This window comes from Podarcis gaigeae (assembly GCF_964106915.1).
Source record: "Podarcis gaigeae genome assembly, chromosome: 14".
NCBI classification, from domain to species: domain Eukaryota; kingdom Metazoa; phylum Chordata; class Lepidosauria; order Squamata; family Lacertidae; genus Podarcis; species Podarcis gaigeae.
Genome location: NC_139690.1, coordinates 17,526,163 through 17,649,231, shown reverse-complemented (window position 1 = coordinate 17,649,231; position 123,069 = coordinate 17,526,163). Strand labels below are relative to the sequence as shown.

General features: G+C 44.7%; 2 protein-coding genes across 7 annotated transcripts; both read left to right on the top strand.

Moving 5' to 3' along the window:
- Positions 1 to 12,920: 12,920 nt before the first annotated feature.
- On the top strand, positions 12,921 to 90,786 carry ZFAND6 (zinc finger AN1-type containing 6). 6 transcript variants are annotated; one of them, XM_083712907.1, is made up of 7 exons: positions 12,921 to 13,226; positions 70,029 to 70,199; positions 72,731 to 72,842; positions 73,915 to 74,021; positions 79,318 to 79,539; positions 87,888 to 88,001; positions 89,585 to 90,786. In XM_083712907.1, exons 2-7 carry the CDS (start codon positions 70,046 to 70,048, stop codon positions 89,731 to 89,733), a joined length of 858 nt encoding a protein of 285 aa, XP_083569033.1. In that variant the 5' UTR covers positions 12,921 to 13,226; positions 70,029 to 70,045; the 3' UTR covers positions 89,734 to 90,786. The 6 variants fall into 6 exon arrangements, with proteins under 6 accessions (XP_083569033.1, XP_083569037.1, XP_083569032.1 ...); XM_083712906.1 differs by lacking the exon at positions 12,921 to 13,226 and adding an exon at positions 26,099 to 26,266; XM_083712909.1 differs by lacking the exon at positions 12,921 to 13,226 and adding an exon at positions 26,107 to 26,266 and having other exon boundaries at positions 79,318 to 79,535.
- A 2,931-nt stretch (positions 90,787 to 93,717) lies between these two features.
- On the top strand, positions 93,718 to 121,378 carry FAH (fumarylacetoacetate hydrolase). The gene is made up of 14 exons (XM_083712829.1): positions 93,718 to 93,877; positions 99,505 to 99,615; positions 99,984 to 100,105; positions 101,286 to 101,335; positions 104,995 to 105,085; positions 105,978 to 106,075; positions 107,693 to 107,745; positions 108,974 to 109,073; positions 111,239 to 111,369; positions 112,776 to 112,851; positions 115,508 to 115,554; positions 116,289 to 116,390; positions 118,663 to 118,780; positions 121,047 to 121,378. The coding sequence occupies exons 1-14, from the start codon at positions 93,797 to 93,799 to the stop codon at positions 121,121 to 121,123; spliced, it is 1,257 nt and encodes a 418-aa protein (XP_083568955.1). The 5' UTR covers positions 93,718 to 93,796; the 3' UTR covers positions 121,124 to 121,378.
- Positions 121,379 to 123,069: the final 1,691 nt, after the last annotated feature.

Here is a 123,069-nt window from a genome sequence, read left to right as displayed (position 1 = left end):
TATTTGTAAGAATGGATTCCAAATATCATTGAATTTGTCCATGGCAAGTCTGCGTTTATATGCAAGTTGTTCATATGTTGCAAGTTTGTATAAAGTCTTCAATTCAATCGTAGAAGGGAGACACATTTTTATTTTTCCAATTCATCAGTATCTGTCATTTTGCTGTAGTAACGGCACGGAGAATTCACTCATATTGTCCTTTTGTAAGGTTCCATGTGCTGGGTATATAATTCAAAAGGATATTTTGCTCTGTAAATGTAAGGTTGTTCCGTACAGTTCTGTTGACGGTTTCAGCTACCTTCTGCCAAAAATCTTTCAAGATTGAAATCCACAGATTTAAGTTAACTTGGTCCATTGAATTAAATGAGTCTACCCTGATTATGACTTAGCAGAATACCCCCCCCCATCTTTTTATACACATTTCAGAAAGTTTTTTGAGATCACAAAATCCAGAAGCATACAAAATTTATGGTTAGTGGGTTCTGCACCTTGGCCACAAAGGTGAACAGGTCAGAATTTGCAAAGATCCTTAGTGGCCCATTTGATAGGGAAAAGGATTCTTACATACCCTACAACACTTCTCCGATGAAACTAGGGATGTCTCTTATTATTATTATTATTATTATTATTATTATTATTATTATACCCTGCCCATCTAACTGGGTTGCCCCAGCAACTCTGGGCAGCTTCCAATACATAAAACAAAATAAAAAAATAAACATTTTAAAAACTTCCCCTTTTGTCTTCTAAAGGCTGTATAGTTACTCATTTCTTTGGCTCAGGGGGTTGCATAACTCAATACCCTCCAACATTTTCCTGATGAAAAGAGGGACATCCTCAGGAAAAGTGGGACATTCCAGGATCAAATCAGAAGCAGGGACAGCTTCTGTAAATCCGGGACTGTCCCTGGAAAATAGGGACACTTTGAGGCCTGTTCTTAAGTCTTAGTCCTATATAATGCCTCACCTCCCTGAGGCTGTCATAGTGTAAGAAACAAAGAACAGAAGCACAGCAGTGAATGAAACATTAAATAATGCTGAGACTTTCTCTTGCTTTTGTTTCCTTAATAGTTACATCTCGCTACAGCGTTTACCTAATTATCTTGACAGTGAGCTAGTACCTCTGAGGGTCTTGGAATAAAAATCTAACACAATCACCTAAAATATCGCAGTGGCAAGAGACTCGAAAAGACTCTCTCAGATTATTGTTATTTTTAAACCCTTGATTGAATTCCAAGTGTGCTACTCAGGCATAAAGCCCTGGTCCAGCAGAATGAGGAGCCTGTTACGAGATCTCTGTATATTAGGTTAGCTTTGTGGGGGGGGGGGGGGAGAGGTGGGGAATTGGGCATTCCAAAAAGAAAGATATCAGAACCGATTCGCCCTGGTACTGGATAGAAAAAATGCACACCCTTCATAGGTGCCAACTCTATGGAGCCCTGGTTCTTTCGGAGAGCTCCAATAAAATATTTTTGTTGTTGTTTAGTCGTTAAGCATGTCCGACTCTTCGTGACCTCATGGACCAGAATACGCCAGGCACTCCTGTCTTCCACTGCCTCCCGCAGTTTGGTCAAACTCATGCTGGTAGCTTCGAGAACACTGTCCAACCATCTCGTCCTCTGTTGTCCCCTTCTCCTTGGGCCCTCCATCTTTCCCAACATCAGGGTCTTTTCCAGGGAGTCTTCTCTTCTCATGACGCAGCCAAAGTATTGGAGCCTCAGCTTCACGATCTGTCCTTCCAGTGAGCACTCAGGGCTGATTTCCTTAAGAATGGAGAGGTTTGATCTTCTTGCAGTCCATGGGACTCTCAAGAGTCTCCTCCAGCACCATAATTCAAAAGCATCAATTCTTCGGCGATCAGCCTTCTTTATGGTCCAGCTCTCACTTCCATACATCACTACTGGGAAAACCATAGCTTTAACTATATGGACCTTTGTTGGCAAGGTGATGTCTCTGCTTTTTAAGATGCTGTCTAGGTTTCTCATTGCTTTTCTCCCAAGAAGCAGGTGTCTTTTAATTTTGTGACTGCTGTCACCATCTGCAGTGACCCCTTCATGGATCACTACCTTGCCATGGCAAAGGGGCTTGAATAACTCAGAGAAGCTATGAGCTATGCCGAGCAGGAACCAGCAAGCCACTCCAGTATCCCTGCCAAGAAAACTCCATAGACAAAGACAACAGGCATATAAAATAAAATATTTAGGGGGGCAATATTTTCTGCAAGTTGGTGCCTTCCTCCCTCCTTCCCTTGGGCAGCCACCTCCCTCCCGCTGAGCACCTCTCTCTCTTCCTGGTTTCAGCACCCTTCCCAAGTGTGTCAGGGCCAGGGCAGCTGGGGAGAGGGCTGGCAGGAGGGGCGAATGGGGGGGGCGCAAGAGTCAGGCAAGCGGGCAGAAACTGACTGTGGGTTGGTGGGGGCAAGAGGTGAGCGGGCGAAGGGGGGGAGGCCTGCGCCCAGTTGTATGCAGCGGAGGGGGTGCGCTTCACAGATGTGCGGGGATAGGGGGAGAAGTGGGGTTGGGTAGTCGACTTCCAAAACGTTCGCAAACCAAGGCACGGATTCTGGTTGGCCCCGGAATAGAATACATAAACTTTATTCGCATTAGCCAATGGCCATGGCAACATAAAACAAGCAATATATACAAATAAAAAGACAGCAATGGGTAAAAGGGCAATCAAATGACCAAGATTATCATTGAGATAGTGGCCCTTAATCTCATTGCATCCTCGATAAACCTAGCAACCTTTGCTGTTGTCTGATCATTCTGATCTGATAAAAGAAAGAACAATGTGGCCTCAGATGGGCAGCCTGGGATGGTAAATAAGAGTGGGGTAATGATCTCATTCCTCAGATCTTTATAAAGGGGACAGGACAGGAGAATATGAGCCACTGTTTCCAGATTGCCATCTCCACAGGAGCAGAGTCATTTCTCAGTTGGAATCTTTTGGTATTTGCTCTCAAGTACGGCAGAGGGCATCACATCCAATCTGGCCAGTGTGAAGGCACATCTGTATCCTGGGATAGTTAATGTATACAAATATGGTGCCAGGGAAATTGGCCCTGGAAACAATGCCGACAGCCAAAGTGGACGTCCAGCTTCCATAAAACGTTTGCAAACCGGAACACTTACTTCTGGGTTTGCGGCGTTCGGGAGCCGAGCTGTTCAGGGACCAAGGTACCACTGTATTTTGTTCACATTGGTGCCTGGGACGCCCTTTAAGGAACCTATGAAATAGCATTTTAAATTCACGGGATTCACAAAACAGTGGGAAACAGCTATGACTTGTTCAGAACTGCCAACCAGGTAACATATAAGCCATTGTTGCACTTTTCTGGATGCATTTATTGGCCCAGTAAGTCCCAACGGCTGAATCAGGATAGGGAACTGTGGGTGTTTAGAGGTGCTCCTATCTGGATTGGGATAAATATCTTGTAGCTGGTGGTGGGAATACTACTGAGGGCCACATTCGTTGCTGTGTGAATTGTGCTTTGCACCAGTATCACCACAGTTTGCCACTCAAAATAAATATTTTACAAACTTTGGGTCGCCCCAGGACCCGTTTACGTCCCAGTCATCTTCAGGACTTTCTCTGGGTCGCTCGTTGCCTACGAGTCGCCCCAAAACTCCAAAACGAGCACCCAGTTGGCTGCCACAATGGCTTCCTTCTCCCCTCATGGCAAACCGGAAGTCCTGGAAGTTTTAAGCATCTCTTAAATATTCACTTGCCTTGTTTAGGATTACAGTGGTACCTCAGGTTAAGAACTTAATTCGTTCTGGAGGTCTGTTCTTAACCTGAGGTACCACTTTAGCTAATGGGGCCTCCTGCTGCCGCTGCACTGCCACCACTTGATTTCTGTTCTCATCCTGAAGCAAAGTTCTTAACCTGAGGCACTATTTCTGGGTTAGTGGAGTCTGTAACCTGAAGCGTCTGTAACCCAAGGTACCACTGTAGGAGTCTTCATCCTCCTTCGTTGCTGGCTGTGCAGCTGTGAATGGTGGGCTTTTTGTGATGAATGTACTGATTGCTATTGGGAGGTTTTTATTCTATTTTGATATTTAACGCTTTCAGATTGTTGTAGGTCACTTAGAGATTTTGCCCAAGATGCTAAGGGGGAGATAAATCACCTAAGTAATAAGAACAATAAGAAAAACAATAATAACTCTGTTCTGCCTAAAGGAGCTCCATTTTCAGCGTATTTTGTTTGAACGGCGAGTGTGCCGACGCATCTTGATGAGAGCTGTCAGAAGCCTTATAATGCTCTGTTTCCCAATTTATAAGCTTAACAATCTGTGTCTGTGTAGTTTGAAATCAATATTAATAGAGAGGCATAAACACAGTAGGGTCGTTTCTGCTATTAGGAGCCCATGTCCAATTAATTAGTACTTAGCATGCTTGAGTATCCACTTCAGCCAAGATTGTGTGCTGTGTCTCCCCCACTACAACCCCTTGCCACTCTCTTGAACTTGGATAAAGCATGGTCTCGTTTGGCATTTAAGTTGCTCCTCTTATTTATTTACTTCCCCGGGGCAGATTTATAAGCCAGTAGCTACTAAAATGGTGCACAACAAGGTAAAAGGAGAAAAAATATAAATGAACAATAAAAGCATGTTGATGATAATACAGCAATTGACTGAGGCTGTGTGTGCACAGCAGTTTGAGGTGAATTTTCCCTCACTTAATTTGCATTTCCACAATCCACAGATAATATGGTAAAGGAGGGCAGGATCCTACATGAAATCACAAGTTATAAAACTGTGGACATACGGAAGTGCATTGTGTGTGGGCAGGTGGATTTGCACACGTATGGTGGTGTTTTTCTGGGTGCCGTCCCTCACCAAACCCCCTAGTTCTGTTGACAAGGCCCTCCTTGGTTAGCTGCCAGCGAGGGAACAACTTACCACAACTCAGTTCTGGCATCTCTCAGGTGGGAACAACTGCCATTATACGAGAACGGCTTCAGCACAGTATACCTGAAGAAATGTCATCCAGCCCGGACACTGAGGTCCAGCTCCGAGGGCCTTCTGGCAGTTCCCTCCCTGCGAGAAGTGAGGTTACAGGCAACCAGGCAGAGGGCCTTCTTGGTAGTGGCACCTGCCCAGCGGAACACCCTCCCATCAGATGTCTAGGAAATAAACAACTATCTGACTTTTAGAAGACATCTGAAGGCAGCCCTGTCAGGAGAAGTTTTTAATCTTTGATGTTTTATTGTGTTTTTAATATTCTGTTGGGAGCTGCCCAGAGTGGCTGGGTATAAATAATTTATTATTATTATTATTATTATTATTATTATTATTATTATTATTACTACAGTATTTTTCAACCAGCTGAATTGTGCACGTCTGGAATATCAGAAAACTTGTATTTCAATTAAATTTAAAAAAAATGACTCTGTACACAGGTAAACAAATGCCCACAATGGACTTCAGGTTTCCGGAACCCAATGAGGGTTGGATGTTCAGTTCTTATTTAACTAGGGGCTGTGCCGCTGCTCACATCATTCAACAACCCTACCTACTGACTACCCTTCCCAGAGCTACCACTCTCCACTCTCCTTAGACGTCACTAAATCTTCGCTCCCATCTGGCTCTTCCTCTCCCTTTGCTGCTGCTGTGATGTCCCAGCACTTCTAAGAGTCCAATTTGTCATGATGCTGCAGTTTGCAGCACCACCTTTTGGCAGCCATGTGAACTGCATTGTAACAACATCCTTGGGAATATATGTATTGGGAGAGATATAAAGTAAGATTTCTGCTTTGCAAGCCCAGAACAGGAGACGGTTGTTTGAGACAAGCTAACACACAACTACATGAGGAAATGAAAGTAATCCAAGAACACACTAAGGAGTGGAGTCTTAGCCCCAACCCATAATAACTGTTCTCTTCTATTTTAGCAATCATAGCTGAGTAAGATTTGTGTTCCATAAACATGGTTTAAGTGACTGTGGAGGACAATTCTGGATCCACACATCCTTCCACAGTGGGGACATAGGTTTCCGGGCAGGAGTTGATCATGGTGAGGGTTTGCCAAGCGTGCCTTCCTCTTAGTGCCTTTCTCCCTTGCGTCTTGAGTTTGAGCGTCTTCAAAGCCCATGGCACCTTTGGTAAAGGCTGTTCTCCAATTGGAGCACTTGCAGGCCAGTGTTTCCCAGTTGCCAGCCTTTATATTACTTTTTATTTTTTAGATTTGCCTTGAGAGAGTCTTTGAACCTCTTTGGTTGACCACCAATATTGTTGTTGTTGTTGTTGTTTAGTCGTTTAGTCGCATACACTTCCAGTTGTTGTTGTTTAGTTGATTAATCGTGTCCGACTCTTTGTGACCCCATGGACCAGAGCACACCAGGCACTCCTGTCTTCCACTGCCTCCCGCAGTTTGGTCAAACTCATGCTGGTAGCTTCGAGAACACTATCCAACCATCTCATCCTCTGTTGTCCCCTTCTCCTTGTGCCCTCCATCTTTCCCAGCATCAGGGTCTTTTCCAGGGAGTCTTCTCTTCTCATGAGGTGGCCAAAGTATTGGAGCCTCAGCTTCACGATCTGTCCTTCCAGTGAGCACTCAGGGCAGATTTCCTTCAGAATGGATCGGTTTGATCTTCTTGCAGTCCATGGGACTCTCAAGAGTCTCCTTCAGCACCATAATTCAAAAGCATCAATTCTTCGGCGATCAGCCTTCTTTATGGTCCAGCTCAGATACATCAGATGTTGTTGGGGAGCCCCTGCGTGCCAAGTGACTAGCAAGTCTAATAATCAGACAAACAAATAATAAAATCTCAGTTTCACAGAAAATCCCATTTTCATATTTAATAATAATAATAATAATAATAATAATAATAATAATAATAATAATTTATTATTTATACTCCACCCATCTGGCTGGGCTTCCCCAGCCACTCCAACAAAATATTAAAATACAGTAATGCATCAAACACTAAAAGCTTCCCTAAACAGGGCTGCCTTCAGATGTCTTCTAAAAGTCTGGTAGTTGTTGTGTTTGATATCTGGTGGAAGGGTGTTCCACAGGGTGGGTGCCACTACCGAGAAGGCCCTCTGCCTGGTTCCCTATAACTTGGCTTCTCGCAGGGAAGGAACCGCCAGAAGGCCCTCGGTGCTGGCAGAACGATGGGGGTGGAAACACTCCTTCAGGTATACTGGATTCTCGCGTTCTCCCTGGGCTCCCAAATTGACAGCAGGCTTGCCAGCAGCAGCCCCGATGGGTGAGCAACCAAAGCAGTATCTGGGACCGGTCCAAGATCAGGGTCCAAGTAAGCAGAGTACACAGCAAGGGTCAGGCAAGATGGGACATCAGAGCCGTCCAAGGACAGGTTTGGCTTGGGCTGGAGGCAGAACTGGATGTTGTTCCAGCGGCTCTTCTGGTCCAGCAATGGCGGTTTACCTGAAAAGGATATTTTAAGACGAAAATCCGCTTTTAATCCCTCTTCCAATATTAACTATATTAAGGTCTTTCAGGATCAAGTCATCAAAGAGATAAGCAATATAGACACAGGCTAGCAGGCCACACCTCTTTGGCATAACTCGAGCAATTGACCTTGCGGAAGCTGAAAAACAGAGAGACTGTTATCATCAGACCAGCAGTTGAAGATGGAGCTTTAGTTATCTGGGACAGATAGAATGATATTAAGGAAGATTTGGGATAGCTAGGCAATACGGCCCATTGTATTCATTGTGAAAATAACCCTGTGTGGAGAATAAAAAAAGACACAGCATGTTTAATAGATGAAGCAAATATTCAGGGGTATATTTCAAAATCCACTTATGAGGTTGTTTCTTTTACTGACACAGAAGGACAGAATCTCCCAATTTTATTTACTTCCTGTTATTCATAAAGGGATATTCCCAGTGCTAAGTAAACACATAGCAGTGGCTGGGGAAACCCAGCCACATGGGCAGAGTATAAATAATAAAATTATTATTATTATTATTATTATTATTATTAGCAGTATGGATCCCTTCCTAAAACCTTTCATGGAATATATCGATTTGTATCTGAAAGATACAACACATTTTCTTGAATTTCATCAATAATGGTTCATTTAGGTTCAGCCAATATTCGGCTCCCTCCTTTGGGATTGAATGTGCTTTATACAGTAAGAATCCACAGGAGGGAGCTACCCTGGTGACGGACGATACTCTAAACAAAAAGGAAGCACATCACCAGTTTCATTTGTGCTTTGGCAGAACGAAGTACTAAAGCGGGGGGCGGGGGAATCAGTTTTCAGAGAGATTGAACTTGCAAATTTCAGGCACAGCCTAAGATAGTGAATCTATTTCTTGGATATATTACTAGCAGCACACATATTGACTGGAAGCCATCTGCATAGAGGTGTACAATGGAAAGCGCAATGGCAAGGAGTTTGGAATATTTTTAGTTACACTGATGAACAGACAGCTAGGCTAATATCAATTAGGGAATTTTTTTAAGTTTGATGTTTTATCATGTTTTTCATATTCTGTTGGGAGCTGCCCAGAGTGGCTGGGGAAACCCAGCCAGATGGGCGGGGTATAAATAATAAATTATTATTATTACTATAACCATCTTGGGCCCTACAATTGTCGGCTGAGGGTTTCCTGGTAAGAGTGGGCGGTGGCAGCGGGCGGCGGGGGTCGCCGCAGGCCAGATAAACGAGTCTCTTGGGCCTTATCCAGCCTGCAGGCCTTAGTTTGGGGACCCCTGCTCTAAAGTCACCACATTTTATTGGAGGCCGGATCTGCTGTACCTGCAGATCCTGCCGCCTGAGGCGGTCGCCATTGCAGGTGCCCCTGTTCAGCAGCGCATGCAAACCACAACCTTTCAGTCCAGCTGTGTTTCTACCTGCCCCACATCAGAGATAATGGGCTGCATCAATAGGAGTATAGCATCTAGATCAAGGGAAGTAATAGTGCCACTGTATTCTGCTCTGGTCAGACCTCACCTGGAATACTGTGTCCAGTTCTGGGCACCACAGTTCAAGAAGGACACTGACAAACTGGAACGTGTCCAGAGGAGGGCAACCAAAATGGTCAAAGGCCTGGAAACGATGCCTTATGAGGAACGGCTAAGGGAGCTGGGCATGTTTAGCCTGGAGAAGAGGAGGTTAAGGGGTGATATGATAGTCATGTTCAAATATATAAAAGGATGTCACATAGAGGAGGGAGAAAGGTTGTTTTCTGCTGCTCCAGAGAAGCGGACACGGAGCAATGGATCCAAACTACAAGAAAGAAGATTCCACCTAAACATTCGGAAGAACTTCCTGACAGTAAGAGCTGTTCGACAGTGGAATTTGCTGCCAAGGAGTGTGGTGGAGTCTCCTTCTTTGGAGGTCTTTAAGCAGAGGCTTGACAACCATATGTCAGGAGTGCTCTGATGGTGTTTCCTGCTTGGCAGGGGGTTGGACTCGATGGCCCTTGTGGTCTCTTCCAACTCTATGATTCTATAATCGATAGTGTCAGGTGTGGTGCAAGTGGGCATGGCTTGCCCAGAATGACCCCACAAGCCAAACAGGGAGGCCTGGAGCAACTAAACAGTCCCTGTGAGCTCCCCACCGCTGGGATATCTGGTGTTCTCCTGACGGGTTATTTTGGTGGTTAGCAGATATCAAATTAATTCTGCACCAAGTAATTTCATACAGTTAATTTTTGTAACATGATATCGATGTCGTTGAACTTGCAGAGAAATTTCTGCGAGAGCCCGGAGGTGATTTTAAAAAGCAAACGAACACCAATGAAGTTTACTCTCGGTCTTGTGTGACTTTCACTCCGTACTATTCACAAAAACAATTCACAACGGACAGTGTGCTTTATGAAGCAAGGCCAGAGCTCCAGGACTTCCAAAGAACTTGATGTCCTCGTACGAACCTTTGCAGGACAAGCAAAACACCCGGCAATGTGGGATTGCCTCATTTGGTACGCCGACTTGGCTTCTGGTAACAGATGCTGCTCTTGTGAAAACTGGCGTTCTGCCAGGTAAGAAAACAGAAGCTGTAGCCTGCAGGTGTGTGCAGGGACTCTATTCTCTCATTCATTTAAAGTCTGCTGTTTATAACTTTAAAGTCAGGGAAAGGGAAGAGAATGTGGGGATGAATTTGGGGTTGGGGCTGGATCCAAAGGTGGGTCACTTTTGCAAAGGGCGACATATAGGGCTAGGCGATATTTGGTTTTCAAATTTGTGATATATCACCAGCTAAACATTGTGATATACTGATACAGTGGACCCTCTGGATACAAATTTAATTCATTCCGGGGGTCCATGCGCACCCCGAAAAAATCTGTATCCAGAGGCACTACTTCTGCGCACATGCGCGGAACGATAGAGCGCTTCTGCGCATGTGCGAGCAGCAAAACCCGGAAAAATACTTCCGGGTTTGCCACTTTCGCAACTCGATGTTTACGTTACTCAAGAGTAACATAACCCGAGGATCTACTGTATATCACAATGTCTGCAATAAAAATGGAGCTATGTAGAGGCATAGGACGCGGGTGGCGCTGTGGGTTAAACCACAGAGCCTAGGACCTGCCGATCAGAAGGTCGGCGGGTCGAATCCCTGTGACGGGGTGAGCTCCCATTGCTCGGTCCCTGCTCCTGCCAACCTAGCAGTTCAAAAGCACGTCAAAGTGCAAGTAGATAAATAGGTACCGCTCCAGCGGGAAGGTAAACAGCATTTCCATGCGCTGCTCCGGTTTGCCAGAAGCGGCTTAGTCATGCTGGCCACATGACCCGGAAGCTGTACGCCGGCTCCCTCGGCCAATAAAGCGAGATGAGTGCCACAACCCCAGAGTCAGTCACGACTGGACCTAATGGTCAGGGGTCCCTTTACCCTTTACTTTTATGTAGAGGCACCAGCTGGCTTCATGGTTTCCCCCACATTGTGACTTTTGCATAGCAGACACAAACATCCTGATTCGCAATATATTGACAGGTCAAAAATTATGAAGCCAATCCCATAATATGGACCTGAAACTGGTTTTGGGCAATATATCCCCCAGCTCTAACACACACCATGATTTGCAATATATTGTCAGGTTAAAAACTATGAAATCGATGATATCACAATGTGGACTTCCAAACCGGTTTTGGACAATATATTGATATATTGCCCAACCCTAGTAACAAAAGACATGAAAGCAAAGTTTGTGTTGGGTGGAAGTGGTAAGAGCAGGATCATGCCTGTGGCCACCTGGTCCAGCATCATGTGACCAAACAGGTAACATGGGGAAGATCTCAAGCTGGAACTGCGTGCAACGAAATCCCTCTCTCCTCACCCTTCTCCTCCCAGGATATTGCAGGGACTATTTGTGCTGGGCCTGGGGGTAACCCATGAAAAGCGATCCAGGACTGGTCCAGAATCCGAAGGTTCCGCTAGGAGTCAGTCCAACAGGGCCAAGGCAGGAAACCAGGCAAGGACAGTTACAGGATCTCAGCAGGATCTAGCATACAGCAATGTTGCTCCCGCAACCTGGGGCGGGGTCCGACAGCCTTTTATCTTTGCCAGGGTAGCGGCGGGTCCTGATCCCCTGGTGACTCACCTCCCTGTTTCACCCAAAGGCAAGCACTCCTCCTGCGAGCACTCAGGTCTCTCATTGTGCTGGTCCAGGGGGGAGGTTACCGTGGGGCGAGGTCCAGGACCTGAGTTGAGGGTCGGCAGACAGTCCTCCTCGGGTGAAGCAGGGTCCACAGCGAGAAGCCAGGCAAGGACAGGAACTCTGGGGGAACAGGACTGGATGCTGGCCAAAACAGCTCTTCAACAACATTGCTCCCGCAACCTGGGACCGGGCTAACTGGCCTTTATCTTCTCTGAGGCCAGGGGCGGTCCCGGCCCCCAGGAGACCCGCCTCTCCTGGCCTTAAGGCGAGCACTCCTCCTGGGAGAAACCAGTTCCCTTCGCCTCTCTGCCCTGAGCCTCTGCAGTTCAGGAGAGGCTGAAGGGTTACTGGACCCAGGGGGAGACTCACCTGTAGGCACTGAGTCCTCAACCACCTCTGGAGCCAGAGTGGATTCACCTGGTGCCTGCTCCTGAGGATCCGGCACAGGTGCAGGCGCTTCAGCATCAAGGCCCTGCCCCAGTTCAGCCGGCCCTGGAGGCGGGGACTCCTGTGCAGACTGGGATTCCTCCGGTTCAGCCTCTGAATCGGATTCCTAGGCCATCACACTCATTCTCACAGACCTTAGTCTCTGCAGCTCGGGAGACATCGGTGGGTTACTAGACCCAGGGGCCGCCTCAGCCTCCCCTGACCCAACCGATAGTGGAGCAGCTGTAAGTGATGGCCCAGCTGAAGGCAATGAGGTAATCCCCACATCTGGAGCCAGGGCAGGCTCAGGCCCCTGACTTGGCCCAGCTGGTATTTGTTGCAGGGGAACCTGTGCAGACTGGAACTCTTCAGGATCAGCCCCAGACTTGGTTCAGATGATGCCTGAGGCAAAGGATCCGGTGCAGACTGAGACTCCTCTGGTTCCGAGTCTGAGCCCGAGTCCTAGGCCATCACACTATTAATGGCAAGGCACAATCTTGCAGATGAGGAGAACCATGGATGTCCCCTTGAGCTCCATGGAGGGAATAAATGCAATAAATAATACAACACAACAATGCACATGAACATCAGGATTGTAAACTGCTTTGTGTTCTTCCTTTAGCAGTGTGCCATATAAACCTATGCTATTGTGTGCATTTCTACATGTGAACGTGTCCATAAATCTGCTTGCGGAACACATGTCTTGGGCGTGCATTTGCAGGACTATTGAACCTGATGACACCAAACTATTTCAGGGGGTCAGGGAAGCCCACACCCCCTGGTTTTCTCCTGCAATGGTGGCTCCTCTTTGCCAGGAAGGGAGAAGGAAGGAGAAGGGATAGGATAGAGAGGGGTTACACCACTCTGATGTCATAATCCTTCTGCTGACATCACAGCCCTGCCGCTTAAGAGGAAGTCATTTGCCAGTCAGCAGAAAGAAGAAGAAGAACGTGAGAAGCAGAGAGGGAAGAAAGATGAAGAGGGGGAAGGGGCATGGAGAAGAAGAGAGGAGACGCTCTAAAGATCTGATGTTCTCAGATGCCTGACACATACCTTCAGCTGATAGCTGTGCAGTTTTCCTCGTGGCCCTTAAATGTTTCGGCAAGTGTGATGTTAAGGACAAGCGGTACCATCTCCACCCATCAAATTCCTCTCCTCTATGCTTCCTGCACATTTACATGCAAAGTCCAGGCGGGCATGCATTGCAGATGGTTGATGTGAGAACGGTAAGTGTTCCCCCCTCCATAGATCGGCCGTTCTATTGTAAGATAGGTTCAAAGACTGGACAGAGAGTTCTGAAGCGGACCACCAAAGGCCACCCAAAGGCCAATGGTCTGTAGCCTGGAAATATGCAATAGACTTGGAATGCTTGGGACATCTTCTGCGATATTTTAGCCCAGCTGTTGTGGGTTCGAATCCTACTCACTAGAGATCATACCATTTGGAAAGGCTCCAAAGCTTAGGCCTTGCCTGTACAGTGGTACCTTGGTTCTCAGACACCTTGCTTCTCAAATGCCGAAAACCTGGAAGTAAGTGTTCTGGTTTTTGAACGTTTTTCAAAAGCCAAACATCCGATGCGGCTGTCGGCTATTGTTTCCAGGGCGTCTGCACCAATCAGAAGCCACGCCTAGGTTTTTGAACATTTCGGAAGTCAAACGGACTTCCGGAACGGATTAAGTTCAAGAACCAAGGTGCCACTGTATTTGGTGCTTTTGTTCTTGCTATTTATTTTGCATTTTGGTTTTTGAGGCTTTTTCGGTTAATTTGTTTTTGTGACTGTGTGGAACCCAGTTCACCTACTGATTAGTTGATTGTGTGACTGCGGAAATGGATAAAAGCCCCCCATCCAAACAATGACTATCATCAGTGCAGGTAAGGAAAAAAAATTAATTTTAATTTTTATCATCCACAATACTGTCTTGATGATTTTATAGTACATTGATTAATGCTTTCATTTTATGGATCAGTTAGATAGTAGAATTCATGTTAAATTGCTGTTTTAGGGGTTGTTTTTAAAAGTCTGGAACGGATTAATCTGTTTTGCATTACTTTGTACGGGAAAGCGCGCCTTGGTTTTGGAATGCTTTGGTTTTGGAATGGACTTCTGGAATGGATTAAGTTTGAGAACCAAGGTACCACTTCATGGTGGTATCTGTGTCTCACTTGCCAACTGAAGAAGCCCAGAGGGCTTTCAGGCAGAGCAAACAGTACAGGGTTAGATGTTAGATGCTCTGTTGGTGGGTCTTTAAATTAGCCTTTGGACCTGAGTTTATGGCAAGAGATTAAGAGGATTACTACTATTACTATTACTATTAAGGACAGCAGCTTAATTTTGCTTCTGGGGCAGCCATGGCTTTATGTTGCAGCATCTGTCTTTTGTACGTAAGTGCCCAGGTTCAAATCCTGCTGCCTCCAGATAAAGAAATTAATAATAATAATAATAATATTTTTTTATTTATACCCCACCATTCCGGGTTCAGAAAACCGGGTTCAGGGCAGCTAACAGCAAATTTAAAACACTTAATTGATGCAACAACAAAACAACATAAAATGCAGTATAATACGTGAATAACAATAAATTCAGAATTCAAAAATCAATTTAGGGGGGAAATCCATCCAATAAACATTAGATGATCACCAGGGCTAGCTGGTGGAATTAGTCCTATTTGGGCCAGCGAGGAGACCAGGAGAGAATTAGTTGTGGGATCCCAGCACAGGTAATCTTCATAAAAAGGGGAGGGGTAGGGAAGGAAGGGGAATAAAATATCAGACTAAGTTCAAAATTGAAAGCCAGGTGGAATAGCTCTGTCTTACAGGCCCTCCAGAATGAAGTTAAATCCTGCAGGGCCCTGGTCTCATGGGACAGAGCATTCCACCAGGTCGGAGCCATCACTGAGAAGGCCCTGGCCCTGGTGGAAGATAATCTGACTTCCTTAGGGCCCGGGACCATAACTATGATTATTCATGGACCTTAAGGTCCTCTGTGGGGCTTACCAGGAGAGGCAGTCCCATAAATACGAGGACCCTAAGGTACCAGGATAGGGAAAGTAGTGGGCTATGTGCACTAACAGAATTATTCTGCATTAAATAACTTCAGCTATCTGCTTTCAGCAACTAGCAATAAGGGTCAGCCCCAAAGCAGGTTGCCACCAGGTCCCATTGACACAACCACTACCCCTTCCACATATTCTCCTGCTTCTAAGTTGGCAGCTGGTGGAGGGGGGTAGCTGGTGCTTCTCGAGAGGGTTGGATTTGGCCCTGGGACTTCCAGTTGCTGATCCTCTCCTTACAAGGATACGATGTGCTGGTTCAGCACAGAAGAAGCAATAAATGACACAGCCTTCTGGGCACACCTTTCCGAGAGTTATGTTAATAGGGGTCCTGTTGGGGAGGTGATGCTGACCCCCATCATTGTCTTTCAGGCCAGATGTTATTTTCCCTGAGAGCATCTCTATCTCTGAGCAGCTCGCAGGTGAACCCCCTGGTGCCTCTGTAAACAATACAAAATATACTAGGTATGAGCAAAGGCAGGAATAGTTGTCCTTCGGGAGCCAAATTGCTTTTAAAAGAACAGTTGTGAGTCATCAGTGTTGCTACAGTTTGATTGCAAAGTCTAATAAAAGAAAAAAATGCAACGAATGTTCTTAAAATTTGCACTCTCAACCTTGAATGTATCCAAGAGCTAGACTTTCAAAGCTGCAGAATTTAACCTTCCTGGCTCCAAACTAGTCTGAAATGGAACTGGGGCTATGTTAGAGTGGGACAAACCTTGTCAGTTACAGGTTTTCATTTTGCAGTTTGTCACATTTCTGGATTTGTTTGCAATTTAAGGAAATAAGTCCTCATGAGTGTTTGTCAGCATTTTGGGGGAGCAATGTTATGCATAAGAAGCTGGAGGAAAGCAAGCCGGTAAAAGCTAGGGTTGCCATATGTCCGGAATTTTCCGTACATGGCCAGGATCCAGCCATTGGAAACAGTGGCCAGAAGGAAATAGCTGAAATTCAGATGTATGGCAACCCATGTCAGGTGTAGAATATTCAACAACTTTGGGAAAAACTTTTAAAAGCTCAAAAACCTTGACCAAAAGGCGGGAAAAATCTCAACAACTTTTGGGTCCACATTTTCACTTTTTGAATTCTGAAACATGCCAACCCTAGATAAAGTTAGGTAAAGGTAAAGGGACCCCTGACCATTAGGTCCAGTCGTGGCCGACTCTGGGGTTGCGGCGCTCATCTTGCTTTATTGGCCAAGGGAGCTGGCCAAGGGAGCTGGCGTACAGCTTCCGGGTCATGTGGTCAGCATGATTAAGCCACTTCTGGCAAGCCAGAGCAGTGCATGGAAACACTGTTTACCTTCCCGCCGGAGCGGTACCTATTTATCTACTTGCACCTTGACATGCTTTTGAACTGCTAGGTTGGCAGGAGCAGGGACCGAGCAACGGGAGCTCACCCGTTCGAACTGCCGGTCTTCTGATCGGCAAGTCCTAGGCTCTGTGGTTTAACCCACAGCGCCACCCACATCCCTTTAGATAGAGTTAAGCCAGTGTAAATTTACATCAGTTCCAAACTCTGTTCAGCACAGTTTGTATAAATATCTGTATAAATATATTTGCAGAGCAATTTCCCCGATATATCCCATTTTCATATGCTGTTTTCACTGATATATGCATTTTCATGCAGACTGTATCTCGGTATATGCATATATGTGCACATTGCTTGGCTGGAGAACTGCATTGCAACATTCAGAGAATTCAACATTTTAAAGATGGCTGAGTTTGGGGAAGAGCTCTGTGGCTCAGCATCTGCTTTGCATGCAGAAGGTCCCAGCTTTGATCCCTGGCTTCTCCAGGTAGAGATGGAAAGTTCCCCTGCCCTAAACTCCAGAGAGCGGCTGCCACCTAGTGTAGACAATACTGAGCTAGATGGACCAATAGGCTGACTTAGTATTAAGGCATCTTCTGTGTTCTGTTGTGCTATGCTATGTTTCAGTTTGCTGATCATTTCAGAGGGTGCAAATGAGCTCATCTTTAAAAGATGTGGAAATGCGGAGAACTGAATTTAAGATGGGCAAAATGAGAAACTTGATATATTTGCCTATCCCTATAGCCTATAGGTGCTGGAGGAGACTCTTGAGAGTCCCATGGACTGCAAGAAGATCAAACCTATCCATTCTTAAGGAAATCAGCCCTGAGTGCTCACTGGAAGGACAGATCCTGAAGCTGAGACTCCAATACTTTGGCCACCTCATGAGAAGAGAAGACTCCCTAGAAAAGAGCCTGATGTTGGGAAAAATGGAGGGCACAAGGAGAAGGGGACGACAGAGGACGAGATGGTTGGACAGTGTTCTTGAAGCTACCAGCATGAGTTTAACCAAATTGCGGGAGGCAGTGGAAGACAGAAGTGCCTGGCGTGCTCTGGTCCATGGGGTCACGAAGAGTCGGACACAACTAAACGACTAAACAACAATAGCCTGCATAGGATCCATAACGATATAGGTGCTGGGTTCAACCCAACTTGGGGGAGAGCCCATCGTGCACATGACATCACACACACGCTTTTAATTGCAAACTTTCTGATCGGCAAGCCCAAGAGGCTCAGTGGTTTAGACGTGAAAGGGGAAAAGGGAAAGGGAGCAAGCTCAGTTCTTCACAGGTTATTTGTTTGAGCCTGCTAACATCAGATGCAATTTTATGTTTCACCTCGCAATAGGTTTGCAGCTAACTGTGGGTTTTTATTTTACTTTTTCGGGAGAGAGAGGTAGTAGCAGGCTGGCTGGCATGAAAACGTAAAACTGCAAATGAGTTGAGCAGACAAATGAAGCAAGGAGGGACATTCACTGGATGAGAACCAGAAAATGGCCAGCACAGAGCGTAACAAATCGGCAATACAGCTGTGCCCCAGGGCATTCAGACAGGAATCTAGCAGCTGATGATAAGAAAACAAAGGCAAAACAGAATTGGAGGAGATGGCCTGTGCAATTCGGAATTTTTTTCCTTTGCATTCCTACATGGAGCCAATTTAAATATTAAGAACATACGAAGGTTAGCATAGCCTCCTTGCTGGACCACACCAAGGTCACATGAGACTGGCATTCTGTTTTCAACTGCAGATGCCTCTGAAACAGAGGTGTTGACTGACCAGGAGAACCAAACCAGTCTGTCCTGCTCCTGTGCTTATTAAATAGCAGCTTGATCTACACAAATCAGTAGGTGAAGCATGTTTACATACTAATAATTGCAGATCATGTCTGCTTAGAATCAGTAATGGACTGAGTGAGGACTAGAAAACTGAAGCTTCATCCAGATAAGGCAGAGGAATTGCTGGCAAGCGGTTCATCTTCCCAGGGCAGGAGGGTTCAACCACTTCTGGGTGGTGTCTTCTTCTCTGGCGATCACTCATAGCTGAGTAAGATTGTCTTCCACGAACACGGTTTTAACAGTGAGCCCATAAGTGACTGTGGAGGTCAATTCTGGATCCACACGTCCTTCCACAGTGGGGATGTAGTTTTCTGGGTGGGAGTTGATCATGGTGAGGGTTTGCCAAAATTGCCTTCCTCTTAGCTCGTTTCTCCCTTGCGTCCTGAATTCCCATGTCTTCAAAGTCCATGACACTTTTGGTAAAGGCTGTTCTCCAACTGGAGCGCTCGCAGGCCAGTGTTTCCCAGTTATCGGTGTTTGTACTACATTTTCTTAGATTTGCCTTGAGAGAGCCTTTAAACCTCTTTTGTTGACCACCAGCATTACGCTTTCCATTTTTAAGGTTGGAATAGAGTAGTTGCTTTGGAAGACAATCATCAGGCATCCGCACAACATGACCAGTCCAACAAAGTTGATGTTGAAGAATCATTGCTTCGACACTAGTGATCTTTGCTTCTTCCTGTACACTGGCGTTAGTTCGTCTGTCTTCCCAAGTGATATGTACCATTTTTCAGAGACACCGTTGATGGAATCTTTCAAGGAGTTGGAGATGGCGTTTATAAGTGGTCCATGTTTCACAAGCGTACAGTATGGTTGACAGTACAATAGCTTTGTAAACAAGCATTTTGGTTTCCCTGCGAATGTCCCAGTTCTCAAACACTCTGCACTCTCCTTAAATCAGGAATGGGGAATCTGTCACCCTCCAGATATTGCTGGACTACAGCACATCAGTCTTGGCTGTTGCTGATTGTCTCAATACTGTTGCAAATCTCTACCACAACTCCCCATTTAAAGAAACAAACAAACAAAGAAGCCCTAAGCTTTGCACATAGCAAAGGCACTCCAGCCCTTGGATCATTTTGTGGGGTTTTTTGGTGCATTTTTTAGATAGCACAGCTGGAACTGGCCAGATCATTGCCTCAGTCTCAGCCTCGCTCTGCCTGCTGCCAGGAAGTGAAAGATTGGGATAACGCAAGTAACCACCAGTCTGATTACAAGGCTGTAAAACATTTGAGTCTATTAAAGTGTTGTTTGAATGATAAATAATAACACTGGAGAGGATGATTACAAAAACAAAGGACAAATGAAATAACGAAGTAGATAAACTCATAAAAATGACTCTGATATCATGCGTGGATATTTTATGAACCCAACTAAAGTTAACTGCACATTTTTAACGTCCAAAACACAATAAAGAACAAACAGAGAGTTGCTTCTCATTTTAATAAGACACAATTATCCTTGTTTCTGGTAAATGCCAATGTCTTCCTAGACAGAAGCGTGCAGAGTGAAAAGCTGAAAGTCCGGAACGATATAAAAATCTATGGAGCTGCTCTTCTATAAATTATGGATGTAAAAGGGGAAACAGAGCATACTGATGTAAAATGAGCAATCATTTCTTTTTACTCTGAGGGACTTCAGAGGCGATGCTAAAGGAATCTGGTCTCCTCTACTGACAACAACCAGGTAATGCTTAGGTATCTGGATTTGCAGAGAAGATAAGTAACACCTTGACATGAGGTTAGGCTATTTGTCCATCCAGCTCAGAACTGTCTACTCCTTATCCAGCAAGTGTCCTGGAAAAAACGAGACATCCCATTTCTCACCTGAGAGCACAGCAGCCATTTTTGGTGCCATGATCTCACCTGATTTCACACCAACTCTTCCCCCCAAAAGCATTTTTTCACCACCGTGATCTCATGCGGTGCCCCCAAATATGCCTTTTTGGGGCACAGCTCCCCCCCCCAATCTTTTGAGCTCCGTGATCTTGTGCAGGAGACCACGGGAGGAAGATGCATGTCCCAGTTTGGGGACTCAAGACATTGGAGGGTGTGTTGCTCTGACAACCGGCAGCATTAAGGATAATGTTTTAATTTCCTGAAATGGAAATGTTTGCTTATGTTGAATTGCTGTGTATTTTTAGTATGGGGTTTTCCCTTTAGCAATAGCTCTCATCTGATTGGCAAACTGTGTGTCACATGAGAGAGGCATTCCAATCTTTTGTGACTATTATTCAAGTCACTGTCGTTTTTAACTGTTCTCAGTTCTCTGTGTGTGAGGGAGAATCGATGCTGAAAGACTTCTCAGGATATTGCAGGGGACAGAGTTTCAGGAAGAGGGCCAAGAGGAAGGGTAGCTTGTTTGAAGGCCCCCACAAACCTAGAGCCAGCCCTGAAACCAGATGCAGTTATTGAAGCTATTCTTTTAAATACATATGAAGTACATTCTTCCCTTCAAAGGATTCTGGGCACTGTTGTTTACCCCTTGCAGATTTACTATACCATGCAACACTCAACAAACTACAGTGCCATATCCCACAACTGTCCCAACGAAACCAGAACATCCCATGTTTTCCTGCAAGAGCACGGCGGCCATTTTGGGCAAGGGCGTCTCATGCAATTTTGGGATGCAATCTTGTTTTCTTCGGGGGTTGAGGTCTTGCATGGTACCCCAAAACACATTTTGTGGGGTGCTGTGCAAGAAAAGTGTTTTTTGGGGGTGCGCGCGATCTCACGTGGGTCATGTGAACCAACATGGGAGTGCAACCCCAGAAGATGGTGCCCCAAGTTTTTCCCCGTGTTGCACTGGAGGGTATGTCATGCCCAGCTTTATTCACATCAAATATTTAAAGCACTATAATACCACTTTAAACAGTCCAGAATCCTGAGAGTTGTTAGGAAACTCCTCTTCCTTTCCCAGACCTGCAATTCCCAGTGTAGATTGACAATCAATCCCTCTTCACAGGGCATAGCTGTCAACTTTCCCCCTTTTTAAAGGGAACTTTTCCCTTTTTTAAAGGATCTGATTTCTTTCCGCAGGGCCTGTAAGACAGAGTTGTTCCACCTGTCCTTTGGCTTGGAGCCAATTTGATTCCCTCCCCCTCTTTCTTTTTCCTTTCTCCTCCTGTGATGAGGCTGCATTTTAATATTTTAATGTTTCAATATTTTAATGTTGTATTTTAATCTTGTTTTTAAGTTGTATTCATTCAACTTGTTTTTATTATTGCTTGTTAGCCGCCCTGAGCCCGGCCTTGGCTGGGGAGGGCGGGGTATAAATAAAAATTATTATTATTATTATTATTATTAAATTCCCTTATTCCACATAGGATTCCTCGCAAGAAAAGGGAAAAGTTGACAGCTATTAAGGTCTCCTAAAAACTCTCAGCGCCCTTAACAAATCCCAGGATTCTTTGGGGGAGCGTATGACTGTTTAAAGTGGTATTGCTTTAACTCTTTGGTGTGAGTCCTCATTCAGAATCTGATAACAAGCCACTTTTGTTGAGGACTACCCATATTGCTGAGAACATCATAAAATAGTTCTCACACCACTGACCGGAAAAGGAAGGTGAGTCACACACACTGACTGGAGGGCATTACTGGCTGCTGTGAGACCATTTCTTATTTTATTTTGCTGAATGCTTTGTAAACACAGCTGTACCCTTCTTGTTGGAGAAGGGCTGGTAACTTTAATTACAGTGGTACCTCAGGTTAAGTACTTAATTCGTTCCAGAGGTCTGTTCTTAACCTGAAACTGTTCTTAACCTGAAGCACCAGTTTAGCTAATGGGGCCTCCTGCTGCCGCAACGCCGCCGGAGCACAATTTCTGTTCTCATCCTGAAGCAAAGTTCTTAACCTGAAGCACTATTTCTGGGTTAGCAGAGTATGTAACCTGAAGCGTATATAACCCGAGGTACCACTGTAATTAATCTGGGGATCCAAAATGTTCCTTGTAAAAATGCAAGCTGATTAATACGAGGCAGACTGCTGTACTGTTTTTGACACCTTCAAACCCATTTTATTTATTATGTTCAGTGAAACACTATTGCATTCAAATAATTACAGAGTTACCTATCAATTACTGATTATTAACCTTCCGTTTTCACGTCAAAAGCACGAAAGACAATAGCGAGTTGTAAAAATTAATACTATTGCAATAATAAAATATATGTATATATTTGAAACATACTGATATCTTACCACAGTTGGTTTTGACGTACAAAAAGAGGGGGGGGAGAGAGAAAGAAAACAAATGTAAGTAATCTCTAGCAGAAGTAAGAGTATATTAACTTGAAACATTTCAAAACCATACTGAGAAAAAATCATTTGACAATAAACTCTAAAAGGGGACTAAATTTCTCTAAATACTCTTTGGCCATATCCTTTTTGTTTACTTGTTTGGGGCAGGCATACCCAAAAGCTCTGCCACTATGGCCCTATCCTATCCCATAATAAGCAGCAGGTCCCAGGAGTTTGGAGGCCAAAGGTTGAAGGGCTATTGGGCAATAAATAGGAAAGGGAAATATAGGTAAACATATCTTCTGGATTGGTTGATTGCATTTATATCCCACCAATTTTTCTCCAAGGAGAACAAGCTGGTTCTCCCCCTCCTCATTTAATCATCACAACCCTGAGAGGTTCCAGGTTCGATCCTCAGAAAAAGACTCTTGCTTGAAACCCTGAAAAGCAGCTGCTGGCCAGTGTAGACCATATTGAACCTGATGGGCCAGTGGGCTGGTTCAGTATATGGCAGTTTCCTAAATGAAGCAGAGAGGCAGGGACTGGCCCAAGGTCACCCAGTGAGCTTCACGGCTGAGTAGAGAATCGAACCCTGTTCTCCCAGGTCCTAGTCTGACACTCTAACCACTATACCACACTGGCTCTTCTATGCTATATGGGGTTGTTGTTAGGCTGTGGATTAGCTCCTCTCTAATAGCTACTGCTCTAATGAACAATGAAGTCAGCTAGATAGTCATTCGGCTGGACAGGGGTGTGTGCCTGTGTCACTAGGTAGGTCAATGAAATGTCTCTTATTAGGACAGCAACGTAAAATGGAAGAAGTGCTATTGAACAACACAGGACTTGACTTCTATTTGCAGTAGATTGTATTGGATTGCACTGTTAGGCAATGAAGGAAGCCCAGTGATGTGCAATGGGGTGTACTCCCAAGTAAATGGATCTAGGATTGCAGCCTTTTTGACTCATAAAAAGTGACCCAGTTAAGCGGGTAGCAGCTAATTTTAAAAATGAACTATAAATTCAATACAATTGCACTTGGAATGGCAGAAGCCTTTGTTGGACTCTGACACACAAGAGAGAATTTCTCTTGCAATTTTTTGTTTTGGTATTATATTTGGATCCCCGTTTTCCTCCAATGAGCTCAGTGTGGCTCTCCTTCCCTCGTAATTTCATCCTGTGTGACACTGGGTGTGACTCACCCAATGAACCTCATAGCCTAGTGGGGAACTGAACCTAGGTCTTAGCCCAACACTGTAACCACTATGCCACACAGCCTCTGATGATTAATTTGCACGTGTCATCTTATGTTTCCCCACTTCAGAATGATTTTTATTCCTTTGTGAAGGCTTGCCATTTAAACCAATTAATTCATTGATGAATCAATTAAAAATCATCTGATGAATGACTAATGTTTCTTTCATCATGCGGCAGCCTTATTTTCTCATGCTTGGTGTCTAAAAAAACCACCCCCACTGAATTTTGTGGTACCGGAAAAATGAATGGCATGAGCTTTTCTTAAGTATGTTACCATCTTGTCCTGCTCTGAAATCTGTGTGAATATAGATTTGAGTTAGAAGAGCAACACACACACCCCCCTTTGGGAACTGTAGTTTACCACTCACAATCCTGCTGAGCACCCTTAAACGACATTTCATTTCATGTGCTTTAAAGCTGTATGCTTTTGAATGTGGACGTGATGGGTTAGAGCAGTTCTCAACCTGTGGGTCCCCAGATGTTGTTGGACTACAACTTCCATCATCCCTGAGCTCTGGCCTTGCTAGCTAGGGGTGATGGGAGTTGTGGTTCAACAACATCTGGGGACCCACAGGTTGAGAAAGGCTGGAGTGGGAGACTCCAATTTCCCTTATAGAGCTTGCTTTGTTTATTGAATATATTTCTTCTCCAAGGCTGGATTCAGACTTCTCTATGAAGAATTGGTTGTTAAACCACTCTGAGAATTGTAGCTCTGTATGGGGAATAGTTGGGACGCAGGTGGCGCTGTGGGTTAAAGCCTCAGCGCCTAGGACTTGCCGATTGAAAGGTCAGCGGTTCGGATCCCTGCGGCGGGGTGCGCTCCCGCTGCTCGGTCCCAGCGCCTGCCAACCTAGCAGTTAGAAAGCACCTCCGGGTGCAAGTAGATAAATAGGGACCGCTTACCAGCGGGAAGGTAAACGGCGTTTCCGTGTGCGGCTCTGGCTCGCCAGATGCAGCTTTGTCACGCTGGCCACGTGACCCGGAAGTGTCTCCGGACAGCGCTGGCCCCTGGCCTCTTGAGTGAGATGGGCGCACAACCCCAGAGTCTGTCAAGACTGGCCCGTACGGGCAGGGGTACCTTTACCTTTACTTATGGGGAATAGTGGGTCTTTTAACAACTATCAGTGCCCTGAACAAACTACAGTTCCCAGGCTTTTTGGTGGGGGAAGAGGGAGCCGTGACTGTTAAAGTGGTATAAATGTGCTGTAAACGTATGAATTGTAGAGTTGGATGGGACTATTAGGGTCATCTAGTCCAACCTCCCGCAGTGCAAGAAGCTTTTGCCCAACAGGTGTCAATGAGACCTCACCCTTCTCCAGAATGGAGATTAAATGGCAGAAAAAAAACCACCTATTAAATAGCTGCCAGACTAACATACAGGTGATAAATACACAGGAATGCAATGCAGGCACAGAGGAAGACTATTGGCACTTCTAGTAAGGGTAGGCTGTAGCGTCTCAAGGGGGTGGGGATGGGGAAAATATATATTTTTACATACTCAGAGATAATTTTTCCCCATTATTATTTTGCATAGTCAGCCAGGATCAATCTTTAGTATGAAAAAAGATCTTGGGCAAAGCACAAAAGTAACCTCCACATCATACATCAAAGCATTTTGATAACACATCAACGATCATGTCGCGCCCCCCAACAGCCTGGGAACTGTAGTTTGTCGCGGAACTACAATTCCCAGCACCCTCCACCAAACTACAGCTCCCCAGGATTATTGACAGGAAGCCGTGACTTTTAGCTTCGGTTCCAGGCAAGAGTGCAGCTCCAGCTTAACCGGGAGATGGCGGGATTTGAATCGGGGACCTTCTCGGGAAGCCCTGCCTCTGAACGACAGCCGTTCCCTTATTTGTCCAGAGCATAGCTGTCAACTTTTCCCTTTTCTTGCGAGGAATCCTATTCGGGATAAGGGAATTTCCCTTAAAAAAAGGGAAACGTTGACTGCTATGGTCCAGAGCCTAGTTGCTTGCGGCTCGCTTGCTTTCAAGAGACACTTAAGTCCCTTTAAAAAACAAAAATCCCAGAAAACGCTGTTTCAATCAAGGGTTGGACTCCAAGTCCCATCAGCCCCCCGCCAGCGCGGCCGCTACTCGGGGCTGATGGGAGTTGTAGTCCAACGATCATCTGGAGGGCATTAAATCTGGCTTCTATGCCATCCCTTCTTCCCGTTCCGCCCGCCCCACTCGCTCTTATTAGTTTGTTTCGCGTCGCGCGCCGTCCCCGGCAGTCGCTGCCAGTCACCAGGAAGGGAAGAGGAGGCGGAGGCAGCAGCCGTGTCAGAAAGCAGCGACAGCGCCTCTTTTCCCCCTCCCTCCCTCCTGGGTTTTCTTTACCTCGTCCCCGCCCCCTCCTTTTCCTTTCCGCCCGCCCGCCCGGCTTCCGCCAATCAGCGCCCGCCCGCGTCGGTTTCTGTCGGACAGGGCGGGGCCGGGGAGGAGAGGAAGGGAAAGGAGGAAAAGGGGGAGAGAGGAAGGAAAAAAAAGTTTATTGAAGACTCGGAGGAGCCAAGCGGCGGCTGGAACTCTGCGGCGCGAGGACCCTCGCGAGCCCCCCTCCCCTCCCGCGGAATCAGGTGAGAGAGCGAGAGCGCGTGCGCGGGCCCGTGGGCTAGGGGCCGCCTTTTCTCCTCACTCCCCCCCTCCGTGTGGGGGGGGGGACGGGGGAAAGAGTGGGTCCCCCCTTTTTCTCTCTCTCCTCCCTACCCCACATGCATGGGGTGGGGCTCTTCTCTCTGCCCCCATCCCCTCCTCAAATTACCCCCCCATATTTACTTAAGCTGCCCCACTTTTCCTGGGGGCGAATTCAGTGGGGCTTACTCCCGAGGAGGCTTGGCTAGGGTCGTGTAGGGAAGGGAGGGGGGTCTCTTCACATTATTCTTCTCACTGCCTCTCCCCCCACACCCCGTCCCCCACTTACATAACCTGGGAGAGGGGCGACGAAAAGGGGGAGAAATGATATGGAAGACCACCCCCCTCTTTTTGCCAAAGCCCCACCTTAGGAAAGAGTTGGGGCGAGCTCTCTCCCCCCCCCCACAAAGATAAAGGCTCTTTGGGCCCAATTTGAAGGAAGGAAAGGGGAATTCTATGGGGATGTAACAGGCTCTAGGGAGGGGGTGTACGTGTTCCTTCCCCCCCACCAGGGGACCTTTCTTTTGGGGGGGATAGGGGTCTTAGGCAGCCCCTCTTCCCTTTACTTCCCCCAGAAGGAGGGTTAGAGGAATATGTGGGGAAGGTGAAATGTTGTGGGGGGGGGGGCGTATAATCCCCTTCAGAGGACTTTGACCTATGGAGGGCACAGGGCTCTAAAATTGCTTGTTTATTTGTCCCCTTCACACACCGGAAAGGAGGGTGAAAGAATGATAAGGGAAGTTTTTGCTTAAATACTTTTACAGTAGTTCCCTTTAGAGCACTTTACACTGGAGGAGGAGGGGGTTTGGGGAATGCTTCCTCTTCTTACACCCCCCCCCCAAAGGGTAAAGTTTTATGCTCTGAGTGGTACAACTTCAGGAAAGATAAGAAGGAAAGGGTATTGAAAGAGGGGAAAGATCTTAGGGGTGCCTTCTTTTTCTTCTTTGACACCCCCTCCCCAAAGCTGAAGGAAGGCTTAGGGGTTATATGGACAGCTGCCACTTAAAGACTGAAAGGTTTTTGGCTGGGTAAGAGGAAAAAGGAAGACCAAAAACCACCTCTCTCTCTCAAATAGGGACTGACCCCAGTTCACACACTCATGGGGTAATTGAGAGGCAGGGGGTTCACTGGGAAAGCTCCGCTTAAAGGCAAGGGTGGGTATCAGAAAGACCACAGGGCAATTTCTGGTGGGTCCCTTATTTGTTATTTAAAGAGTCCAGGCTAGATGGGCCTTGATATCATCTGGCAAAACTCTTTGTAGCCTCTTAAAATGGAGAGTGCAGAATTGGGACACCTGGTTAGTTGTACCTTAACCCTTTGGAGATCCTGAAAGTGCACTCCTATTCTTCAACTTAGAACACATCATGGAAAGGTAGTTTTAAAAAAAGTATGCTGTGAAAGGCTAAAGTCAACTTAACCTATATGTAGGGGAATGTTTACCCCTTCCTCATTTTCAGAAGATTGTACCCCTGTGATAGGGGCATGAAGAGACATCTTCCTTTGCCTTCTAGGTAATATTAAATATCTCGTAAGGAAGAAAATGGAATCCTCGTTGTATCAGGGAGGGTAATTCCCTGTTTATTATTTGTGCCTGTGTTCAGAGATCTACTGGTGGAGTCTTTTGCAAAAAAACCAAAAGCTTCACAACAGCCCTGTGAGGGCATTTAGGCTGTCAGAATGACTGTTTCAACATCTGTCAGTGAGCTTCAAGTGCGGGAATTAGATTCTGAGTTCAGTCCTTATGCAAACTTTAAGGAAATAGAACGAGGTTCTTCTGTAGCAGGCTTCCTCAACCTTGGCCCTCCAGATGTTTTTGGCCTACAACTCCATTATCCCTAGCTAGCAGGACCAGTGGTCAGGGATGCTGGGAATTGTAGTCTCAAAACATCTGGAGGGCCGAGGTTGAGGAAGCCTGTTCTATAGCCTGTGGTCCTCCTTATGCTGTTGAACTACAACTCCCATCAGCCCCAGCCAGCATGATCAATGACCAGGGGTAATGGGAATTGTGCAGCAACATCTCAAGAACCACAGGTTCCTCATCCATGAACTGTGTATCTGAAGAAGTGTGCATGCACACGAAAGCTCATACCAAGAACTGACTTAGTTGGTCTTTAAGGTGCTACTGGAAGGAATTTTTTTTGTTTTGACTATGGCAGACCAACACGGCTACCTATCTGTATATAGGATACATTCACTCCTTGAAGTTCTCTGACTCTTGTTCCATCATGGGGCCTTCAGTCATCCTAAAACCACTATGGGGAACCTTTGGCATTTTGGCCCTCCATATGTTGCTGAACTACAGTTCCCATCAGTCTCTGCTAGCAAGACCAATGGCCAGGGATGATGGGAATTGTAGTTAAGCAGCATCTGGAGGGCAGAAGGTTCGCCATGCCTGTCCCAAGGAACTGAGGAAGAAGACATTAGGATGGGGAATGAAATGTGAAGTGATGTTACACTCTTCAGTAGCTTCTGAGCAGGCAGAGAGCTCTGCTCGACATTTGGGACAGAAACAAACAAAAACGCTGTCAGAAGGAAAAAAATTCCTTCCAGTAGCACCTTAAAGACCAACTAAGTTAGTTCTTGGTATGAACACAGCTACCTATCTGTAGCTGTCAGAAGGGAAAGGATGCTAGGTGATTGGTATCTGCTTGGAAATGGGTTGGGGACAAAATTGTCCTTTCTTAGGCCTGCCTACTGGATGTAAAGAGAAATCCTACAAAACGGGTGGACTAGATTCATGGGAGGACAAGTATTTTGTGTGTGTGTGTGTGTGTGTGTGTGTGTGTGTGGGGCAGTGGTGATTATCAGCACACCAAGGGACCTATTAGAGCCCTGGAAGGAAGTAGCAAAGGAATACAGAGACCTTATCATGGGATGTGGGAGGCTTAGTAGAGTTTTAGGAGAAACAGGAAATAGCAGCTCCTGCCTCCAGCAGGTTCTGGAAGGCAGGGGCATTCCCCAATGGGGAAGAGTTGGTATGTGATTTGGGAAGAGGGGAGGTGATGTGGGCTGATGTGCAGCCTCACTGCCCCCAACATGTAAACATGTTGAGGGATGTGAGTTTAACCTCAAGCAGCTGTTGTTTTTGTCCCCAGCTGCCTTGCCCTGTGGAGTATGAGTCAATCAGGTGACGGGATATCCAGGAAATAAATAGACCAGTTAGAAGTGCCTGTGGTTTGGGGTGCTTTGGTTAGAGCTGTGGGGCTCTGAGCTGGCCTGGGGGGCCCACAGACATTTGTCAAAGAGACCACCTGTAGGGTTTGTTTGTGGTCACTGTTCATTGTATTTACTTCTGGGCTGATTTTTCTTCTGTTAACCTGCACCCTGGTTCTAAACTTTTCATTTGATCTCAAGAGAATTAGATTCTAGGTAAGTCTGCTTTGGATTGTATAGCCTTCCTTAATGCCTTTCATGAGGTGTATCATGTTCTGCATTATATGTTTAATCTTGTTAGAACTGGGAGCTTTGTCTTTGGCTACAAATTCCCTTTTTTGTCCAGGTGGTTATTAAACTCATGGCAATGTTAGACAATGTGATTTAATTTTATTAATGTTTAGCCTATTACAGGAAAGATCAGAATACAAGCTCTTGGGCAGAAGAAGGTCAAAAGTGATTTAACTTGCCTGGAGCTGTCGACTGGGACATTTTTTAAAAGTGAATTTCTGCAGGTTACTGTTCCCTGTTGTCTTAGACCTAAATATGGCAATGAATTGACACCCCCCCCCCCGCAAAGTCTATCCAATGAGAACACATTTGTGTCTACTTTTCCAGACAGCTGCAGTTTATTTCAAGCAGTAAAGTTCTTCATTTTTGCCATTTTTGCACTGTTAGCACTACCACTTTTGTTGTGGGATGCATGCTTATCCTGTTCCTTCTGCTTTGCCTTCAGGCTGAGAGGAAAAATAGTGACTTGTAAAGTATTAGTCTTTTGTATTGTGTTGGGGTTAGTGTGGATGGAGAATTGTGCCTCTAGCCAGCTGTTTCTGCCCAGGAGGCCAGAAGAGTACACTACTCCTCACTTTTTTTCACATTAGTTCGGTGTGCACATTGCACTAAGCTACCCTATGGCTTAGCATGAGTGTGCGAGCTCCCAAAGAGGATAAGATGTCTGCTTAGCTGGATCTCTTTTGGTCCTGCTGATGCTGTACTGCTGGGAGCTAAGCCATGATTTGGCATAGTACCTCCGAAACCATGATTTCCCTCTTCCAGAGTTCATGGCTTGCCTGGGGGCCTAGGACTGGGCCCCTTGCAGGGTTGTGGATGCCTACAATCGCAAGCCTGATGTTGACCTAGTTTCCACCTTCACAAGAACTCAGTCATAATTGGGTTTGTGTGTTTTTTCACTCTTGTTTTGAGTGCTGTTTGTGAACGTGTGCCATAGATTTGTGCCTTGAATTTGGACCTGGAGAACCTTTTAGCTGTTCTTAATGATCTTCTGACACGTCCGTACGGTGTGCTGTTTATTGTTTTGTTGAGAAAAGAACGGGTGGCTGGCAACCGTATCCAAAGTTTACAAGTGTGCCATGCACAGCTTTTTTAAAAAAAAAAAAATAAATAAATCTGTGCCTGGACTTGTTTCTGTCTGCAACCTTGCCCACGAGGTATGAGAGCAGAGAAGACACCCAGAGCCGAGGGTGATTTGCTTCCTGTAAAGAATCATTGTGGTCCTGTGCTGTTGCTAACTCCCATTTAATGTTAGTAGGTGACTCCTGTGGTTTAAGGCTGGTACATAATCAGACTTCGTAACTTTTGCTCGGAAGCCTTAAGCAGAACAGTAAAACTCCTTGTGTAATCTCTATAAGAAACTGCATTTAAATACAGTTCCTCTCTTGAATTGTAGATGCTTATTGAACTTTAGGTACTTTTTAAAAATGTGCTTTATTTTTAGGCCTTATAATTTATTCCTCACTGTCTTTTGGCTTTCAACTCATTGATGGCTTTTATTGCTGCTCTTTGAATTTTCTCTCGTTCGACAATGTTTTTCGGTTGTGGAGACACCCAGAAATGAAAAAAAATGCTTCTAGGATACAAAATATCAGCCATAGAGGTGGGGGAATATCTTTCTGCCTCATAGTGACTGTTAAGAATGCTTTGTTTGTACATATCTCATGCAATGTTCATCCCTCACTTGCAAGAAATTGATCATTCATTATGGCAGCACCTGGAACTCCCTACCTATTGATATCAGGCAGGCAATTTTGCTGTATTGTGTTTGGCACCTGCTAAAAAGATATGTTTCAACAAGCCTGCACTGGCATGTATTCCCGCCCCCCTTATAATAGTTTGTAAATTGCTGGTTTTGTTTAGTTTTTGATACAATTTCATGTCAATTTGTTTCTAATGTTTGCTTTCATTGGTGTTTTAAGGAATATTTTAGATTGCCCTTTGTAAACCATTTAGAGACTTTCTTTTTGAGTAAGTGTATAAATTTTGTTAAATAATGCAAAAGTTCTAATTCTAGGAAGCTTGGTGCTTATCCCCTTGAAAGCTTTGCTTAGGGTAGCAGCCTTGAAACAAAATGGAGAATTTTGACACTTTACAAAATACCTGGTTTATTTATAGCTTTACTTTATTTCTGATAAATATTTTGATACATCATTCAGCCATGCTCCCGAGACTGTAGTGTCAGAAGTTTTTCTAGAATAAGTGATTTGGGTTTCTTCCTGCCTCAACTCAATGGCTTATCTCTGTCGAAAAGATGTTCTCTCGGGCCTCTGTTGCTGCTCCCTCCTTTCCTTCCAAAGAACTATTATTTCTCAACTGTTTGCTTCACCAATTGATTGCAGTAGAAACAAATCTTTCACAGATCCCACAGACGTGAATTTCAACCTTAACGTTTTCACTAATTCCTTTCATTACGTCTTCCTAGAATTTTTAGTATGCAAGTTGCCACAAAATCTCTGGTACTAAGCCAAGTGCTGTGTCTTTGAAAATAGACAACATTTCGTATTAAGGCCACTTGCTGTACAGTATAACTTTTGGGTCTCTCCCTCCCCTTTAAAGCGAGTGACTTCTTGTATGAAAAGGGGCAGGGTGGTCGTGAAAGCATGTTGTTAGAAGCCGTTTTTACTTGGATGGTGCCTTGACCTGGATGATGTTATTAGATCAGGGGGTGGGGAATGTTTTTCAGCCTGAGGGTGGCATTCCCTCATGATCAACATTCTGGGAGCTGCATACCGAATGCTGAGCAGGTCAGGGACAAAAGTGGTTGAAGCAATGAATTATTATTATTATTGTATTACATTTACACCTCCTCCAAGGAGCTCAAGGTGGTGCTACCATTCCTCCCTTTCCCATGTTTTCCTCACAACAACACTGTGAGGTAGGTTAGGCTGAGAGATGGTGACTAGCACAAGGTTGCCCAGCGAGGTTTGTGGCAGAATGGGGATTTGAACCCTGGTCTCCCAGTTCGTAGTCCAACACTCTGACCATTACTCCGCAATGGGTGTGACCGTTAACCTTGTGCCGTAGTCTATATTCCATCTGTGCAGAAGTCAGAGGTTTATGTATGTCAGGGGCATAGCACAAAGAGTGTCCTGGGGACTATATTGAGAGGCTGGAATCTGAGGTCCCTCAGCCCTGTATTAGCTCTTGCTCACAGAATTGTCCGTGGACAAGGTGGCTTATATGTTGCATCATATCCATTCATATTCATAACTGAAAAAGTCATCCCATTTGAAATGTACCTTAAACGAAATCTTGGGCCCCATCTGCACTATACATTTAAAGCTGTATCATAGTGCTTTAAATGGCCACCACTTTCCCTAAAGAATCCTGGGAACTGTAGCTCATTATGTGTGCTGGGATTTGTTAGGAGGGCCCTATTTCCCTTACACAGCTACAGTTCCCTGATTAGTTTAGCATTCATTCCATCTTCACAGGGAATTTTGGGCAGTGTTACTTTAAAGGAAGGAGGGGGGTCTCCTAACAACTCTCAGCACCCTTAAACTACGGTTTCTGTGGAAGAAACCATGACTGTTTAAAGTGATATGATACTGCTTTGAAATTATAGTGTAGGTGGGGCCTAGCTGTTTTTAAAACACATTATTGCACTTAAAGAGATTTGAAAGAGGGCATGGCTAGTTATCAGCAGGACAGTAGTATTATGGATTTAAACCACAGAACTGAAGAATTCTTAATCTTTCTGGCTGTTAAAGCAATTGCCCAGTTGATCAGGCAACAGTTAAAATTGTTGGAGGCAAAGTATTTTTTATTAAGAAAAGGCTTAATTACAGGGCAGTGTTTAATAATAATAATAATAATAATAATAATAATAATAATAATAATAATAATAATAATAATTTTATTATTTATACCCCACCTGTCTGGCTGGGTTTTCCCAGTGTGGAATGACTCCTAAGTTATCTGATAATGATAGATATGAATACCTTTTTAAAAGTCATTTTATTGTTTCTGTTCCATTGAATTTAGGTCAGAGAATGAAGCATCTATGATTTTTTGCTTTCATTTTTTATTAATGTATGAATTGCTTTTTACATTTGTATTTAATAAATACAGGGGTTTTTTCCAGTTACCAACGAAACCCCAACTAAATGGAAGTTTAAGCAGCCCAAAGTGAAGATCTTTCAGACACACCCAGCTTGTTGAAACAAAAATGCCTTCATTTGTTTCTGTAAAGTACAGCTAGTGGGCACTTGTCTTACCTCATTCTGGATGTTATTCTACAAAACAGGAGCAGCCACACTGAAACCCCTGCTCTGATTTACAGTGGTGGAGCAGATTTCTGATATTTGAGGGACTTTAAGAAGAAATACTGTTGCAGAGCACAGTGACTTGCTGGAAAAGGGCAGTCTCTCAAGCTGCTGGCCTCCTTGACTCAAGTTATCAAACCTAGACCCCAGGTAGTCAACACAAGATTTATGATTGTATTCCTGCCTTTTAAAAATAGTAGCTGTAGGGCACTTGGTCCAGACACATAGTAGCTTTTTTTGATGAGGGTGGGGGGATATTTATCAGGAAAGTGGCAGGAAGGGAAGCTTAAACCCCTCCCTCCACACTGTGGTACAAAAACCCCAGAAAAGTGCAGGCATGCATTTTCTTGTCACTTCTAGTGTTGTTACGTGCCCCATATACCCTCCAGTTTGTTTCTTAAAGTCTTTTCCTAATGGTATTTTCAAAAAAAACTTAAATGCATTGCTTTTGAATCCCTTGGCAGCTGTCTAGCTCTAGACATTTAGAAAATGCTGTTTAAAAATTGGACACTATATTCCATGCCAAAGTGGAGACATAGATCTCCAAAACTTCTCTTTTCATTGTAGTGGTGAGAGACCTGCACCTCTCCTTGAACCTTGAACACTGATTTATATGCCTGGTGTACAACAGGGTATATTATGTCACCTGTCAAAGATCACAAGGATCAAGGGGTGTTCCAAAATGTTTTGAATTCTTCAAATATTGCATGTGAAAGGTACTGATGAACAGCCCCTTTTGTAACTTCCTGGTTCAGGGAAACTCTTAATGCATAAGGAAATGTTGGTTAAAGATGTAATTGAAGGCACCTTAAGAGATGGAAATGTGAAGGTAATATTTAGATCTGCCGTTGTCCTATTTGGCTTGTGAGCCTCAGGAAAAGTTCTTGGCATCCTTATGTCTCAAGAGACAATGGTGTGTGTGTGTGTGTGTGTGTGTGTGGCCAAGCCAAGCTAAGCTGCTGTGTTAGCAGCATAGAAGTGGCCTCCCTGGAAGTGTGGGCATCATATATGGAGGTCCTGGGCTGCCCAGACAACAAGACCACTCTCTCAGCCTCGCTGATGTGGTCCAAAGGAAAGCAGAGCAATTTGTTTGGAACCAACTTGGCTGGAAAAGTAGTGATCCAAATTCTTCAGAGTTGTGACTTCTAATAATGGTAAACAAATGCCATCTCATCTGATACTTAATTTGCTGGGACTTTACCTGTTGGAACAATTCAGTCCCTATTCTGAAGAATGGGTAGGACGTGGGCTATCTGAAAGTGTTTTAACCTCGGAGAATGTGAAACCTTAATCCTATTAAGGTATAAACATCACCAGCACAGAAGATGAAGATGAGGATCAAGTTTGAACGTACCTGTAGAAATTCAGCTCGGCCAACAGGACAGTGCAATTCTGTGGATCAGAATAAGATCTGAACTGCAGCTGGATTTTTCTGTATCCCATATAGCCAGTCCTAACCTATATGCAGCTGTTAAGGTGTGGGTATGGGATGTGACATTTTTGTTCCTCCCACCATCTCTACCCATTGGCCATGCTTGCTAAGGCTGATGGGAGTGGGAGTCCCAACAATAGCTGAGAGTCGCAGGTCTCCCCTCTCCCCTCACTTAAGGCTACAGATCGATAATGTCATTTATCTGAGCTTGGTTATAAATAATGTGTCCTCCTGGCTTATGCATATAAATATTTTTATCCTGCTCTTGTTATCATTAATTCCTAGGGTGGCAAAAACTGTGTAAAGCCGCCTTCATGGATTTGTCATTTCTGGTTATTCTGATGCAGGTTCACTGTGCATGTGGGATTCTGAAATATGAAGCAAAACTTGCTAGGTAGGGTACCTGGGGTTGCCAAGGGAGAGGCCAACCATTCTCTGCCATCACCCTCAAGCCCAGTTTCTGTTTTGGCTTGGCTAGGCCACAGTGCAGTGTGCCAAGAAACTTTGTGCCTGTTGGGTTAATTTCAGAGCTCAGAAGTAATGGAGCAGCTTGCTGGGATTCCTACCCCCACCCCACCGGCCACTATTGTTCTTGTTTGTGTGAGGATCTGCGGCCTAGTCTGAAGCTTGTCTTGTTGTGCACTTGGACTGTTGATTACTTATAATAGGAGGGACCTACATCTGAAGACTCAGTCTGGCACCCTGCTCCCCACCTCACCACATACAGCTGCTTTCCTTCCATGTCCAAGGCATCTGTGGACCTTGCCACAGGACCCTGTGGTCAGGCGCTCTCCCTCTGCTGCTAAATTACGGGCTGAAGATGAGAGCATGCGCTGCCAACTTTGTTCAGCCTTGCCTTAGGTGCCCCCAGAAAGGCATATTTGTTCCTGCTTTGGGAAAGTTTTGGCTGCCACACAATTGTCAAATGAGAGAGCAGAGCTACGCTTTGCCCCTTCTTCTTTGACTGGCAATGTCAGCAGCAGTAGCAGAGAATAGATTTATTTTTCTCTTTTGGTTTTCCCAAAGTACTTTCCACAGATCATGGGGCTGCAGGCTCACCGCTCACTTCATTTCGTTTGTGCATTTTAGTTTCACTTAGTGGTTGTATCAGAATTCCTGAAAGCTTTTGAGAGGCTATGAGCTTAACACCACACAAACTTTGCCTAAAATCCTAAGAAGTTGAGGAAGCTGCTCTATGCTGAGTCAGATGGTTGGTCGTTCTGTTTCAGCATTGTCTACATTCGCAGTTCCCAAACCATTTTTTCCCATGGACCACTTGAAAATTGCTGAGGGTCTTGGCAGACCACATAATGATTTTTCTGCTCGTTGTAGCAATAGTAATGCAGTACACTGTGCTAGGTGCTGTATGCTTTTTAATTGCTGCTTTTATTTCTTATATATACTGCATTGTGTTCAAATGGTGATACCACGAAATAACGTTTACAACATAAAAGAAGCAACAGAAAGCAATTAAAAATAAATATGATTATTTAATGGGATGGAGGTGCTTCCTCGGGGACGCAGGTGGCGCTGTGGGTTAAAGCCTCAGCACCTAGGACTTGCCGATTGAAAGGTCGGCGGTTCAAATCCCTGCGGCGGGGTGCGCTCCCGCTGCTCGGTCCCAGCGCCTGCCAACCTAGCAGTTCGAAAGCACCTCCGGGTGCAAGTAGATAAATAGGGACCGCTTACCAGCGGGAAGGTAAACGGCGTTTCCGTGTGCAGCTCTGGCTCGCCAGATGCAGCTTTGTCACGCTGGCCACGTGACCCGGAAGTGTCTCCGGACAGCGCTGGCCCCTGGCCTCTTAAGTGAGATGGGCGCACAACCCCAGAGTCTGACAAGACTGGCCCGTACGGGCAGGGGTACCTTTACCTTTACCTAGGTGCTTCCTCTCATCTTCAACCACAGAAATGCCACAGACCACCTGAGTAAACTTCATGGGCCACTGGTGGGGCACAGTTGGGAACCCCAGATCTACATGGTCTGGCAATGGCTCTCCATTGATTTCAGACAGGGGGCGTTCCCATCCTTACCTGAAGATTGAATTTGGGACCCTCTTTTAATGTATAAAACATGTGCTATAGGGCCTCATTGAGCTATGGGCCCCACAAGAGTAATTCAGGGCTGAAGCGTTTTTGTTTGTTTTTTTTGCTTTGTGAGTTGAGATAAAATGACTTTTATGTTCTTGCTGGTCTCTGAGACTGGGCAGAAGACCAGATAGCCAATAAAAAATAGAAATCCAGTCTGCATTGTGTGGTCCTCGTGTGTATACTTCATCTGATCATTATAATGATAGGGAGCAGCTGTAAACTGGCTTGGAATCTAATTCCCACCTCCCTAATTCAGGGCCCTCTCTATCTTCAGATTGCACCACAAGACCAGTTAATCTTTGCAATAGCCTAAAATTACAGCGTGATTGGATAGCTTCCTCTCCCCCCCCCCCAATCCTCTTGACCCTGTGCTTTATGCCAGTTGTGCGTCCATATGTTGCAGTTCGTTTGCAGGGATGAGGCAACTACATTTCTAGTGCCATGTCTTTGGGAAAGGACTTCACTGAGCCAATCTCATTTTGGAGTATGATTCTTTGAAAAACTAATTTATTTAAATGTATATCCTGCCCTTCCTTCCAAAGGAGCCCACTTTGCATTTTATTATATTGATTTATTTGAAGTTTTTCTATACTTCCCAGACGACCGAACATCACTTCGAAATAAACAAGCAGCAGCTTTAAATTGGCAGTATATAAAATCCAGCATGCCTTTCTGCAGTTCTTTTTATACAGAGCACCAGTTTAAGGTGCTTATAAGTCAAAGTTAGCCCTGTGCTATGCCCAGGTTATCATTTACTTAATTTGGGTTGGGATAGGCCACTGGGCTTTCAAGGAGGACAGGGAGGTATTTTGCTGGCATCCATCTGTCTGCCTCGAGAGACAATGGAGTGCATCTCCAGGGGTGAAGTGTTAACAGCACCAAAGCGACCTCCCCAAGGGTGTAAGCCTGGGCAGTGTGTTCGGAGGTCCTGAGCTGATGTGGTCCAAAGGAAAGCATTACAAGACACTTAGCACCAGCTTGGCTGCAGGAGTTGCACAGAAGGAAGTGTACAAGGCATCATCCAACTGTCTTAGGGGCTCCACTCCAGATTTGTGTAATGTTTACTCCTTAGCCTTTTCTTCTCCAGATAGCAGAGGTTTAGGGTCAGAGTTTTCCTTGTCCAAGGTGGGCTTCTTTCCCAGGTCGACGAGCCCCACTTGCCCCTGCACAGAGAAGTATATGTGTGCAGAAACTACTGTACAAAGGTAAAGGTTACATCCATTGCTGTTCTTCCTTTTACCCCTGGCTTACCCAGCACAGGCATGTGGTCCCTGGGAGGTTGCCCAGAAGGGGAGGCATCCCTAGGACTGAAAAGGCCCCCCTCCCCTACTGTGTACAGCTGTAAAAACTACGCAGGGGGGTTCCTTGTAATGCACCTCAGCTGCCTCATCTCATCCATGAGCCAAGGCAAATGGAACTGAGCAGCTGCAGTTAATAAGGGGAGGATTCTGAAGAGCAGCAGAGGCCCTAGCACATTGGAGAAAGGAGGAATAAAGAGTCTTATGTCACTCACTGCTATGAATCAAGACAGCTGAAGTGCACCATGGGGGCTACTGCTGCTTTTTCTTTATCTACATTCCACCTTTCTCCAAGGAGCTCAAGGTGCCTTGCATGGTTCCCCCAGTGTGATCCTCACAACAGCTCTATAAGGTAGGCTAGGCTGAGAGAGAGAGACTGCTCGAAGGTCACCCAGTGAGTTTTTATGGCTAGGATTTTAACAGGGCTCTCCCCAGCCCTGAGTCAAAACACTCTAACCACTGTACCATACTGCCTGTCAATCAGGATTTGCACTCTGGACTTCATTGAGTTGGGACAGGCAACTGTGGGTATCTGACTCTGATACGTACGACTTGGCAGGGCAGTCAGTGTGATGCCCTCCAGATGTTCAGGGCTCCAACTCTCATCAGCCACAGCCAGCATGGTGAAAGGGTCTGCTGTCACTTGGAAGTCACAAAGGCCACAGTGTCTCCCTCCCTCCCTCCCTCCCTCCCTCCCCATCTAGCTGAACATGGCATACCAACCGCTGAAGACAGCTTAGAGGAAGTCCAATGATATCACAACTGATGCTTGAACTTGCTTGTTTTCCTCTTTCCTCCCAACCGCATTTTTCCTTTTGTGACATGTCTTTTCCCCCTTTTTGATTTGAATCCTTGGCACAGGGAATGTCCTGTCTTTTATTGATCTTTTCTGCTGAAGAGCAGGGTAAAAATGCTTTAAGCGAATAAAACAAAATTGACCCTGTAACTTAAAATAAGCAGGAACAGATGCACTTACGGTGCTTTTTTACTTGGCAAAGTTTCACATAACCTCTCTCTCTTTCTCTAATAATAGACTGACCTCATTTTTCACACCACTGTTTTGTAAGGCTTCTTCACGTTCCTTGCTTAAGTGTTGTGCTTCTTCTTGAGTAAGTGTGTAATTACTACGTTCAGGTTCCCCAGTGATGATTGCGGTGTCATTTGCGTAGTTTTCCTGCAAAGGCTGCCTGATCTGTGCTGTTTTGGCACCCAGTTTCATTGAAAGCTGCCCTTTGCCTCTCTACGAAATCTGCGCATTGTTCCTTTAAGAAACCAGCTTGCTCAGGGTGTCTTAACCTGCTTAACCTACCCTGCTAGCAAGGAAAAAGTTCTTTAAATAATGGATATTAGCTTTTACCAATTAGGATTATAAGCTTCACAAACAGGGTGGAGTCTCCCCAGTTCAGCCAGTCACATTTGGAGAAGGTGGGGCGTAATGTTCAGGGTAGGTTGCACTGGAGCACAGCTTCAAGTGAAGTTAATCTGGGGTGAAGCAAACAGAAAATTGTGCAGATCTTGTTGGTAGGTCTTCTTTTGTTGCTCTGAGAGTGTCTGTGTTTTTCCCACTTTGACTCCGAGACTGTTTGGTCAGCGTGCTTTCGGCTGATTTTGCCATTGTTCGTTTTGTGGTGCTGGCAGGATATTAAAATTTATGCAGGGAAGCAGAACAAAAGGGGTCTTTGGACAGGAAATCAGGTGTCGAGACACAAACTTGACTTGAGTTTATTTTTTCACCAATCTCCAATTTAAACCACCTCCTTTATACAGAAAAGTGATTTTTCTGTGTATGTGGCTATTTCTACAGTGTTGTGGGCTGTTGGATCTGTATTTTAATTTTTATGTGGCACTGCAGCTCTTAAATCTCCTTGGTCTGTGTTTAACCTCTTAATTTCTTTTGAACTGATGATTATTGTTATTGCTCAGTTGGGGGGGGGAGAGAATGACATTTTTTCCTTATAAAATCTGCTTTTAAATGCTTTCCCTTTTTCACCTGCATCTTCAAGATCGTATTTATACAGATAAATATATTATTTTGGTATGTTTATTTACAAGAGGATGGAGGAAAAACTTTCACAAAGGTCCCTGTGTATTTTGGGGGGTTTGGGATGGGTTCAAAGTTGACATTCCTGAGTGTGTGCCTCTTTTTAATGCTGATTTCCCAGAATGAGGCTTACCCAGGCTATCATCCTACCTTTTCAGTGTAAGAATAGAATTTCTGACAAGCATTGGTCAATATCAGCCGCACATGAACCTCAGAAACACTGTTGTTTTACATATTCAGATTCTCTCTGTGTGTGGTGTGTATTGTGTGTCTGTGCTTTGTTTTTGTTTTCTCACCAGTTGGTTTTGACATGAAGAGTGGGTGTTAAATGTCTCTTCCTTGGCCTGACTGCATGATTAGTGACCCAAAGACAACAGGATATTTGTGCTTCTGTAGTGTGACCAGGACAGATTAGGCAAATATCAGACCTTTTGCCTGCCCTAAGCAGCAAAAAACTTTTTAAATTTATTTTAACCCAAGGTACCAACGCAGGTGGCGCTGTGGGTTAAAGCCTCAGCGCCTAGGACTTGCCGATTGAAAGGTCGGCAGTTCGAATCCCTGCGGCGGGGTGCGCTCCCGCTGCTCGGTCCCAGCGCCTGCCAACCTAGCAGTTCGAAAGCACCTCTGGGTGCAAGTAGATAAATAGGGACCGCTTACCAGCGGGAAGGTAAACGGCGTTTCCGTGTGCGGCTCTGGCTCGCCAGAGCAGCGATGTCACGCTGGCCACGTGACCCGGAAGTGTCTCCGGACAGCGCTGGCCCCTGGCCTCTTAAGTGAGATGGGCGCACAACCCCAGAGTCTGTCAAGACTGGCCCGTACGGGCAGGGGTACCTTTACCTTTACCTTTTACCAGAGCAGTGATGTCACGCTGGCCACGTGACCCGGAAGTGTCTCCGGACAGCGCTGGCCCCTGGCCTCTTAAGTGAGATGGGCGCACAACCCCAGAGTCTGTCAAGACTGGCCCTTACCTTTACCTTTACCTTTACCTGACTTAAAACTGAATGGAAAGCTGAAATGGGCCATTCTCACCTACTTGGAGCAGACATTTCTGTATTTAGGATTAATGTTTGGATGTTCCTTGGAAGTGCCTGTTGACTTCCTGAGTTTTGGAAGGGGCTTGTTGTTATTGTAGCAAAGGGTCTTTTTGGCAGTCCATTTGAGTCAAGTAGAGAGGGCTTTGGCTTGCTACACTCTATCCCTCCTCAAAAAGGCATTCCCATAAAGTTAGTAACTGTCACCATAATCTTAGGGCCATTCACAGGTGTGCACAATAGTTAAACTGTGCAAATCAACAAGTGTGTGCATTCTCACACCAACACTTGTTTTCCGAAGTCTCTCGGCCTCACTCACCTCACAGAGTGTTTGTTGTGGGGGAGGAAGGGAAAGGAGAATGTTAGCCGCTTTGAGACTCCTTGGGATAGTGATAAAGCTGGATATCAAATCCAAACCACCTCCACCTCCTCCTCTTCTTCTTCTTCATGCACAGAGCCAACTTGTACCTGTGCTCATTGTAAGCTGTGAATGAGCCGATTGAGTTAGACTAAACATGCAACTGTTAGCCTTGAAACTCAGACTTTTCCCCTCTATTCACTTGGTGCTGCTGGAATCTTCCTATGCATGGGTAGAGTTCAAGCTCAAACTACTTGTGGAAGCAAAATAGAAGAAGAAGAAGAAGAGTTTGGATTTGATATCCCGCCTTTCACTCCCCTTCAGGAGTCTCAAAGCGGCTAACAATCTCCTTTTCCCTTCCTCCCCCACAACAAACACTCTGTGAGGTGAGTGAGGCTGAGAGACTTCAAAGAAGTGTGACTGGCCCAAGGTCACCCAGCAGCTGCATGTGGAGGAGCGGAGACTCGAACCCGGTTACCCAGATTACGTGACTACCGCTCTTAACCACTACACCATGCCCTGAAAAATAAACATATTAGTCTGCTGGCATGGTTGGAGAGCATCTCTCTGAGATAGGGCCAGCCTTCCTGCCCCTCTTCACACAGAGCTGGTATTACTCCACCATGCCAATATAGTCCCAGTAATCCCAGAGGGATGCGCTACAACACTGTGTGCCAACCTGGTGCCCCCCAGATACTTAGGACGGCAACATACACTCTTCCTTTACATTTTCAGTGCATTGGGGAAATTTTGAGAAGGAATCTCCATATATGTTGTTTTGAGAAATCGTGCTTCCGTGGGACAGGCGGGCTTTGAAATGAATGGAATCTTGAACCTTTCTTTAAAATGCAAGTCCAAATTGGGGAACACATGGCTATGTTAATCTGTTTCCCAACCCTTAGTGGAGAATGCAAGTGGTGGAAGAAATTGCCTCCAATGGACATGCAGTTTGTGTTTGCCTCTGCAAGGGGTCTCCGGGGTGGGGGTGTTCTGTGGTGGGATCCACACAATTAAGGCCCTCTTGTTATAAACAGAAAATGAGATGGTAAGCCTAGGTCTGGGCCATACAAGAACATAAGAAAATCCTGGTTGGCTTAGGCAAAAGATTTTGTGAGGCTTGCATGACTGAATGTTCATCCCTCTAAAACTCCAACTTCCTGCAAGGAGACCCAAAACTACTTTGTCCAGGAGTAGGATTTTCTGTTTTTCTGTGTGCAGAGAATGGTGTGCTGTCAAATTTTCTTAAATGGAGGAACATTCAGTCATAGGAGTCTCCACCCTGCGTCCCGTGCAGTCTGATATGGTGCCGCTCACACCAACTCATCTGCTTTCTTGGGAGAACTAGCTCTGGTTTTGTGTAGATGCGGTATGTAGTGTCAGAACTGGACTTGGCAGATCCAGGTTCAGATTGCCACTAAAGATGTATGATTTCTGGAAATTGTGAAGCAGCGGAAAAACAACAACAACTTTTTTTTTTAAAGGGAGATGAACATTTTGTGGGAAATTGTTGCTTCCCTATCTAACTTAAACTCTATTTAACCACTTTAACAGCACATATATAATTTAGTTGGTATATAAAATTGTACTATTTGGCATTCATGAAAACAGAGCAGACCTAGTTTGACTTGGAAATAATATCCATTCAGTTTGTTGGCACTTACCTCCCAGGTTTGAACACATAGGATTACTGCCCATAAAGTGTTAACAGCAGAACCTTCTGTTTCAACTTTCAAAAGCTGCTGAAAACTTTTCATTCCTTCAGGCTTGTGCAAGCAATTAAGAACACATCCGTCCATAAGAGTTAGCTGATTAAAAAAAAACAACAATTAATTTTTTTATTGTATGGTTCTATGTACAATGGTTGTAAACCACTCTGGGGTTGTTGTTTTTTAATAACTAGCTGTGCAGGCATTCCCGCCCCCCCCCCCCTCACATGCATTTTACTAATGCGTGACTATATACATGTGGCACCAGAAAATAAATAAATGAATAAATAGAATCACACCAGGAAATGGTGGAGGAGAGCTAGATAGTAATCAGTGACTTGTGAGGAGACCCTTCCTGGAGCCCAAAAAGGATGTCAGTGAGGGTGGAAGTCCCAAAGAGACCATAGGAGTAGCGGGGCTTAGTTTAGGCTGCTCAGCCCTCCGCACCTAGCAGCTGATGCATGCAGTAGCGCAGCAGAAGCCACTGTCCTGTGCATCCTCCAGCCAGCCCCAGAACATTGACTCTAGTTGAAGAGAGAGCTGGAGCACAGGAAAAATGGAGCGTTTGGAGACTTTTTAGGGAGTGCTTCCCAATTTACGCACTTGTTTGCACGAGGGCCCGTAATGTAACCCCTGGGTAAGGGGGGAGCTGTATATAGATAACTTTAATAAATAAATACAGTAAAACTCCATTAGGCTGCAATCTCACACTACAACCCTGCAAAGAGGAGAGGGTAAGAACTGTGTATGCACGCTTTCCCTGCAGGAAAGGCAGGATATAAATGTAGTTTTAAAACTGTCACATAGGAAATCACTTACAAACAAACGGAGCTTTTCAAAAACAGTTTGTGAGATGCCATGCATGAGGGGCTGCCGTTTAAAGGTGGGGGAAGAACAATAGCTTGGGCATATCTTGAAATTTATCTTAGGCGCATATGTAATATATGTGTGGGTACTCTCTTAGAACGGTTTGTTGAAGAGGGTGACATCCAGAGCTGGAAAAATTGCAAGCAGCAAGTTGCTTAGGAGTTTGAAATTTGTCTGGCAACTGTTTCTAGATCTACGGTACTTATTCACTATGCACCTTGTACTGAATTTGTACGTAATTGTGAGACTGTTGTCCATAGAACTTTAGACGGTTGATATTGGGGAAAGGTGCTCTTTTAGATAGCTGAGTCCCAAGCCATTTAGGATTTTGTATTTGTAATGTGTTATTTTCATTCCAAGCAAATAAATATTTTGGTGATTATTACAAGTAAAGACATAACAGTCATTATGGAAACAAAAGTAACACTCCAGGTTTCTAGCTGCCCACAACACACTGAAATCAAAACTGCAAGGGTTAACTAAAGAACATTTTGTCAAAGATTAACTTGCCTTTCCAGTAGTTGTATATCTGCTTATTATTTTTCACTTTGAGCAATAAATATGCACCAAATCTTCATGAAATCATTATCTTTTTGCAGCAAGTCTCTGTTCTCCCCATCAAAAATCATTAACAGAGCTAATTGTGGGGTACAAAGAATGGACTATTCAGTAATGAAAGATTGTCTTCCAAAAAACGGTTGCAGAGTCACATAACCACCACATGTGGTAGAAAGTTCCAAAGTAACATTGAAGGAGCTTGATGTGTTCCAGTTCACAAGAATCTTGGGATTAGACCTTGAGGCAACCGAGGCCTTAGATTTCTGATGGGCTTTTCTCATGCCTAATCTGTGTTTCAGTTTGTTCTAAATAAGGGTCATCAGCCTTCACATACAGAGCACATCTTACATTACTAACACATTGAATTGGGCCCGGTAGCTCACTGGTGTCCAGTACAGTACTTTTAAGACAGGAGGCACATGATTCCATTAGGCCAGTGTTTCTCAAATTTGGGTCTCCAGGTTGTTGGGACTCCAACTCCCACCATTCCTGACCACTGGTCCTACATGCTAGGGATGATGGGAGTTGTAGTCCAACAACAGCTGGAGACCCAAGTTTGAGAAACATTGCATTAGGCTATCGCACTCCTAGCCACAGGAGCTGCTTCAGACTCCAGTGCCAGACAGGAATCTAGGAATACTCCCAGACAACTGCAGAGTGAGCTGGGTTGGGTGAGGAGCCAAGTTCGGTTCCAAATGTGGTAGTGAAGTTTTTTCCTCAGGTACATATTGTCAGAAGCTCGTCCTACTCTCGAGTAGGACCCTGGCAGAGACACATGCCTGACTGGCATGTTCCCTCCCTCCTGGTCGATCGTTTGGGAGCTTCAAAAGCTTTCTTTTGCCCGAACATCACAGCAACCGATGCCAACAGACATCGGCACACTTAGGGATCCCCAGAGTCTTCGCAGCTTGCGTAACAGACCTCAGCAACTCAGCATTTCGGCTAATCTACTTTATTTACATATAAACACACACGGAGCACTGCAACATGGCTCCCTCTCTCTCTAGCATCAGACAGCAAAGAGAAAAAACAAAGGACAATAGTCCCAGTTCACAGAACACAGTAACACAAACATCCTGTCTCTGTCACTTCCCACTTTCTGGAGTCAAAACATACACCGTCATGTGAAAGACAACAATCCCATGACTGCAATCATGGAGCAGGAATTCTAACACATATATCTCCATGCACAAACCCTGAAATGCCCTTGCCCCTCCAGCATCAGCTGTCACTGATGACCACTAGAAAAAGTCCTCTCTGCGGGAAGCCAAATTTAACTCCCAATTGCCCTGTGAACTTTCTAGGATCCTATGCACATCCTTTTTTTCATGTTTCACTTCCCATCTGTGAAATGGGAATAATCATTGTCGGCGCCAGTGGATGACAGAACAAGTGAAAGGATTGTGAAGCGCTATACATGTTAAAACTGTAACTGAGTGATATAGTTTAAGAGTTACAGATAAGTTAGGGCTAAATTGTGGGCCTGTAGATGCTGTTGGAATGTAACTCCCATCATCTCCAACCCAGCATAGCCCATAGTAATGGACAAAGGGAGTTCAGCAGCAACTGGAGGGCTGGAGGTTAACCACTCCCGCTAGAAAACAAAATTTCCAGTGTGGGCACCATATTATTTTTAAAGTCTCTTAAATGATGGTGGTGTTTTTTCCTTGTGTTGCCATCACCTATCTGAATGAACGCTCTAAAAGCATGGCTTGAATTTTGAAACTCGCAAAACTGCATTTCTTTATGAACTTCAAAAGTACTAAAACAAAAAACAGTCATCTTCCTTTTAACTTTAAAGACACCTTAAAGTAGGGGTAGGCCAACAGGGTTCCCATCTGATGCTGTCGAAATCCAACTTGCATCAGCCTCAGCCAGCCTGGGCAATGGTCGAGGATGATGGGATTTGTAGTCCTACAGCATCTGGAGGTCATCTTAAACACCAACAAATTTATTATGACAAATTATAAAGAAATTTGATTTATTTATTTATTTATTTATTATTATTATGAATTTATTATTTATACCCCGCCCATCTGGCCCGGCCTCCCCAGCCGCTCTGGGCAGCTTCCAAAGAAAAAACAATACTAAAATACTGCAATACATCAAACATTAAAAGCCTCCCTAAACAGGGATGTCTTCTAAAAGTCTGGTAGTAGTTGTTCTCTTTGACATTTGGTGGGAGGGCGTTCCACCGAGAAGGCCCTCTGCCTGGTTCCCTGTAACATTATTAAAAGCTCAACAACTTTGGGGGTTTTGTAAAGAAAGCTCAGCAATTTGGGGGGTTTCTTTAAAAAAAGACAGTTTTGGGGTCTTCCCCCCCCAAAAAAAAAAAACCTGAACAACTTTCATGGTGTCCTGGTTTTTACTTTTGGAAATATGGCAACCCTAACTAATACTTCATCCTATAGAATTATTTCCATAGTATTTTAACTTCACAATCAGAATGAATTTCAGGAACCAAAATCCCTTTTCTGTGCGGCTTGAGCAGGAGCCATAATTATAGTTAATTGTTGTCACTTGCCTTCACTTACCAACCCCACTGCCCTGCTCACAGTTGTGAAGAATATTCTTACTTTATGAATGGTCCGTGTCACCATTATGAAAAAGAGGTCGGAATATATGTGGGCTGTCCGTGGATCAAGTGACTTTTCTTCAAGTTCTCAAAGCTCTTAACCTAGAACAAGGTTGTCATCTGAACTAGCCAGATGTTTAACAGATAATCAATCATAGACAGTCCATAAGACTCTAGACATTCTGTTTTGGTGACTGTAACCTTGGATAAAGAAGCCATTTGGTGCCTAGTTTATATATCTGAGTTTCTAACACTGCACAGGACACTTAGTCTGTTGCAACAAAACCAGGAAACTCAACTACCCCTCTGGAAGTTCTTTAAATGCGTAGACGGAGGAGAGTAGGAATCAGGTTTTCCTTGCTGCTTGTATCTGCTGACCTTGCTTGCCTTGTTTTTCCTGAATTTCGATTGTTTAGAAATGGAGAAGCAAAGGTCTATTAGTCGGTTATTGCAGAGAAGTGAAAAACCTCCTCCTTCCTCCACTCCCTTTAGCTCTCCTCCAAAGCGGCTTTGTGAGTCTGTTCTCTTGTGTCCACAAACAATTGAAATCTTGAACTTTGTGTTCGGATCAAAGTGTAGGGACTGGAATCCTCTGTGTTGCTAGGAGAGGGGTAGGGGGCGGCCAAGCCCTTTGGAGTGTGTTCTGCTTTGCCAAAACAAACACCTAGAACAAAAGGAGTTCCTTTGCTAGCACAAAGCCATGTCTGAATGGCTTAAAACAGCTATCCTCAAACTATGGCCACACTGACATTATACATTGAAAGCAGTATAATGCCCCTTCAAAGTCACCTTTTCCTCCAAAGCATTCTGGGAAGTGTGATTTGTTAAGGGTGCTGAGAGTGGTTAGGAAACCCCAGTACTCTCACAGAGCTACAGTTCCCAAGGAAGAGGAAGGTTCGTCTGGCGCCTTCATTATATGTTGGTGGCGCTGTGGTTTAAACCACTGAGCCTCTTGGGCTTGCCGATCAGAAGGTCGGCAGTTCAAATCTGCGACGGAGTGAGCTCCCGTTGCTCTGTCCCAGCTCCTGCCAACCTAGCAGTTCAAAAGCAGCACAGTGCAAGTAGATAAATAGGTACCATTGCGGTGGGAAGGTAAACGGTGTTTCTGTGCGCTCTGGCTTCTGTCATGGTGTTCCGTTGCATCAGAAGCAGTTTAGTCATGCTAGCAACATGACCCAGAAGGCTGTCTGTGGACAAACGCCGGCTCCCTCAGCCTGAAATGTGAGGTGAGCACTGCAACCCCATAGTTGACTTTGACTGGACTTAACAGTCCAGGGGTCCTTTGACTTTTACCTTTACCTTTTGACCTATAAAGCCTTAAACGGCTCAGGACTGCAATACCTCAAGGACTGCTTCTTTCCATATGAACCTACCTGGACCCTGAGATCATCTTCTGAGACCCTTCTTTGTGTGTCACCTCTACTAATAGTAGTACAGTCATACCTCGGGTTGAAGTAGCTTCAGGTTAAGCATTTTGGGGTTGCGCTCCGCTGCGACCCGGAAGTAACGGAGCGCGTTACTTCCGGGTTTCGCTGCATGCGCAGAGGCTCAAAATGATGTCATGCGCAGAAGCGGCGACACGCGCAGATGCGCAGTCGCGTGTTACGTTCTACTCAGGATGCGAACGGGGCTCTGGGACGGATCCCGTTCACATCCAAAGGTACTACTGCAGAGGTACTACTGTAGTGGTAATAATAATATAATTATAATACTGTAATAATATAACAATAATAAAATAATACACCGTTAGGTACCAGGCAAAAACATTTCTCTTTAACCAGGCCTTTGGCTGATTGACATCCAGTGCCCTTTTAAAATGTGTTGGGGGGTTATTGGGTTGTTTCTGTTTATATTTTAATTATGTATTTTTTGTTTTTGTATTGTGGACCACCCTGATACCTGAGGGCATAGGGCAGTATACAAATTGAATAAATAAATGAAATAATAAAAAGAGGGATCGATAGTTAAACCACTCTGAGAATTGTAGCCCTTTGAAGAGAATTGGGGGGGGTGAGTCTCAGCATCTGTAACAAACTTCACTTCCTAGCATTCCTTGTGGGAAGCCATGACTGTTTAAAGTGGTGTGATACTGCTTTGAATGTATAGTGCAGATAGGACCTATGTGTTATGGGGCCTGCCTGGGTGATGTGAATGGGGCTGAACTGTCCTTGAAAAATGAATGTCATCATCCGTGGACTAGAAAAACCCCGAGGACATAAGGAGAGCCCTGCAGGGTCAGACTATAGGTTCATGTGGTATGCAACCAAGTTTTACTCAGAGCAAACCTGTTGAAATTAATGGACCTAACTCCAGTCATGTTCATTCATTTAAGTGGGTCTACCACCATGGCAGTGGTCTCTCATGCAGTGCAGCTGATGGACATAGGAGAATCCCAGAAGCACCATCATTGCCTTGAGGGATGGGTCACAGGGTGGGGCCCCCATAATTAATATTAACTATCCTGCAATAACAAGGAAAGTTGGGACCATCACTTAGTGGTGGAGCATTTTCCATTGCTGAAGATTCTCTGCCTGAAACCCCTGGAGAGCCACTTCCACTCATTGTAGGCAGTACGGAGGTAGATGGGCCAATGCGTCCGGCAGCTTCCTGTGTTCCTAAGAAGAATGCCTGTTCATTGTGTGAAGTGTGTCCAATTTCAGCCTGGGAGTCTGTATTTGGGTATCAAAAGCTTGGGAAACACCAGCATAAAAGCTTTGCCAATGCACCTCAAACTTGTGATATAAACAGGGCCTTCAGTGCCTGCTTGTTTTGGCAATTGGGTCTGCACTTGGTAGGAACCATGATAGTGTAAGGTTGTCCTCCACCACTTATTTTCAGTTTAAGGGATGATGACTTGTCTCCTGTGGCTTGGAACTGGTTCAGAGACATGGGGAATTAACTTCATGATGTGGTACTGTACAGTCCTTCCAAGACTGAGGTTTTGGGGGGGTTGTAAATGGAGGGAATAAGTGTTTGGATGTTCCCTCGTGTTTTGAAATGACGACTCCTTATCCCTGGAGGGCTAGTGTGTCAAGAGAAAGCAATTGTAATTGAGGGAAGACTGGATGACACTTAAGCCACAGCCATTCTCAGGGAATTAGTTATGTTAGAGTCTCAATTGTGTGTGTTACCAATAGCTACCTGTTCATTTATTGATTGAACAAAATGAATACAGTCGTACTTTGGTTCTCGAACGCCTTAGTACTTGTACGTTTCGGCTCCCGAACGGCGAAAAACCGAAAGTGTGTGTCCCAGTTTTCGAATGTTCTTTGGAACCCAAATGTCCGACACGGCTTCTGCGGCTTCCAATTGAGTGCAGGAAGCTCCTGCAGCCAATCGGAAGCTGTGCCTTGGTTTTCAAACATTTTCGGAAGTTGAACAGACTTCTGGAATGGTTCGAGAACCAAGGTATGACTATATCCCGCTTGCATGAAGAGCCATAGTGCAGCAGCTTCCTTGCTGCTGCATGGATTGGGTTTGAATTGGCATAAAATTATTTCAGGCAGAAGCAGGAGACTGGGCAGGCAGCCTCTGAATTTGCAGAACCTGGAATTGGAACTTCTGATCATTAAAGGTTATTCATTTTATATAATGAGACATTTGTAGCATGTAGTTCCAAGGTTCGAAAAGGTGCTAATGGGAATGATCAGCTGCTTCCTGGGAATCTCAGCATGTTTATTCAGCGGCCCAAATCCAGGCCTAATACCTAAAACATTATTATGCATTTTATGAGTGGGTCTTTGGAATGTAGTAGGTTGATTCAGAGGTAACACCTGATCCCTGGTTGCGCAAACCACAGTTTAGACTCCAAACCATGACACAAATTGCAGACATGCAGGCAGACAATGATTTGTGCAGTGGTTTGCCTGGCCAAGCAACCTGTCATGGTTTGCACTTTGGGTGCAAGGCCAAACCACAGTTTCCTCAAACTGTGGTTTGCAAACCAGCTTCAAACTGTAGTTTCAGTTCCTAGTTTGATTTGGCCACTCAAAACCATGGTTTGTCAGATGTTGGTTTGTCACAACAAAACATGGTTTGATATTGTGTGTGAAGTCAGGGTAGGAATATCCTATTCAGTGTTCTCACGCTGGCCTAATTCTCACTGAAGTTGTAAACCTGTCTCTTGGCTGGTTCAGACAGAAGAGGTGCCCAGTTTTGGGAAGGTCTTTCCTCCCCACTGCAGTGCTGTGGTTTTCTTCCTAGCCCAGTGCTGGAATGAGGAGCAAAAACACAAGCATATTTAACAGCTGCTGCAAGGTAACAGCTTGCTGGCTTGAGTTCAAGTGGCTGTGTTGCTCCTCTGTTAAAAGTATTGTGAATTTTGATGTCTGTTTCGAAATGTTTTTATTTTACATTTGTACGGTACTTTTGGGAAATATTTATACTTTGCAAGGTGGCTCAAAAGTGCCTTAAATAATTAAATTATCCGCTTTGGTGTTTGGAATAACCAAAAATTTGCACGAGTTCACCAAGCTTGCCATTCACTGTAATGTATAAAATTACCTTTTTAAACAATTCATATTGTGTTAACTTATTATCATAGGTCTGTTTAGCGCCGAGAGATAGAAGTTTTGATACCAGACAGCACAAAATGTATTTTGTGTGTGTGGAGCAGAAGCCGCCAAAACAAAAAAATCCTTCCTTCTTCCTAGCACAATCTCATAGTCTTATCGTCGTATTATCTGTCATACTATTCAAAGCAGCTTAAGCTGGACAGAATGGAAAACATACTGGGGACACTTCTTTTCATTAATGAAAGCTTTTTTATGTATCACTGTCTCTGCTGGTGAAAAGGCAAAATGAGCAGTAAAAAGCCTGCTTTTCTTGTCTTGCCTCTTTCACCTCGGCCTCTTGACACCTGAGCTGCCCACCCTAGTTTTCGAACCCACCCTAGTTTTTGTGACTTCGTTCGTTTTTTTAAATGTTTTTAATGTTGCATTTTTAAATGGTGGCAACCGTCCCCATAGGGCCTTAGGGTGAAGCACTGGTAATAAATTAAAATTAAATCTTAATATCAAATCAGGTAAACAGTTTGTGTGATGGCTTGTGTCATTAGTACAAAAAGTTTGTACTGTTGTTGTTTTCAATTGAAGCAAGTACTCTCCCAAGGCTGTGTTAGCTAGGGGTGTTCTGTGATGTTTGTTGATCGGGTTCAGCCTTTCCAGCAACTGCTTTTGAATCTTCTGTTCAAACTTTTAGATAAGGGTCAGATTACTTATTAGGGCAGATCGTGGGACGGATTCCCAGTGCTGTGTTTTCTTTTTTTCTTTTTCCATGTTACACATAACCTCACTTACCTGTGACATGATTGGGCCCTTCCGGGTGACCTTTTTTGCCAAAAAAATTAATTGATTTTTCAAATTTTTATTGTGTATTCATGATAAATTGTGCTCATAGTGGTATTGGGACAGGTGTATGTGATCCCCCCCCTCTTCAATCCTGTTTGCAGCTGCAAAGGTTTCAGGGTGTTCGTGTCTGCACCCATCCTGTAGCTTCCTGCTGAAATCCTGCAACTTTTCTTTATACCACAAATGTTCTGGACATGGTGGGAGGGTGGTTGTCCCACTTCAGCTGCACGTTAGTGCCAGAGTGCCCCTCCAGACTGCAATATTGTGTTAGCATTGGAGGGGCATTGCAGAGCAACTAATGAAGCAGAATTATCTGTGGATGGTCTGGTGTAAATCCAGCACGAATGTACTACTACAGTGTCAGTTTCTTGTTGCAGAATACTCCCGCAGAAGCCACTGCAAACCGTGGTGGCACCCACCCTGACTTTTCCCAGTTCACAGCATTCGCTTTTAGGGGTGTATGTGGGGGGAAGAACAGGGAAATTCATAATGCAACATCATAGGCAAATGAACCATTAATTATAGGGGAGAAGGTGACATAAGGAGACATTTAGCAGCTACTCTGTGTCTTCTACAGGGTGTAATTTGGCACTATTGTAAAGTTTAAGAGGGGAAAAACGTGTCAGTTGGCTGCACTAAAATCTCTCTCTGTCTCTTAAAAAAAGTTAAGAAATTACCATCTCTTGGGGTGGAGGAATCAGGCTTCAAGGAAGGCATTATATTCTGTATCACCTTCTATAAATTCACTAGGATATATATTCATTTCTCTTTTTTAGAGTTATCCGGTACTAGCAGCCTTGTATCCAGCATTGCTCAGGATATCAAACAAACAAACAAATCAGTGCAGTTTTGAAAAGTTCAGTCTGCCATCTTGAGTCAAAATGGCAGCCAACTGTATCCAAACATAGACAAAAACCTGCTTCTAAATCTCAGGAAGCATCATGCAATATTTTGTTATGATATCTTAAGAGGTGTCCAAATGTCTAGCAAACAGAGCAACAGTTTCCCGAAATATTTAGTAGATGGGTTTGGATAATTCATTGCCCTCCAAATGTTGTTGGACTCTGACTCCCAGCAGCCATAGTCAGCAATGGCCAATGCAAATTGTAAGAATATCAGAATAGCTACCATGTTCTAGGAGGCCAATCATATGATTTTAAAATTAGATGTCTGCTGGTTGACATGGACAAGTTTGTTACCAAAAGGGTAGCTTTATAAGCTGCTAGCAGTGCAGAACATACGGATTACAGGGATAGTTCAGTTGGTATAACATGAGACTCTTAATCTCAGGGTTGTGGATTTGATTCCCACATTGGGCAAAATATTCCTTCATTGCTGGGGGTTGGACTGGATGACCCTTGTGGTCCCTTCCAGCTTTACAATTCTATGATTCTACTTTTTTTAGGCCCAAAACAATGTCTGCCATACAGGGTATTTTTTATTGTCTTAGATTTTAACTGCGGTGGTACCTCGGGTTAAGTACTTAATTCGTTCCGGAGGTCTGTTCTTAACCTGAAACTGTTCTTAACCTGAAGCACCACTTTAGCTAATGGGGCCTCCTGCTGCCGCCGCACTGCCGGAGCACGATTTCTGTTCTCATCCTGAAGCAAAGTTCTTAACCTGAAGCACTATTTCTGGGTTAGCAGAGTCTGTAACCTGAAGCATATGTAACCCAAGGTACCACTGTATTTGTATTTCTGATATTTTATGTTAATGTCCTTCTGGATTATCAGCATCATCATCCTTTCACTTTACTTACAGTTTGTTTAGTGGTTTGTATTGTGATGGACATTGGCAATAAGCAATACAAATCTTGACTTTTTGTGACAGGTGAAGGAAAAGCTGAATTGGCGAAGATAGGTTTCTGTGGGTTTTTAAGGAACATTGAAGTAAAGCTAGACTGCAGTGCTGAGTTGCTTTCCTTGAGAGTAAGCCCAGCACAGTGGGAGTTGCTTCCAACTAAACATGCATGGGGCTGCAGAACACACACAAGCTTGATCTATTGCCTCAGAGTCCTATTGCCAGCTAACGTCATGCAAATATTTGAAAGCACCTGCTTTATTTGGCACACACACTTTTGGCTTCCTTTTGAGCCAAAGAGATACGATAATGACAGATTCATAGGTTTTCCTCTGGAAAACAACAACAACAACCACCTCCTTGAGTCATTTTGGTACAACCCCCTCCCCATTGTATGCTCACAACAGCCCTGTGAGGTAGGTCAGGGTGAAAATGGCTAGCTGTCCTTGAGTCCCTAAATGAGCTTCATGGTAAAGATTTGAATCCAGGTCTCCCTGGTCTCAGTCCAAGACTCTAGCTATTACGTCCCACTGCCTCTATAAACTTCTCTCTCTGTTGTGAAAATCCTGGTAATTTCACTATTGGGTGGATTAGAATAGAAAGGCTTATCACATGAAACTGAAGTGCTAAATTGCACAAGGATTTTACCACCTAGGAGGCCAGCATATGAATCAACTGTAGGACATAATTTTGTTTCACAGCTTCAGGAATTCTGGCCCGTTCATGACCCCTTAAAGACAACAGGCCAGTTGACAGGTTTTATTGTGCCTCAGTGCTTGTTAAATTGAAAAAAAAAAAACAACTTTTCTTTTTTTGGTATCGTTTCAGTACTGAAGCAAATCCTCTCTGCCTCTTTCATTATCTGACGTGGCGCTTTGCTTTTTCAGATGGTGACTAATTTAAAAGCTGCAGAGTCATGTGCAACTTTTGACCTATTTGTGGGTTGTGTCAGTCAGTGTTAGCAAGTTCTTGCAGGATGCCACTCATTCCCTGCTTAAATTATTTTCCCCACCTACCCTCATCATTGACAAGCCTCCCTCCATCTATCTTTGTCACACTGCTAAAGCTATCCATCCTGCAATTAAGAATTGATTGAACCCTGTTTATCAGATGATGCGTCTTGGAATAAAACTGCATTGCCTTACTTGCATTATTCATGCTTGGCATTTATAAAGTGCTTTAATCGCTCAGCAGCATTATCACATAAACGTTGATCAGTATGGGAATGTGCTTAGGTCAGTCTCCAACTCATGCAGAACTCTTTCTCCTTCTTCTCATCCAGGAGATTGGTTAGATTCATCAATATAAAACTTTCAGTCAACTAAAAAGATGTCCCAGATTAATTGGGCAACAATTTTTTTTGAAAAAATACACTGAATTGATGTCCCAGACCCTCCAAGTGTCCCTATTTTCCAGAGACAGTCCCAGATTTACAGAAGTCATCCCAGGTGTCCCTATTTTCAGCACAGTAATGTTGGAGGGTATGGAATTATCCGACCCCCGAGCCATCTGAAGGCAGCCCTGTATAGGGAAGTTTTAAAACATTAAATGTTTTATTTTGTTTTTATATATGTTGAAAGCCACCCAGAGTGGCCGGGCCAACCCAGTCATACGGGTGGGGTATAAATAGTAAAATTATTATTATGGAATAGGATGTCACTATTTTCATCGGAAAAATGTTGGAGGGTATGGATTTCTCAGTACTTTGCCAGGGCATATATCTTAGGCCTTAGGGTGCCTTCACCTGCTAAAGCAAAGCAGCTTTAAGTCTGGATGGGAGACACATGGCAAGCCCATGAACACTGCCTTGAGCATATGGCGGGAAAAGGACAATATGTACGTAAATTTATGAAATGCTGATGATACAGCTCTTTACCCTGGCTGTTTGAGATATATATATTTTAGGGCCCACCCTATTCCTGTGATTGCAGTTTGTTTTAACTGCTTTTGAATGTTGTACTTCTAATTGACCCACCTTAGGACCTTAGCGTGAAGGGCGGGTAAACAGTGCTAATGATAATAATAATGAGATTACGATATCTAGTTTATTCATTCATGATACTGTCTTTGGCCAACACTTTGAGTGTATTCTGCTATTTAGGCATTTATTCAGTTGGATAACAATGACTCTGGAAAGCTAAGTGAATGATATGCTACGATGTTCTCAAAGTAATGACATCTTAGACTTGTGAATTGGTACTTGCTTTGTCACTTGCTTCAAGGATTCACATTACACCAGGCAGAAGGGTTTCAGTAAACAGGAGCAATACTGACTGGATTTCTCTTTCTTTCAATATTAGCAGGAAATAACTAATGTAGATTTCTGAAACTGTTGTGGACTAGTAACCTGAGCATGCATGGCTCCACTTCTTCAGAAAGAACGGACCTCGCGTGTGTGTTTAAGTACATCTCATTTTGGCAGACTGAGTCCTTCCTTGAGTAGGAATGCCTGAGAAAATTAAACTAAACTCATCTGCATCTCCTGCATGAATGTGCAGATTGTAATTTAATTATCCACTGGCTTTCGGGTTTCCTAAAACTGCCAACATGGTTCCTCGTTTCAAAAATATATTAGCATGCATTTATCAGAAATATTTATCTCAAGAGCAAATATGTTGAAAGGGGTATATTTAAATATTGATTTGTGTGCTTTGTGTTTGGAAAATGTCAACACACTGACAGAGAAACATTGATTGTTGTTGTTGTTCTTTTGAACTATCATACAAACCCTGGTTGAAGACTGGTTCAAACAGCTACTTCAGGCATGCTTATTATGTCTTGAGCACGCTCAGTGGAATTTTTTTTTTTTTTCAAAATAATTTTTATTCAGTTTTCCATCCATAACAAAGAAGACAAAACAATAAAGAAGAATACAACACGTATAATTTCAGGCTCTTGATTTCATAATCCTTACTCTCCCGACTTCCTCATACCTCCCCTTTCTGCATTCTCATGTCAAATTAGTTAATTAACAAATCCCTCCCTTATTTTCGAATTAATTATACAGTGGAATTATTGGCCCTCTAGAGCAAGGTTTCCCAAACTTGGGTCACCAGCTGTTTTTGGACTACAAGTCCCATCATCCCTGACCCCTGCTCCTGCTAGGTAGGAATGATGGGAGTTGTAGTCCCAAAACATCTGGAGACCCAAGTTTGGGAAAGCCTGCTTTAAAGCATGCTGTGCCACAAACTGCTTTTGTAAAACAAATTCCTAGGCTGCAAAAGTGGCTTGCCATGTGTTGTGACGAGGCTGGTCCAAATACATAAATAAACACAAACATACCTACACAGTCAAAAACTCCCTTCGACCTACAGAAATCGCTGTGCTGTTCTTTGCCTGTCTTTCTCTTTCAAAATAGGGTGGTCAGAATCCATAGGGTGGTGATCTCCAAATGAAGAGTTGTGTAAACTCAGCTCAGTTCCCCATCTGTCTCTCAGCCAGCCTTCCCTTCTAAAAATAGCACCCCCTTTCTCCCTCCCTATTCTTAGATGGTGCATTAAGTTCAGAGAGTCAAAGCAGGAAGTAGCGGTCAAGTAGGAAAGCAGCCACGGGTACTTCCTTCGGGTTAAAAGTAAGATAGACGTCACGTGTTGGCTACCGTCTAATCTCGCCTTCCTGCAAAGCCAGTGATTCTTCTCTCCTTGCAATATTAATCGTCCTTGCTAACGCGTGCGCACACTCCTGTTCAATCCGTATTCATCCAGGCAGCTTGATTTTGTGACAAGATGACACAATAGGAAATTGGCATACTGCCACATAGTGTGTATAAATCATCGTGCTCTTTCTTTGGTTGAAAAGAGGGTGTGAATGCAGTTGTCAGGAGTATCTGTCTTTCTTCCTGTATACGGATTCTTTCCACGGTTTGTTTGTTTTTTCTAGTGTGCAGTTGGACACAGAATGTACAACTGGGAGGGAAATGTGCAGTTGGAAAGCTGATTATGTGCACTTGGTAAAGGGGGGAGTATAGCTGGGCACATCAGGTATATGTGCTCATTAACCCCTTAAACAACAGGCAATGCCAGGGACAGCGTATACACATTATTTGGTAAAGTGCACTCAGTTTCCATACTTAAACTGCCCAAACCATATTAAAACGCCTTCCTTTTTCGGCAGAACCACTTCTTCTTAATCTTCAAGCGGGCAGCACTTTGTTGCATCCTTGCAAAAAACCTTTAAAGTTAACCTTGGACCTGTCTTGCACCCGTTCCTTCTTTGGCAGCCAAGTAGCTGGTCTGGGGCAGTGTTAGAAACTCAGATATATAAGCTAGGCGCCAAATGGCTCCTTAAACCAAGGTTGCAGTCACCAAAATGGAATGTCTTCGGCAAGATGGCTCTAAAGTCTTACTTTTCAAAATGATGGACTGACTGTGATTGATTCTCAGTTGGCGAGTTCAGATGACAACCTTGAGCTAGGTTAAGAGCTTTGAGAAAGAAGAAAAGTCGCTTGATCCAGGTGTGCATTGGCAAAATCCAACCTCTCTGTCTTAATGGTGACTTCTTCTGCTCCGACTGCACAGAAAAAACAATATGGTTCCAGAAATTCATCTGATTGTGCAAATAAAATATAACTGATAGAATTCTACAGGATGGGGATTAGTGTGTGAAAACAGTCCCAATCCAATGATCCCCAGGTGGTGGAGAGGTCAGGTGCCATTCTGGCGCCTGGGCATCTTCACTTGCTCGCAAGTGGTTGAAAGCCAGGTGCAATATGTGCCTGGTGCCTAGGTAAAGGTAAAGGGGACCCCTGACCATTAGGTCCAGTCGTGACCGACTCTGGAGTTGTGGCGCTCATCTTGCTTTATTTACAGCTTCATGTGGTCATGTGGCCAGCATGACTAAGCCGCTTCTGGTGAACCAGAGCAGCGCACGGAAATGCGGTACCTATTTATCTACTTGCACTTTGACATGCTTTCGAACTGCTAGGTTGGCAGGAGCAAGGACTGAGCAACAGGAGCTCACCCTGTCCTGGGAATTTGAACCGCCGACCTTCTGATTGGCAAGTCCTAGGCTCTGTGGTTTAACCCACAGCACCACCCGCGTCCCTCCACAGCACCACCCTCATCTAGCACATTTCAAACCACAGTCTGGCCTCCCACTCAGCCAGTGGTGGCATATTATAATAGGTGCAAAGATAGAAGTTTCCTGTTTCTGCAAGTAGTCAGGCCCTGCTTTCATTTTTTAGTACAACACTTGCACTTATGAGCCTCTTGATGTTGGCATTATGGGGTTTGGCAGCAAACACGCAGCCAAGCACCTGCACGGTGTTTATGTAATTTGGCGACCCTGAAAAATAATTCGACCTTGTCCTCAAAGGCACACTCTCAACACACTCAGTGCCCAGAATTTGATCAATGAAAACAGTTGTTGTCATTTGCTTTCCTGAAGGAGTGTTACAGTCACCATTTTTTTATGTCCCCCCTTCTCCCCCAAACTCCATGAGAGACAGGGACAGAACTTCAGCGTGGTATGAGGGGCAGAGGATATCCGGACAGCCGCTACTAATATATTTTAATCCCCTTTGGGTTTGCTCAGTAAACTCCTCTGTTTCCTAGTCAGGTTTTTCAGATCGCCCAGGTGAGTCTGAAAAAGACCATATAGAAACCCTCTGGAAAAAGCTTCATTTGTTGGCAACTTGATTCTGCAGACCACCCTTAGAAATAGGAATAATTAAGCGGCATGTCTTAAATAAACCCTTCTGTTTGCAGAGCGCACTGAAGACAACTTCTAATCTGATTCTGGCTCTGCCTTGACTCCACTGAGTCACCTGGCTGAAGGAGCAACTTGTGCAGTTTATTCCTGCTTTGGTGCGGGCTTGTTTGTTTTTGAATTCACATGAGACCAAATATCATTTTTCTCATTCGAAAGTATTTTTCGGACCATGAGTAGATAGATCAGGCTATAGTTCAGAAAATCTGTTGAGATTTTAGCAGGCCTGGCAGTATCGGAATAGGCCCAGGCCACAAACTTGTATCTCATTGGCCTTCAGTTTCTCTAGAGGTCTGGTGTTAATTGGCCTACCTAGTTTGGTCTGTGGGGCCTGGTAGCTGTCAGTCCTGGGAGTCTCTTTAAGCTTGTGCTGCAGCTGCTATATATAAACTGAGAGGAGAAGGGCTGGAGTAGGAAAGATGAAGAACTGGCAGGTGGTTGTCTTCCTTCCTTCCTTCCTTCCTTCCTTCCTTCCTTCCTTCCTTCCTCTCTCTCTCTCTCTCAACTTTGGTTGTTGAATGTAATCCGTTCTGGAAACCCGTTAAGCTTCTGAAATGTTCGACAACCGAGGCATGGCTTCCAATTGGTTGCAAGAGCTTCCTGCACTCAGCAGAAGCTGCGTTGGACGTTTAGCTTCTGAAAAATGTTCGAAAGCCAGATCATTTACTTCCGGGTTTTCAGCATTCGGGAGCCGAAACATTCCAAAATGGAGCTATTTGGGAACTGAGGTTTGACACTGTGTGTGGGTATGTGTGATATACATATACATATACACCCCTGAGCTCACAAGCACCCAAGCAATAATACCATAAGCAAGGAGCAAAGCACACCTTGTGTTCATTTGGCTTTTTACACTTGTTAGTTTGGGATGTCCAACAGGGAATTTGTGCAACTGGAAAATCTCATTTAAAAAAACAAAAACCTATTTCTTTGATGTGAAATCCAAAATCTATAGATTCCCCCCCCCCCTTTTGAAAGCGCTCTTTGCGAAACATCTGAGGCTTTGGTCTAAAAATAGTAAAACCTGCCATTTGCTGAGACAAATGTGGCAATGTCCCCTTTTTAAAGAAGAAAATGTTTTTCATATCCTCTGGGCAGAAATGTTTTTTCGTTCTTTGCTATTTACGTGCATAGTTTGAACAAGTAGAAAGCAGAAGTATCAGAGCAACTTCAGACGAAGTGTTCTACCTGGGGATAGAGAACTCTGATAAAACACATGCTCTTTGGTTAGGCAATTCCAGACCTGCTTCCTGACCTCTCCACGCAAAGGCAGAAGAGCTGGGAAAGACATCTTCTGACCTGAGGCCATTGAAAGCTGCTGACAGTCAAAGATAGTATTAGGCTAGTGGATCAATGATCTGGCACAGGATAAGAGTGGGTTGTGTTGTGGAGTTTTGTTTCTTTTGCTGTAGAACTGAGTTGGCTGAAATGAATTTTCAAGGGCATTGACTTGGATTGAGCCAGAAATTTACTCTTGAATGGGCAGTGCTGAAATCATAGAGTGGAAATTAAATATTAACCGTGTTCCCTTTTGCTTCTGGATGCCCCAAACTGCATACCAACAAGCAGGCTACACTCACATTTTGTGCGTTTCGTCTTTTGATCAGGGTGTACTGAAGGAAAGGGATTAGGGTTTTGGCTTACCATATGAAAGACGGACACAAGGCAATCTTTTTTGTCTGGAAGTTAAACCTCGCAATGTATCCCAATACAGTGGTACCTCTGGTTGCGAACGGGATCCATTCCAGAGCCCCATTCGCAACCTGAGCAGAACGCAACCTGCGTCTGCGCGTGTCACAATTCGCCGTGTCTGCGCATGCGCGTGATGTCATTTTTAGCCTCTGCTCATGCGCAAGCGGTGAAACCCGGAAGCAACTCTTTGCGGTACTTCCAGGTCGCTGCGGGACGCAACCTGAAAACGCTCATATATCATGGTGTCGGAAAGGTGGGAAGGCGGTTGCCCCCAGCCCTCGGCAGCCGGCCATGCAGACGATCAGCTCCATCATGCGCAGTTTCCGCCACTTCATGGTGAGGGCGGGCTGCACAGCCCCGGGCAGAGCGCATCAGCAAGGGCACCTCATGGCAACGCAAACACGGAGCCCTGGAGCGCTGCCAGCCTCCCTGGAGCTCTCATCTTGCAAGTGGCGGCTACCAGGAGCTACCCTCTGGAACGTCACACAAGGTGTCTGTTCTACCTGGGTGCAGCTCAGCACCAGGCATGAGGAGAAAGGGAGTGAGGAGGTGGCCGCTTGCAGGACCAGAGAAAGAAGCAAAGGCGCTGGCTGGCTGGCAGGCAGGCAAGCCCTACTTGAGTCTTGGGCTCCCGCTGGCGGCTGGGCTGAGGGAGGAGTTGGCGATCATTGGGCAGCCTTGCATGGCGCCTGGGAGCAAAGTGCGCAATGCTGGCTGCGCCCAGGGGGAGCGGGGATTCATGACACATTGCCTGCCCCAAAACTCTGAAATCGCGATCTGAACTTTAGATCAGTTTTGGACATGACTCCGCTCTACTCATAGCGCTAAAAGTCGGGGAGATCCAACAAAGATTCAGGACAGACAGATGAAAGTCATTATTCCCACAGCTCTTGGTTTTAATTCTCTCCCACAAGCGGCAGTGATAGCCACCAGCCCAGATGGCTGGGTTATTTTAAAGGATTAGACAAAGTCATGGAGGAGAAGGCTCTCAGTAGCTGCTACCCATGATAGTAATTTGCTTCTGAATACCATTTGCTGAAAACCGCAGAAGGAGAGGGTTCTCTTCCACCTGGGTCCTGCTTGCAGCCTTCCCATAAGCATCTGGTTGTCCACTGTGAAAAAATGATGCTGGACTGTATTGGCCAGGGGTCAGCAAACTTTTCAGCAGGGGCCAGTCCACTGTCCCTCAGACCTTGTAGGGGGCCAGACTATATTTTGAAAAAAAATATGAACGAATTCCTATGCCCCACAAATAACCCAGAGATGCATTTTAAATAAAAGCACACATTCTATTCATGTAAAAACACACTGATTCACGGACCGTCTGCGGGCCAGATTTAGAAGACGATTGGGTGCATCCAGTCCCCGGGCCTTAGTTTGCCTACCCATGGCATTGGCCATTGGCCTGATCCAGCAAGCTCTTCTTATGTTCTTAAGTGAGGCTTATTAGGGCAATATAAAAGAACTGAAACAGCTGGCCCCGCCCATATTTTATTCTTGGAGTTCGCTGAAAGATCAGCATATGAAAATGATTCCCTACTGTTGTTATATACTGCCCAGTCTGTAACACTAATCAGAATTATTCTCCAGTCAGAAGTTTTTAAAAACTTTTCCGCGCTCATGAATGACTGTGATCCGTTTTCCAAGAGATAATTTCTCATCTTCTCAAAGGAAGAAGCGTTGTCATTTGACGGCCATCTAAAGAATTTTTTTGTTGGGCTGTTTCATTTAGTCTTTTCTGCCCTCACAGGCACGTTAAGGCACTTTGGCGTAAAGTGGTACATTCAAAACAATTAAAAACCAGTCAATAGCTTCTTAATAAATCACTTTGCTTCTGGAATTGACACTTCTGTGAAACACTCTCCTTTCAGTCCCTGTTCAGAGAGCCTGAGCTTTGTTTACAGCTCCTTTTCTTAAGTCGATATTGAAATGGCGTGCTGTAAAATAAAAGCTGGTGTCATGGCACCTCTTTATAAATCATGTTCAGAGTGGCATATTTCTGATAATTACTGTGATAGGACTTGAGGACCTGCGCAGTAGGATGCTGTGAAAGCTTTTTACTTAGGAAAGGGTGACTTTTCTCCTCCTCCCCACTTGCTGCTTGTCAGGAATGTTTCGTGTAAACGAAGTTTTTCCTGCTCTTTGCGTCTTCTTCTCCCTGAGATTAACCAGAGTTATTGGCGTGTTCCACTTTATAGCCCATTATAATCTTTGATCCTCAAGCCGGTGTTCCACTAATCCGTATCACAGCTGCACTCAGCCTTTCTTGTAAGTAGTAATTACTGTTTCCGTGCAACTAAGCTATTCACGCCGTACTATAGACTCGAGGGCCTGCTCTGAAGGTGAAACTTCCTAAAATTATTGATTGAATTTGTTTCCCGTTCTTCCTCCCAAAGGAGTCCAAGGCAGCAAATGTATATACAGTTTTAAAACAAAACCAAAATGCTCTAAAAACACCTGAAAGCAGTTGCAATTAAAAACAGACTTCCAGCAAATGATTTCAAGATTCCCAGGAATAGTAGTCTTCAAGCACCAAATGTCTATTTTTATAAAAATAATTATAAAAAATTTATATCACCTGTCTTAGGGCGATAAAATCAGAATATAATAAAATCACAATATAAAAACACAGAATGTAAACAAGAATGTTTTCAAATTCCTCCTGAAAGTTAATAATGATGGAGACAGGCACACCTCACTAGGGAAGGCATTCCACAACCATGGGGCCACCAATGAAAAGGCCCTGTCGTGGGGCAGTTGGGAGGGACTGCGAGGATCATCTAGTCCAATCCGCTGCAATGCAGGAATCTTTCACCTATAGCGGGGCTCAAACCAACAACCCTGAGACTGAGAGTCTCATGTTCTACCAACTGAGCTGTCCCAGGCCTCACCTGCTGATCATAGAGTCCATGAGAGTTGGCATAGAAGAAGGTACTCTATTAGGTACTTGGGTCCCAAGCCATTTGCGGCTTTATATGCTAGGATTAACACGTTACATGTGGCCTGGTAAGACATTGGTTGAAGGCATTTCAAATGTTCATGCAATCTGCCTCCCCAAGGGTGGTGCAAATAGCGCAAAGATGGAACTCTGGCTTCTCCTGTTAGGAGTTTAGATGAACACAACGCAAATACTATCAACTCTTCAGCTCTTTGCCTCCCGCTCTCTTCCTGGCCTAAGTTCCTGCCTTGGATACCTGTTTCAGTTTCATACGTTTGTCCACATAGTGTTGCATATTTGCATTTAGTAAATCTTGATTTGGGGGAGGTGGGGGTTGAAAATGATGTAAAGTTTTGGTGGCCATACTTATAAATATTGTGTTCTATCCAACTAAGTCCTACTCGGAGAAGACGCACTGAAATGAATGAACCTAAGTTAGTCATGTTCATTAACTTCAATATGAGCACGCTTGATTGGAGCCAAATCCTTCCTCATCAAAGCTCGGCACGTAAACATTGGTAATCTTGCAGCCAACATAGTGCCCCCCAGAGGTTACTGGACTACAAATCCCACCATCCATGACCATTGGCCGTACTGGTTGGGGCTGATGGGAGTCGGAGTGCAACAACATTATGCTGGCCCAGTGCTGTCCACCCTGGCTCAGGATATACCTATTGACTTCTGCGCTTGCTTTCCTGTGACTTACAGTATTAGCAGACTGCCACTGGGCATTTCTTTCTGCAATTAGCACCTTTCTCTCCTACCTGTGTTTGATGGGCACACTTGTTTTCCTGATCAAAGTTATTTGAAAGTTGCAGTCTTTCTGAGCCAGTCTTGCTTAGGAGTTGATTGGGGCCATAGCGGCCACTGAAGACACCACACAGGTTGGGGTGCAGCATGTGCCAGAATAGCTCAGTTGGTTAGAGCATGGTGCTGATAACGCCAAGGTTGCAGGTTTGATCCCTGTATGGGACAGCTGCATATTCCTGCATTGCAGTGGGTTGGATTAGATGGTTTTCAGAGTCCCTTCCAACTCTGATTTTATGATTTCTATGTTTACGCTGTAACAAACAGTTGGTTAAGCTGTGACTCAAGATCCTGATTCCTCCTCACTCACCCCAGTTGAAATTGGCTCTTTGTATAGGAGGATTAAAAGCCTGAGATTTGGGGGCTAATCCTACTAAATGCAGCTGTCTCTGATCCTATTAATTGGCTTCTGTAGCCTGGGAATGCTAACAGGTATGCAAGGTTTCGAGGCTGGAGTAGTAATATTAAATAACAACTCCTGGCTTTGCTTTCTTGCATCCTCATGCTCCACAGTCATCAGCAATTGTTCAGCTGTTGTTTCTTGGTAGTGTTAAGCTGAATGAGATCACTTGTGCCTTGGTACAACCCTGTTGGAGGTGATCATTCATTTCCCTCACCACTTAAAACCCGCTTGATGCTCTTCCAGATGTTGTTGGACTACAACTTCCATCATCTGGGAATTGTAGTCTTGAATCATCTGGAGGGCAGCAGAGAAAACAGCTCAAGACCATGTGATGCCTTCAAACCCTTCACTAGCTGCTGCCTTGCCAACTTAATTTTTAAAGCTCGTCACAGCCCAGCCCTCACAGCCCAATATTTATTCATCCACAGTCTGTGCTCTTCAGACTTGTCTACCTTTGTTGGACTAGATGGGCCTTTGGTTTAATCCAGTAGGGCGGTTCCTATGATGGGGTGGGTGATTGAGGAGAAGGCTATCAATGACTACAACTCATCAAAGCTGAGATTATCTCCACTGTTGGCGACACTGAGTCTCTGAATGATAGTTGCGCAGGGTCACAAGTGGAGGGGGTGTCATTGCATCAGGTTGGCCACTTTGTGAACTTGGGTGCTGGACTAGAGGGACCTTTGACATGAATCCAGCAGGGATCGTCTTAAGTTCTTACCTTTCCCCTTGTTTCTCCATATGCCTCCTCACCTCTTTCAAAGTCTATTCTTCCATAAAGCCTCGCCTAACCCAGAAGTCTTAATCACCACCTGAAACAAAAGCTGGCATCTCCCAACCTCTCCAGCCACCACTAGCAGATCTAGATTGTACACTCTTTGGCACAGCACCCTGTTACTACTTCTACAAAATGGCCCTATATGTCAAAGGGCTACATTAAAACTGGTATGAAGTTCTTTGTATTGTTAATAGAGCATTTTCCACCTGCATTGTTGATTTCAGGACCAAACTAGGCTGCGTCTACATCTCTGTCCCACTTGTCCTCCCAGGAGCATACATGGCTCTTCCCCCAACCCCCATGGATAATCAATCTTTGAGGAGACAAATAGCAGGAAGAGAAAGGGTTAAACATCCTTCTTACCCCTCCTTCCACAGCTGCTTTTTGTCAGAGGTCAGGAAGGGAACCTAGTACACTTAATTGATAAGCTTGCTGCCAGTTCTGCTCTCACTAACATGGCGAAACCTTGTTCTGTTTCTTGTTCGGCTTTTAAGTTCAGCTTAATTTTTTTTTTTCATTTTAAAAAAGTTCCCTCAAGACAGAAACCTTCTAACATCTGGGTTTTTTTTTCTGATCATTGAGGAACTCAGGTTTATTTACATCTTCAATATTTTGAAAGTGTTGACAGTGTGCAGAACGCTTTTTCAAGAGTCCTTATCCTAGATGCTGTCTCCTGCCTTCATCCTCTAGCTACAAAATTGGGGAGCTGGCTCAGCTAGAACTGGATCCGGTTTTTCTTGTTCTTCTTCAAAGGTTTACTCATCCTCCTATACTACTTCCTGTTTTTGTCTATTTGACAGTGTTGGTTTCTCCCTTCCCCCAGCCTTCCTACACTGCCACTCATGATTTTAATAAAATCACTCAAATCAAACTTTCGGATTTCAGGGAATTGTTTCTGCATGCGCTGAGCTACCATGGATTTTCCTCCTGGTACCTCTGTTCTGGTATATGTTCTAGTCCAAGCACAGGCCCCATTTGATCTATACATTTAAATCAGTCTCTAACCACTTTAAATAGTTATGACTTCCCCCAAAGAACTCTGGGAACTGTAGTTTTGTTAATGGTGTTGGAGGTTGCTAGGAAACCCCTATTCCCCTCGCAGAACTACAATTCCCAGAGTTCCCTGGGAAGAGGACTTGAGTGTTAAACCACTCTGAGAATTGGAAGCTGCACCCCATTTGTGAATAATATTAATGACTCAAAATTGTAAAGTTTCATTACTCTCACTTCACAGAAAGATTGGCTTAATAAACTTTGGGATTTGGCTATAACATCGGAAAAACAAATTATCTAAGTATAAGAGTTCCAAGTGATAGGGAAATAAATTATGGGAAAACTGGTTGCCCCTCGTACAGTTTTTGTCAAGAAAATAATTACCTCCCGCAATGCAAATTCAAGTAGGGTTTGAGTTTTGTTTCGTTTTCGTTAATGGTAATTTTATGTTAAGTAATATTTCCTTGTAGAGTATTATTTCTGAAGTATTTTTCTCTGGAGCAGTTTTGCTTATAATTGTTAAGAATTGTCAAATGATTAGGTAAAAATGTAAAAATACAGATTCCAGCTGCAAAAGCTGAGGCTACTGAGGAGGCCAGAGACTTGCTGGCTTTTTCCCTCCTGGCCTGGAAAGGCAGGGCCCTGACTGACTCCAACTGCAAAAGCCGAACAGATGCTTAAACTGCAGTATTGTTTAGTGGGGTGCTGTTGGGTTTTTTGTTGTTGCTGCTGCTGTTGATATTATTTTTTGGTATCTTTTCAGCTCTTATTTTGATTTATGTGGCAATTGCTCAGTTTTGTCTATTTTTATATTTATTGTTTATAGCTTTTGCAATTATGTACCCCCCCCGTAAGCTGCTTTGACCATGGTTTTAACTGTGGAAAGGGGGCCGTACAACTACAGTGGTACCTCGGGTTACATACGCTTCAGGTTACATATGCTTCAGGTTACAGACTCTGCTAACCCAGAAATAGTACCTCAGGTGAAGAACTTTGCTTCAGGATGAGAACAGAAATTGTGCTCCAGCGTCGTGGCAGCAACAGGAGGCGCCATTAGCTAAAGTGGTGCTTCAGGTTAAGAACAGTTTCAGGTTAAGAACGGACCTCCAGAACGAATTAAGTACTTAACCTGAGATACCACTGTAAAATGATTGTGATAATGATGAGAGGCACTACAGTAGCTAGCCCTGGTCAAAGAACAAGCTTTTAGCTACAGCTCATAGTTTGTCCAAAGTAAGATATGTCACAATCTTGCAATTATACAATCCTCTGCATTGCTATTGTAAGCCAACTTGAATAAAAATGTCTTGCACCACCAGAGAAAGATGCATAGGCTACAGCTTTGGCAAGTCTCCAGAGAAGAGAATTTCAATGGAGAGGGGCAGCCACTGACCACCTCTTTCTGCAAACTTCTTATGGCTCGGTGTATAGATCCCCATGGTATACTTGAACTTAAAGGTCATGCCGGTCTCAGGTTGGTAGGGGCTTTATGATGTCTTTGTGGAATGTCTCGAATGCAAAAAACTCAAGGGCGGGTCTGAACTCCTTGACTAACCCGACTCTCTTGTTTTCCCAGGTCACTAGAAAAAGAGTATGGCTCAAGAAACCAACCATAGCCAAGTGCCTATGCTTTGTTCTACTGGGTGCGGATTTTACGGAAACCCTCGTACGAATGGCATGTGTTCGGTATGCTATAAAGAACATCTTCAACGGCAGAATGGTAGTAATGGTAGAATTAGCCCACCAGGTGAGTTCAGATCTCCAAAATGTGTCGGGGTTGACTTCTAGATGCACAAGCCCATGTGGCTGCGGTAGGGAACCTCCAGTTTGCTGGACAGTTTGGTCCATAAAGCCATCTCCCCCCCCTCCCCCAAACCAATCAGCTGACGTCACTGGGTGACATCAGGCGATGGGCAGGTTGTGGGATTCACTCCTGCGAGGTGCTGCAGGTAGCATAGGGGAACTTTAGCCACATGGTGGCGTTTCTGTGTGCTCTGGCTTCCATCACAGTGTTCTGTTGCTCCAGAGCTGTTTAGGCATGCTGGCAAAATAATAATAATAATAATAATAATAATAATAATAATAATAATAATAATAATTTGTTTATTATTTTGTATCCCTCCCATCTGGCTGGGCAGCTCCCAGCAGAATTAAAAGCACAATAAAATATTACACTTTCAGATGTCTTTTTAAAGTCAGGTAGTTTATTGCCTTGACATCTGCTCGGAGGGCGTTCCACAGGGCAGGCGCCACTACCAAGAAGGCCCTCTGCCTGGTTCCCTGTCATGGCAAAATGATGGGGCTGGAGGCACTGTCTGTGGACACATGCCGGCTCCCTCAACCTGAAAGCCTGATGAGCACTGCAACCCCATAGTCGCCTTTGACTGGACTTAATCATCCAGGGGTCCTTTCAGGATACAAGTGCAGGGGTCAGATAATTGACAGGCGGGTGATCCCTACCGACTTGTCAGAGTTGGCCCACAGCGTGGCGGCAAGATAAAAATCTGGCCCACCAAGGCCCAAAAGATTCCGCATTCCTGCAAAGATCTCGTGACCTGTCCAAGACAGCTGGGATTTTCGCTTGGCCTGTGTATGTCGAATGGGCCATACTAAGCAGACTGCCTTCCTTTGTCTTGCAGCAGGCAGTTGCTAATTGTAGAACAGGAGAGAGAAAGAGAGAAGGAAAAGAAGAACTGTGACTAATTATGTGTGGCCTGTAGTATCACCAAACAGATTATGATTCAGCTTCAAACGGAACATTAGGCCTACACAGTTTTAACAAGGGTTTTTTGTCAGTATAGTCTAAGGGTCATTCTTGCAGCTCGTATTTTACTTGTGGTAAAGTATTGCAAGCTCAGTCTGCCCGACACTGCCGTAAATAGCTGTAGAGCAGGAGCAGGGAGAAGGGTTCAGCCTGAGGGCCGCTTTCCCTTCTGTGCAGTCTTCCAGGGGCCACATGTCAGCAGTGGGCAGAATCAGAGGCAAAAGTGACCTGAGTGTGAATTTTACCTTTGTACAGCAGGCTCATAGGAACCAACTCCTAGGGGCCAAGGTCTCTTTAGCCCCTAAAAAAATAGATTTGAGAGGGCCAGCCAGTCGTCCTCCCCAGTTGATGGTCATTGCCATTCAGCTGTTGTGCATGCACTGCGTCTTGGCGATCGATTGTGTGGGGCTTTCCTGCCCCCCCCCCAATATTTTATTCAAGTTGGCAGCCCTAAGTAGCTAGTTTCTGCACCAGTCTCTCACTCTGTCCTCCTTTCAGGCCAACTGCATTATTAGAGTATTAAGTACACATTCCAGACTGGCAAGAAGACTGCAAAGTGGGGCTGGTGAGAGAGACCTTGAGGGCCAGGTACAGAGGTCTAAGGGGCCGCATTTAGTCTCTGGTTCCAAGGTTCCCCATCCCTGCCATATCGAGGGACTGGTTTGTTTGTGAGCCAAAACCAGCCAATGTAGGAAGGGATAGCTACGTTGAGGAGAGAGGAAAAAACCAGGTGATCTGGAAACAGCTGCTGCCAAATTAAAACGGCAACACGCGACTTGCAGAACCTCCCATTACACTGTTGACCTTCCTGCCAAATAGCATGTTGCACATCATTTAAGATAGTGCAACTTTTCCAGGAAGCGACCATGAATACTTTCTTAACTTGGGCCACATCCAGACCACCTGTTTAAAGCTCTATGATTCGTTAGTGCAAAGCCATGTCAGAATTACTTAAAACAGCAACCCTAAAAGTATGGCCTTGTCTGCACTATTCACTTAAAGGAGTATCGTAAAGCCTATCCTCCATGAATTTCTCTGATCGTTTTTTAAAGCCATCCAAGTCGTTGGCCATCGCTGCAGTAAATTCCGTTGTTTAGCTATGTGTGGTGTGGATTGATTATCTTCCCCCGAAGAGGTATTCTTTGTGTTTTTAAAATATCAAATTTTATCTTATTTGAATTTTAAAAACAAACCAACCTGCACATTAAATTCAAAGGCACAATTGCCATCTCTTTTAGTTGGGCATATATAATTGAATTGTAGTCCAACCCCTGTAATGCAGGAATATGCAGCTGTCCCATAGGGGGATCGAACCTGCAACATTGGCATTATCGACACCATGCTCTAAGCAACTGAGGTGTGGTTAATAACTTAGGTGTAGATATCATTCTGTCCTGAAATCATCACAGCCCAAAGTCTCCCCCAGCCCTAAGATTGCAACATCAAGCCTATGGTGACCAGTTGTCTTCTAGCATGGCCAATTACTGTCTTAACACGAGTGCCTCTTCTTTCAGCAACTTCTGTTAGTAGCCTAACTGAGTCTTTACCAGTTCAATGCACTGAAGGCAACATCCAGGAAACTTCATCAACACTAGATTCTACACCTGTACCACCTATGCAGCCAAGGTAAACATTGCCATCCTGTCTTTGTGTGTGTCAAAGGTCTATGTGGAATTGTTACCATAATGTTAATTGCAGTATTTTCTATTTTGGGGACAGAATGGTAACTGCATGAATGAGAGCATTCCCCCTTTTTTTGGATTGGGAGTGCTGCACTATAGCTGTGTGTGATAGTTTTGTTAATGTATCTGGGGGCAGAGCAGGAGCCCGTCTTTCTACACTGTTCCCTATAATAGCAAAACTCAGGTGCTGATGGTTACCTAGACAGAACAGGAAAACGTGAGGGAGGCATTGCCATACTCAGGTGTGCTTTGAGGTTTGTAAAAGTACCCAGATTTGCTGGAGTACTCCCCAAAGATACAGATGTCGACTGGGGAAGATCTCAACTTAAAACTTGTTGGTATGGGCAATGGCACAGCAAAATCTGCACTTCAAAGTATGACCTAAACACTTGTAAGGTGAGCATTTGCACTTTGAATTGGAAGCACGCCAGTGAATCTGCTTTGGTGCTGGCAGCTCTGGTCCCAGTGCCTGGCCCCAGTTTCTGAACAGTCTTTCAAAGACAGTTCTATTATTTTCAGAGCTCTGTGCTAAATATACAAGGTAAACACAGTGGAGGCTAGTCCGTGGGGGTAAATGTGACACTGCCCTCATCCACCCATCAGCTGACCATCTTATTAAATTACAACCAGTCCAATGGGTGGCAGCACTTGTCTTTGGACAAATACTTTGCTTCTGATGATTTTATTCGTTTTGTCATTTTGTTTCTGCCCTGCTTTTCCTTCGAGGAGCTTAAGGCGACGACTGTGGCTCCCTTTCCCTGTTTATCCTCACGCCAGTCTTGGTGAGGTAGGCTCAGCAGAGAGAGAGAGAGAGAGAGAGAGAGAGAGAGAGAGAGACTGACTCCAGGTCACTTAGCAAGCATCATGGCCCAGTAGCATCTCGAACCCTGGTGTCTATAATATCAAGTTGCCCTTATAAGCAGTTGAAACAGTTGCCTTCTATATTTCATGTGCTAGTTATGGCAAAGACTGTACCACTTTCTAAAGAAATTCTCTCCCTGCCACCCCGCTTCTAGCCCTGTGTCAAGCCCATCATCACTCTTAGCAGAATCTGTAGCAACATGTGAAGTGGAAAGTACAGACATAGTGGACAAGGCAGGACCTGAAAGAGAAGATGTCCAAGGTTAGTATATGAACTAGTTGGATGCCTTCACTGTCTTTGTTTATGCTTTTTGGAATGCCTTGAAACACGAAGAGAAAACATACATTGTTGTCCTACTAGATCTACTGCTGGTTATCAATAACTCCGCAATGCCAGTTGTCAAAAACTGCAGAGGCCAGAACTGAAAAGAAGAGACTTGAATTGTACCCTGGCATTTCCCAGTGAGCTTGCTGACAATTGCATCTCTTTAAGAGTGGAGAGAATCTTTAAGCACTTAATACTTTTGTCACAGAAGGTATAAGGCAAACATGAATGTGCCAGGATTTCTCACCTTCCCCGCCCCGCCCCCAAAATTACTACTGTTTAAGCATTTTGGAAAGAGGTAAATAAAACAGTTGGATGAGCAGCTCTGCATGACCAGAAATTTAATCTTACTGGTTTCGGACTCCAGTAAATCCCATCTTTTGTCTACCAGCCCCTTTTGATTCCAAAGCTTGAGTGTGTTTGTTTATCTTGCGATATTCAGTCATATACTGAATATCCAGATTAATGCCATGGACATGAATGTTTCAGCCATCCAGTTTATTTCAAGAGAATCCAAACTTTGCTTACCTCGCTTAATTTGAATCCACCCTGTGGCTTTACAAAGAAATCACCTATACGTGTAAAGCTGAATTTCACTGCAACAAGCCTAACAGACTTTAAAGTTTTTTGTCAGTTGTGTGGCAAGTAATGCAATTATGCTAAAGTACCTGTGTTAGTCTTTTGCTGAAAGAGAGTCCTGGGACTTATTATGACATGAGCTTACGCAGAAAAAAACAAAATAAATCTTGCCACAATAGATTTTTTAAAATCAGCATGGTAACACAGAACTCCTTTGCATGTGGGTTTTTTAAAGTGACATTCAGGGAGATTCCCCTTTAAAATTGCTATATGTATTATTTGTGGAACTGAGCTTTCCTTGACGGATGTTGGGGCATCCTTGTGCCCTTTGGGCACAGATAACAGTGGAGAGTCTGGGCCCCCAAAACCTGCCTTTGAGCATTCCAGATGTGCTTCTAAAACAGATCGTGCTCAATTTCATCTTTTAGGGTGTGTTTTTTTGCAGTGACTCTAAACCATGTCATTAATACAGTTAACAATGTGATCCTTCCTACTCAGAAGTGAGTCTCACTGTGTTCAGGGAGACTTACCCCCACGTGTAGCGTGCCTAATATTATTTGAGTGTTCCTGAAATTCAGAAACACAAGCAGCAGTGCTCTTTCTCATACACATTCTGGAAAGATGCAGTGAAATGACATAAGCACAGCATTACTCAGCTCCCACACCCATCCCTGTGTACTCATTTCTGCCATGGGGGAGCTGTTGCAGATGGCTTGCAAGTTAAGCTGGATCTCGGTCACACACTTGACAGCTAGGGCCTTGAGATAAGAAAAGGGGTATTAGACGAGTGTCGTGTGTTCTAGAGTAAGTGAAAGCTTTATCTGTATTTTCCTCCCAATATAACATAGCAGGGTTTCTTCCTTTCTTGAGAGAAGCCCTTGTGGGCGCCCCCTTGTGCTCATTGGGCTCGGATCACATCTTCTGCCTTTGGTGGGGTTTTTTTGTTTGTTTCGTTGTCCTTCTTTTAGCTAAGCAATACCTGCCTTTTAGTTCTGTGGTCTGGGCTCTGATTTGCTGCATATTCAAAACAGAGCACTGGTGTGGGGTTTTAAAAGAAAACCCTACACTGAGGTAAGCGTAAGGGGCCTTCTACCAGGTCTAATAATTTGTCCCCAAGAGCCTGCCATTGTCTGTTCCGACTGGCAGTGACTCCAGGATCCCAGGCATGGATTTTCTCATCACCTGCTCATTTTTGACTGAAGAGTCCATGGATTGAACTTGGGAGCTTCTTGATGCAAAGCATGTACTCCACTACTGAGCCATGGTCTCTTGCCTGTATGGAAATGTGGCCACTCACTGGCTTGAGTGGCTTCTGGGTGGGGAGGGGAAAGAGCCTTAGCTGCAGCTGAGCTTTCTTCCTTGCTAAAACCAGCTGTGTTTGTCTCTGTGAATGTGGCATAACCCCCTTTTCTGTTTGGAGCCATCTAATCTTTAGGGTGTTGTATTGTGTGATACCACATCTGTAAAAGAGATGTGAACCGGGTCTCCTAGCCATAGAATGGACAGTGCACTGTGAGCATGACCACTGGCCAAGCGTGATGGCAGTTGTAGTCTGAGTACATCTGGAAAGCACCACATTGAGCGATGCTGCTCCAGACCCTCTCATGTGTGCTTCCCAGTTTCTTGCAGAGTGAAGGTGGGATATAAACCCTGATGCGAAATATAAATGAAGGGGACACAAAGCCTAAACAGAATGGAATGAAGCTGCCAAAATGCAGTGCCATATATATATATTCTTCGTTTATATCAGGGATCAGCAAGGTTTATCTTTCCTGGGTCAGATTGGTCCCACAGAGATCCCTCTGTAGGCTGGATCGCGTGCGCGGCTGCGATTTTCAGCATTTGTGCGTCCACAGACGTGATTTCCAGCACCACGGAAGCAAGTCCCTGCGCTGCGCTTTTGCCGGACTAGCGCAGCGCGAGAGCGGGCTCCTCGGTTCGGGGGTGGCTCGTGGGCCGGTCAAACAACCTCCGCGGGACACTTCTGGTCCATTGGCCTTAGGTCGCTGACCTAACACCTGGTTATATGTTAATCCAAGTCATGACTAGTCAAGTCTCTGTTGGTGAACAGAGAAACCATAAAATGGTCTGTATCTCAAGATAAATAGATGATTTGAAGATGTAATGCGATTCCAAGACATCTGCTGAACCCTTTAGTTGGTGGAAAGCTCGCCTGTATGAAATTTTGGTATGCCAGGAGTTCTCTCCACAATCCACAGAAGGACATTACAGGGTATGAATCTATGCTTTCCCATTACAATATATTCCCCCAGTGGCTGGTTTCTCCTATTATATTTTAAAGATACAACTCATGCATAGCATCAAGAACTGAAAGTACTGATAATGCGTTTTACCTGGGGAGCAAATGCTCACATGAGTTAGAGTCGTATATTTGAGCAACTCTTTTACAAAGTAGAAAAGAGAGGTATAAGTTCTAAAAATATAAATATATATTCGATAATTTTTTTTGCCTGTAATGCTTGGATATATCTGTGGATCTAAAGCTACATAGTTTGGTGCAGTGAAATGTGGATTGTGTGAGTCTGTGTAAAATTCAATATGTGGGAAATACCTTGGACTGCAGTTCCGTTCATACTTACTGCTATGAGCTTTCTGCGGTTGCAGTTTGGGATAGCACAAGGCTCCTTCTCCTAACCATAGCTCAATGGTAGAGCACATGTTTTGCGTGCAGGTTCAATGGTAGAGCACATGTTTTGCGTGCAGGTAATTTCAATCCCTGGCATCTCCAGTAAAAACAGGGGATCAAGGAAGAAAGATCTCTTTATCTGCCTGAGACCCTAAATAACCCTTGGCCTGGCTAAAATGTTCTACTAAGCCAAACCACAGTTTAGCATGGATGTGTGGACTCTTGGAGGTTGTGACTGCTTTGCTCTTTCCCACTTGTTCTGTTCTGATGTGCCTTGCTAAACTGTGGCTTGGTGACCCAGCTGAGCCTTTGCTCATAGTTCAGTTCTCTCCAGACTAACAAGCCATCACCAGGGTTTGTCCTGTGGCTTATGGCTCATGGAGAATTCCAGGAGAATTAAACCATGAACCTGGTGGGGACAGAATGCTAAGCCAAATCATGACTTAGTGCAGCAGCAGAACCACCAGGAGGAGGAGTAAAGCAACCTCAGTCTCCCCTCCAAGAACCTGCACATTTCTGCTAAACCATGGTTAGCCACATGCCACTGGCAATTGAAGTAGATAATACTAGCCTAGATTGACCAATGGTTGGACCTGGTAAAAGGCAACTTCTTTCACACAGTTGGACCCTCTAGCCCAGTGCTGACTGACTGGTGAGTAATCACTCTCCAAGGTCTCAGAGATATTTGCCTGCCTTCCTACCTGTAATTTCTTTAGCTGGAGTTGGCAAGGATCAGAGCTTGGGCTTATGCATCCCCTTATCAACTGCCCCCATCCTCACCCAAAATCTACGAAGGTGGGCACTTAGGAATCTTCATCCTTAATATGCATGAATTGATAGATATCCTTGGCTATGGCCCCAGTGTGGATTTTCTGAAAGGGAAATGTATTGTCTTTCCCCCCACCCCACTTGGCACAAAGCAATTTCCCACATGCAGCTGACCTTCAAACTGCACATATTGGAGATTTTTCTTTGGACAAGCACACTGGGAAGCCATTAGTCGTACCTTGGTTGGCTAACGCCTTGCAACTCGGAACGTTTTGGCTCCCAAACGCTGTAAACCTGGAAATGAGTGTTCCGGTTTGCGAACGTTCTTTGGAACCCAAATGTCTGACGGGGCTTCCGCAGCTTCCGGTTGGCAGCAGGAGCTTCCTGCAGCCAATCAGAAGCTGCACCTTGGTTTCTGAACATTTTGCAAGTTGAACAGACTTCCAGAACAGATTACGTTTGACTTCCGAGGTACCACTGTACTAACTTTCCAGTGTGTGTCCATGCATTTATTCAGCACTTATAGGGACAGGTAAAATAGGAAAATCTGAAAGCCACGTGTAGATTTAGCCATGTAGAATAGCTTTCTGTGTAGTGGGGACAAAGAGAAATAATTTTTGTGTCATTTAAAATATTTGTATGCCGCAATTTATCAAGGGGGTTTAATGCATGTAGCAGAGTAGGAAGGACTTTTTGCATACCTCCAGACCACAAGAGCTGTCTGCCTGAGGGCACCCATGTTGCTTCATGACATTCATGCGTATTGCATTTCTGTTATTCTCCCCACTTTCCAGTGCTCATTCAGTTGCAGTTCTGAATCCCTGCACAAAGAAACTGATCCTATTGTAGCTAAGAAAGGAGGCAGGGGGGACCACTTGATCAAACTACAGGGTGGGAAAACTTCGTTCATATCTTTGTTTAACTTTCTCCCATCTACACTCCCAACACTTTTTGTGTCCTCTGTTTCCAGTGGTAACCAAGCAGATCAAATCACATTCCCTTGCTAAGCAGTCCTCCCTCGCCACCCTCACCCTTGATGGCTTTGCACGCAGAGTCAATCAGCCCTGCGCTGCTGTAGCCCTCAGGTGTAAGGAACTGTAGGAGTGGGTGGGTCCGTTTTGAACAATAAACGAATGAAAACCACTTTCAAACTGACTACGCAGCATGTTTGTGTGCGTGTGTGTGTTTTCTAAAGAATAAAAATACATACCTAAAATACATGTCCCGTTGAATAAATAGAACCAACATCAGTGGACCTTGCCGAAACAATTTCAATAGACAGTACCGGAGAGGAATTGTCGATGGATAACTCAGATTTACCTGACACTACCAGGGGCTCAGAAACAGAGTGTGATTATGATGCAAGCATAGAAACTAATATAGATGATCCCGATTTCCCGGATGAGAACTCGAGAGTGAAAACGAAGAGGCGCGATACAGATTTAACACTAAACACAGTAGGTAAGTGAGTTTCCTTGTTAACGTAGGTTATAGCAGTGACTCCCAAACTGGGCTGGGGCAGGAAGCAAGTGTGTGCCACGAGAGGGGCTGGAAAATGAACCTTGGTTAAAACAAGTGCCCAAACCAGGTGCATTCGCTCTGTAGGGATGCCCTCTTCCCCAGCAATGACCTCTACCAGGGGTGGGGAACCTCACCTTTTCCCTTTCCCCAGGTTGTACCCCTTGCCCCTTGCCCTCCTTGAGTTCTTTTGCCCAGCTGATACGTGTTCTGGAACTGTGATGGTGTCTCTGCTTGTCCAGATGGAGACGAGGTGGTGTCAGGGGAACCCCTGGCTTTTGCATGGCTGGGATTCGCACTGCTGCACTAAGATCACATCCATTGCTCTGTCCACTGTTGCCTCTGGCCTCACCCACTGTCAGCGTGTGACTCCCAGAAGGTTCCTCACCCCTGATCTATACCCACACACTGTTTCTGCCACTCTTATTGGCAGCGATATCTTCCAAAAAAAAAGGTATAAGGGAATGCCAAAATTCCCTGATGGCACCTTGCAATGCAGCGGAGAAGGCAACAGGTGAATCATAGAAATGTCACAACTGCCAAGACAGCATCCTGGGTCCCAACCCTGCATCCAGGGTGAAAGGGGGCCCTGGATGCAATTTTAGCTGTGCTCTCTGGCAGGCATGAAAAAGAGGCCCACACTGTTAGACTAAAACAGGTGTGGGATGAACCCCTGGCCCTCCAGATGTTACTGAACCACAACTTCCATCAGCTCCAGCCAGGGATGATGGGAGGTGTAGTTCAGCAGCATCTTAGACCACACCTGGTCTAAAAGCTGCATGAGAAAAGGAAGCAGCGAAAGAATGAGACATCTCTCCATTCTCCACTCAAAAATGGGCCGAGGGAACAGTGCCCCAGATACTAAAAGTTTTGGAAACGCGGGATTAGGTAAAACGGAGCATAGAGAGAAATAAGCATCTAGTTCTAATAGTATGTAGATGGACCCAATCTAGTACTCTTTTTAAACCTGTTCATTTCAAAGGCGGGGAGATCTGACCCTGTGTGTAATTCTCCTGTTGGAATGCATGGGAATTCAAAAGGGCTAAGCTGTCTAGATTGTGCACAGTCTTAGCACCTGGCAGTGAGTCAGACCTCAAACACTTTTTATCCCATCCTTTCCCCCAGTCTTGGTCTAGACATTGTCCTCTATTTGCTAATGTCTTTTAACATGATTCTGCTACTAACTTTGTTATATGCATGGCATAGTTGCTAATTTAAAAAGCTGTTCTTTTTAAGCTACCTTTGAGAAAGAGTAAGCTTACTGTAGCAGTTTTCCACCTTTTTCTGCATGTTTCTGCATTCAAATGTCTGTATATCTTTATTCTGTGTCCTAATCCTGCTCTAATAACCTCTCTTTCTTTCTTTCTCTTTTAAATTCATACTTCCATTTGCAGCTCCAGATCTTTCAACTTCATGCTGTTCTGTAAAGAACAAGGGTGTAGCAGGAAAAACAAAAGCTTTAACCATTAAGTGCACCCTTCCTGATGTCCAGGCTTTTCATTTGCCTCTGATGTGCTTGCTGGTGGCTGTGTGTATATGTATGTTTCCTCCCTCCCCTTCAAGCACCAGCCTCCCCTTTCCTTGTAAAAAATCATTTTCTGTTCATATAAGGTACAAAGAGATCAGTGGCCAGCTCCAAAAGAAATGTGCACCCAGTCGCTTGTATTAGATCTTTTTGACTTCTTCTGTGGCTAAGGGCAACCACACACACCCAGTGCCATATCTCAGAATGCTTCTAACTCTCCCCGTTCGAGATGTAGTCTGCAGTGCAGCAGAGGAGTATAAACTGCTGCTGTACGCCAGGTCAGGCATCTTCTCCATCTAACTTAAGTTTTACTGCTCCCAGCATATTTCCTCCTCCCTTTAAACTGAAGATTTAACTGAAGGTACAGTGGAACCTCAGTTGTCGAACATAATCCATTCTGGAAGACCATTCTACTTCCAAAAACATTCGACAACCCAGGTGCAATTGCCGGCCGGCAAAATCCATTGAAAAAATAGAGGGGGGAACTGGAGAAACGTGCTGCGGAAGCCATTCGACTTCCAAGGCGTGATCGAAAATGGAAGCATTCACTTCCGGGTTGTCGGCGTTAGGGTTCCGAATTGTTCGGCTCCCAAAGCATTCGACAACCGAGGTTCCACTGTTCAAAGCTTTGGGATTCTTCTGCATGCAGAACATATGCTCTTCCACTGAGCACTGCTTCCTACTCATTTGCGAAGAAAGAACATCTAAATTCTCTTTTCAGCTGCGCAGAACTCATTGCACGGTTCCTTGGATCCTGGCCAGTGCGTAAAATGTTCTTGTGTGTTAACCTACAGTTGTCCAGGATAGTCCTGACTTCATCTGTCTCCCCCTCCAGTATCAGCTTGATTCAAGTATATAGTCTGTGGACAGTGAAAGTCTGGCATACGACAGGGATGGGTAGCTTGTGGCCCTCTAGATGTTGAAGGACTCCAGCTCCCATCAGCCTCTGCCAGCATGGTCAATAGGTGCCCTCTGGAGATGTTTTTGTCTTACAATTCCCACCAGAGGGAATTGCATTGCTTTTTGGCAATGGCTGCTGTAAATTTTTTAGCAATGTGCCCCAAACTTCTAGTACTTGGAGCACGTTTAAATTATTATTTCCTCCCTGAGTTGTAACTGGATGCACATCGTTCGCCAGATACCTTGAGCAGGCTTGGTATCTCCATTGATACTGTCTTCTATCCTTCGCCCTGTGCATTGTGTAGTTGTCTGTAACTCAGGTACAGACTGGTGCTGTCTAGCCATGGGATTCCCCTCCTCTATTAGCAAAAGGCTGCATCAGGGAACAGACACATCCTTACTCCCTCCTGCCGGATTGCATCTCAGTCTTGTCCGTATTATTGGCAGAGAGAGGGAAGGTCAGTGCTAGGCATGGTCTTCTCTACCAATATGAATTGCTCCTTGTACATTCAACAGGTTACCTTAATGTTCGATGCTTTCGCTCCACTGTTGTGTCCTGGCACAGAGTTTGGTCTTTGAGTTTTTTGGCTGTTCTGGAAACTGAGTCCTCCCCAAATTGCTACTCTATTCCCCGTTCCTCCTAGTGGGCTCTGGTATAATAAAACTCCTTGATCAAAGCCTTGTAATTCCAACCAGTTGCCATATTTCATCTAACTTTGCAGTTAGGTTTTCAACACTTCCCCCTCCCCTTTCTGTATTTGTCTGTCTGTCCTGGAGCTGACTTTTATGTACATTCATCCTCTGGCAGTATTCTGCCAGGGACAATCAGTTTGTTTCGTGATGTCCAAAGGTCAGAGAAGGGAATTCTAAAAAAGTTCTATATTAACTCAGCTGCCTAGCAGTTTCCTGCCTCTTAGGAGAGGTGTGTTGAATTTTGAATGGCTTCCTATAACAACAAAATCTCAAAGTGGTCTACAACAAGAATAAAATACAGTAATGAAACAAAATGTATTAAAAACGTAGGGATAGAAACGTAGGGATAAAAACATCCAGCCGCTGGTGCTGCACAAATGAAACTACTTCTCAGGGCTGTTGGTTGCCCATCCACAATGATTACCTGCAAGCATGCAGGTCACATGGCCACACTCTTCCCCCACAAGGGTGAGGTGTTTCTTATCTCCTTTAAAAAACAAGCTAATTCATTTTAAATTTGCATCTAAATTAGCACATGCAAATATGTGCCTTTTTGTTGTTGTTTCAGCAGTGAACTTTCTCTTATTTTGGGGGTGTTGCACAAGTGCTCCCTCTAGCTGTTGCTGGATACGTCAGCATCGTTTAAGTTCAGGGACAAGCCAATCTTTTGGGGAGTGTGGAGTAATGGGGCATAAAAAGTCATAGTACTGCTTGGAGCTGGGTCAGTCTCCCCCTGAGGATCTCTCCTCAAAACCCACCTCTTCCATGAAGGTGTTGACTTTATCCCTTCGTCCCTCACCCTGGTCCAAAACTAAGCAGACATTTTAATTGTTGCTGATATACACCCCCCACCCCCCACACACACTTCCATTACATCTCCATTTGTTGTCTCACCCCACAATTGATGGCATGTTCCTGGAGCTTTGGTCCAAAGGCCCACGATGTAGCCACCTTTCTGACGCCAAGCAAACCAGGGTCTGGCTCTTGGGGATCCTTGCAGGATATAGCAATGCAATTAAATATATTTAAGGCTGTAAGCTCCTAAATGCAAGAGGCTGAGAGTTCTGTTTGATTTTTCTCCTTTATTTACTCTTAGGTTTACCCCATTTATCCCCCCTTGACTGCTTTGTTGCAGGGACCACATAATACTCGCTCCGCATTAGTAAGGAATCAATTTTTTAGCATTGCACTTTGGAACTCCCTGCCTCTTGATATCAGGCAGAAGGCTTCACTGTACTTTTCGGCACCGGATAAAACATGTTATGCAAGTGGTCAAGTGGGTATATATGGGGTATGCAAGTAAACTGGTCCCAAACTGTGAAGGGTTGTTACCTTGAACTTGTCCCAGTAGCGAATTGGCAACCAGCACAGGCCTCTGAGCAAAAGTGTTATATGTTGACAAAATCACGTTCCTGGCAGTAGTTACGCTGCAGCATTCTGCACTCCCTGCAACTTCCAGATCAAGCTCAAGCAAAGCCCCACGTAGAGCACATTGCAGGAGTCTAATCTCAAAATAACCAATGCATGAACTACTGTTACACATCAGATGTTGGGAGGGCAGGGTTATTATTGTAAAACCTTTTACCTAATCTCTGCCTTGTTTCGATCAATGGTTTGCAACCTGAATTTATCTTGCTTGAATAGTGATGTGCTTAGGTAATTTTAGACTCTGGTTTCTGGCACCTCTCGGGCGGGTGCCACTGCGGGCCGGCAATCTCCCTGCCCGCTTCTTGCCTTTACATACTTCTGAGAAAGTATGAAAATGAACATTTCAAGTCAAAATGGGTGGTGGCCAGTGTGTGCGGGTCTACACTTTTTTAAAATCTATGACTCCACCTAGCGCCTAGCCGCTCCTAGGTGCAATTGCTCAAGCTATGGGACAGAGCCAATTCGGATTTCCTTTTCTTCAATCCGTCTCCCATGTAGCGGTAGTGGGCCTTAAGCTTTTAAGCCTCTACCGTTGCACACAAGTATTTTCTTAAGGGCCCTTCTGAGCTGCCCTAGCCATCCGCCTGAATCTATGAGAACAAGGGAGGCAGGGGCACATTTATTTGACCTGCACCAGAACCAGGGGCAACCCCCAAACCAACTAGGGAGACAGCTTGCCATAGTTTTTAGCACCTCCTCGGGCACTGAATGCAGCTGTTGTCAAACCGGCACCCGTTCAGGGCTGCCCCAAGTCACCTGGTGACTTGCTGTAACAACTTCATGGTGAGTTCCGGCACCTATTTTTTCTTGGGGGGGGGGGGGGAAGCACTGGCTGTAAGTAAAATGTATTGCCTTCTTTGCTGGCTCTGGGAGCTGCAACTGCTTAACTTGTTCTAGACCAGGCAACTTAAGCCTTTTCAGAGATCCAAGACCCAAACATGCCTTTGGGGACCCATTTCTCAATCTTTCACCATACATTTGCATGGTGGTAGTATGCCTGTTGCAACCCGCCTTGGATCAGACCACAGTACACTAGTGAGTCCTCACCCACCAATTGGAAGACCTAGGCAATCTTCAAAGATTATATTGAGGAGTTGTGTTAGGGTTCTGAGTCTTAAGCAACTTTTAAGGCTGTCTGCAAAGACATGTTTTCAGTCTTATATAACCCCCTATTTCAGCTGCCAGTGGCCCACTTCAGATGTCATTATTTCAGTCTTATTTCAGACTAAGAGTGGTATTTAAGCCAATTCATGAAGATAGCTAAAACTAAAGGCGCACACTTCCAGCCTTATTGAACTGAAGTTCACACTTCTCTCTCCCTGTTTTAAAGGTGTGTGATGATTTCAGGATTATTATTATACTTTTATGGCATGGAGCAGATCTCCCAATGGGGTTGCACCCGCAGAAATCCCTCTCTTGCAGAGCACAATGATCAGTTGGGGTGTAGACATAAATTACTGGCATGGCAATTATTATTTATGTCAGCCACTTTGTGAGGCTTGCCCGAAAAATGAAAATGTTTTGTATATTGGGAGTTAGCTGAGGCTCGGTGGGTATTCTTTAGTTGTGATTCCTGTTGGGGTGCTCCCCTTCCTCACCCTCCCCTTTGCAGTCCCCTGCACACCCCTAATTTCTATTCCAGTGGCTTCCAACTTCCCCCCTTCTTATCTGTAGTGTGCTCCCAAAACAAGACCCTTAACAGCTTGGGCCAAGAATACCTTATTCCTCAGATCCCTACCTGATCACAGGTGTTTAGGGGAGTGTCGCTGCTATTGGTCCCTTGTGGCTTAGATGCACAGCTTGTGTCCACCAGGAGCCATGCAGTCAGTAATGTGGGGCTGACTCTGTGGACATCTCTCCTGGCTGAGGTCAGACAGATCCCCTCCCTTTTTAACTTTGGGTGCTTTGTGAAGACCTTTTTAGTTCAGCAGGCTTTTTAAGTAAGGCCCTCCCTCCCCCCCCCCCCGATTTTATGGATAATTTAACTTTATCTTTTGTATCTGTTTTGTACCTCATTGTACACTGCTTAGAAACTACAGTGCTTTTAAAATTTGTTATTATCAATGCATATCCTGTATTTCAAAGATTTCAGCGTAAAATTGTGTTGCAAGAAACCCACAACCATACATAAGGCTGCACATTTTCTGGAGCTCTGTTGCTCCATTGCCTAAGAAACATACCCCATTTCGCCGTAAAAAACATTGTTCTGTTGCCTTCCCTCCCCTAACCCTTGCTATATTCATTTATTTAACCGTATTACAATTTCCTATGTTTGTACAATCCATTCTTCAACAATTGGCGTTCCTCTTTTCATGTCCCTTTTTCTTTAAAAACAACAACATAGGTTGTTTGCCCTTAGAATGTCCAGCTTCTTCGCTATGGAAAACAATACCTGTATTGTTTCATCTTCTGTATGAGAAATAAATGAAAAACATGATGTTAATGTGCATTGGACTGAGGGTGAACGAGGAGTTAAACGATGGAACTCCCTCCTACAGGATTCAGCAATGGCCACCAATCTAGATGGCTTTAAAAGAGGTTGGGACAAATTCATGGCAGAGGAGGGAGAGTCTTTGTTCTACTTCCATGGTCAGAGGCAGTGATGCTTCTGAATACCAGTTACTGGAAACTGCAGGGGGGAGAGAGCGCTGTTGTGCTCTCGGGTCCTGCTTTGAGGCTTTCTATGGGCATCTGGTTGGTCTCTGGGAGAACAGAATGCTGGACTAGATGAGCCATTGGCCTGATCCACCAGGGATCTTCTTTTGTTATTGGGAGAAGATAAAACTTACGTAATTAAACACGCACACATACAAACACCCTGGTGTTAATCAGTATATGAATTGTTAAAAGATCTACTCCAAAGCAGTGGCTTAGCATGGGTTGCTGGTGCCCAGGGCAGGGCAAGTGTTGCACCCCTCTGGTGGACTGGGCAGCTGGGGGGAGGAAAGGGCGAGATGGCCCAACCTCATCGGGGCATCAGGCGCACAGAGGAGGCGTTGTCCCAGCCCTGAAGGCTCGGACCAGGTGCAGCTTGCCTCCCTGCAGCTCCGGAAGGTGGCAGGAGCTCAGCAATGCTGAGGGAGCCTGCTGTGGGTTGTCTGGTTGTGCCCGTCTCATAATTTTGCACCCGAGGCCACCACCCCTCGGACCCCTGCCCACTACACCACTGTTCCAGAGGAGCCCCAAACCCTCTAGAGTTTCTGGGGGCTGCACAGGGGAGGGAGTGGAAGAGGAAGGCTTGTTGGGTGAGCAGAAGTCTGTTGTGCTTGGGCAAAGGCAGTGTTGCACACATCCCCTTATACCCCCCGAAACGAGGCTGTGTATTGAGCCTCTCTGCTGGGTTTCCAGCACATGAAGTGCTCTGTGTGCATCCAGGGGAGCAAGCGGGGTGCAGGCTTCCTGTCGAGTAACCCCTTTGGCGTGGGAGATTTTCATGTGAGCAGCATACGGCCATCATTTCCCTTTGCAAATAAATGTCCAACTGCCTCTGAATACAAAGCTAAATCTCAGCTTGATTTCCGCCTCTCGTGACTTGCAGAGAGATTAAACAAGGTGGTGAGTGTATGGTGGAGCCTTCTGGAGTATTTAAACGATGGAGGAATCTGGTTAAAGTTCTGGACATGGCCAGATTTGGGTCTTCGAGGGAGGAATTTAAACCCCAAGGGCGCAGGACCCGAAACTGCAAAGTTCAGTTTTTTGCCTTGTCTTTATCTCTCTCGCATCTTTTTGCTCTCTTTCCCCGCAGCTTCAGCATCAGATAGCGCAGAGCCATCCTCTGAAGAACAAGAGAAATCACTCGACAAACCAAAACAGAAAAAAACTCGCTGCTTCATGTGCCGGAAGAAGGTTGGGCTTACCGGTAAGTTCCTTTTCATTTCATTAACTTGAAATGCGAGCTGTAGATCAACAGTAAGAGCTTACTTCTGCCTTTGAAATAGACACGTCTGGATCCTCTAACATTGAGCTCAAACCAGCCCCTGCCTTTTACTCCCCCGTTTAGAGGAGGTAGTGCAAAGCTTGATGATTTTGTGTGTGTCTTTGAAACTACAGTGGTACCTTGGTTTACGAACTTAATCCGTTCCAGAAGTCCGTTCTTAAGGCAAAGCATTCTTAAACCAAGGTGTGCTTCCCTGCAGGGGACTCAATTTACAAATGGAACACACTGAACATGTTCTGCTTCCAAGGCAAAGTTCACAAGCCAAAACACCTACTTCCGGGTTTGCAGCGTTCTTAATCCAAGTTGTTCATAAACGAAGCTGTTCTTAAACCAAGGTACCACTGTATCTTTATAGCAGCTGCTGTTTCATGCATCTTATTATTACTGCTAATTACGGTAAGTAGCCTGCTCTTAATTGTTAAATTGGGTTTTTATAAGACTTCTGTTTTTTTAATGCAAGTTTTATAAGACTTGTGTTTTCTTTATGTAAGTTGTACATAACTTGGCAATCCACCAAGCTGAAGGGCAAGTTGTGAAGGTTCTGAGCAAGTAATAATGAAATGGTGTATTTATTATTAACATTACTGGTGTCGCGTTGTCACTGTGCCCTTCAACGTGCGATGAGCTGACAAGCAGCCTTTCAACCAGTCTGATCTGAAATGTTGTGCAGAAAATTACTTTGGGGGTCCCTGCAGCACAATACACACCCAGAAGGCTTTGTTTGGCCAGAATCGAGTCTACACTTCCAGAACTGATGCTAAATACATTACTTCTTGCAAATGAGCCACCATAGCCACTAGAGGTCCATGAAAATTTTTGTCCTGGGCTTTTTAGACTTGTCTACCCATGTACTGGGACACGGGTGGCGCTGTGGGTTAAACCAGAGAGCCTAGGGCTTGCCAATCAGAAGGTTGGCGGTTCAAATCCCCGCGACGGGGTGAGCTCCCGCTGTTCAGTCCCTGCTCCTGCCAACCTAGCAGTTCAAAAGCACGCCAAAAAGTCGAGTAGATAAATAGGTACCACTCCGGCGGGAAGGTAAACGGCGTTTCTGTGCACTGCTCTGGTTCGCCAGAAGCGACTTAGTCATGCTGGCCACATGACCCAGAAGTTATACGCTGGTTCCCTCGGCCAGTAAAGCGAGGTGAGTGCTGCAACCCCAGAGTCGTCCGCGACTGGACCTAATGGTCAGGGGTCCTTTTACCCTTTGCCTTACCCATGTACTATCTGAAGCCAAAGGGGCACTCTTTGTTTTGTACACAGGTATATGGCTGAAAGGACTCCCTCGGAAGGGGGTTGACTCTCCTTCCTTGGAGATTTTTAAATTGGATGCCTGGCCATCTGCCCTGGATTCTGCAGTTGGGATCCCTGCATTGCCAGATGTGAAATACATAGACATTAAATTCAGCTCTCCTGCCCCACTAGGCGCTTTGAGCAAAGGAAGTGCACCCCGCTCTTCTCCTGACCCCCAGGCCTCTTACAGCCTCCCTGTCTTCTCTCCTCCGCAGGATTTGAATGCAGGTGCGGCCACGTTTACTGCGGCGTCCACCGCTACTCAGACGTCCACAGTTGCTCTTACAATTACAAAGCGGACGCAGCCGAGAAGATCAGAAAAGAGAATCCTGTAGTCGTCGGGGAAAAGATCCAGAAGATTTGAACTGCTACACTCTAGCTGGAATATTAAACAAAAACGAGAAAAAAAAACCACAAAAAATATATGACCATCTGCAGATGAAATTGACTTGAGCTTCTTCCCCTCGCCCACCCCCTTCCCAATTCTTCCTCCCCTCCTGCTTTAGTCATGCCGAATCATGCATGTCATCCGAAAGCATAGGTTCCCCCCTCTCCCTTTTAGAACAACATGACTAAACTTTATTGCAATGCCCCCCCACCACCACCACCACAACAGCTGAAGAGTTAAGGAACCTTTACACTTGTGAGATTCACTATAGGAGTCCCTGTGGGGCCCCTGAATAAATACGATGGCTATTCAAGTATTATCCTTTTGAAATAATTTTTAATTTTAGTTGAGTGCAGAGGGCTTTTTATAATACCGACACAGAGATATATCACTCAAACATGCATGCATTAACCTGGCCGTTTTTGTTTTTCGGGGATTTCCCCATCTTTTTTTGTATATAGCTTTCCTTTCCTTTTCTCTGCAGCACGATTTCCCTCCCCCCCCCCCTCCATATCGCCTCGTACGGCACAACTAGCGATCAGTAACTGAATGTATTTTAATCATTGCGGCTGCTTGGGTTTTTGTTTTTGTTTTGTTTTCCGTTCTCCTCCCCCATTAACAAAGGTTTATACATATGTTAGCATAATAGCTTGTTTGCACCCCCCCCCACTACCTATTTATGTATGAATCATTTGTAATGCGTGAGTCTGAGCGTGTGATTGAGTGAGAGAGAGAGAGAATTCTGAGATTCTAAAGTTTGCGTGTGGGATTTTTGTTTTTCCTTTTCAAAGATAACTTCTAGGATATTTCTTCCCACCCCCTTCTCCCCTGTGTGTGTGTGTGTTCTGGGACGGGGGGAGGGCGGGGGGGTTGTCTGCACTTCCTTGCCGACTGCAGGTTTTCTTGGGGTTTATGTTATTGGGTCCTTTATGTACACCAATATGAAGAATGATGAAGTTTTAACTGTATTGTATTTATGTTCATCCACGTCTTTAACTTTGATTAAAATAAAATTTTAAAAAATTGGGATTTGGAGGCGATGGTATGCGTTGCTTTGTACATGGAAGGACTCCCTCGGCAGGGGGTGGGACTCTCCTTCCTTGGAGATTTTTATGCAGAGGTTGGAGGGCCATCTGTCCTGAATGCTGCAGATCAGATTCCTGCATTGCAGAGGGCTGGACTAGATGACTCTCGGGGACCCTTCCCACTCTACAACTCTGTGGATGGACTGTAGCTCAAGTGGTAGAGTATCGGATTTGCACCAGCAGGTCCCAGGTTTAATCCCCAGCACCTCCAGGTAGGACGGAGAGGGTCTGGAATCAGCATACGAAGCATCATCTCCCCGCACTGAGCTATGGCTCAGTCTGCTTCAGTCACTCATACAGAATCTCTCTACCCTCATCACCACCACACCAAACTCACTTAAAGTGCGTGGGTCCCCCCCCCCCCAAGAATTCTGAGAACAGCAGTTTGTTAGGGATGCTGGGAATTGTAGCTCTATTGCAGCGGTTCTCAACCTGTGGGTCCCCAAATGTTGTTGGACTACAACTCCCATCATCCCCGAGCTCTGGCCTTGCTAGCTAGGGGTGATGGGAGTTGTAGTTCAACAACATCTGGGGACCCACAGGTTGAGAAAGGCTGGCTTAGGGGGTCATCAAGAGAAGGCATGTGTTTTAAATGTCTGGGGTGGAGCGTTGGTCCAGAGTCACAGGTGGGTGGACCCAGACTGTGTGTGGTCCTGAGATGCTCTCCCTTTGGCCTGCCAAGCTAACACATCAGTAGGCAAACTAAGGCCTAGGGGCCAGATGCAGCCCAATCGCCTTCTAGATCCGGCCCACGGACGGTCCGGGAACCAGCGTTTTTTTACATGAGTAGAATGTGTGCTTTTATTTAAAATGCATCTCTGGGTTATTTGTGGGGCATAGGAATTCGTTCATTATTATTTTTCAAAATATAGTCCGGCCCCCCACAAGGGTCCACAAACTTGCTAAACTGAAGCTCTGGGGAGCAGAGGGGGGAGGTTTTAAATAAAGCCCTTTCCATGCCTGCAGAGGAGAGGGTGTTGCGGGCAGGACCTCCCACACTCGCGGGGGCTTTCCCCGCCCCCTCGAGAACTGGGGAATCCCTGGGCGTGCCTGCAACCCAGCCCGCCAATCGGCGGACGAGGGGAGGCGCGGCTTGGGCTATTTAAGGCCAGGCACGCCCAGGGACCGCCCTCTTTTCCCCTCACCCCAGCAAAATATAGTCCGGCCCCCCACAAGGGTCCACAAACTTGCTAAACTGAAGCTCTGGGGAGCAGAGGGGGGAGGTTTTAAATAAGTGGGTGTGGAATAAGTGTGTTACTCTGCATGCCCCCTGCATGGTCTTACGGCAGGTGGCAGCGATTTCAAGCACAACATGAAAAACTAAAACAACTTGCAAGAATAGGGCGGGTCCTAAGCTCAGATTTTTAAAGCTAGGGTTAGAGGCTGAGGTGCATCTTCATCATTCACAGAAAACACTAGTGAAATTGCCACACTGCCATTATTCAGTTTAATTCTTCAGTATTAAAAGACTGTTAAAAGTGATTGTAGCATTTAAATGTGCGAGCCTATGCATGTTTACTCAGAAGCCAGTCCCGCTGAGCTAAATAGAGCTTCCAGGAAGGGTGTGTTTGGTAGTGCTAGAGTGTCCAAGCTGTTCTAAATATGTTTATCAGTTATCCTTACAACCCTGCCTGTAGGCCAGTGCAGTATTGCCCCCATATTGCAGATAGGAAGACTGACACCCGGAATGCCTTGCCTACTGCAACCTAATGTTTTTTGTGCCTTTCCACCCAAAGAACCAATTTTCTTGAAGGAACTTCCCAAAGCGTTTACCTAAATGCAACTACCAAAGATCCTGTGTGTTTAAGGAATTCTTTTTTTAAAAAAAAAAAATATTTATTAACAGTTTAAAGATTACAAAAAGAAGAAAAAGAATTAAACAAGACAATATGATACATTACAAAAACAAAAACACTACATAAAACATTGAATTAACAAAACATCCAATAGTTTCAATATCTTATCTTTCATTCACTTGTTTCCACGACCTCCTCACACCTCCCTTTTTGCATTCCACTTCAGTTAACTGTTTCAGCAATTCCTTTCCATCTTCCTCTATTTTCTGTCCTGTAATTTATCTTAACATATTCTAACCTTATTTTTCCCTTTAATGCATTAACAATCTATTTGTACTTAGTTCCTTATAACATTTCTGCTAAAGCCATATAACTTCATTCCAACATTTTTCTAACCATTCATTGATTTTACAGTATTTCTGTAAATAATCTTTAATTTTTTTCCAAGCTTCTTCCACCAACTCTTCTCCCTGGTGCGTTTAAGGAATTCTTTCTGAGCTGCAATTGAGAGAGAGCCACGCTGAGACTTTGGGCTTTGCCCTGCCAATATAGTCAACGTTCAGGGCTGCTGGAGGGCTACAGAGTTTGGATTTGGATTTGACAGATTCCCCAGTCCTGGATTAGGCCCTGCATGGTGCAAAGGAAATTCAGGCAGCATCAAAGATGATTGGGAAAGAGACTCTCTTTGTCTGTGATTCCACATCTCATGCCAGCAGCCTTCCCTGAACCTTGTGCCTTCCAGATGTTTTGGAAGCTGCTGGCTGATGGGAATTGTAGTCCAAAACATCTGGGAGACACCCGGTTGAGGGAGGAGCAGTCCAAAGTTCATGAAGTTTAGGGAAAGTGTGCCTGCCCTCCCTCAACTGCTTTTGTTATGTTTCCTCCAGCCTGGATCTGGTTAGCAAATGTTTGGAAAGGGCTGGGCTGGTGGGGAGGGTGGGCATAGGGGGATGAAGGTTGCTGTCGAGTCACACCAAACTCTGGGATTCATTACTTTCCTGGGCTGCCGGCAGCAACCTTCGGAAGGGGTGGTCTGCAGGGAAGGGCTCTGATTGGCTCTTTCGTACAGGGAGGGGAGGGACTTGTCAGAAGTGCAGAGGCGATTGCCACAGCTGCCGAGCCTCTTTTGACTTTCTGTGTCTGCAAGAAGGAGGTGAAATGTCGTTTATCCCTGTGGGCGAGGATTCGGACTTCCCCATTCAGAACCTGCCTTACGGGGTCTTCTCTACCAAGGAGCAGGTAAGGAGGAGGCTGGCTTCAAGTGTGCATTTTGGACTATTTGTCTCTCCTCTAAGGAAACAAAGATCTGTGTGTGAGGGAGACACCATAAAGTTAAAACACACGGAGTCCTGGGAACTATAGCTTGTTAAGGGTGCTGGGAGGCGTTCTGTGAGGGATAAACCACAGTTCCTAAGATACTTTAGGGGAAACAGCTAAATATGTGCTGGGATGTGACCATAGCTAGCAAGGCTGGGAACTTTGCTTGATGGTTGCTTTAGAAAGTTATAACACTGTTTATGTCTGTATTGCTACATTTATATCTCTCTCTCAGGAGATAGATATATATATATAGTAGTACCTCGGGTTAAGTACTTAATTCGTTCCAGAGGTCTGTACTTAACCTGAAACTGTTCTTAACCTGAAGTACCACTTTAGCTAGTGGAGTCTCCCGCTGCCACTGCGCCGCCGCTGCACAATTTCTGTTCTCATCCTGAAGCAAAGTTCTTAACCTGAAGCACTATTTCTGGGTTAGCGGAGTCTGTAACCTGAAGCGTATGTAACCTGAAGCGTATGTAACCCGAGGTACCCCTGTATAGTTTTTCCTGTTTTAGCCTCACAACAACTCCTTGAGGAATGATGATAAGCAAAGGCTGTTTTATTTTGACGCTTCTCTGTGCAGATACCTTTAAAAGAATCACAGAACTGTAGAGTTGGAAGGGGGTCTGAGGGGTCATCTAGTCCAACCCCCTGCTGCAAGAATCTTGCCCAACATGGGGCTCAAACCCGCAACCCTGAGATTAAGAGTCTTGATGCTCTACTGACTGAGCCATCACCGGTCATATGTCAATGGATGTGTGGTGGTAGCTTCAATGATAAGCTGAGCAACAACCCAAGTAGTATGTAATGGTACCAATAGACACTTTGTGCAGGCAGTGATTTTATCAAGAAAACTTCATTTTGTGCCAATTAATAGATGCTCTGATTTTCTTGCTCTTCCTTCCTGCTGCTTTCCAAACATTCTTTATGAAATTAACTTTTCTTCCCTGATTTTTCGGCAAAGATTGGTGCCTCATTTTTACCTGAATTGATTCCTAATTTTCTGAACTTTCAAACACTGTTGGAAAAAACTGGGAGCATTTCCAGAAGAGACATTTACAGTGGTACCTCGGTTTAAGTACTTAATTCGTTCCGGAGGTCCGTACTTAACCTGAAACTGTTCTTAACCTGAAGCACCACTTTAGCTAATGGGGCCTCCTGCTGCTGCCGCGCCGCCGGAGCCCGATTTCTGTTCTTATCCTGAAGCAAAGTTCTTAACCTGAAGCACTATTTCTGGGTTAGGGAGTCTGTAACCTGAAGCGTATGTAACCTGAAGCGTATGTAACGCTAGGTACCACTGTACTGAGCATTCACCCTGAATTGTTTGCAGGAATGTTGGGCAATGCAAGTTTATTTCATCAACATTTTTATTCTGATTTGTTTGTGGAGAGGTTGGATGACGATGCATCAATGCTATTGCTATCCCACACATTCTGGGGCATTTTCTTGTCACTTTCTTTAATGCAAAATGTCTTAACTTTTGGGGAGGCATTTGTCTGGCTGGGAAAGCCTGTCACAACAAAAATGTTTTCAAGTGTTTCCAGAGAGCAGATGTCTTTTGTATCTTGACAGGAATGCCATTTCAGGGGCGGCCAAACTAAAAACTGTTCTCCGAGTTACTGCAGAGCAGGCTTCTGAGATCTTTGGAACTTGCAAGAGAAACCTTTCCACAGAGTTTAGAGTGTTGGAAGGTTTGGGTCACACGAAAGAAAATACTTCTTCATGCAGTTCAGAGTTAAACCATGGAACTCACTCCCACTAGAGGCAGTGACAGCACCAACTTGGATGGCTTTAAAAGAGGATCAGACAAATTCATGGGGGAGAGAGCTCCTCTGCAGGCTCCTTTCAGGTTAACATAGGATTTTTAAAGTTTTCCCAAAAGACAATATAGGGACTGTGGTTACCCAGAAGCAGCTATCAGAAAAAAATCAGGGCAGTTGGCACATATGGCTTAGCCCTCTAAGCTTCAGGTCATGCATTAACTTGTCCGTTTGCAGAAAGTACTGCTAAGCAAACATTTCGGGATGCGTTTGTGAGTATTTAGATAGAGCTAGATTTATCTCCTGCTCCCCCTTGTCCTATGCATATTTGGGGGGAAAGGCTGTAGCTTACCTGCCCACAGAGTGTCTCACCAGAGTGGTGCATGCTCTGGTTATCTCCCGCTTGGACTACTGCAATGCACTCTACGTTGGGCTACCTTTGAAGGTGACCCGGAAACTACAACTAATCCAAAATGCGGCAGCTAGACTGGTGACAGGGAGTGGCCGCTGAGACCATATAACACCAGTCCTGAAAGACCTACATTGGCTCCCAGTACGTTTCTGGACACAATTCAAAGTGTTGGTGCTGACCTTTAAAGTCCTAGACAGCCTGGGTCCAGTATACCTGAAGGAGCGTCTCCACCCCCATCGTCCAGCCCAGACACTGAGGTCCAGCTCCGAGGGCCATCTGGCGGTTCCCTCCCTACAAGAAGTGAGGTTACAGGGAACCAGGCAGAAGGCCTCCTTGGTAGTGGCGCCTGCCCTGTGGAACACTCTCCCATCAGATGTCAAGGAAATAGACAACTATCTGACTTTTAGAAGACACCTGAAGGCAGCCCTGTTTAGAGAAGTTTTAAATGTTTGGTTTTTTATCGTGTTTTTAATATTCTGTTGGGAGCCGCCCAGAGTGGCTGGGGAGGCCCAGCCAGATGGGTAGGGTATAAGTAATTTTTTATTATTATTATTATTATTATTATTATTATTATTATTATTATTATTATTTGAACCGCCCTGAGAGCTTATGATGAAGGGCTGTATATAAATCTAAAAAATAAAAATAAACTGTTGGAAGGTTACAGCACCTGCTGTGGCTGTAGAGACCGATATGGGAGAAACATGTTTTGTTCCAGCTGGGGCAGATGAAGGCATCTGGTTGTCCTGTTGCAGATGTACCTTGGTGTTTCCTCTTTCTACACTCCTCCCAACATCCACCCCTCCTCTGGTGACTACTATGAATGCACAACCTGACTGACTGCCTCCAGACACTGTGGTCATCTGCAAGGGATTCCCTCATAGCAGGGCTAATGTTGCCAGCCTTCCTGTCACAATTGCAGACATCTTTGTAGCACCGACAAGCCTGGCGCTGGAAGCCAGCTTCCCACAGAGCATCCAGTCTGCAACCAGCTGATTCCAGGTTCAATTACCAAGTAGGGCTGGGAATGACCCCTGCCTGAAATCTAACTCATTGTTGTCAACACTGACTGGCAGCCTCCTTCCCAAAGCCTAGTTAGCTCTTGCCCTGCTTTGGGAAGCAGGTGGGAGGGGTCTAGAACCATAGCTGTCAACCGTCCCTTATTTGGCAGGAAACTCCCTTATCCCAGCGCTGTGTCCCGCTGCTGTCCCGGATTGATGATATCCCATAAATTTCTCGTGTTTCAAAGGAGGCAGCTCCTTTCCCTCCCTCCCTGCCAGCCAGGGAGGAGGGAGGCTCCAACTGTGTTGCTTGGCTGTGTTGCTCACCCAATAAGGAGTCTAAGAACGACTGGGGGGTGGAGCTTGCATGCCTTGTGCCGATCAAATCGGCCGTGTTGCCTGGGGACTCGCATTTGCTCAGCGCTTCCCAGAGGTGGAGAGGTGACGGTGGTTTTCCTTGCTGCATCCCCTTTGCCGGGTTGCTGCGCTGTGGGAACCACCGCTTGAGGCTTCGTTTGGCTGCTGGCTGGGCTTTCTGCCTTTGGCTCGAGGGGCTCAGAAGTTGAACATACCTGTGCTTGGAATCAGATGGATATGTCATCGACAGCCCACTCACCCTTGCCGGGGAAAAGGTCTGTCTGGAGCGGGGGCACATGGTGGGGGAAAAGGAAAGGAGCTGGTTGAGTACAATGGCGGGCGGCGATCTTGTGGTGGGGGGCTTGTTGACTAAAATCCCTTATTTTGACTGCTGATCCCTTATTTTCGAGACTACTGGTCCCTTATTTTCAAATCTATAAGTTGACAGCTATGTCAGGACCATACCGGAACCATCGCTGCTTCTTCCCAAAGCATGGCATGGCATGAGGGCTGTGGGGTGTGCACCAAATTTTGGCATAGCTCAGGGTGCCATAGTACAAAGTACACCCCTGCTAGAGCTGCCCAATCAGCAGGGAAGGGGAGCTTTTTTAGCCAGTGAGAAGAAGCCTTTCTCCCCCTTTGTGCTGACTGGAGCCAATCAGAGGGAAAGGAGGTGTGTCAGCGACAGAGGATTGGCTCCTAGGGTCACTCTGGAGAAGGCTTGTGGGAGAACACTGAAGAGCTGCTCTGTATTCTAAGCATTTAGGAACGCTGAAAACAACAAGGTGCTTCCGTTTCGAGAGAATGGGGTGCAAGTTCTATTACATACAACAGAAAAGCCTTGGCATTCGTACCACAGGCCAGTATACCTGAAGGAGCGTCTCCACCCCCATCGTTCAGCCTGGACACTGAAGTCCAGCTCCGAGGGCCTTCTGGCAGTTCCCTCCCTGCGAGAAGTGAGGTTGCAGGGAACCAGGCACAGGACCTTCTTGGTAGTGGCGCCTGCCTTGTGGAACACCCTCCCATCAGATGTCAAGGAAATAAACAACTATCTGACTTTTAGGAGACATCTGAAAACAGCCCTGTTTAGGGAAGCTTTTAATGTTCGATGTTTCATGGTGCTTTTAATATCCTGGTGGAGGCCCAGCCAGATGGGTGGGGTATAAGTTGTTATTATTATTATTATTATTATTATTATTATTATTATTATTATTATTTCCAAAATCATTAGCCCCTGTACGTGCACATAAAAAAGTAGATCTAACATAAAGGCAGCACATCGAGTTCTGCATTGATCATTTCAATGCATCCCCTTATTATTAATATTATTGCACAATTATCAGATCACTATATAATCTTAGAAGGGTGTACAGTGGTACCTCAGGTTACTTACGCTTCAGGTTACTTACGCTTCAGGTTACAGACTCCGCAAACCCAGAAATAGTACCTTGGGTTAAGAACTTTGCTTCAGGATGAGAACACAAATCGTGCTCCGGCAGTGCAGCGGCAGCGGGAGGCCCCATTAGCTAAAGTGGTGCTTCAGGTTAAGAATACTTTCAGGTTAAGAAAGAACCTCCGGAATGAATTAAGTACTTAACCTGAGGTACCACTGTAGCTGTGACAGTGTGTGGCTGTGGCCATCATGAAGAGACCGCTACACAACTGGTTGCAACTCTATTCTTTGCTCTGTTTACCACTGGCTAGCATCACATCTGGAAACCATAGAACAGGGGTAGGCATCCTAAGGCCCAGGGGCTGGATACGACCCAATCACCTTCTAAATCCGGCCTGCGTACTGTCTGGGAATCAGTGTGTTTTTACATGAGTAGAATATGTCCTTTTATTTAAAATGCATCTCTGGGTTATTTGTGGGGCGTTGGAATTCCTTCATATATATTTTTCAAAATATAGTCCAGCCCACCACATCTGAGGGTCTGAGGGACGGTGGACCAGCCCACGGCTGAAAAAGGTTGCTGACCCCAGGGAAAGATGCTTATCTTATTCTATCTTCTCTTGCAGCCCAGACCCAGAATTGGAGTTGCCATTGGTGACCAAGTGCTGGACCTCAGCGCCATAAAGCATCTGTTTGATGGGCCTATCCTTTCTAAGCAGCATCATGTATTTGATCAGGTATTTTGCCAAGGTGACCTTGGGCCCCCAGACCTGAGGTTCTCCACCCCCACCCCCCACCCGGATGTAAACAGTACTGAGCTGGATGAAGCAATGGTCTGACTCTTTATAATGCTGATTCATATGTTCCTAATGACCTGCCAAAAGCCTGGAGGCGGCAGGATGTCAATATGACATTTTGCGAGATTACCTGTAATTCAGTGCTCTGCCATTGCAATTTGCCATTGCATTTGGAGGTGGGCAGAAGATGGCTTGGGGTTTGTTGTGCATCCATGTTCTCTTTCCTTCATTCAATGTCACAATATGCCTCATGTGCTGTGTGCTCAGGGAGCATTCACGCAGGATAACATGTCTGCTCTCCTTTGCAGCCAACCCTTAACCGTTTCATGGCCCTGGGCTGGGAAGCATGGACAGAAGCCAGAGCGCTTCTCCAAAAGCTGCTATCTCACAAAGAGCCGATGCTGAGAGATAACGTGGAATTACGCAAAAGGTAAATAAAAAATAACTAAAAACTGGGGAGAGAATAAGTGGCTAGGACTCTGTAAGTGTGCATGCTGCTATTTTATGGGAGCCCAGAAAAGCTGCAGAATGGCCAACAGAGTCCATTTCCTAAGATTCCAAGATTTTCTTTTTTAAAAAAATATGTAAGTTTCTAGTCCCTGTGGTTTCCCCTCTAAAATATTTTTGTGCTCTCTTTGTGACACACAGTGATGTTGAAGGCTGTTAAGTTGCAAAGCTAAGCTTGTGGGCAAATGCTTGTTTGGAATGTCAAGAGCCAAAGAGATTACTGAATAATATTATTGATCCTCTGGGATTCCCAGTCCTCTGAGGCTGGCTGTGCTAGAGAGTTCTCAGCTGGGAGCTCCATAATGTCCAAAGCGGGGCTTGCTGTCAGCTCTGATCAGCTGTCTTCTGGGCAGGTCTTCTTAAAAACATGACATCACAATTTGCAAACAGACAAACAGTGCAATTCAAAGTTAGCACTTCTGAAGGAAAAACAACCAATATGACAAAAATAGCAAATTATTATTATATTATTATTATATTGGAAGATGCCAAAACATGTTTGCTCTACTAACGATTTATAGCAACGTGTGCCTGCATACAAGACACTTATCAGACTGTAATGTACACAGGCCTAAGATAGTTGGTACTGGAGGAGATGCTCTTTTAAGTGTGCTGCAGTAAACATTCGAAGATTGGCAAATGCTGACATTGACCAGTTGTAATATCGTAAGAAGCCAGAGAGAGAGAGAGAGAGAGAGAGAGAGAGAAGAGAGAGAGAGAGAGAGGGAGGGAGGGAGGGAGGGAGGGAGGGAGGGAGAAATGTCAGAAAATTCACCTTGAGTGAATTACATGCGTTGGCAGGATTGACAGAAAACTTGTAGTAAAAAATTTGCACAATGGACTGACAAAGGATTTATAAGAATAGAGATATGAAAGAGATGCAGAGGGGGAAATCATTATATTAAAATCCACAATGGGGGCGGGGGGAGTCAAAAGGGTTTATATGTTTATGCATTTAATTCATATGTTTATGTAAAATAGAAAATGCAAAAATAAATTTATTAAAAAAAGAAAAGAAATTCACCTTGAGTGAACAGAACCAAGTTTCCTTAGTGTTTGAGAACTAAATATTATTTCTGTTTGTTTCCTCATTTGCCTTCTAGAGCATTTGTACCACAGGCTTCGGCAATAATGCACCTTCCTGCTGAAATTGGTGAGTTCCTTTTACTGTCAACAAGATCCACTTAACCTTTGTTCATTTCCTCCAGAAGCAGAGTTCTATTCTCAAATTAGTGGGAATGTCAGATCCCGTCTCTTGATTTAGCTGTAGTCTATACGAGAAACGGGGGAGAAGTTTGATACCATTGACAGTTAAAGGTGAACCCACCTCCTAACCCTTGCTTTCCAAACCAACACACAGCTGCCCTTCAAAATCCTCACTTCTCCCAATTTTGCAGTGCCATTCTCCAGCTCAAGTGATTTATTCATTCATTTATTTTTATTAAATTTGTGTATTTCCAAAATACATTATCGAAATAAAAGAACAACCCAATAACCCCGCTCTAAGTAATGTGTACGAAGATGCATATAAAGTCATCAGAAGCATTTCTGCCCCCAACAGTGAAGGTAAAACAGTAACCATGAATAGCCTTATCCTCTGTGAATTTGACTAGTCCTCTTATAAAAAGAGAATAGGCAGGACTAGTGCTACGGGACTGACGCCTCAGTTACCACTCACACTGACTTGCCCGCTCTCTTTTACATACCGTATATTTTCCCCACCTCCCTGAACAACCCTAAAACAAATGCTAACTATCCCATAGTATCCTGTGCGGGACCTTGGTGTGGGGGATAACCGATAAGCTGGAGTCCCAAGCGGATGTTTTTAAAATAACAATAAAGAGTTATTTTAAAACAAGGTGTTATAGTACAAGTGGAGAAACTTAGGTTACTTCAGAATTAATAAGCTAGTTTGCTGAATTCATTTCACAGAGGTTTCTGCTCTGAGGTAACTTTCAGTAATAGTCTTACTATCAACTCCTGAGGTAACTTTCAGTAATAGTCTTAATATAATAATATAATAATAATATAAGAAGTACAATGAGAACGATTGGAAGTTTTTCACAGAAGACTTTATTGGATAAGATATGATGTTGTATAAATAATTGGCTTTTTTAACTGATATTTTCTTGTTATTGTTAATTCTTTTTTTGTCCTTTTTTCTTTCTTTTTCATTTTTGTGCTTAACTCTGATGTACTCACCTGTAATGTATGATTGTATTTTAAATCAATAAAGACAATATTTTTATTTTTTTAAAAAAAGTCTTAAGGGATCACAACCCCCCCTTTCTTAACTGGGTTTTGGGAGTCTCTTCCTTCCACAGAAGAGCCTCTCCCCTCCAGAACAGTGAGAGACCTAAGTAGACTGATCCCTTTTCAGCTCCTACTTCTCCTGTCTCTCCCTCATTCACCCAGCAAGATTTGGTCCTATTACTCCTGCAGGACACTATACTCAGTCCTTCTCCATTCACTCGGAGTGGATGTTTTCTCCTGAACCAACTCTCCCTCCTCAGCACTCTGTATATTTCATCCTGTCTCCTAACCTAACTCCCAACCTCTCCAACCCCAGTTCCAACCTCCTCCACAACCACAACTCAAAACCAACCTAACTAACTCTCTCCCTCCAAACACAGTGGTTCTCAACCTGTGGGTCCCCAGATGTTGTTGGACTACAACTCCCATCATCCCTGAGCTCTGGCCTTGCTAGCTAGGGGTGATGGGAGTTGTAGTTCTACAACATCTGGGGACCCACAGGTTTAGGAAGGTTTCTCCAAAGCCTCTCCTTTTAAATTCTCCCTCCTGGAACCTCGGCCAATCAGAGGCTGACGTTCTTTAACCATTTGCTGGCAGGAAATAAAAGTAAAAAAGAAATACTTGTGGAACCAACTTTTCCTTCACAAACTAGTCCTGTCAGCTGTGTTGTCCCTCTGCTTCCTGCACAACTGACATGCCCACAAACGTGGACGTGAAAGGAGGAAAGTCAGAGTAAAATGAATGGAAAGTTTAGCCATGCTGTTTCCTATGATGGACACCAGAGGGCAGTAAGTGAATTGTATATGAAATCATTCACTGTGCTGTACTTGTGTTTTCATTCTGCACTAGTCAGAGCTCATCTATTCTCTAGTACTGTGTCCAGTTGTGGGGTTTTTTTTAAGGCAGTATGGTGTAGTGGTTAGAGAGTTGAACTAGGACCTCAGAGACTTGAGTTCCAAGCCCTTACTCAGCCATGAAGTTCACTGGGTGACCTTGAGCCAGTCTCTCGACTTGACCTACCTCACAAGGCTGTTGTGAGGTAGGTCAGGCTGGGAAGAGGGGAGACACACGGAGAGCTCCTTAAAGGAAAGTTGGGATATAAATGTAGTGATAATAAAGAATAATAAGGAAGAAAGATGTAAAATTGGAATGGGTTCAGAGTCAGGCAACGGAGATGATATAGAGAACAAGTCCAGTGAGGGAAGGATGAAGGAATTGACAAAATGTTGTGAAGATAAGATATGGCAACTTAGCAGTGATTACCTCACACCCCGATAAAACCGCAACACAGGCAAACTTAAAATGACCACAGATTTCCTTGGAAGTTCACAAAATGCCCCATTAAAATGGTAAAAAAATGATCCCTCTTTTGACATATATTAAAACAAAATATCATTTATTATCTATTGCACTTAATTATTAAGTTGCTTTGAGTTAAGTGTGTGTGTGTGTATTTAGCTGTTTAGTTGTGTCCGACTCTTCATGACCCCATCGACCAGAGCATGCCAGGCACTCCAGTCTTCCACTGTGTCCCACAGTTTGGTCAAACTCATGTTCGTAGCTTCGAGAACTCTGTCCAACCATCTCGTCCTCTGTCGTCCCCTTCTCCTTGTGCCCTCCATCTTTCCCAACATCAGGGTCTTTTCCAGGGAGTCTTCTCTTCTCATGAGGTGGCCAAAGTATTGGAGCCTCAGCTTCAGGATCTGTCCTTCCAGTGAGCACTCAGGGCTGATTTCCTTAAGAATAGATAGGTTTGATCTTCTTGCAGTCCACAGGACTCTCAAGAGTCTCCTCCAGCACCATAATTCAAAAGCATCAATTCTTCGGCAATCAGCCTTTTTTATGGTCCAGCTCTCACTTCCATACATCACTTAGTCGTGTCACAAAGAGTCGGACACCACTAAACGACTAAACAACAACAATATATATAGTAACTCAAAGTGACTTACCAAAAAGCACAGGCATTAAAACCAAGGCCTTTTTCCAGCACCTCTCAGGTGAGCTCCATTGCCATTACAGTGGCACCTCAGGTTACATACGCTGCAGGTTACATACGCTTCAGATTACAGACTCTGCTAACCCAGAAATAGTACCTCTGGTTAAGAACTTTGCTTCAGGATAAGAACAGAAATTGTGTGGCAGCGGCGGCAGCAACAGGAGGCCCCAGTAGCTAAAGTGGTGCTGCAGGTTAAAAACAGTTTCAGGTTAAGAACAGACCTCCATAATGAATTAAGTTCTTAACCCGAGATACCACTGTATAAGAGAACAAGGGAGGCGTTCATGGTGAGTTCTGGCACCTCTTTTTTTCTATATAAAAAAGCAGTGATTAAAACCAACATAAAACTAACACAAAGACTTTGAAGGAGACTACAAATAAGGAAAGCCCCCCCCCCCATTAAATGCCATGCCATGAATCTTTGGTGGCACCACAGGTCTGTCATCCTTCCCCATGAAGGCAATAAAACATTGCCGCTGGTATCCAAAGTCGTTGCCAAGTTCTGCAGCTTCTTTCAGTTCATTTCTCTAACACCACTCCTTGCCAAATTCTCATCCCTACAGGAGACTATACTGATTTCTATTCCTCCCGGCAACATGCTACAAATGTCGGGGTGATGTTCCGCGGAAAGGAGAATGCTCTGATGCCCAACTGGTCAGTAGTTGTGTTCTAAGAATTCCAAGGTCTCAAATATAAAATAAATGTTCATAAATGTATTAGGCAAACACATACGTAAGTGTATAAGCCATTGGTCTGAAACAGTACAGGAGAACAATCCTGAAGCCATTTTGACTCTCCCAAATAGACCTCAAATATTTCTATGCAAGGAAGAAGGAAATGGGAAAAGCATTCTGATTGTCATTTGACTGTAGGGTCTTACACCTCCCATTTCACATACAGTCTGGCAAGTATCTGTTAAGCTGAGCGCACTCTCAAATTTCTGCTGAAGACCTCCTCCTTCTGTGATGTATGCATGATGTTTGGGGTGGTGGTCTTGGGCTACAGGGTGGGCAATTTCAAAAGTATACAGTATATAGGGGCTTGCGCACCATTGTTCGGGGTTCTCCTCCCTCCTGGGGAGTGGGGACCCTGTTGCAACAGTTCTTAGAATAAAGATCAGGCTTACTAGCCGCTTTGCTTCTCAATTTACTCTGGTTGTCCTCTGTTATTTTCTCCTACCAATAGGGAACCCACTTAAGGACTCTCTCTACAGGCTCCAGAATACCCCAAAAGGGAAAGGGAGCAGTTTTTCTTATAACAGTTGCTTTTCCAATGACGTTCGGGAGGGGTTGAGTGGGGAGAAGCATCATTTGGGTCTCCATTCAAGGATAAAGCATTATTTGGATGTGATGAGTGAGAGGATACTCAATGAAGCAATTTGAACCCTTGTGGACTTTCCATAGGCATCTTGTTGGCCACTGTGAGAACAGATGCTGGACTAGATGGGCCACTGGCCTGATCCAGCTCTTCTTATGTTCTTATGCATTGAGCACATTTTCCTTTTAGTTGATGATCACAACCCCCCGTGGTGATTTCTCTTTTCAAGGTTACACTTGCCAGTTGGGTACCACGGACGTGCCTCTTCCGTCGTTGTATCTGGGACGCCCATCAGGAGGCCACTGGGACAAATGCGACCTGATGATGGTAAGCCTTTGGGCCTTCCACTCAATAATAATAATAATAATAATAATAATAATAATAATAATAATATTAATAATAATATCTTTATTGTCATTGCCCCCTCTCGGGGACAATGAGATTACTTGGCTGCTCCATCCACCCAGGTAGGGCACTCCACACAAAATCAGAACAACTATAAAAACACTAATTAAAACAACACAGTATAATACAGCAAGGAAGATTAGATGACTTCAAAGTCCAGGTTTCCCATTCAGGGCCGGGATCGCTCTGGAGAAGAAGCTGTTCTTGAGACGGCTCGTTCTTGTCTTCATCGTCCTGTATCTCCGTCCCGACGGCAGGAGCTCGAAGAGACAGTGACCAGGATGCGATGGATCTTTTACTATGTCCAGTGCCTTCCTATGGCACCTTGTGGCATAAATCTGCTCTAAGGTGGAGAGTGGGCAGCCAACAATGCTCTCTGCTGCCTTAACAACTCTGCACAACCCCATCCTGTCCTGGGTAGTACAGCTTCCGTACCACACACATAAGCCATAAGTGAGCACGCTCTCAATGGCACAGTGATAGAAGGCAAGCAGCAGTTTCTGCGGAAGATGGTTTTTCCTTAGGATTCTTAAAAAGTACAGTCTCTGCAGCGCCTTCTTCACAAGCCCCCTTGTGTTGACACTCCAGGACAGATCCTCTTGTAATTCAATACCCCAAAATCTGAACGTTGTTACCCTCTCCACACAGACCCCATCAATCAGAAGTGGCTGGACATTGCTCTTCTGTCTCCTAAAGTCCACCACTCACCATCTGGTTTCACGTTTATAAACGGAATTAATATATAAGCAAAGAGTCTTGAGGTGTCAAATTAAAAGAGAGAGATTCCTTTCTGTTTGGTACGATTTTAGTATACAGTCGTACCTTGGTTTTCGAACACCTTAGTTCTTGAATGTTTTGGCTCCCAAACGCCGCAAACCCAGAAGTGAGTTTTCCGGTTTGCGAACTATTTTTGGAAGCCAAACGTCAGACGGAGCTTCCACGGCTTCTGATTGGCTGCAGGAGCTTCCTGCAGCCAATCAGAAGCCGCGCTTTGGTTTCTGAACATTTTGTAAGTCAAACGGACTTCCATAACGGATTCTGCTCGACTTCCAAGGTATAACTGTATTTGTCAGCCATGATGAACATGGGCAGTTGCCCCTGAGGGATTTCCAAAGATTTCAGTTGATATAACAACTCTTCCTTTCCTATGTCTCTCTCCCCTGAACAAGTGAGTGGTACACATATATTGTATTATTTACATGGTGAGGTTAACATAAATAGATTTGGTTATTATTACTCCCCTTCTTTTTCTTCTGTAAGTACATTCATCTTGTTTCAACATCTCTGGACTGATTTGGATGTTTATTTATTGTTTCTTAGCCCCTTTGTGGTGAGAGGCTTTGTCTCATATTCTGTACTGCAGAATAGTCTTTATCCCTTTTCCTGACTAGTTTAAATAAGTCTTCCCTTTTTAAAAAGCAGTTGATCCATGCATGCATAGCAAGGTGGCATTGTCAAACTTGTAAACACCATCACTTTCCCTATTAAAAGAAACAGCATGCTTACTTTTTATATGTGTTTGTTCTGTTTAAATCACAGCAAAACCCCCGGTGTTCGGTGCTTGCAAGCTTTTGGATATTGAACTGGAAATGGTAGGATTTTATTTGCTTATGTTGTTCCCTTCATCTCTCTACCCCTGGTTTTAAGAACCCTGACCAAAAAAGGGGGGGCAAACAAGACAACCCATCATTAAAAGAAACATATAAAATTTCAGAAATGCAAATTCTCAAAATTGAAACGGTCAGAACTCCCCCAAACCATTTAGATCTTTTCACAAAAGAAGAAAAAGAACAGACCTAACTAGTTGACACCATTTTGGATTTTTTAAAAATTACCTGCAATTTTCTCTCTACTAGTGCTTATAAAGCAACAAACTTGTCTATAAGGAGAAAGATGAAATTAATTGGTGAGGAAACAATTTTCAAATTCTCTTCACTTAAAAATGCTTTTGTTGTTTTTTAATCTAGTGAATTTCTGTCTACCTTTAAACAACAACACCACCAATAAACCTCTGAGGCCAGTGCATGATCAAATAAAAAACCATTGAGTTGTTTACAACTTAATTATATTCAGAATAAACCTACTGAAATTAATAAGTCCAAGTTAGCTATATCCATCAGTTTCAGTGTAGGACCAACGCTTCAGTTGGATTGGCCCAATTAAAGGAGCAGGGGACACAGGGAACATAACAATAAAACCACAATTAGAAATTAAAGCAGCAGGAAAATAGGACATATATCTAGGAGCACGTTAATGTTAGGAAGGATCTAGGAAAATAAATACTACAATGTTGTTGTCATCATTGTTTTACTGCAACTACTATTAATTCAATTTCTTATGCACCCTTCACCATAAGGTCCCGGGGTGAGTTAACGACCATTTAAAATACATTATTAAAACAGTTTAAAACAAATTGCACTCACAAGAGTAGGGTAGGTCACACAAACACCATCTCAGGTGTCAAAGTTCAGGGAAAGAAGAGCATTATGATGGGAACTGCATAATGATTTGATTTCCTCTCATAAGAGCCCTGAGGCAACTCATCAATGAAAACGCAACCATTTAAGCAGAGTTAAAACCACACTTCAAAATAAGACCAGATGCTCAGCAATCAAACAAACAAGCTTGCATTGTGCTCCAAATCCTGGCTGCTGTATTTGTCCTGTTTGCACAGAAAGTGCCATGTAAGAATCAAGGAATTGGATGGGATAAGCTGAGATGAGTGTGTGTGCTTCACCATGTTGGTTCTTTTGTATAAAACGGCATATTTCCATTTTTGGAGCATATACCCTAACAAAACTACCTCCTGTTTTTTCCCAGGCTTTCTTTGTAGGCCCCGGAAACAAACCTGGAGAGGCGGTTCCCATCAGCGAAGCTCACAAGCACATCTTTGGGATGGTCCTTATGAATGACTGGAGCGGTAATGAGCCCTGCTGCTATTCCCCACGGCAGGAATCCTCTTGCTATGCTTTTGTATTAGACAATGTAGTGAAATGAGGCAGACTTTTGAAGATTCCTTCAGGAGAGCAAAGATATAGGAAGCGGCCTTATGCTGAATCAGACCATTGGTCAATTGAGCTCAGTATCGTCTCCACTGACTGCCAGTGGCTCTTAAGGATTTCAGACAGCAGCCTTGAACCTATGACCTGCTGTACGCAAAGCAGATGTTCTGCCTCAGAGCTAGTGTTCTTCTCCAGTTAAACATTTGAACCTGTCATATATCATGTCAGACCATTGATCTGTCTAGCGCAGTATTGTCGTAAACGTCTTCTTCTTCGGCGACCACTTGTAGCCGAGTAAGATTGTCTTCCATGAACACGGTTTTAACAGTGAGTCCATAAGTGACTGTGGAGGCCAATTATGGATCCACACATCCTTCCACAGTGGGGACATAGGTTTCCGGGCTGGAGTTGATCACAGTGAAGGTTTGCCAAGTGTGCCTTCCTCTTAGTGCATTTCTCCTTTTCATCCTAAGTTCCAGCATCTTCAAAGCCCATGACACCTTTGGTAAAGGCTGTTTTCCAACTAGAGCGCTCGCAGCCCAGTGTTTCCCAGTTGTCAGTGTCTATACTACATTGTTTTAGATTTGCCTTGAGAGAGTATTTGAACCTCTTTTGTTGACCACCAGCATTACGCTTTCCATTTTTAAGCTCGGAATAGAGTAGTTGCTTTGGAAGGCGATAATCAGACATCTGAACAATGTGACCAGTCCAACGAAGTTGATGTTGAAGAGTCATGGCTTCAACACTGGTGATCTTTGCTGCTTCTAGTATACTGGCATTAGTTTGCCTGTCTTCCCAAGTGATATGTGAAAATTTTCAGAGTATTATATACACAGTATTGTATGCACCAGCTGGTTGCAGCTCTCTAGGTCTTTCCCAGCAAGGGAGGACTTGAGTCAGGCATAAGCAAACTCCAGCCCTCCAGATGTTTGGGACTACAATTCCCATCATCCCTAGCTAACAGTGGTCAGGGATGATGGGAATTGTAGTCCCAAACATCTGGAGGACCGGAGTTTGCCTATGCCTGACTTGGGTAATATTTCGTAATATTACACCCATGTGAGGCCAAAATTTGGCACCCCAAAATTTGATATGCCCAGTTATGGATCTTCTCAATTTTGTGCCCCTTCATTTGGGCATCCCGTGCAGTGGAACTGCCCTCACTGCCCTAAATTGTTCCCAGTCCTACCTGGACATGCCAGGAATTGACCCTGCGTCCTCCTGCATGCAAAGCGGATTCTCTTCCACTGAGCAACAGCCCCTCCCCTGAGAAGCAGAGCCTAAAACTTATATATACAGTGGTACTTCAGGTTAAGAACTTAATTCATTCTTGAGGTCCGTTCTTAACCTGAAACTGTTCTTAACCCGAGGTACTATTTCTGGGTTAGCAGAGTCTGTAATCTGAAGCATATGTAACCTGAAGCATCTGTAACCTGAGGTACCACTGTGTATCTATATCTATATCTATATCTATATCTATATCTATATCTATATCTATATCTATATCTATATCTATATCTATATCTATATCTATACAGTGGTACCTCAGGTCACATACGCTTCAGGTTACATACGCTTCAGGTTCCAAACTCCGCTAACCCTGAAATAGTGCTTCAGGTTAAGAACTTTGCTTCAGGATGAGAACAGAAATCGTGCTCCGGCGGCGCGGAGGCAGCAGGAGGCCCCATTAGCTAAAGTGGTGCTTAAGGTTAAGAACAGTTTCAGGTTAAGAACAGACCTCCGGAACGAATTAAGTACTTAACTCGAGGTACCACTGTATCTATATCTATATCTATATCTATATCTATATCTATATCTATATCTATATCTATATCTATATATCTATATCTATATCTATATCTATCTCTATATCTCTATATCTATATCTATATCTATATCTATATATCTATATCTATCTCTATATCTATATCTATATCTATATCTATATCTATATCTATATCTATATCTATATCTCTATATCTCTATCTCTATCTCTATCTATATCTATATTTATATCTATATCTATATCTATATCTATATCTATATCTATATCTATATCATCATCTCTTTCCTTGTCTCCTAGCACGTGACATTCAGAAATGGGAATATGTCCCCCTGGGTCCATTTCTGGGCAAGAGTTTTGGCACCACCATCTCTCCGTGGGTGGTGACTATGGAAGCTCTGATGCCGTTTGCACTGCCGAATCCTATCCAGGTTAGCAAAAAGTGATCAGATGTATCCCATGTGACTTATGGGAAAATTTATTCTACATGACTTATGTGGAAACAAGGCTACTTGTCAGGTGGGTGGGGCATACATAAATAACAGAGATGTGCATGATCTCCTACCCCAATTATGTCCCGACCCAGCACTTCGAAGCACCCAGGGTTGGACGAAGCATTAAGCAAAATGATCACATGCTTAGGGCATCAAGGGAAATGGGGGGGGGGCACCACAGAAATTTTCCTTTGCCAGATTTTGCCACCATTTTCTATGGTGCAGTTGAACCAGGTTCAGAAGAATCCCACAATATGTGCATTGTAAGTTCAGTGCAACAACAACAACAAAAGGAAAAACAAAATTCAGTTGTGCTGAACTTTATAAAATAATTGCAGAATAATAATAATAAATTTTATTTATATCCCGCCCTCCCTAGCCGAAGCCGGGCTCAGGGCGGCTAACAACAATAAAATAGTGCAACATTGTAAAAACATTTCATTATAAAAATTAATTAAAATCGAATTGATGGCAACCATTAAGCTAAAGCTAAAGTTCTGTGAAGAAGGCAGTATTTTATGGTTTATTGTTGTTTGTATTTTGAATTATATATAAATATAAAGGTAAAGGGACCCCCAACCATTAGGTCCAGTCGTGACCGACTCTGGGGTTGCGGCACTCATCTCGCTTTATTGGCCGAGGGAGCTGGCATACAGCTTCCGGGTCATGTGGCCAGCATGACGAAGCCGCTTCTGACAAACCAGAGCAGTGCACGGAAACGCTGTTGACCTTCCCACCGGAGCGGTACCTATTTATCTACTTGCACTTTGATGTGCTTTCAAACTGCTAGGTTGGCAGGAGCAGGGACTGAGCAACGGGAGCTCACCCCGTTGTGGGGATTCGAACCGCCAACCTTTTGATCGGCAAGTCCTAGGCTCTGTGGTTTAACCCACAGCACCACCTGCGTCCCTATATATGGGGGCACCAGAATCTTTTTAAGTGCTGAGGGCCTCTAAAGATCTTAAATCCAGCACTGGGAGAGGCCTTGATCTGACCTGGGGACAACCCGAGTAAGATACTGGCTCCACCACCTTTGGGGTAGTAGATGGCAGAATTTAAAGATTGAACAACGAAGGAATCCAGTGCAACTTTCGTGCTAGCAGAATCTAGGTGCACAACAGCTGGTTCTTGTGCAACAGTGGATTTAGTTGTGAAACAGCTTGCCCTTGTGTTTTTCCTTGCGCAACATCATCCTGCCAACGCAACAAGCGTACCACTAAGGGACTGTAACCTAGCAGTACGTTGGATGCAGCCCTCTGTTTTCACTTCAGAACTGATAGACACTTAACCACTTGAGTCTGCTATTATAGAGGGGTATATGACGCTTCTTTTGCTTCTTCAAGGATCCCAGGCCACTGCCCTACCTCTGCGATGATCAGCCTTATACTTTTGACATCAACCTTTTCGTTGCTATTAAAGGTACAGTACTCCCCCCTATGATACATTTTCATTTCATTCAGGCTTGTGGAGCTCCAAAATAAGAAAAAAAAGGGAGGCCATAAGTAAATGATGTATTAAAAGAGTCAAAACGCCAACAGTACTCTGTTAAGCTACTAAGGCCCTTCTATTCAGCCTTGTTTGTAAATTCTAAGAAACAAAAAACAAAAAAGCCCTGCAATTTTGTAAGGTTCATTCTTTATTTTGATTCAAAATGGTGTCTAACTGTATTCAAACACAGACAAAAATATTCCCATTGATTTTCGGAACCATCATGCAAAATGTGGTTAAAATCAGTGTAGTTTTGGAATGGTTCAGTCTTCCATTTTGATTCAAAATGGTATCCAGTGATATTCAAACATAGGTGAAAACCTGTTCCTTGATATCAGGAAGCCCTAGGTAAAGGTAAAGGGACCCCTGACCATTAGGTCCAGTCGTGGCCGTCTCTGGGGTTGTGACACTCATCTCGCTTTATTGGCCGAGGGAGCCGGCGTACAGCTTCCGGGTCATGTGGCCGGCATGACTAAGCCACTTCTGGCGAACCAGAGCAGCGCACGGAAACGCCGTTTACCTTCCCGCCAGAGCGGTACCTATTTATCTACTTGCACTTTGACGTGCTTTTGAACTGCTAGGTTGGCAGGAGCAGGGACCGAGCAACGGGAGCTCACCCATCACGGGGATTCAAACCACCGACCTTCTGATCGGCAAGCCCTAGGCTCTGTGGTTTAACCCATAGTGCCACCCACATCCCTCTACCAGGAGGTCCTAGAGGTGCCCAAATGCAGAGTGAAGAAAACCTCTCAAAAGATATAGCAGAAGATAGCATCTTGATAATACTTTAGATTAAAGTTGCCTTTAACCAGGCATAGGCAAACTCGGCCCTCCAGATGTTTTGGGACTACAACTCCCATCATCCCTGACCACTGGCCCAAAACATCTGGAGGGCCGAGTTTGCCTGTGCTTGCCTTTAACTGTTATGCTACATCTCACAAATAAAAGAGAAAGTTTTCCTTGAAATAAGAAACGAATGGCAACTCTAGCACATTAGAGTTCTAATACGAGAAGTGTGCTCCTTGCACAAAGGTTTCTTTATTTAATTCCTATTTCACCATCATAAAATTCCTGCATAGACAAAACTCCCCTGCAGAAATTAAGATGCAGTTGATACGGAAAAGTTCCACGTGGTAATTGCATCTATCAGTTTTTCAATCTGTATACCCCTGTGCAATGGCTGTTTATGGTGGTGGAGCAACAGCAGACATTAAGCCCTCCAGCACACCAAATAGATGTTGGGACTACAACTCCCATCATCCCTGAACATTAGCCATGCATGCTTACTGGGGCTGATGGGCGTTGGAGTCCAAGAATATCTGGAATGCCACAGGCTCCCTATCCTTTATCCAAGCCATCTGTGATGTTCAGCGTTTTGTGCAAAAGCCTGTTATACGCAGCTTTCCAATTTGCGCTCTCCAGTTTTTCCCTCCCAGCTGGGTTAATTACTTTTCCCCTGCTTTTTCCCCTTGCAAGAAGTATCCAAAGTAGCTGATGAACTGAAGATAAAGCATAACACAAAACGTTAGCAGAGTTAAAACAAACAAGAATATTAGATCAGACATTTGAACCAGAGAGCGATAAAAAGCTAAGAGGGGCTACCAATTAAAGCTACGTTAAACTCTCGCACCAGCTGAGGGTTTTCTTTAGATCTCCCTTCTCAGTACACACTCCTAAGATATCTCTGCAAGGACAATTTCTACCTTGGAACAGAAATAGGGAGTAAATTCTAGGGCAAATCCCAGAGGAAAAGGTTTATGGTTTTGTCGAAATGTGCAAGACTCTCTCTGCGTGTAAAAGGAGTCAAACTCCCTTCCTTGAGCAGTTTTATGACAGGAACTGTAAACACCTCAGTCTGTATTCTGCTGGAGTTGCACATTGCCTTACTGTAAAGCTGGATTCTTGCTGTCATACTTCCACCACGGTGAAAAGATTATGGACAAAATGAACAAGTGAAACCTCCTCTATAAGGTAAAGTAAAGGACCCCTGGATGGTTGAGTCCAGTCAAAGGCGACTATGGGGTTGCGGCACTCATCTCACTTTCAGGCCAAGGGAGCTGGCGTTTGTCCACAGACAGCTTTCCAGGTTATGTGGCCAGGATGACTAAACCGCTTCTGGTGCAACAGAACACCGTGACGGAAATCAGAGCGCACGGAAATGCCGTTTACCTTCCTGCCACAGTGGTACCTGTTTATCTACTCACTCTGGTGTGCTTTTGAACTGCTAGGTTGGCAAGAGCTGGGACAGAGCAATGGGAGCTCACTCCGTCGCAGGGATTTGAACCGCCAACCTTCTGATGGGCAAGCCCAAGAGGCTCAGTGATTTAGACCACAGCGCCACCCGCATCCTCCTCTGTAGTACTGAGATTGGAAAAGTATAAAGTTGCACCTAAAGTGTGTTGTCCAGAAAGCCGCCATCCAAACCTAGGGATTGCCCATCCCTACAAATATCAGACACAGAACAACTCTCACATATTTGCTGAATCTATATTTATGTTGACTGCAGTTACTTGGACACAGGTGATGGTATTTAAAACACTGAGTCCTCACAATCCTCCTTACTGCAAACTTATTGATTTGTTTTCAGGAGATGGAATGAGCAAGCCTGCTAATATTTGCCGCTCAAACTTTAAGGTAAGAAATGTTTTCTCTCCCGTGTTCATGATTGAGACAGGATTTGAAGTGGGCACTGCTACAAACCTCACACCAGCCATTGAGCCTCATTGTCACCTGTTGAGTGCATACGTACGTATGGTATGAATGGCGTAAAAGCAGAAAGGGGAGGCTTCTGAGAATCTCAGTTAGTTCGTGGAATTAAAATTCTGTTTTCTCTGTGTGCGTGTTTTCACAAATGTTAGGTATGCATGTCTGTTATGTGTGAATATTATATTATATTATATTATATTATATTATATTATATTATATTAATGCTTGTTATTTTAATAAATATATGCATTTATATGCACACTTTACCCTAGTTATAAGCATTTTTGAACACATTACTTGGCTGGGGAATTGCATTACAAAATCCAGAAAGTGCAAATTTTGAAAGATGGCCGTGTTTCGGTTTGTGCATTGTTCTTGGGAGTGCCAATTATATAGGTTTATCTCTAAATGCAAACTGAATCTAATTTCTCCCCCATCCCTAAGAGGAGCTCAGTAACAGAGCAGGTGGTTTGCATGCAAAAGGTTTTCCGGTTCAATCCAAGACACCTTTATTTTAAAAGGACCCAGTGGTGGGGAAGATCTCTCTGGCTGAGACCCTGGCAATAATAGGCAGTCATGGGCTAGATGGAGAAACCTTGTATAGGGCAACACCCCATGTATCTCCAATACTCTAAAACCCTCTCCTCTCTTTTATCTTGCAGCACATGTACTGGACCATGAAACAGCAACTGGCTCACCATACTGTCAATGGCTGCAACCTCAGACCTGGAGACCTCCTTGCCTCTGGAACTATTAGCGGGCCTGTAAGCATTTAATTATAGGGAAGCGGGTGGCGCTGTGGGTTAAACCACAGAGCCTAGGACTTGCAGATCAGAAGGTCGGCAGTTTGAATCCCCACGGCAGGGTCAGCTCCCGTTGCTCGGTCCCTGCTCCTGCCAACCTAGCAGTTCGAAAGCACGTCAAAGTGCAAGTAGATAAATAGGTACCGCTCCGGCGGGAAGGTAAACAGCATTTCTGTGTGCTGCTCTGGTTTGCCAGAAGCGGCTTAGTCATGCTGGCCACATGACCCGGAAGCTGTACTTCGGCTCCCATGGCCAGTAAAGCGAGATGAGCGCCGCAACCCGAGTCACAACAGGACCTAATGGTCAGGGGTCCCTTTACCTTTAAGCATTTAATTAACCATACCCTGATTGTAATGCATCGTATTTGCAGTAGAGATGACAGGAAGCTCCACCAAATCTAGATTTTTAATCCGGATATAGAGAATCCAGTACCTGTGGATCCACTGGGTCCCAGGCCATGTCTGATCCGAAACAGATCCCGATAAGATCTTCTGATGTTTCCATGCCCAGAATCACATAGGCACACCGGGGTTTGGCGGTGCCCCCTTCAACATTAAAAACAGCTTCCTCCTGACCCATCCAGTATGAATTACTGGAAGTAAGGCAGCTGGGTGATGGCTGTAGCAGGTACCAAAGCCATAGATTGTTGCACATGCTTGGCACATCAGGAAAGCTGGGAGCTGTGGGAAATGCAGTTTTCATATTTCCCGGTGCCGCTGGACGCAGTGTTTGTGTAGTCCAGGCTGTAGGTGTCATAATCAAAACTGGATCCCTCCTTGCTGCCCACCACCACCTACCTCTAGTGCAGCGGTTCTCAATCTGTGGGTCCCCAGATGTTGTTGAACTACAACTCCCATCATCCCTGACCACTGGTCATGCTGGCTAGGAATGATGGGAGTTATAGTCCAACAATATCTGGGGACCCACAGGTTGAGAAACACTGCTCTAGTGGGAGAGGGAAAAGGGTGGAAGCTGTTTTCCTTGCACAGTGAGAGAAAAATGCTGAAATAGGTTTGTCTCCTGTTTTGTACTTGATCAGGCACCTTTGTGGAAGGCTTTGCTCTGTTTTGTTTTAACAGACTGTTCGGAGATTTTAAAGGCATTAGCTCTAAAAAAAACCAACACCCCCACAAACGCTCTGTAAGCAATTGCATCTCCCAGAGAATAAAGGATTACATTATAGCCAAGTGACTAAGCCGTAGCACGTCAGCAGACTGGATCAATCGCTGTTTCTGGCAGAGATCCACTCTTTAGGATCCAAGAATATCCTTGATTTCCTTTAGCCCAAGGTTGGGGAACCTCAGATCTGAGGGGCAAATGCATCCCTCCAGGATCCTCTTGCCAGGCCACATCCCTTGCCAGCCTTACTTTGTATTATCCTGGTGTATTTTGCCTGGTTGGAATATATTGGTAATGGATCTTCCTTGCCTGGATGAAGGATATGTGGGTGGGTGGGTGGGTGGGTGGGTGTTTGTAAGTGTGTAGAAACTAGCTTACTGTCAGGCTCCAGAGACTCGACTTCCTCCCTGCCCCCCCTTTGGCTGTAGATAAGCAGGAAAAAGCGAAAAGAGTCACTTACCATTTAAAGAGTCTTTAATGATCACAGCAAAAGAACAAAGCAGACATTCTCAGAGTGAAGGTGCTCCCCATTAAGGTTTCCACCCACTCCCCCCCTAGTCACTTCCACGCCTTGCGACCTGATCTCGCAATTACCGTGCTTATTGTATTGCCACCTTATCTGCTTTACGTGACCTTGGACTGATAGGCTGGGCATTTTCCAGTGAGAGAGTGTTAGCTCTCTTTCTCCTAGTTCTTCTTCACTTTGCTGTTCAACCCCCAGTTCGCCCCAACTTTTGCCTTTGGAACTATGCCCCTCTGCAAGCCACTGTTCGAAATCTATACTGCTCCACTGCACCTGGGTAGCTTCAGGATCCTGGTCAGGAGCAGGGAGAAGGGGAGGCGCCCACCATTCCTCATCAGAGCAGTACTCTTCAGCCTGTTCTCTGACACTTACTACACCTAGGTAAAACTTGCATTCGTTGCTCCATCCCTTTTTCTCTCTGGGCCTGTCCACTCCTGACATGTGGCTCTTGGAAGGTTGCCCCCAAAGGACTGCAGCCATGGAACTGAATTTAGTTCTCCACCCCTCCTTCAACCAGTGGGTCCAAGATGTACAGCAGCAGTATGTACAGAGAGATGATGCTAAGTACCTGTTTTCAATTTCTGCTTGAAGGATCCCGAGAACTTTGGTTCCATGTTGGAATTGTCGTGGAAAGGAACAAAAGCCATTGACCTTGGTCATGGCCAATCTCGTAAATTTCTGCAGGATGGAGATGAAGTCATTATAACAGGTGAGTGTGTTTGAGGGGTAGGATGAGATAGAGTACATATCAGGGTCAGCATGAGACTCCTTAGGGTAGTGATAAAGTGGGATATCAAATCCAAACTCCTCCTCTTCTTCTTCTTCTTCTTCTTCTTCTTCTTCTTCTTCTTCTTCTTCTTCTTCTTCCTCACACCCACACATACCCCACTCACACACAAAAAACAAATCTCACTACAGCCAACCAAAGACATCCAATCATACCCTAGGCCGCCCCCAACCTCTCTCACCACCATGGAAATACAACAAGCGAATACAGTAGTAAGAGAACCCACACTGTGATGCTGACACAAAACCTCACACATACACTAAAAATAAGAATAGAGGCATTGCCACCCGACCCCCACCCCACTCACCATTCCCCCACCCCCCTCGTTTTTTCCTAACCTAACACTGTATGCAACACTAATGTCTCACAACAAATGAAACTGATTTGTAGAAAACGCTACTTGGAAAAAAAGAGAGAACACATGTATCTTTGTAAACTAAGAAATCTTTAATAATAATAAAAATTATTATTTTTTAAATGTTCCATATCTGAGATGTAGAGCCAAATAGCGAACGCAGCTAAGCGACGCCAGTTAATCTGAGGCTGATGGCTGCTGACCTGCTTATGTGAATTTGTCCTGCAATCTCCTTCAGTCCATCGCTTGCTGTGATATCCGTGATGCCTCTGGCACAACCAAGAGTGATCCTTTGCTCCTTGGCTGCCAAAAGCATCACATTCTGCTTCCTACTGGTGCTATTTTTAGCACACCTGGAAGCATTGATGGAGGACGTTTTCAGGAGTGCTCTGAAGCCCCGGCGCATAGGAAACCACTGAATATGGGTTAAAAAATCCCAGGGGTCAGGATTTGCCATGGACATGCTGCAAGTCCCTGCAGGCCACCCCAAAGTGTTGGCCACAGGCAAGGACAAATCTAGTACAGTGGTACCTCGGGTTACATACGCTTCAGGTTACATACGCTTCAGGTTACAGACTCCGCTAACCCAGAAATAGTACCTCAGGTTAAGAACTTTGCTTCAGGATGAGAATAGAAATCGTGCTCCGGCGGTGCAGCAGCAGCGGGAGGCCCCATTAGCTAAAGTGGTGCTTCAGGTTAAGAACAGTTTCAGGTTAAGTAAGGACCTCCGGAACGAATTAAGTACTTAACCTGAGGTACCACTGTATGAAACTAATGAAGCTTAAGCTTAACGACCCCTAATTCCTCACACACACACGCGCACACACCCATAACTTGAAAACTATAAGGCATAGGAAGTATTTGTTCACACTGGTGACTTTGGCATGCAAGACAAATCCAGAACAGCAATTTTAATCAAAATCTGAGATGCAGTAGTTAATTTAAAAAATAAAATGGGGTGATCTATCATGAAACAACTTCATTGGAAAAGATAACTGTCTTTACCTTGACCTGGTGGTGAAGGAGCCCCTATAACAGTTCAGGGGCCCCAAAATGTAGGTCCGCCACTGGCCACAGGTTAAACAATACAGTGCTTGATGGACCTATTGTTCTGACTTGCTGAGAGGCAGGTTCCTGAGTTCCTAATAGTTTTTAAAAGGTGTTCTTTAACTTTACAAAAAAGGACACAACAAGGACAGTAGGAACATGAGAACTGCCTTCAGCCAGCCTGACTCTTTGCCCGGCTAGTTCAGTATTGTCCACTCCGACGGGCTTTTGCACATATGATGGTTTGATTAATGGCCTTGATAGCGGGTGCCAACTAGCAAGTGCACATGTCCGGTTAGGAGGAAACACTCTGGCAATTCTGAATGCGGCAAGAAAATACTAATTCATGTTTGCGCTCAGAGAAGGCAGGAGAGCTACATGCAGCTGCCAGGCCTGAGGTTGCCTGCCCCTGGTGTAAGGGAAATTGCCCATAAGCACATATGGAACACAGTAGGTGCCCAGATAACGAGTAATGCATTTCTTAAGTCAGTTAGCAATAAAATAGAATTGTTGCCAGAAGAGGCTTCCTGAGAAGAACAAAAACAAAATAAGCACTCTGGCAAACGACCTTGGGAAATTCCTTCCTCGGCTGTGGGGCCACGATCACAAAGGCCCTGCTCCTGCCTTTGAATGACTTCTTTCCATCATTGGGCTACTGATCTTAACAAATGAGGCAGCTTTCGTGTGTCATATGTTCTGCAGTTTTCCTCAATCATTTTAGTACATTTTCCTCAATCCGCTTTTAACAGTTATTGTTTCCTGTGTATGTGCTTTCTCATCCCACAGGCTACTGTCAGGGAAACGGTTATCGCGTTGGCTTTGGCGAATGTTCCGGAAAAGTGCTCCCAGCCAGACCTGTCTGATTGTTTTCTTTGGAGGACATACCAGAGGGGAGAAAGAGGAAGAAGGGCCCTAAATGTTCTCTCTTCCATTTTTAAAAAAATATTTCTGACTTTGCTGTTTGTGGGCATGGGGAAATTGAAGATAACACTGTTAGGGCTCTCTCTCCAAATTTCTAAAATGCTGTGGAGGTTTCAAAAACTATGGAGAATGCTTAATTGTTGGCATTTTTACTAACAGTATTTTTAAAACAATAAATAGTGAATCTAGTTGTCTTCTGTGCTGCATTCCATTAATATCAATGTGAATCTATTTGAGAGGCTATTTATGTTACAGAGAGTGGCATTTTCTGTACCACAAATTACCACATAGCTCCAGTGACCGTTTTTATCTGTAAACTGACTAGAAGAGGTGGTGCTTCTGAGCATTTACTGACTGCCTCTGTAAATAAGGACGTGAATGTGGTTTTTTTTACGTTTCCCTCTTGTATATCCATGTATACCAGACGTTCCTGCCAACCTAGCAGTTCGAAAGCACGTCAAAGTGCAAGTAGATAAATAGGTACCGCTCCGGCGGGAAGGTAAACGGCATTTCCGTGCGCTGCTCTGGTTCGCCAGAAGCGGCTTAGTCATGCTGGCCACATGACCCAGAAGCTGTACGCCGTCTCCCTTGGCCAATAAAGCAAGATGAGCACCACAACCCGAGTCGTCCGCGACTGGACCTATTGGTGAGGGGTCCCTTTAACTTTACCCTGTATACCTGAGGTGGATAGCATTTCATACATCTGATGAATGTTTACTCTTCAGGTTTAAACTACTGTCCACCTGAGTTTAGGGAGCTGTTCAAATCCCAGGGGCTTTTGTTGTACGAATTGAGTGATTTCCCTCAAGCCCATGTATAAATTGGGTTTCTGCTTTAGTTTTCCGAGTACAGGGGTTGTCAACATGGCACTCCTGGGCGCCAAGATGTTCACCAGGACCTCCTGTGGTGCCCTCAAAAATCCACAGTACACAGAGATTGTTTGCTTTTCCTGCTCAGTACCTGTTGGTGCTGGCTCAGCCTGTCCTACATTGAAGCATACCCACATTTCACAGGATATCAGGATTGGACACCCACCATCCCCTCTATTCTGAACAGAGGAGAGATGGCAAGAAATTTGTGGACTACCAGAAATCTGGTACTGTATGCTGCATTTAGTGAAGTTTTCTCAGGTTGTGGACTGGCTCCATCATGCCCAACCGCCTAAGCTGTTCATTAGCCCTCCTGCTCAGAAAGGACTATAAAAAGCTTCCTGTTTGGGCTGGGACCAACAAGGTCCTCCAAGCGGTGGTGGTGTGTTCCTGAGCTCTGACTATCGAATGTGTCTTACGAAGGCAAGCAAGGTATTTACGATGAAGACAAATTGGAAGAAAATGCGACGAAAGAGATAAATCAGTCATAGCTGAACACTGCCCACAAAATTAGTTCTGTCTCAGCAAAAAGCCTAAAAACTGCAGTGATAAAAGTTCCCTTCAGAAGGGAGAGCTGATCGATTTAACTCTGCCAGCTTATGCATATGGCAGGTGCCAGTGCTACAAGATGGACAGCTGTCTGGCTCCCAGTCTCTGCGGAAAGCTATTTTCTTTGCTGGTGATTTGATGAAGTGCTGCCCCAAGAGATGGAGAGATTTGTTTTAAGGTCATCCAACTTGGTGGTGTCAATTGTTGACTGGTGTAGTGCCAATGTAGTACCTTGAATTCTTCCCCTGATGTTTATGATTCACGGATCAGAAAGTCCATACATCCCAGGTCATCTGCTATAGGGGCTATGGTAAATGCCATGGTTAACTGCATTTATTTGGAAGACTAGCTTACTATCTAGTTAACTTTGTCTAGAAGATTCTCCCTGTTTGAAATGGCTCCCCCCGCTTCTCAGTACTTTGCAGAATTGTTCTGGATGTTGTCTATTCTGAGAGAGAGAGAGAGAGAGA

Coding starts and splice junctions, on each gene's coding strand:
- ZFAND6 (XM_083712907.1), top strand. CDS start 70,046: ATGGCTCAAGAAACCAACCATAGCCAAGTGCCTATGCTTTGTTCTACT. Junction 70,200..72,730: donor TGGTAGAATTAGCCCACCAG/GTGAGTTCAGAT, acceptor CTCTTCTTTCAG/CAACTTCTGTTAGTAGCCTA. Junction 72,843..73,914: donor GTACCACCTATGCAGCCAAG/GTAAACATTGCC, acceptor CCCCGCTTCTAG/CCCTGTGTCAAGCCCATCAT.
- FAH (XM_083712829.1), top strand. CDS start 93,797: ATGTCGTTTATCCCTGTGGGCGAGGATTCGGACTTCCCCATTCAGAAC. Junction 101,336..104,994: donor GCACCTTCCTGCTGAAATTG/GTGAGTTCCTTT, acceptor TCATCCCTACAG/GAGACTATACTGATTTCTAT. Junction 115,555..116,288: donor TTTGCCGCTCAAACTTTAAG/GTAAGAAATGTT, acceptor TTTATCTTGCAG/CACATGTACTGGACCATGAA.